Source organism: Podarcis bocagei (genome assembly GCF_964188305.1).
Source record: "Podarcis bocagei genome assembly, contig: HAP1_SCAFFOLD_73, whole genome shotgun sequence".
Classification (NCBI taxonomy): domain Eukaryota; kingdom Metazoa; phylum Chordata; class Lepidosauria; order Squamata; family Lacertidae; genus Podarcis; species Podarcis bocagei.
In genome coordinates, this window is record NW_027670327.1 from 210,968 (window position 1) to 353,474 (window position 142,507).

Below are 142,507 nucleotides of genomic sequence, written 5' to 3' on the forward strand. Positions count from 1 at the left end.
ACAACTGAACGCCGAGGTTCTCGCATCCAGGAAGAGAGAGGACGAGGCAGCTGCCGCCTGCAGGGATCTCCAGGTCAGGTTAGACGTACTGGCAAAGCAACCACCCCGGCAGGAGGGAATTGGGTTGGCGAGACGGACAGGCGGGCTGCTCTCTCACTTCGATGGGAACCTGCAACAGTATCCCAACTTTAGAGCCGACGTACTGTGCGCACTGCAACTGTTGCATAAAGACTTTAGAGATGAACAGGAGAGAGTGGGGTTCATCATGTCCCATCTGCATGGGGAGGCGAAAGCATGGTTGCGCAATTTATGGAGAGATAACGATCCGGCGCTCCAGAATGCGGATGCCTTTATTAAAGCGATGGATGGGTGTTTCTTATCAAGTATTGACATTGATCTTGCACGGAAGGAGGTGCATGGGCTGAGACAAGGGAGGGCCAGCGTCAGACAGTATCATGCACGCTTTTTCGCCTTGGTCAGCGCCCTGGAATGGGACAGAGATTCGGCTCCTGTAAGAGACCTCTTTTGGGAGGGACTGCACAACTCGATTAAAGATGAGATAGCGAGGGGGGAGAGACCCCGAACCACCCAGGAGGTCGTTCAGAGGGCACTGGCCGTGGGGGTGAGGCTGGAAGGACGTCCGTGGAGCAAGGACGAAGGACGTGGAGGGCGCGAACCAGCCGGGGGCCCCTCCTTCTTTCCCAGAGAAGCAGCGCGAACGCAATCCACGCCTCCGCCAGGAGGAGGAGCCGAACCTATGGAGGTTGGAGGTGCAAGGGCTCAGTCAGCAACCAGAGCCCTAGCACCGGCAGCAGTGAAGGCGAAGCCTCCTAGAGGGACCAGGAAGTGTTACGTCTGTGAGCAGCCAGGGCATATGGCGAAAGAGTGTCCCCAGAGGCCCCACAAGCTTACTGCAGCCTCAGCAATGGTGACTGCAGCAACGCAGCAGAGAGGAGTCACAGCTGCTGCTAGGCACGCTGCAAGCGATTCCCCACAAGTACGCAGAATTTCTGGAAGTTTTCTGCGAGAAGGAGGCGGACAGGCTACCCCCTCACAGACCATATGACTGCAAAATTGACCTGCTGCCGGGGGCGGCGCTGCCTAAAGGGAAGCTGTATTCCATGTCTGAGGACGAACTGCAGGAACTCAAAGACTTCATCGATCATAATTTGGAGCGCGGTTTCATCCGGGAGTCTAAGGCAGTGGGGGGCAGTCCTGTATTCTTTGTTAAGAAGCGAGACACGCCCCAAAAAAGACTCGTAGTGGATTACAGGATTTTGAACAGTGTGACCAAGCCGTCGGACTTCCCCATGCCCCGCATCGACGACCTCCTGGCGAAGGTACGGAAAGGAAAGGTGTTCACCAAGTTGGACCTGCGGGGGGCGTACAACCTCATTCGCATGCGGGAAGGTGATGAGTGGAAGACAGCCATGTTCACGCCACTGGGTACCTACGAATACAGAGTTATGCCTTTTGGACTACAAAATGGCGCTCACGTTTTTCAAGCATTTATGCATCACGTGTTGGCGGGACTTCTCTACAAGACGTGCGTCTGTTTCTTGGATGACATCCTGATCTTTTCGGAGTCGCAGCAAGAACATGACAAGCACGTCAAGGAAGTGCTGGGCAGGCTAAAGCAACACAGGCTCTACGCCAAGCTGGAGAAGTGCCAATTTGACGTGCCGGAGGTGGATTTTCTGGGCTACAAGCTGTCTGCCAAGGGGCTCGCCATGGACAGCGCCAAGGTTCGAGCGGTGTTGGATTGGAAGAGCCCACGCAACCGGAAGGAGGTCCAACGGTTTGTCGGCTTTGCGAACTTCTATCGCAAGTTTATCAAGGGCTTCGCGATGCAGACGGCGGCCATCACTGACACCCTTAGCTCCAAGAAGAAGAAGTTCATCTGGACAGAGCAGGCGGAGCAGTCCTTTCAGGCCCTCAAGCGTCTCTTCGCGTCGGAAGAGCAGCTGCTTCATGTCAACCCCAGCATGCCGATGAGGGTGGAGACAGACGCTTCGGACAGAGCAGTGGGGGCGGTCCTGCTGCAGAAGGACCCGCAGGGCGTGTGGCGGCCGGGAGCGTTTTACTCCAGGAAGCTCAGCAAGTCCGAGCAGAACTACACCATATGGGACAGGGAGTTGCTGGCCATTCATGCAGCGTTCAAGGCGTGGAGGCACTTTCTGATCGGCGCCAAGCACACGGTGCAGGTTTGCACGGACCACAAGAATCTGGAACACTGGCGCACGGCACAGTTCCTGAACCAGAGGCAGATACGTTGGGCTGAGTTCTTTGCGGACTTCGACTTCCGAATAGAGTATGTCCCGGGGGACACCAACATCATGGCAGACGCTCTCTCCCGCAAGCCACAGTATCTGGAGGACGCAACACCAGCGGCCGCCATGCACATCTTTGCACCGACAGTGTGGGCGTGCGCCGCGGCGACCGTGGACCTAGAGGCGGTGCGGCGAGCGTTGCAGGGGGACTCCTTCGCACAAACGAAGATGGCAGAGGTGCGAGGGGGCAAGGCAGCGGCCGACGGTTTCCAGCTACGAGATGGCTTGCTCATCCGTAAAGGGGCCATCTACGTGCCGGGTGACGAACTTCGAGCCAAGGTGCTACAGCAGCTGCACGACGCACCCACGGCCGGGCACTTTGGCAAGGAGAAGACGGTGGAATTAGTAGCCAGGGATTTCTGGTGGCCTGGAATGAGAGGGGAGGTCGCAGACTACGTAGCGAGGTGTGACACCTGCCAGAGGGCAAAGCCGGTGCACAAACCGCCGGCTGGACTGTTGGAGCCGCTGCAAACTCCGGTCGAACCTTGGGAAAGGGTGGCTCTGGACTTTGTCACGGATCTGCCCAGCTCAAGGGGCAAGACGGCAGTGTTGGTGGTGGTGGACCTGTTCTCCAAGATGGCGCATTTCATTCCGTGTGCTAAGGTGGCCACGGCGGAGCAAACCGCCAAACTGTTCATAGACCACGTGTTCAAGGTTCACGGTCTGCCACGGTCTATTCTGTCCGACCGCGGGCGGCAGTTCATCTCGAACTTCTGGCAGAAACTGATGGGCTTCCTAAACGTCAAGATCAATCTGGCGTCGGCGAGACACCCGCAGACCAACGGGCAAGCGGAGCGAGCCAATGCCATCATGCAGCAGTACCTGAGATGTTATGCAAACCAACAGCCTGCGACGTGGGTGGATTACCTGCCGCTTGCAGAGTTTGCCTACAACAACACGAAGCACGTATCCACGGGCGTCACGCCGTTCTTCGCCAACAACGGGCGGCACCCTAGAACCTTTCCGGGACTGGAATGCAGGGGAGAAGGGGAGCCGCAGTCAGCAGATGCGTTCGCGTCGGAGCTGCAGGAAGTCCACGATCAGCTGCGGCGCCACCTGGAGCTGGCTAAACACGCATACAAGGTACAAGCGGACAAACACAGAAGGGTTGGCGAAGAGCTCCACGTGGGAGACTGGGTCTGGTTAGCAGCCCACGCAGTGCCGGCCAGGTCGTTGGCCAAGAAGAAACTAGGGCATAAACAACTGGGGCCCTACCAAGTCGAAGAGCAGGTCAACCCGGTGGCTTTCAGGCTGGCGCTTCCGGAGGGTTCCAGAATGCATCCGGTGTTCCACAGATCGGTGCTCACTCCCTACAAGGCACCGCACAGGTTCCAGGAACCCGGAACGGCGCCGAGTCCGCTCAGAGAAGGAACGGGGCACGCGGGAGTGGCACAGGAGGAGCGCATCAACGAAGTCACGGAGATTTTGGACTCCAGATGGGGGGAAGAGGGAGTAGAATACTTTCTCGCCAGGGAGGGCACCCCGGCCAGTGCGAACAGCTGGGTGCCGGGCTACGCTTTAGACGAACCTCTGCTCAAAGACGAGTTTCATGCCCTCTTCCCACATAGACCTATGCCAGCAGACTTTTTCGACGACTGGCTTTTCACGCCCACGCTTTCGGACAGCACGTTCAGGGGGTTCGACTCGGACGAGGAACCAACACGAGACGTCCGTTCCCCGGAGGGGTCACCCTCGGGATCTGTCTCAGAACCCTCGTATTGGTGGGACGATAGGCCGGAGGAGCAGTTCCGCAGGAAGTGGCTGGACTGTTCCGGCCGAGCAACGCCGCCTGGAGGAAGTGCGGGAGAGACGGACATGGACATTTTCGGGGACGACCCTGGTTTCGAGCACGGCGGCACAGAGATGGAAGAGGAGGTGACTGTCGTCAACGAGAGCAGAGAGGAAGACCTGGAAGAGTTCCGCTGGAGGCCTGCCACGGGAAGCGACCGATATCCGACGTTCGTCCCTTTGCAACAGCAGCCCCCAGCTCCAGCACCGGAAGGAGGGGAGGGGGGACTGGGGGGCTTCGAGGGGGGGATGGATGTCAGGGGTTTAGGTGCAGAGGCACGGGCAAGGGAGGAAACAGAGAGCGAAGGGGAGGAGACAGAGGAAAGGATGAGTGATGACGACGACCCGAGATCTCCCAGTCTTTCCAGTGAATCAGAGGATTCACAGAAAGGAGCACCAGTGGCCAGGGCAAGGGGGGCGTCTAGGGAGGCACCCCAGGAAGATAGAGCCAGAGGAGACTCAGGGGGGAGCAGCTGGAAATCGGGACCAGCGTCACCGCCAGGAAGCAGGGAAGAGGAAAGGAGCCAGGAGGGAAGCGCTGGCAGCTCACCACAGGAGGGAGGGCAGGAGTCAGGAGTGGCCACACCTCCATCGGGGAGCGAAGAAACGGTTAAGAGGAAAGTGGAAGGTTGGGCGCGCGCGCCAAGTTCAAATGCAGAGGAAGGCGGCGCAGTGAGCAGCCCCGAAAGGGAACCGGGTCCTAAAGCCCGGCGCAAGGAGGCAGAAGGGTCTGGGTCAGCGTCAGAAGAATCCAGGAAGGAAGAAGCCCCGGGGGGTAGAGGGACCCAGAGGAGGACAGTCAGGAGGAAAAGGTGGAGCAAGGCTAGGATATTAAGTTGGTGCGCACGGGGCGGAGACTCAGACGGAGCCTCGCCGATCTAGCTAGTAGACGTAGAGTTGCAGACAGCAGCGTGAGAATGGAAACTGTAATTCAATAAAGACTTTTACTTAATGACCGCTGGCTAGCGTGATCCTCTGTGAGCTAGGATCTTGAAGCAGCTCTGACACAAAGTAAAACAGGTTGTTTTGGATACCATCTACATAGAAAGAAGAATCTTGGATTGCGCTTATTTCAAAGTCGTGTTCTTTGGTTCTAATGTACATTGACCCACAAATCGCCAAGTGAGTGTAATGAGCCTAAAATGACAAAACACCATATTTCCGCTTCTTTCTCCGCATATGGAAGACGCATAAGCTTCGACGCATAAGCTTCGAGGCTTATTTCAATTCACAGGGTGTTTTTTGGGTTTGCACTAGAATCACACAACCAAAGCAAAAAGAATACACATTCAACCAAAAATCGCAGAGTGAAATGTTTCTTATCAACCAAAATCAACCATAGGTGTTTAAGTTCATCTCAATAGAAAGAACGAATAAGCTTGGATTGCTCTTTCGGTGTTCATTTACCCACAAATAACAAAGCAAAGTGTAATAAGCCTAAAGAAAGCAAAACAGGTATTCGGTTCCATCTACATAGAAATAAGAATCTTGGATTTCGCTTATTTCAAAGTCGTGTTCTTTGGTATTGTCAGGGCTGCCACTCAGTCCCAGCTCACATAGGACCACGTTAGCCAGCGTTCAGGTTAAAAGAGTCTTTATTGGGTTACAGCTTCCATTTCCAAACTGCAATATGCAGCCCTACTTCTTCTAGGTCAGACCGGCGAAGACCCGTCTGAGTCTCCGCCTCTAGCACACCAGCTTAATACCCTAGCCTTGCTCCACCTCCTGCGCCTTTCCCTCCGTCTCTGGGTCCTTCTGCCCCCCGGGGTCTCCTTTTTCCTACTCTCTTCTGACGCGGACCCCCCTGACCCTTCCGCCTCCTTGCAGCGGGCTTTGGGACCTGGTTCACTCTCTGGGCTGCTTACTGCGCCAGCTTCCGCTACATTTGAACTTGGCGCGCGCGCCCAACTCTCAACCTTCCTCTTGATCGTTTCGTCGCTCCCCGAGGTGGGCGTGACTACTCCTGACTCATGCCCTCCCTCCTTCTGAAAGCCTCCGGAACCCGATATCTGGTCCCCTTTCTCCCCGCTGTTCCCGTCTGGGTACGTGGGTCCCGATCTCCAACTGCTGCTCTCTGATTCCTCTCTGGACCCTTCTTCCTGGGGTGTTCCCCTGCTTTCCCCCCTTGCTCTGACTGCTGGCGCTCCCTTCTGGGAATCCTCGGACTCACTGGATAAGCTCGGCGATCTCGGTTCGTCATCCCCACTCATCTTTCCTTCGTATTCCTCCCCCTCGCTCTCTGTCTCCTCCCTTCTCTGCGTCTCTGCTTCTGAACCCCTGACATCCATCCCCCCCTCGAAGCCCCCCCTTCCCCCCTCCCCACTTTCAAGGGTGGTTGCAGGGTGCTCCATCATCACAGGAGTGAATGCCGGATACAGTTCGCTCCTCGTTGCTGGCCGCCAACTGAAGACCTCCGAGTCTTCCTCCTCGCGTTCGTCAACGGTGAGCTGCTCCGCCTCCATTTCAGTGCCGCCGTGCTCGAAACCGAGATCCTCCCCGCACACGTCCATGTCAGTCTCTGCGTCGGTCGCTTGACCTGGCATCTCCAGCCACCTCCGGCGCCACTGCTCCTCTGGCCGATCGTCCCACCAATACGAGGTGTCAGACGCCGAACCCTCCGGTGACCCCTCTGGGGAATGTGTGCGCTGTGCGGGCTCCCCGTCCGAGTCGAAGCCATGGAACGTGCTGGAGGAAAGTGTGGGCGTGAACAACCAGTCGTCGAAGAAGCCTGCTGGCATGGGTCTGTGTGGGAAAAGGGCATGAAACTCGTCCTTGAGCAGGGGTTCCTCCAAAGCGTAGTCTGGCACCCAGCTATTAGCACTAGCCCGGGTGCCCTCCCTGGCTAGGAGGTATTCCACTCCGTCCTCCCCCCATCTGGAGTCCAAAATCTCCGTGACTTCGTTGATGGGGTCCTGCTGTGGCAATCTTCCCGCCTCCGACCGCTCCTGAGACGGACTCGGTGCTGTTCCTGGTTCCTGGAACCTGTGAGGTGTCCTGTAGGGAGTGAGCACCGACCTGTGGAACACCGGATGCATCCTGGAACCCTCCGGGAGCACCAGCCTGAAAGCTACTGGGTTGATCTGCGCTTCGACTTGGTATGGACCGAGTTGCTTGTGCCCCAACTTCTTTTTGGCTAACGATCTGGCCGGCACTGCCTGGGCTGCCAACCAGACCCAGTCTCCCACTCGGATCTCTTCGCCAACCCGCCTGTGCTTGTCCGCTTGCACCTTGTATGCGTGCTTCGCTAGCTCCAGCTGCCGTCGGAGTTGATAGTGGACCTCCTGCAACTCAGACGCGAAAGCGTCCGCCGTCTGCGGTTCCCCTTCCCCCACTCTGTCCAGTCCCGGGAAGGTTCTGGGATTCCTCCCATTGTTGGCGAAGAACGGTGTCACCCCTGTGGACACGTGCTTCGTGTTGTTGTAGGCGAACTCGGCGAGCGGCAGGTAATCCACCCACGTCGCAGGCTGTTGATTGGCATAGCATCTCAGGTACTGCTGCATGATGGCATTGACCCTCTCCGCTTGCCCGTTGGTCTGCGGGTGTCTCGCTGATGTCAGGTTGATTTTGAAGTTCAGGAAGCCCATCAGCTTCTGCCAGAAATTCGAGATGAACTGGCGACCGCGGTCGGACAGTATAGACCGCGGCAGCCCGTGCACTTTGAACACGTGATCTATGAACAGTTTGGCTGTTTGTTCTGCCGTGGCCACCTTCGCACACGGTATGAAGTGTGCCATCTTGGTGAACAAGTCCACCACCACTAGTACAGCCGTCTTGCCTCTCGAGCTGGGTAGATCCGTGACAAAGTCCAGGGCCACCCTCTCCCACGGTTCAAACGGCGTTTGCAGCGGTTCGAGCAGTCCCGCCGGTGGTTTGTGCACCGGCTTGGCCCTCTGGCAGGTGTCGCACCTCGCGACGTAGTCCGCGACTTCCCCTCTCAGTCTGGGCCACCAAAAGTCCCTTGCGACTAATTCCACCGTTTTTTCCGTGCCAAAGTGCCCGGCCGTGGGTGCGTCGTGCAACTGCTGCAGTACCTTGGCGCGAAGTTCATCTCCAGGCACGTAGATGGCCCCTTTACGTAAGAGCAAGCCGTCCCGTATCTGGAACTCGTCGCTCTTCGCCGTGCCCTTGTGCACCTCGGCCATCTTCGCCTGCGCGAATGAGTCGTCCTGCAGCGCCCGCCGCACCGCCTCCAGGTCTACTGTGGCTGAAGCGCACGCCCACGCTGTTGGCGCGAAGATGTGCATGGCTGCCGCTGGCGTCGCCTCTTCGAGGTATTGCGGTTTTCGGGACAGTGCATCCGCCATGATGTTGGTGTCGCCTGGGACGTACTCTATTCGGAAATCGAAGTCAGCAAAGAACTCCGCCCAACGTATCTGCCTCTGGTTCAGGAACTTCGCCGTGCGCCAGTGCTCCAGATTCTTGTGGTCCGTGCAGACCTGCACCGTGTGCTTGGCGCCGATCAGGAAGTGCCTCCATGCTTTGAATGCTGCATGAATGGCAAGCAACTCCCTGTCCCAGATGGTGTAGTTCTGCTCCGACTTGCTGAGCTTTCTGGAGTAGAACGCTCCCGGTCTCCAGACCCCCTGTGGGTCCCTCTGCAGCAGGACAGCTCCCACTGCTCTATCGGACGCGTCTGTCTCTACCCGCATCGGATATGCAGCAGTTGCTCTTCCGACGCGAAGAGACGCTTGAGTGCCTGAAAGGACTGCTCTGCCTGCTCCGTCCAGATGAATTTCTTTTTCTTGGAGCTTAGCGTGTCCGTAATAGCCGCCGTCTGCATCGCGAACCCTTTGATAAACTTGCGATAGAAGTTGGCGAAGCCGACAAACCGCTGGACCTCCTTCCGGTTGCGCGGGCTCTTCCAATCCAACACCGCTCGCACCTTGGCGCTGTCCATGGCTAGCCCCTTGTCCGACAACTTGTAACCCAAGAAATCCACCTCCGTCGTGTCGAACTGGCACTTCTCCAGTTTGGCGTACAGTCTATGCTGCTGCAACCTCTCCAGCACCTCCCGAACGTCTTGGTCATGCGCTTGCTGCGACTCGGAGAATATCAGGATGTCATCCAGAAAGCAGACGCACTTCTTGTAGAGGAGTCCCGCCAACACATGATGCATGAAAGCTTGAAAACAGTGAGAACCGTTTTGCAATCCAAACGGCATCACTCTGTACTCGTAGGTGCCCAGAGGCGTGAACATGGCTGTCGTCCACTCATCGCCCTCCCTCATGCGGATGAGATTGTACGCCCCTCGCAGGTCCAACTTGGTAAACACGCGTCCCTTGCGCACCGTCGCCAGTAGGTCATCAATCCTGGGCATGGGGAAATCAGAGGGCTTGGTCATCTTGTTCAAGAGGCGAAAATCCACCACCAGCCTCTTTTGGGGCGTGTCCTTCTTCTTCACAAAGAAAACAGGACTGCCCCCTACTGCCCTGGACTCCCGGATGAAACCGCGCTCCAAATTGTGATCTATGAACTGTTTGAGTTCCTGTAGTTCATCCTCAGACATGGAATACAGCCTCCCCTTCGGTAGCGTCGCCCCTGGTAGGAGGTCAATCTTGCAGTCATATTGCCTGTGCGGTGGTAACTTGTCTGCCTCCTTCTCGCAGAAGACCTCCAGAAAGTCTGCGTATTTGTGGGGGACTGCTTGCAACGTTCCCAACTGCAGTTGTGATTCCTCCTCCTCTCCCTCCTGTCCGGGCAGGATGCAGTGTTCTGCGCAGTAAGAGGAGCCGAAGATCAGCTGTCGCTGGTACCAAGCCAGTGTCGGACTGTGCCTGTCCAGCCAACTCATGCCCAACACAATGGGTGTGTCCGACAGTCGTGTGACGTTAAAACTGATGACTTCCCTGTGGTTGCCAAGGCGCATCACCATTGGCGGCGTCTGCTTCACCACCTGCCCCCCCAGCAACTCTCTGCCATCCACTGTGACGACTTGCAGGGGCAGAGTGGCCGGCAATAGCTGTATAGCGTGCTGCTCCACAAAATCCTGTGCTATAAAGTCTGCGTTGCTTCCAGAATCCACAGAAAGCGGGACTTCGATAGTGACGCCATCGGGCAGCTGGAGAGATGCTGTGAGTTGCACTACTGGTTTGGGTGGGAGGGGGTCTGTGGGTTGCAAGATCGCTGGGGACTGCTTCAGTGATGCGTCTGGCTGGGCCCCAGTGCCTCTGTCTCCAGCCAGACATCGTCGTTTCCCTGCTGGTGTTCGCTGTGTTGCGTGGCCGCTTTCACCGTTGCGGAGGCTGCAGTGTGCTTGGAGCTCCTCTGGGGACACTCTTTCGCCAAGTGTTGAGAGCTGTCGCATATATAACACTTCCTGGTCCCTCTAGGAGGTTTAGTCTTGACTGCCGCCGGTGCAGGGGCTCTGGTAGCTGACTGAGCCCTGGCTCCTCCCACCTCCATAGGTTCCACTCCCCCTCCTGGCGGAGGTGTAGATTGCGCACGCGTAGCGTCCCTGGGAACGAAAGAGAAACTTCTCGCTGCTTCGCGCCCTCCACGTCCTTCGTCTCTGCACCACGGACGTTCTTCCAGCCTCACCCCCACAGTCAGCGCCCTTTGGACCACCTCCTGCGTGCTCCGGGGCCTCTCCCCCCTCGCAATTTCGTCTTTAACAGCACTGCTTAATCCCTCCCAGAAGAGGTCTCTGACTGGAGGCGAATCCCGGTCCCATTCCAAGGCACTGACCAGCGCAAAAAAGCGGGCGTGATACTGGCGTACGCTCGCCCTCCCTTGTTTCAGTCCATGAATCTCCCGTCGGGCAAGATCCACGTCAATGGTAGATAAAAAGCACGCATCCATCGCTCTGATAAAGGCATCTGCATTCTGAAGCGCCGGATCTTTATCCCTCCACAAATTGCGTAGCCACGCTTTCGCATCCCCATGCAAATGGGATAGTATAAACCCCACTTTCTCTTCCTCATCCCTAAAGTCTTTCGCCAGCAGTTGCAGTGCGCACATTACGTCTGCTTGAAAATTGGGGTACTGTTGTAAATTCCCATCGAAGTGAGCCACAAGCCCTCCTGCTCTCCGTGCCAACCCAACCCCCTCCGGTCTGGGTCCTGGCTGCCCATGCTTAACCAATGCTTCAAACCTGGCGTGGAGATCTCTGTAGGCGGCTGCCGCATCCTCCTCCCTTTTCTTGGATGCCTGTACCTCCGCGTTCAATTGGGTCACTGCCTGTTGCAGCGCTGAAATTTTCTCTGCTTCCGTCATCTCTGCCAACCGTTGTGAGCTCGCTCCCAAACACCAATTTCCTCCTCTCGCTGCTTCTGCCTCCGCTGCGAGGTATCAGGTGTCCGAAGCTTAAAAGAGACGGGTCTTACTGTCAGGGCTGCCACTCAGTCCCAGCTCACATAGGACCACGTTAGCCAGCGTTCAGGTTAAAAGAGTCTTTATTGGGTTACAGCTTCCATTTCCAAACTGCAATATGCAGCCCTACTTCTTCTAGGTCAGACCGGCGAAGACCCGTCTGAGTCTCCGCCTCTAGCACACCAGCTTAATACCCTAGCCTTGCTCCACCTCCTGCGCCTTTCCCTCCGTCTCTGGGTCCTTCTGCCCCCCGGGTCTCCTTTTTCCTACTCTCTTCTGACGCGGACCCCCCTGACCCTTCCGCCTCCTTGCGGCGGGCTTTGGGACCTGGTTCACTCTCTGGGCTGCTTACTGCGCCAGCTTCCGCTACATTTGAACTTGGCGCGCGCGCCCAACTCTCAACCTTCCTCTTGATCGTTTCGTCGCTCCCCGAGGTGGGCGTGACTACTCCTGACTCATGCCCTCCCTCCTTCTGAAAGCCTCCGGAACCCGATATCTGGTCCCCTTTCTCCCCGCTGTTCCCGTCTGGGTACGTGGGTCCCGATCTCCAACTGCTGCTCTCTGATTCCTCTCTGGACCCTTCTTCCTGGGGTGGTCCCCTGCTTTCCCCCCTTGCTCTGACTGCTGGCGCTCCCTTCTGGGAATCCTCGGACTCACTGGATAAGCTCGGCGATCTCGGTTCGTCATCCCCACTCATCTTTCCTTCGTATTCCTCCCCCTCGCTCTCTGTCTCCTCCCTTCTCTGCGTCTCTGCTTCTGAACCCCTGACAGGTATTAATGCACTTTTACCCAGAAATCGCAAAGTGTATGTAATGAGACCAAAATAACAAAACGCCATATTTCCGCATCCATATGTGTAGAAAGAAAAGGAATAAGTTTCGATTGGGCTTATTTCAATTCATAGAATCATAGTTGGAATTTACATGGTGTTTTTTGGGTGAGCACCAGAATCACCCCCAAACAAAGCAATAAGGTGTTTTGCGTTCCATCTACGTAGAAAGAAGATGAAAACGCTCTGATTGGGTTTATTTCAAATAGCTGTTTTTGGGGTTAGAATGCACATTCAACCAAAAATCACAGAGCGAAATGTTATCAGCCCAAATCAAGCACAGGTGTTTTAGTTAATAGAAAGAGGACAAATAAGCTTGGATTGCTCTTTCGGTGTTCATTCTCCCACCAACGGGCAGCTCCGCAATCCAGACCCGGTCCTACAAATGCAAAGTGACGGCACCCCGCAAGGCAGGGTGGGGGCTCTGCTCCCTGGGGGCAGAAAGAATCCATTAGTATGTCCTGTGTGTGCATTGCAGGGGATTGGACTGGATGACCACCAGGGTCCCTTCTAGCTCCACCATTCTGGGCTTCTACCTGTGTCTGTGTGTTTAGAAAGAAAAATTGCTATCGTGATTATAATTATAATAATGATTGCAATTTTTCTTATTGTAATTTTGATTACTTTTCTTATTGTAATTGTAATTATTAAAATTAGAATATATAATTGTCAGGGGTTTAGGAGCAGAGGCAAGGGCAAGGGAGGAAACAGAGAGCGAAGGGGAGGAGGCAGAAGAAAAGATGAGTGATGACGACGACCCGAGATCTCCGAGTCTTTCCAGTGAATCAGAGGATTCACAGAAAGGAGCACCAGTGGCCAGGGCAAGGGGGGAGTTTAGGGGGGCACCCCAGGAAGATAGAGCCAGAGGGGACTCAGAGGAGAGCAGTTGGAAATCGGGACCAGCGTCACCGCCAGGGAGCAGGGAGGAGGAAGGGAGCCAGGGGGCAAGCGCTGGCAGCTCACCACAGGAGGGAGGGCATGAGTCAGGAGTGGCCACACCTCCATCGGGGAGCGAAGAAACGGTTAAGCGGAAAGTGGAAGGTTGGGCGCGCGCGCCAAGTTCAAATGCAGAGGAAGGCGGCGCAGTAAGCAGCCCGGAAAGGGAGCCAGGTCCTAAAGCCCGGCGCAAGGAGGCAGAAGGGTCCGGGTCAGCGTCAGAAGAATCCCGGAAGGAAGAAACCCCGGGGGGCAGAGGGACCCAGAGGAGAACAGTCAGGCGGAAAAGGTGGAGCAGGGCTAGGATATTAAGTTGGTGCACAAGGGGCGGAGAATCAGACGGAGCTTCGCCGATCTAGCTACTAGACGTAGAGTTGCACGCAGCAGCTTGAAAATGGAAACTGTAACTCAATAAAGACTTTTACTTAATGATCGCTGGCTAGCGTGATCCTCTGTGAGCTAGGATCTTCGAGCAGCTCTGACAATAATTGTCAGAGCCGCTTCCAGGTCCCAGCTCACAGAGGACCACGCTAGCCGGCAGTACTGTACAAAAGTCTTTATTAAGTTACAGTTTCAATTTCCAAGCCGCAGCGCGCAGCTCTACGTCTTAGAAGCTAGACCGGCGAAGCTCCGTCTGAGTCTCCGCCTCCTGTACACCAACTTAATACTCTAGCCTTGCTCCACCTCTTCCGTCTTTCCTTCCTCCTCTGGGTCCCTCTACCCCCCGTGGCCTCTTCCTTCCTGGACTATTCTGACGCTGACCCCCCGGACTCTTCTCCCTCCTTGCAGCGGGCTTTAGGACCTGGCTCCCTATCCGGGCTGCTTACTGTGCCGCCTTCCTGTGTATTTGAACTTGGCGCGCACGCCCAGCCTTCAACCTTCCTCTTGACCGTTTCCTCGCTCCCCGATGGAGGTGTGGCCAATCCTGACTCATGCCCTCCCGCTTGCGGCGAGCCGCCAGATCCCGATACCTGGGACCCCTCCCCCCTACTGCGCTCTGGTGGGGAAGCTGGTCCCGATTTCCAACTGCTGCTCTCTGAGTCCCCTCTGGTCCCTTCTTCCTGGGGTGTCCCCCTAGGCGCCCCCCTTGCTCTGACCACTGGCGCCCCTTTCTGTGAATCTTCCGATTCACTGGAAAGACTCAGAGATCTGGGGCCGCTGTCATCGCTCATATTTCCTTCGGATTCCTCCCCCTCGCTCTCTGTTTCCTCCCTTTCCTGTGCCTCTGCTCCTGAACCCCTGACATCCATCCCCCCTCGAAGCCCCCCTTTCCCCCTCCCCTCCTTCAGGTGTGGGTGCTGGGTGCTTCGTTGTTATGGGGGTGAGTGCCGGATACAGTTCGTTTCCCGTGGCGTACATCCAACTGGATAAGTCCTGCTCTTCCTCCTTGCCCTCGCCGACGTCGATCTCCTCTGCTTCCATCTCTGTGCCGCCGTGCTCGAACCCAAGGTCCTCCCTGAACACGTCCATGTCCGTCTCTCCCTCGGTCTCTTCTGGGTACGTTGCTCGCCCGGGACCCTCCAGCCATTTCCTGCGCCACTGCTCCTCTGGTCGATCATCCCACCAATACGAGGGTTCTGAGGCAGATCCCGAGGGTGACCCCTCCGGGGAACGTGTGTCCAGTGCCGGTTCCTCGTCCGAGTCGAACCCCTGGAACGTGCTGGCTGAAAGCATGGGTGTGAAAAGCCAGTCGTCGAAAAACTCGGCTGGCATGGGCCTGTGTGGGAAGAGGGCATGAAACTCGTCTTTGAGCAGAGGTTCCTCCAAAGCGTAGCCCGGCACCCAGCTGTTGGCACTGGCTGAGGTGCCCTCTCTGGCGAGAAGGTATTCTACTCCCTCTTCCCCCCATCTTGAGTCTAAAATCTCTGTGACCTCGTTGATGGGCTCCCCCTCTGGCGACCCCCCCTGCGTGGTCCTTTCCCTGAGCGGACTCGGTGCCGTCCCTGGCTCCTGAAATCTGTGAGGTGCCTTGTAGGGAGTGAGTACTGACCTATGGAAAACCGGATGCATCCTGGATCCCTCCGGAAGCGTCAGCCGGAAAGCCACCGGATTGATCTGTGCCTCGACTTGGTAGGGCCCTAGCTGCTTATGTCCGAGCTTCTTTTTCGCTAACGATCTGGCCGGCACTGCCTGGGCTGCCAACCAAACCCAGTCTCCCACCTGTATTTCTTCCCCAACCCTCCTGTGTCTGTCAGCCTGCAGTTTGTATGCGTGCTTAGCTAGCTCTAACTGCCTTCGAAGCTGTTCGTGGACCTCCTGCAACTCTGACGCGAAGACGTCCACTGCCTGTGGCTCCCCCTCCCCCACTCTCTGTAGTCCCGGGAAGGTTCTGGAATGCCTCCCATTGTTGGCGAAGAACGGCGTCACCCCCGTGGACACGTGCTTCGTGTTGTTGTAGGCGAACTCGGCGAGTGGCAGGTAGTCCACCCACGTTGCAGGCTGCTGATTTGCGTAACATCTCAGGTACTGCTGCATGATGGCATTGACCCGCTCCGCTTGTCCGTTGGTCTGCGGGTGTCTCGCCGACGCTAGGTTGATGTCAGGGCTGCCACTCAGTCCCAGCTCACATAGGACCACGCTAGCCAGCGTTCAGGTTAAAAGAGTCTTTATTGGATTACAGGTTCCATTTCCAAACTGCAATGTGCAGCCCTACTTCTTCTAGGTCAGACCGGCGAAGACCCGTCTGAGTCTCCGCCTCTAGCACACCAGCTTAATACCCTAGCCTTGCTCCACCTCCTGCGCCTTTCCCTCCGTCTCTGGGTCCTTCTGCCCCCCGGGGTCTCTTCTTTCCTACTCTCTTCTGACGCGGACCCCCCTGACCCTTCCGCCTCCTTGCGGCGGGCTTTGGGACCTGGCTCACTCTCTGGGCTGCTTACTGCGCCAGCTTCCGCTACATTTGAACTTGGCGCGCGCGCCCAACTCTCCACCTTCCTCTTGATCGTTTCGTCGCTCCCCGAGGTGGGCGTGACTACTCCTGACTCATGCCCTCCCTCCTTCTGAAAGCCTCCGGAACCCGATATCTGGTCCCCTTCCTCCCCGCTGCTCCCGGCTGGGTACGTGGGTCCCGATCTCCAACTGCTGCTCTCTGATCCCTCTCTGGACCCTTCTTCCTGGGGTGTCCCCCTGTTTTCCCCCCTTGCTCTGACCGCTGGCGCTCCCTTCTGGGAATCCTCGGACTCACTGGATAAGCTCGGCGATCTCGGTTCGTCATCCCCACTCATCTTTCCTTCGTATTCCTCCCCCTCGCTCTCTGTCTCCTCCCTTCTCTGCGTCTCTGCTCCTGAACCCCTGACATCCATCCCCCCCTCGAAGCCCCGCCTTCCCCCCTCCCCGCTTTCAAGGGTGGTTGCTGGGTGCTCCATCATCACAGGAGTGAATGCCGGATACAGTTCGCTCCTCGTCGCTGGCCGCCAACTGAAGATCTCCGAGTCTTCCTCCTCGCGTTCGTCAACGTTGAGCTGCTCCGCCTCCATTTCAGTGCCGCCGTGCTCGAAACCGAGATCCTCCCCGCACACGTCCATGTCAGTCTCTGCGTCGGTCGCTTGACCTGGCATCTCCAGCCACCTCCGGCGCCACTGCTCCTCTGGCCGATCGTCCCACCAATACGAGGTGTCGGACGCCGAACCCTCCGGTGACCCCTCTGGGGAACGTGTGCGCTGTGCGGGCTCCCCGTCCGAGTCGAAGCCATGGAACGTGCTGGAGGAAAGTGTGGGTGTGAACAGCCAGTCGTCGAAGAAGCCTGCTGGCATGGGTCTGTGTGGGAAAAGGGCATGAAACTCGTCCTTGAGCAGGGGTTCCTCCAAAGCGTAGTCTGGCACCCAGCTATTAGCACTGGCCCGGGTGCCCTCTCTGGCTAGGAGGTATTCCACTCCGTCTTCCCCCCATCTGGAGTCCAAAATCTCCGTGACTTCGTTGATGGGGTCCTGCTGTGGCAATCTCCCCGCCTCCGTCCGCTCCTGAGACGGACTCGGTGCTGTTCCTGGTTCCTGGAACCTGTGAGGTGTCCTGTAGGGAGTGAGCACCGACCTGTGGAACACCGGATGCATCCTGGAACCCTCCGGTAGCACCAGCCTGAAAGCTACTGGGTTCATCTGCGCTTCGACTTGGTATGGACCGAGTTGCTTGTGCCCCAACTTCTTTTTGGCTAACGATCTGGTCGGCACTGCGTGGGCTGCCAACCAGACCCAGTCTCCCACTCGGATCTCTTCGCCAACCCGCCTGTGCTTGTCCGCTTGCACCTTGTAAGCGTGCTTCGCTAGCTCCAGCTGCCGTCGGAGTTGATCGTGGACCTCCTGCAACTCAGACGTGAAAGCGTCCGCCGTCTGCGGTTCCCCTTCCCCCACTCTGTCCAGTCCCGGGAAGGTTCTGGGATTCCTCCCATTGTTGGCGAAGAACGGCGTCACCCCTGTGGACACGTGCTTCGTGTTGTTGTAGGCGAACTCGGCGAGCGGCAGGTAATCCACCCACGTCGCAGGCTGTTGATTGGCATAACATCTCAGGTACTGCTGCATGATGGCATTGACCCTCTCCGCTTGCCCGTTGGTCTGCGGGTGTCTCGCTGATGTCAGGTTGATCTTGACGTTCAGGAAGCCCATCAGCTTCTGCCAGAAATTCGAGATGAACTGGCGACCGCGGTCGGACAGTATAGACCGCGGCAGCCCGTGCACTTTGAACACGTGATCTATGAACAGTTTGGCTGTTTGTTCTGCCGTGGCCACCTTCGCACACGGTATGAAGTGTGCCATCTTGGTGAACAAGTCCACCACCACTAGTACAGCTGTCTTGCCTCTCGAGCTGGGGAGATCCGTGACAAAGTCCAGGGCCACCCTCTCCCACGGTTCAAACGGCGTTTGCAGCGGTTCCAGCAGTCCCGCCGGTGGCTTGTGCACCGGTTTGGCCCTCTGGCAGGTGTCGCACCTCGCGACGTAGTCCGCGACTTCCCCTCTCAGTCTGGGCCACCAAAAGTCCCTTGCGACTAATTCCACCGTTTTTTCCATGCCAAAGTGCCCGGCCGTGGGTGCGTCGTGCAACTGCTGCAGTACCTTGGCGCGAAGTTCATCTCCCGGCACGTAGATGGCCCCTTTACGTAAGAGCAAGCCGTCCCGTATCTGGAACTCGTCGCTCTTCGCTGTGCCCTTGTGCACCTCGGCCATCTTCGCCTGCGCGAATGAGTCGTCCTGCAACGCCCGCCGCACCGCATCCAGGTCTACTGTGGCTGAAGCGCACGCCCACGCTGTTGGCGCAAAGATGTGCATGGCTGCCGCTGGCGTCGCCTCTTCGAGGTATTGCGGTTTTCGGGACAGTGCATCCGCCATGATGTTGGTGTCGCCTGGGACGTACTCTATTCGGAAATCGAAGTCAGCAAAGAACTCCGCCCAACGTATCTGCCTCTGGTTCAGGAACTTCGCCGTGCGCCAGTGTTCCAGATTCTTGTGGTCCGTGCAGACCTGCACCGTGTGCTTGGCGCCGATCAGGAAGTGTCTCCACGCCTTGAAGGCTGCATGAATGGCAAGCAACTCCCTGTCCCAGATGGTGTAGTTCTGCTCCGACTTGGTGAGCTTTCTGGAGTAGAACGCTCCCGGCCTCCAGACCCCCTGTGGGTCCCTCTGCAGCAGGACAGCTCCCACTGCTCTATCGGACGCGTCTGTCTCTACCCGCATCGGTCTGCTGGGGTCGATATGCAGCAGTTGCTCTTCCGACGCGAAGAGACGCTTGAGTGACTGAAAGGACTGCTCCGCCTGCTCCGTCCAGATGAATTTCTTTTTCTTGGAGCTTAGCGTGTCCGTAATAGCCGCCGTCTGCATCGCGAACCCTTTGATAAACTTGCGATAGAAGTTGGCGAAGCCGACAAACCGCTGGACCTCCTTCCGGTTGCGCGGGCTCTTCCAATCCAACACCGCTCGAACCTTGGCGCTGTCCATGGCTAGCCCCTTGTCCGACAACTTGTAACCCAAGAAATCCACCTCCGTCGTGTCGAACTGGCACTTCTCCAGTTTGGCGTACAGTCTATGCTGCTGCAACCTCTCCAGCACCTCCCGAACATCCTGGTCATGCGCTTGCTGCGACTCGGAGAATATCAGGATGTCATCCAGAAAGCAGACGCACTTCTTGTAGAGGAGTCCCGCCAACACATGATGCATGAAAGCTTGAAAACAGTGAGAACCGTTTTGCAATCCAAACGGCATCACTCTGTACTCGTAGGTTCCCAGAGGCGTGAACATGGCTGTCTTCCACTCATCGCCCTCCCTCATGCGGATGAGATTGTACGCCCCTCGCAGGTCCAACTTGGTAAACACGCGTCCCTTGCGCACCGTCGCCAGTAGGTCGTCAATCCTGGGCATGGGGAAATCAGAGGGCTTGGTCATCTTGTTCAAGAGGCGAAAATCCACCACCAGCCTTTTTTGGGGCGTGTCCTTCTTCTTCACAAAGAAAACAGGACTGCCCCCTACTGCCCTGGACTCCCGGATGAAACCGCGCTCCAAATTGTGATCTATGAACTGTTTGAGTTCCTGTAGTTCATCCTCCGACATGGAATACAGCTTCCCCTTCGGTAGCGTCGCCCCTGGTAGGAGGTCAATCTTGCAGTCATATTGCCTGTGCGGTGGTAACTTGTCTGCCTCCTTCTCGCAGAAGACCTCCAGAAAGTCTGCGTATTTGTGGGGGACTGCTTGCAACGTTCCCAACTGCAGTTGTGATTCCTCCTCCTCTCCCTCCTGTTCGGGCAGGATGCAGTGTTCTGCGCAGTAAGAGGAGCCGAAGATCAGCTGTCGCTGGTACCAAGCCAGTGTCGGACTGTGCCTGTCCAGCCAACTCATGCCCAACACAATGGGTGTGTCCGACAGGCGGGTGACGTTAAAACTGATGACTTCCCTGTGGTTGCCAAGGCGCATCACCATTGGCGGCGTTTGCTTCACCACCTGCCCCCCCAGCAACTCTCTACCATCCACTGTGACGACTTGCAGGGGCAGAGTGGCCGGTAATAGCTGTATAGCGTGCTGCTCCACAAAATCCTGTGCTATAAAGTCTGCGTTGCTTCCAGAATCCACAGAAAGCGGCACTTCGATAGTGACGCCATCGGGCAGCTGGAGAGATGCTGTGAGTTGCACTACTGGTTTGGGTGGGAGGGGGTCCGTGGGTTGCAAGATTGCTGGGGACTGCTTCAGTGATGCGTCTGGCTGGGCCCCAGTGCCTCTGTCTCCAGCCAGACATCGTCGTTTCCCTGCTGTTGTTCGCTGTGTTGCGTGGCCGCTTTCACCATTGCGGAGGCTGCAGTGTGCTTGGAGCTCCTCTGGGGACACTCTTTCGCCAAGTGTTGAGAGCTGTCGCATATATAACACTTCCTGGTCCCTCTAGGAGGTTTAGTCTTGACTGCCGCCGGTGCAGGGGCTCTGGTAGCTGACTGAGCCCTGGCGCCTCCCACCTCCATAGGTTCCACTCCCCCTCCTGGCGGAGGTGTGGATTGCGCACGCGCAGCTTCCCTGGGAACGAAAGAGAAACTTCTCGCTGCTTCGCGCCCTCCACGTCCTTCGTCTCTGCACCATGGACGTTCTTCCAGCCTCACCCCCACAGTCAGCGCCCTTTGGACCACCTCCTGCGTGCTCCGGGGCCTCTCCCCCCTCGCAATTTCGTCTTTAACAGCACTGCTCAAACCTTCCCAGAAGAGGTCTCTGACTGGGGGCGAATCCCGGTCCCATTCTAAGGCACTGACCAGCGCAAAAAAGCGGGCGTGATACTGGCGTACGCTCGCCCTCCCTTGTTTCAGTCCATGAATCTCCCGTCGGGCAAGATCCACGTCAATGGTAGATAAAAGGCACGCATCCATCGCTTTGATAAAGGCATCTGCATTCTGAAGCGCCGGATCTTTATCCCTCCACAAATTGCGTAGCCACGCTTTCGCATCCCCCTGCAAATGGGATAGTATAAACCCCACTTTCTCTTCCTCATCCCTAAAGTCTTTCGCCAGCAGTTGCAGTGCGCACATTACGTCTGCTTGAAAATTGGGGTACTGTTGTAAATTCCCATCGAAGTGAGCCACAAGCCCTCCTGCTCTCCGTGCCAACCCAACCCCCTCCGGTCTGGGTCCTGGCTGCCCATGCTTAACCAATGCTTCAAACCTGGCGTGGAGATCTCTGTAGGCGGCTGCCGCATCCTCCTCCCTTTTCTTGGATGCCTGTACCTCCGCGTTCAATTGGGTCACTGCCTGTTGCAGCGCTGAAATTTTCTCTGCTTCCGTCATCTCTGCCAACCGTTGTGAGCTCGCTCCCAAACACCAATTTCCTCCTCTCGCTGCTTCTGCCTCCGCTGCGAGGTATCAGGTGTCCGAAGCTTTAAAGAGACGGGTCTTACTGTCAGGGCTGCCACTCAGTCCCAGCTCACATAGGACCACGCTAGCCAGCGTTCAGGTTAAAAGAGTCTTTATTGGATTACAGGTTCCATTTCCAAACTGCAGTGTGCAGCCCTACTTCTTCTAGGTCAGACCGGCGAAGACCCGTCTGAGTCTCCGCCTCTAGCACACCAGCTTAATACCCTAGCCTTGCTCCACCTCCTGCGCCTTTCCCTCCGTCTCTGGGTCCTTCTGCCCCCCGGGGTCTCTTCTTTCCTACTCTCTTCTGACGCGGACCCCCCTGACCCTTCCGCCTCCTTGCGGCGGGCTTTGGGACCTGGCTCACTCTCTGGGCTGCTTACTGCGCCAGCTTCCGCTACATTTGAACTTGGCGCGCGCGCCCAACTCTCCACCTTCCTCTTGATCGTTTCGTCGCTCCCCGAGGTGGGCGTGACTACTCCTGACTCATGCCCTCCCTCCTTCTGAAAGCCTCCGGAACCCGATATCTGGTCCCCTTCCTCCCCGCTGCTCCCGGCTGGGTACGTGGGTCCCGATCTCCAACTGCTGCTCTCTGATCCCTCTCTGGACCCTTCTTCCTGGGGTGTCCCCCTGTTTTCCCCCCTTGCTCTGACCGCTGGCGCTCCCTTCTGGGAATCCTCGGACTCACTGGATAAGCTCGGCGATCTCGGTTCGTCATCCCCACTCATCTTTCCTTCGTATTCCTCCCCCTCGCTCTCTGTCTCCTCCCTTCTCTGCGTCTCTGCTCCTGAACCCCTGACAGTTGATCTTGACATTCAGGATGCCCATCAGCTTCTGCCAGAAGTTCGAGATGAACTGTCGCCCCCGGTCGGACAGTATAGACCGTGGCAGACCGTGAACCTTGAACACGTGATCTATGAACAGTTTGGCGGTCTGTTCCGCCGTGGCCACTTTCGCACACGGAATGAAATGTGCCATTTTGGTGAACATGTCCACCACCACTAGCACTGCTGTCTTGCCCCTCGAGCTGGGCAGATCCGTGACAAAGTCCAGGGCCACCCTCTCCCACGGTTCGAGCGGAGTTTGCAGCGGTTCCAGCAGTCCCGCCGGCGGTTTATGCACTGCCTTAGCCCTCTGGCAGGTGTCGCACCTCGCGACGTAATCTGCGACTTCTCCCCGCATCTTGGGCCACCAGAAGTCTCTGGCGACTAATTCTGTCGTCTTCTCAGTGCCAAAGTGCCCGGCGGTGGGTGCGTCGTGCAACTGCTGCAGTACCTTAGCGCGGAGTTCGTCTCCCGGCACGTAGAGGGCCCCTTTGCGGATGAGCAACCCTTCGTGTATCTGGAACTCGTCGCCCTTCGCCGTGCCCCTGTTCACCTCCTCCATCTTCGCTCGTGCGAAGGAGTCTTCCTGCAGCGCGCGACGTACAGCATCCAGGTCTACGGTTGTCGAAGCGCACACCCATGCTTCTGGTGCGAAAATGTGCTTGGCCGCCGCTGGCGTCGCCTCCTCGAGGTATTGCGGCTTCCTGGACAGTGCATCCGCCATGACGTTGTTGTCACCTGGGACGTACTCTATCCTGAAGTCGAAGTTCCTCAAAGAACTCCGCCCAACGTATGTGTCTCTGGTTCAGGAACCTCGCCGTGCGCCAGTACTCCAGATTCTTATGGTCCGTGCGGACCTGCACTGTGTGTTTGGCTCTGATCAGGAAGTGCCTCCACGCCTTGAATGCTGCATGAATGGCAAGCAACTCCCTGTCCCAGATGGTGTAGTTCTGCTCCGACTTGCTGAGCTTCCTGGAGTAGAAGGCGCACGGCCTCCAATCCCCATGCGGGTCTTGCTGCAACAGGACTGCTCCCACGGCCCTGTCTGAGGCGTCTGTTTCAACCCTCATCGGTTTGCCGGGATTTACATGCAGTAGCTGCTCTTCGGACGAGAAGAGGCGCTTGAGTTTCCGAAAGGACTGCTCCGCCTGCTCCGTCCAGATGAACTTCTTCTTCTTGGAGCTGAGCGTGTCGGTAATGGCCGCTGTCTGCATCGCGAACCCCTTGATGAACTTGCGATAGAAGTTAGCAAAGCCGACAAACCGCTGGACCTCCTTCCGGCTGCGCGGGCTCTTCCAGTCCAACACTGCACGAACCTTGGCGCTGTCCATGGCTAGCCCCTTGTCCGACAACTTGTAGCCCAGGAAATCCACCTCCGTCATGTCGAACTGGCACTTCTCCAGCTTGGCGTACAGTCTATGCTCATGTAGCCTTTGCAGAACTTCCTTGACGTCTCTGTCGTGAACCTCCTGTGATTCTGAAAATATCAGGATGTCGTCCAGGAAGCAGACACACTTCTTGTAGAGGAGCCCCGCTAACACGTGATGCATGAAAGCTTGAAAACAGTGGGAGCCATTTTGTAATCCAAGCGGCATAACTCTGTATTCGTAGGTGCCCAGGGGCGTGAACATGGCCGTCTTCCACTTGTCGCCCTCCCGTATGCGAATAAGGTTGTACGCCCCTCGCAGATCCAACTTGGTGAACACGCGTCCTTTGCGCACCGTCGCGAGGAGGTCGTCGATCTTGGGCATGGGGAAAGCCGTGGGCTTGGTTTTCGAGTTCAAAATCCTATAGTCCACCACAAGTCTTTTTTGGGGCGTGTCCTTCTTCCTCACAAAGAATACAGGACTGCCCCCCACTGCCTTGGACTCCCGGATGAACCCGCGCTCCAAATTATGATCTATGAACTCCCTGAGTTCCTGCAGCTCATCTTCAGACATGGAATACAGTTTCCCTGTCGGCAGCGTCGCCCCTGGCAGGAGGTCAATCTTGCAGTCATAGGGCCTGTGGGGAGGCAGCTTGTCCGCCTCCTTCTCGCAGAAAACCTCCAAAAATTCTGCGTACTTGTGGGGCACTGCTTGCAGCGTGCCTAATTGCAGCTGTGTGTCCTCTTCTTCCCCCTCCGGTCTGGGCAGGATGCAGTGTTCTGCACAGTAAGAGGAGCCGAAAGTTAGTTGCCGCTGGTACCAAGCCAACGTTGGACTGTGCCTGTCCAGCCAACTCATGCCCAATACTACAGGCGTGTCCGACAGTTGGGTGACATTAAAGCTGATGACTTCCCTGTGATTTCCAATTTGCATCACCATCGGTGGCGTTTGCTTCACCACCTGCCCCCCTAGCAATTCCCTGCCATCCACCGTGACAACCTTCAGGGGCAGCGTGGCTGGCAGTAGCGTTATATTGTGCTGCTCGATGAAATCCTGTCCTATAAAGTCCGCGTTGCTACCAGAGTCAATGGTAATTGGCACTTCCATTGTAAGTCCATTGGGTAGCTGGAGCGATGCGGTGAGCTGCACTACTGGTTTGGGCGGGAGGGGGTCTGTGGGCTGCAAAATCTCTGGGGACTGCTTCACTGACTCGTCTGGCTGGGCCCCAGTGCCTCTGTTTCCAGCCAGACTCCGTCGTTTCCCTGCTGTGGTTCTCTCTGCTGAGTTGCTTCTGTTACCGTCGCGGAGGCTGCAGTGTGCTTGTGGAGCCTCTGGGGACACTCTTTCGCCATGTGCTGAGGACTGTCACAGAGGTAGCACTTCCTGTTCCCTCTAGGAGGCTTCGCTTTGACTGCTCCCGGTGCTAGGGCTCTGGTTGCTGACTGAGCCCTGGCGCCTCCAACCTCCATAGGTTCCCCTCCTCCTCCTGGCGGAGGCGTGGAGTGCGCACGCGCTGCATCCCTGGGAAAGAAGGAAGGCGCTCTTGCCGACTCGCGTCCTCCACGCCCTTCGTCTCTGCTCCATGGACGTTCTTCTAGACGCACCCCAATCGTCAGCGCCCTCTGAACGATCTCCTGAGTGCTCCGGGGTCTCTCCCCCCGCGCAATTTCGTCTTTTACCGCACTGTTCAACCCTTCCCAGAAAAGGTCTCTGACTGGAGCTGAATCTTTGTCCCATTCCAGGGCACTGACCAGTGCAAAAAAGTGGGAATGATACTGCCTCACACTGGCCCTCCCTTGTTTCAGCCCATGTATCTCTTTTCTGGCGATATCAATGTCTATATTTGATAAAAAACACGAATCCATCGCTTTAATGAAGGCATCCGCACTTCGGAGCGCCGGATCCTGATCTCTCCACGCTTTAGCGTCTCCATGCAAATGGGATAAAATAAACCCCACCTTCTCTTGCTCATCTCTAAAGTCTTTGTCCAGCAGTTGCAGCGCAAACTGCACATCTGCTCGGAAGTTGGGGTACTGCTGTAAATTCCCATCGAAATGAGATACAAGGCTGCCTCCTCTTCTCTCCAGCCCAATTCCCTCCGATTTGGGTCCCGGTTGCCCCTGCTTTGTAAGCACTTCCAACCTGACCTGGAGATCCTTGTAGGCGGCAGCCGCTTCCTCCTCCCTCTTCCTGGATGCGAGTATCTCGGCGTTTAGTTGTGTCACTGCGTTTTGCAGGGCTGCTATCTGCTGTTCACTATTCATCTCGTCCGACTTTCGTGAGCTCGCGAAGCACCAATCTTCACCCCTCGCTGCGCCCACTCACGCTGCGAGGCTTTTGGTACAAAAGGGAGACAGAGCTTACTGTCAGAGCCGCTTCCAGGTCCCAGCTCACAGAGGACCAAGCTAGCCGGCAGTACTGTACAAAAGTCTTTATTGAGTTACAGTTTCAATTTCCAAGCCGCAGCGCGCAGCTCTACGTCTTAGAAGCTAGACCGGCGAAGCTCCGTCTGAGTCTCCGCCTCCTGTACACCAACTTAATACTCTAGCCTTGCTCCACCTCTTCCGTCTTTCCTTCCTCCTCTGGGTCCCTCTACCCCCCGTGGCCTCTTCCTTCCTGGACTCTTCTGATGCTGACCCCCCCGGACTCTTCTCCCTCCTTGCGGCGGTCTTTAGGACCTGGCTCCCTATCCGGGCTGCTTACTGTGCTGCTTTCCTGTGTATTTGAACTTGGCGCGCACGCCCAGCCTTCAACCTTCCTCTTGACCGTTTCCTCGCTCCCCGATGGAGGTGTGGCCAATCCTGACTCATGCCCTCCCGCTTGCGGCGAGCCGCCAGATCCCGATACCTGGGACCCCTCCCCCCTACTGCGCTCTGGTGGGGAAGCTGGTCCCAATTTCCTAATGCTGCTCTCTGAGTCCCCTCTGGTCCCTTATTCCTGGGGTGTCCCCCTAGGCGCCCCCCTTGCTCTGACCACTGGCGCCCCTTTCTGTGAATCTTCCGATTCACTGGAAAGACTCAGAGATCTGAGGCCGCTGTCATCGCTCATATTTCCTTCGGATTCCTCCCCCTCGCTCTCTGCTTCCTCCCTTTCCTGTGCCTCTGCTCCTGAACCCCTGACAATAATTAAATAATAATTATAATTATTATAATTATTGAACCAGATAAAGCAGATAAATTTAATAAATTATCTCTACTCTCATGGTCACTTTTCTTTGCTCTGGCCGGAAAGAAGCCGTGCTGTCAGAGCTGCTTGAAGATCCTAGCTCACAGAGGATCACGCTAGCCAGCGATCATTAAGTAAAAGTCTTTATTGAATTACAGTTTCCATTCTCACGCTGCTGCGCGCAAACTCTACGTCTAGTAGCTAGATCGGCGAAGCTCCGTCTGAGTCTCCGCCCCGTGAGCACCAACTTAATATCCTAGCCTTGCTCCACCTTTTCCGCCTGACTGTCCTCCTCTGGGTCCCTCTACCCCCCGGGGCCTCCTCCTTCCGGGATTCTTCTGACGCTGACCCGGACCCTCCTGCCTCCTTGCGCCGGGCTTTAGGACCTGGTTCCCTTTCGGGGCTGCTTACTGCGCCGCCTTCCTCTGCATTTGAACTTGGCGCGCGCGCCCAACCTTCCACCTTCCTCTTAACCGTTTCTTCGCTCCCCGATGGAGGTGTGGCCACTCCTGACTCATGCCCTCCCTCCTGTGGTGAGCTGCCAGCGCTTCCCCCCTGGCTCCCTTCCTCTTCCCTGCTTCCTGGCGGTGACGCTGGTCCCGATTTCCAGCTGCTCCCCCCTGAGTCCCTTCTGGCTCTATCTTCCTGGGGTGCCCCCCTTGCCCTGGCCACTGGTGCTCCTTTCTGTGAATCCTCTGATTCACTGGAAAGACTAGGAGATCTCGGGTCGTCGTCATCACTCATCTTTTCTTCTGCCTCCTCCCCTTCGCTCTCTGTTTCCTCCCTTGCCCGTGCCTCTGCTCCTAAACCCCTGACATCCATCCCCCCCTCGAAGCCCCCCATTCCCCCCTCCCCTCCTTCCGGTGCTGGAGCTGGGGGCTGCTGTTGCAAAGGGACGAACGTCGGATATCGGTCGCTTCCCGTGGCGGGCCTCCATCTGAAGTCTTCCGGTTCTTCCTCCCTGCTCTCGTCGACGACGGTCACCTCCGCTTCCATCTCTGTGCCGCCGTGCTCGAAACCAGGGTCGTCCCCGAAAATGTCCATGTCCGTCTCTCCCTCACTTCCTCCTGGCGGCGTTGCTCGTCCTGAGCATTCCAGCCACTTTCTGCGGAACTGCTCCTCTGGCCTATCGTCCCACCAATACGAGGGTTCTGAGGCGGATCCCGAGGGTGACCCCTCCGGGGAACGGACGTCTCGTGTCGGTTCCTCGTCCGAGTCGAACCCCCGGAACGTGCTGGCCGAAAGCGTGGGCGTGAAAAGCCAGTCGTCGAAAAAGTCTGCTGGCATAGGTCTATGTGGGAAGAGGGCATGAAACTCGTCTTTGAGCAGAGGTTCGTCTAAGGCGTAGCCCGGCACCCAGCTGTTCGCACTGGCCGGGGTGCCCTCCTTGGCGAGAAAGTATTCTACCCCCTCTTCCCCCCATCTGGAGTCCAAAATCTCCGTGACTTCGTTGATGCGCTCCTTCTGTGCCACTCCCGCGTGCCCTGTTCTGTCTCTGGCCGGACTCGGCGCCGTTCCGGGTTCCTGGAACCTGTGCGGTGCCTTGTAGGGAGTGAGCACCGATCTGTGGAATACCGGATGCATCCTGGAACCCTCCGGAAGTGCCAGTCTGAAAGCTACCGGGTTGACCTGCTCTTCGACTTGGTAGGGCCCCAGTTGCTTATGCCCTAGTTTCTTCTTGGCCAACGACCTGGCCGGCACTGCGTGGGCTGCTAACCAAACCCAGTCTCCCACGTGGAGCTCTTCTCCAACCCTTCTGTGCTTGTCTGCTTGTACCTTGTATGCGTGCTTGGCCAGCTCCAGGTGGCGCCTCAGCTGATCGTGGACTTCCTGCAGCTCCGACGCGAACGCATCTGCTGTCTGCGGCTCCCCCTCCCCCATTCTTTCCAGTCCCGGGAAGGTTCTGGGGTGCCTCCCGTTGTTGGCGAAGAACGGCGTGACCCCCGTGGACACGTGCTTCGTGTTGTTGTAGGCGAACTCGGCAAGCGGCAGGTAATCCACCCACGTCGCAGGCTGTTGATTTGCATAACATCTCAGGTACTGCTGCATGATGGCATTGACCCGCTCCGCTTGCCCGTTGGTCTGCGGGTGTCTCGCCGACGCCAGGTTGATCTTGACGTTCAGGAAGCCCATCAGCTTCTGCCAGAAATTCGAGATGAACTGCCGCCCCCGGTCGGACAGAATAGACCGTGGCAGACCGTGAACCTTGAACACGTGGTCTATGAACAGTTTGGCGGTTTGCTCCGCCGTGGCCACCTTAGCACACGGAATGAAATGGGCCATCTTGGAAAACAGGTCCACCACCACCAGCACTGCCGTCTTGCCCCTTGAGCTGGGCAGATCCGTGACAAAGTCCAGGGCCACCCTTTCCCAAGGTTCGACCGGAGTTTGCAGCGGTTCCAACAGTCCGGCCGGCGGTTTGTGCACTGGTTTGGCCCTCTGGCAGGTGTCACACCTCGCCACGTAGTCTGCGACCTCCCCTCTCATTCCAGGCCACCAGAAATCCCTGGCTACTAATTCCACCGTCTTCTCCTTGCCAAAGTGCCCGGCCGTGGGCGCGTCGTGCAGCTGCTGCAGCACCTTGGCTCGAAGTTCGTCTCCCGGCACGTAGATGGCCCCTTTACGGATGAGCAATCCATCTCTTAGGTGGAAACCGTCGGCCGCTGCCTTGCCCCTTTGCACCTCTGCCACCTTTGCTCGTGCGAAGGAGTCCCCCTGCAACGCTCGTCGCACCGCCTCTAGGTCCACGGTCGCCGCGGCGCACGCCCACACCGTCGGTGCGAAGATGTGCATGGCGGCCGCTGGTGTTGCGTCCTCCAGATACTGTGGCTTACGGGAGAGAGCGTCTGCCATGATGTTGGTGTCCCCCGGGACATACTCTATTCGGAAGTCGAAGTTCGCAAAGAACTCAGCCCAACGTATCTGCCTCTGATTCAGGAACTGTGCCGTGCGCCAGTGCTCTAGATTCTTGTGGTCCGTGCAAACCTGCACCGTGTGCTTGGCGCCGATCAGAAAGTGCCTCCACGCCTTGAACGCTGCGTGAATGGCCAGCAACTCCCTGTCCCATATGGTGTAGTTCTGCTCGGACTTGCTGAGCTTCCTGGAGTAAAACGCTCCCGGTCGCCACACCCCCTGCGGGTCTTTCTGCAGCAGGACCGCCCCCACGGCTCTGTCCGAAGCGTCTGTCTCCACCCTCATCGGCTTGCTGGGGTTGACATGAAGCAGCTGCTCTTCCGACGCGAAGAGACGCTTGAGTGCCTGAAAGGACTGCTCCGCCTGCTCTGTCCAAATGAACTTCTTTTTCTTGGAGCTAAGCGTGTCAGTGATGGCCGCCGTCTGCATCGCGAAGCCCTTGATAAACTTGCGATAGAAGTTCGCAAAGCCGACAAACCGTTGGACCTCCTTCCGGTTGCGCGGGCTCTTCCAATCCAGCACCGCTCGAACCTTGGCGCTGTCCATGGCGAGCCCCTTGTCAGACAGCTTGTAGCCCAGAAAATCCACCTCCGTCACGTCAAATTGGCACTTCTCCAGCTTGGCGTAGAGCCTATGTTGCTTTAGCCTGCTCAGCACTTCCTTGACGTGCTTGTCATGCTCCTGCTGCGACTCCGAAAAGATCAGGATGTCATCTAAGAAACAGACGCACGTCTTGTAGAGAAGTCCCGCCAACACGTGATGCATAAATGCTTGAAAAACGTGGGAGCCATTTTGCAATCCAAAAGGCATAACTCTATATTCATAGGTCCCCAGTGGCGTGAACATGGCTGTCTTCCACTCATCACCCTCCCGCATGCGAATGAGGTTGTACGCCCCCCGCAGGTCCAACTTGGTGAACACTCTGCCCTTCCGTACCTTCGCGAGGAGGTCGTCAATTCGGGGCATGGGGAAGTCCGATGGCCTAGTCACACTGTTCAAAATCCTGTAATCCACTACGAGTCTCTTTTGGGGCGTGTCCCGCTTCTTAACAAAGAATACGGGACTGCCCCCCACTGCCTTGGACTCCCGGATGAAGCCGCGCTGCAAATTATGATCAATGAACTCCTTGAGTTCTTGCAGTTCGTCCTCTGACATGGAATACAGTTTCCCTTTAGGCAGCGCCGCCCCCGGCAGCAGGTCAATTTTGCAGTCATATGGTCTGTGAGGGGGTAGCCTGTCTGCCTCCTTCTCGCAGAAAACTTCCAAAAATTCAGCGTACTTGTGGGGAATCGCTTGCAGCGTGCCTAGCAGCAGCTGTGACTCCTCTTCCTCTCCTTCCTGCCTGGGCACGATGCAGTGTTCAGCACAAAAGGAAGAGCCGAAGGTCAGCTGCCTCTGGTACCAAGCCATCGTTGGGCTGTGCTTGTCCAGCCAACTCATGCCCAATACAACGGGCGTGTCAGATAGTTGAGTGACGTTGAAGCTGATGATTTCTCTGTGATTCCCAAGTCGCATCACCATTGGTGGCGTCTGCTTCACCACTTGCCCCCCGAGCAGCTCCCTGCCATCCACCGTGACAACCTGCAGGGGCAGTGTGGCTGGCAGCAACTGCACAGCGTGCCTGTCGACAAAGTCCTGCCCTATAAAGTCCGCATTGCTGCCTGAGTCGATGGTGATTGGCACGTCTATGGTGATTCCATTGGGCAGCTGGAGAGATGCTGTGAGCCGCACTACTGGTTTGGGCGGGAGGGGGTTCACGGGCTGCAAAATTTCTGGGGACTGCGTCACTAACACGTCTGGCTGGGCCCCAGTGCCTCTTCCTCCAGCCAGACTGCGTCGTTTCCCTGCTGTGGTCCTCCTTGCTGCGTTGCTGCAGTCACCATTGCTGAGGCTGCAGTGAGCTTGTGGGGCCTCTGGGGACACTCTTTTGCCATATGCCCTGGTTCCTCACAGACGTAACACTTCCTGTTCCCTCTAGGAGGCTTCGCTTTCACTGCTGCCGGTGCTAGGGCTCTGGTTGCTGACTGAGCCCTTGCACCTCCAACCTCCATAGGTTCGGCTCCTCCTCCTGGCGGAGGCGTGGATTGCGCCCGCGCTGCTTCTCTGGGAAGGAAGGAGGGGCCCCCGGCTGGTTCGCGCCCTCCACGCCCTTCGTCCCTGCTCCACGGACGTCCTTCCAGCCTCACCCCCACTGCCAGTGCCCTCTGAACGACCTCCTGGGTGGTTCGGGGTCTCTCCCCCCTCGCGATCTCATCTTTAATCGAGTTGTGCAGCCCCTCCCAAAAGAGGTCTCTTACAGGAGCCGAATCTCTGTCCCATTCCAGGGCACTGACCAAGGCGAAAAAGCGGGCATGATACTGCCTGACGCTGGCCCTCCCTTGTCTCAGCCCATGCACCTCCTTCCGTGCAAGATCCACGTCAATACTTGATAAAAAGCACCCATCCATCGCTTTAATAAAGGCATCCGCATTCTGGAGCGCCGGATCCTTATCTCTCCATAAATTGCGTAGCCATGCTTTCGCATCCCCATGCAGATGGGACATGATGAACCCCACTCTCTCTTGTTCATCTCTAAAGTCTTTATGCAGCAGTTGCAGTGCGCACAGTACGTCGGCTCTAAAGTTGGGATACTGTTGCAGGTTCCCATCGAAGTGAGAGACTAGCCCGCCTGCCCGTCTCGCCAACCCAATTCCCTCCTGCCGGGGTGTCTGCTTTGTCAGCACGTCTAACCTGACCTGGAGATCCCTGCAGGCGGCAGCTGCCTCCTCCTCTCTCTTCCTGGATGCGAGAACCTCGGCGTTCAGTTGTGCCACTGCTTTTCTGAGGTCCTCTATCTGCTGCTCAGCCGTCATGTCGTCTGCCGTTCGTGAGCTCGCTAGTAGGCACCTGTTTCTCTCCCCTCCTCGAGGCTGTAGATGCCCACAATGAGGAGACGGAGCTTACTGTCAGAGCTGCTTGAAGATCCTAGCTCACAGAGGATCACGCTAGCCAGCGATCATTAAGTAAAAGTCTTTATTGAATTACAGTTTCCATTCTCACGCTGCTGCGCGCAAACTCTACGTCTAGTAGCTAGATCGGCGAAGCTCCGTCTGAGTCTCCGCCCCGTGAGCACCAACTTAATATCCTAGCCTTGCTCCACCTTTTCCGCCTGACTGTCCTCCTCTGGGTCCCTCTACCCCCCGGGGCCTCCTCCTTCCGGGATTCTTCTGACGCTGACCCGGACCCTCCTGCCTCCTTGCGCCGGGCTTTAGGACCTGGTTCCCTTTCGGGGCTGCTTACTGCGCCGCCTTCCTCTGCATTTGAACTTGGCGCGCGCGCCCAACCTTCCACCTTCCTCTTAACCGTTTCTTCGCTCCCCGATGGAGGTGTGGCCACTCCTGACTCATGCCCTCCCTCCTGTGGTGAGCTGCCAGCGCTTCCCCCCTGGCTCCCTTCCTCTTCCCTGCTTCCTGGCGGTGACGCTGGTCCCGATTTCCAGCTGCTCCCCCCTGAGTCCCTTCTGGCTCTATCTTCCTGGGGTGCCCCCCTTGCCCTGGCCACTGGTGCTCCTTTCTGTGAATCCTCTGATTCACTGGAAAGACTAGGAGATCTCGGGTCGTCGTCATCACTCATCTTTTCTTCTGCCTCCTCCCCTTCGCTCTCTGTTTCCTCCCTTGCCCGTGCCTCTGCTCCTAAACCCCTGACACGTGCAAAAATACTGTCTCTCAAAACCTGGATCCACCAATTGCTGGGCTTCTTCACCTTCCTTGCTGCTCCCCTGGCACTGCTCCTCGCACCCACCTCCGGCTGCGTACGCTATGTTGTCCACCGCAAGACACGGGTTCAGACTAGCAGCTTTAAGTCTGCATTCCTGCCAGGGAGGAATTCGAACCCACCACCTGCTGAACGCCTCGCCCAGAGAGGCATTTCAAAGTGGCAGGGAGTTCCAAAGCCCCCCCGGCACTGTAGCAGTGAGTCCCAAAGGGGTCATTGGGATTTCTTTTTCATGCTGAAAAGCCCCATATCTTTATAGGGCATCCAGTGGCAGGCAGTCCCAAAAGTGGACAAACACTGTCACCTTTAAAAGAGACTGCCCACAGAAAGCAAGAGCAGCTGGGCAGGAAGCCTTCAAGGACACCTACCATGGAAATCAGCAGGGTTTCCATGGGAACCAGCCTGGGAGACAAGGCCAGCCTGGGAACGCAAGAGGAGGACGTGGAAAACAACGTGAGGAGACGTATCAGATAGCAGCGAGCATGGCTTTGTTCGAAGACGGCTGTGTGGAAAATTCCCAGTTTCGCTTTGTAATAGACTCTGCTGCTAACCGCAATTTGATTCCAGAGACACCTGCTGTTGAGAGGTGGAAGTGCACGGCAATACCTGCCGGGAAATCTGTACTGTTTGCAAATGGACAGAAAGGAAATCTGACTAACGTTGTAAATCTGCATTTTCGTGTTTTGCAGGAAACGCTGGAGTGTTGTACCGTTCCTGTGATGCACCACTGTCTGTTATCTGTGCCTTATTTACTGAAAAAGGGATTTACGTTTTCTTTTCAGGATGATGTGTGCACAATCTCCAAAGGAGGGAGGATGCTTGCCAAGGTTAAAAAGGGGCAGAATGATCTTTTCATTCTTAAAACGTCTCTGGAGGGTGAGGGGAAGGTTGAGAAAACACAAGCCCTGTGTACTGAGATTCCCGCTCATGTGCAATGTGCACATATTTGGCATGCTAGGACGGCTCATAGTTCAGTAGAAGAACTACAGGTGCTGCCGGAAGTTTCTAAAGGGTGTAAGATTTCAGAATGTGGACATGATGTAAGTTGTGAAACTTGCAAGCTGGCAAAGATAAAAGGATGCAGTTATCCAAAGATTGAGAGGATAACCACTAGGCCTTTTGAACAAATTCATGTAGATTTGTGGGGTCCTGTGAAGGAACCAAGTCTGGGAGGGTCAAGATATCTGCTCTCAATGCAGGATAATTTTACCCAGAATTCCTGGACACATGGTCTCAAATCCAAGGATGATGCAGCACAGCTGATCAAACGTTGGATTGAGGAGGTGGAACAAAAGTTTTCCACCAAAGTGCAAGCTGTCACAAGTGACAGGGGAGCTGAGTTTACAGGTTCTGCTTTGCAGAAGTACTTTCGCAAGAAAGGAATACGTCACACAGTGACTGCACCCAATCAGGGGGGGAAGGCAGAGCAGATGAGTCAGGCTCTGGTTAAAACTGCTCAGGTGTTGCTGAAAGATTCTGGGTCACCTCCAAGGTTTTGGTTGGAGGCAATCAAGTATGTGAGCTTCACCTGGAACCGCACCTACAATTCCATGGTAGGGGACACACCGTTTGGGCTGTTGCATGGCAGGAAACCCCAGATTCATTTTTTGCGCAGGTTTGGATCGCTTGCTTCTGTGTCAGTACCTGCAGCGTTGCAGGGGCCAGATGGATCCAAGTTCCGGAAAATGATCTTCTGTGGGTATGAGCCAACAGCAAATGCGTGGAGATTTGCATTTCCATCAGGTGATCAGAGTAAGTTACTGATCAGCAAACACGCTGAGTTCTATGAGCAGGATGAAAAGTCAAAACCTGCTACCAAGCGTGATGTTCTTTCAGAATGTCTCTCTGATTCAGAACAGGAAGATTCTGAGGGGGAGGAAGAAGAAACTGAGTCTGATGATGACGATCAGGTAACTGACCAAAGTCAGGAACAGGAGGAGGTATCTGTAGTTTCTCCACAGGTTAAGAGAACACCCAAAAGCGAGCCCAGTTCTCCGGTAAGTGTAATGGAGAAGGTCCGAAAACGTTTTAAGTCAGAGGGGGAATCCCGTGAGGATGAGGACACAGGTCCTGGTGGCAGTGAGTCAGAGGTAACATCTGAGTTTGTGCCCAGAAGGTCCAGTCGCTCAACGAAGGGAATTCCGCCGGACAGGTACCAGGCGACAAGCGCATGGGCCTGGTTCACACAGTGTGATTCTGGGAGTGTTGAAGGGGTTCAACGGGTGCCTGGGAAAGATGCTGGAAAAGAGCACAAGGCAAAGGGGAAGGTGTTGAACTCAAAAGGGTCTTGTCAGAAGGTGCAGCAAGGGGGGGTGTGGAAGCTGGAACCTAACGAGTTAAGCTTTTCCCATGATGCTACACCATTCTGACGTCATTTTTAGAAGCTTGGGAGGAGCTTCTGGGCAAAGTTTGTTCAGTCCCACTTTGAACTTTGTGGGGAAAAGACGTGGTCTTGGTATGGCTGCTAATAGCCCTGGAAAATCCTGAGAAATGTTGGAATAAATGCTGTATATAGACAAACCTGGACTCAGTGTAAGTTTGTCTGAATTCAAGCAACGTGACAGTTTTCACCGCTGTGCAAAACTCTGCTTGGCCGTGACGGAGAGCTCGGAGCAGAGCATGCGGCAGAAGAAGCGTGCCGGGCAAGGAAGAGCTAATTGAGGGCCATAAATCAATTAGCGGGGGTCACGGCTGGTAAATACGTCACAGGTTATGGACCCATAAATTACCGCTTGTAAAACTGTCGCGGGAGCTGTAAAAACTCTGCGGTGTCGAGCAGAGGCTTTGATCTGCTGTGTCGGCAAACAAGCAAGCGGCAGCTGCAAGACGCAGAGAAGTGCCTGCGTTGCTGTGGAGCCAGGTTGCAGAGAACAGCTGAGGTATCGTTTCTCCACGGAGCTGAGGAGCCGGAGGAGCTGGTGCGTTTGTAAGTACAGCTTGGGGCCCCTTTGGGAGAACGGAAAGAGATGGCGGACGGCCATGAATCATTCTCCGTACCCTTCGAAAAATTAAACGGCCAAAATTGGGGAGAATGGAGCAGAAAGCTGAAGGCCTGGCTGGTAGCCAAGGGTCTGTGGGACGCGGTCCTAGGGCCTCCACTGCCTCAGCCAGCCGCCGGAGCTGCAGCAGCAGCAATTGCAGATGCGCATGCTTCGCGGAGAAAAAATCAGAAAGCCCTGGGAGCTATAGTGCTCAGTTTGGAGGGTTCACAGTTGCCCCATGTGGAGGGTTTGGAAACTGCGCATGAAGCTTATGCTGCTCTTGAAAGAGTGCACCACAGGACCACGGCTGGTGCTAAAATCCATACCACCAGGCGGTTGTTTGAAATGAAGCTACGTCCAGGTGGGGACATAAGACAACATGTTACAGAGATGCTCTCTGTGTTTAATGAACTGCGGCTGTTGCAGGTGAACTTTACTGATGAATTGAAGGTTTATATTTTGCTAAGCTCTCTGGACAAAAGTTATGACAATTTATGTCTAACTTTGGAATCTATGAATCCGCAAGATCTGACTTTGGCCTACGTCACAGGACGCTTGGCTGACGAACAGGAGAGACGGCTCAGGGAGAGCAAGTCTGGCGCAGCAAGCTCCACCGGGAGAAAGGGGGGGGCGAAGCTTTGTTCAGGCTTTTGCAGCTCGTCGGTGTTACGTGTGTGGTTCTCACGGGCATTTGAAAAGAGACTGCCCACAGAAAGCAAGAGCAGCTGGGCAGGAAGCCTTCAAGGACACCTACCATGGAAATCAGCAGGGTTTCCATGGGAACCAGCCTGGGAGACAAGGCCAGCCTGGGAACGCAAGAGGAGGACGTGGAAAACAACGTGAGGAGACGTATCAGATAGCAGCGAGCATGGCTTTGTTCGAAGACGGCTGTGTGGAAAATTCCCAGTTTCGCTTTGTAATAGACTCTGCTGCTAACCGCAATTTGATTCCAGAGACACCTGCTGTTGAGAGGTGGAAGTGCACGGCAATACCTGCCGGGAAATCTGTACTGTTTGCAAATGGACAGAAAGGAAATCTGACTAACGTTGTAAATCTGCATTTTCGTGTTTTGCAGGAAACGCTGGAGTGTTGTACCGTTCCTGGGATGCACCACTGTCTGTTATCTGTGCCTTATTTACTGAAAAAGGGATTTACGTTTTCTTTTCAGGATGATGTGTGCACAATCTCCAAAGGAGGGAGGATGCTTGCCAAGGTTAAAAAGGGGCAGAATGATCTTTTCATTCTTAAAACGTCTCTGGAGGGTGAGGGGAAGGTTGAGAAAACACAAGCCCTGTGTACTGAGATTCCCGCTCATGTGCAATGTGCACATATTTGGCATGCTAGGACGGCTCATAGTTCAGTAGAAGAACTACAGGTGCTGCCGGAAGTTTCTAAAGGGTGTAAGATTTCAGAATGTGGACATGATGTAAGTTGTGAAACTTGCAAGCTGGCAAAGATAAAAGGATGCAGTTATCCAAAGATTGAGAGGATAACCACTAGGCCTTTTGAACAAATTCATGTAGATTTGTGGGGTCCTGTGAAGGAACCAAGTCTGGGAGGGTCAAGATATCTGCTCTCAATGCAGGATAATTTTACCCAGAATTCCTGGACACATGGTCTCAAATCCAAGGATGATGCAGCACAGCTGATCAAACGTTGGATTGAGGAGGTGGAACAAAAGTTTTCCACCAAAGTGCAAGCTGTCACAAGTGACAGGGGAGCTGAGTTTACAGGTTCTGCTTTGCAGAAGTACTTTCGCAAGAAAGGAATACGTCACACAGTGACTGCACCCAATCAGGGGGGGAAGGCAGAGCAGATGAGTCAGGCTCTGGTTAAAACTGCTCAGGTGTTGCTGAAAGATTCTGGGTCACCTCCAAGGTTTTGGTTGGAGGCAATCAAGTATGTGAGCTTCACCTGGAACCGCACCTACAATTCCATGGTAGGGGACACACCGTTTGGGCTGTTGCATGGCAGGAAACCCCAGATTCATTTTTTGCGCAGGTTTGGATCGCTTGCTTCTGTGTCAGTACCTGCAGCGTTGCAGGGGCCAGATGGATCCAAGTTCCGGAAAATGATCTTCTGTGGGTATGAGCCAACAGCAAATGCGTGGAGATTTGCATTTCCATCAGGTGATCAGAGTAAGTTACTGATCAGCAAACACGCTGAGTTCTATGAGCAGGATGAAAAGTCAAAACCTGCTACCAAGCGTGATGTTCTTTCAGAATGTCTCTCTGATTCAGAACAGGAAGATTCTGAGGGGGAGGAAGAAGAAACTGAGTCTGATGATGACGATCAGGTAACTGACCAAAGTCAGGAACAGGAGGAGGTATCTGTAGTTTCTCCACAGGTTAAGAGAACACCCAAAAGCGAGCCCAGTTCTCCGGTAAGTGTAATGGAGAAGGTCCGAAAACGTTTTAAGTCAGAGGGGGAATCCCGTGAGGATGAGGACACAGGTCCTGGTGGCAGTGAGTCAGAGGTAACATCTGAGTTTGTGCCCAGAAGGTCCAGTCGCTCAACGAAGGGAATTCCGCCGGACAGGTACCAGGCGACAAGCGCATGGGCCTGGTTCACACAGTGTGATTCTGGGAGTGTTGAAGGGGTTCAACGGGTGCCTGGGAAAGATGCTGGAAAAGAGCACAAGGCAAAGGGGAAGGTGTTGAACTCAAAAGGGTCTTGTCAGAAGGTGCAGCAAGGGGGGGTGTGGAAGCTGGAACCTAACGAGTTAAGCTTTTCCCATGATGCTACACCATTCTGACGTCATTTTTAGAAGCTTGGGAGGAGCTTCTGGGCAAAGTTTGTTCAGTCCCACTTTGAACTTTGTGGGGAAAAGACGTGGTCTTGGTATGGCTGCTAATAGCCCTGGAAAATCCTGAGAAATGTTGGAATAAATGCTGTATATAGACAAACCTGGACTCAGTGTAAGTTTGTCTGAATTCAAGCAACGTGACAGTTTTCACCGCTGTGCAAAACTCTGCTTGGCCGTGACGGAGAGCTCGGAGCAGAGCATGCGGCAGAAGAAGCGTGCCGGGCAAGGAAGAGCTAATTGAGGGCCATAAATCAATTAGCGGGGGTCACGGCTGGTAAAACAGAACAGTTTAACAGGAATAACATAAGGAAAATTCATTATTATAGCAACTCCAGTGGCAGGCAGTCCCACAGCCCCCAAACTTTCTGAGAAGGCTTGCCTGAAACTTGCCACCGCTGTCGACCAGAAGCTTCTCCTCTTGCCAGGCCCAACCAGAACTCGGTGCCAGCTGAGAGATGAAAAGAAGAGTCAGGTGGGCAGTGGATTCAAGTGCCGGAGGCTCTTCCTTTGGCAGGGAGTTCCATTGGCCCAAGCAAACCCTGACTTGCCACTTTCTCCCTGGAAAGCTGGTAGTGGTAGCGGAAGAGTCTCGCTTGCGAGGCGGGTGGCACGGCGCCCACCTGGACGGAGACTAGCACCCTAGAAAATAGAAAATACTTATCGGGAGAGAAAGAGAGGGCTGAATCAGCTCCGTTCACACCCAGCCGGGTTTAAATTGTTATTGGGATGATTCATTCCCATCCCCTCAGCCCACCACACAGGGTTGTGAGCTGGAGGCACTCAATGGTCATCCCTCCTGACCCGGACACTTAGGGGTGCCTTGTGTGAGCCCCACCTTCATCACCCACCTCAGCCCAATCCCAGCTCCACCAATCGCCGTGGGGCATCCTCCAGCTTCAGGTGTCATATTCAAAATCGCACAAGCCTGAGCGGGAAACCACATTTTCAGGAGTTCTTTAATAGAAGTATGGGATGGATACAAAAATATATTGGAGCCAAAAGTCCCTTATTGGCTATCTCCGCTGGAGGTAATGAGTGTTAAGAAAATTAATATGAGAGGTAATTGGAGTACATATGGTGAATTGGTAATTAAAGAAGGAGGAAAATGGAAATTGAAACCATTTGAACAAGTTAAAGATTATGTATATGATTGGTTGCATTACTTTCAAGTAAATGAAATGTTTAAAAAAGACTTAAAAGAAAGGGGTTATGTAGAAAAAGAATCTAAATTTCAAATAGACATAATAAACAATTAATATAAAATTCGGTCAAAAATGTATAAGATATTGTTGGAATGGCATACGAAAGATGAAGAGGTTAAATCGGTAATGATACAGTGGGCCAAAGATTTTGGGTATAATATTCAATTTGATGAATGGGGAAAATTGTGGAAAGAGAATATAAAATTTACTGCATGCACGGCTGTCAGAGCTGCTTCCAGATCCTATCTCACAGAGGATCACGCTAGCCAGCGATCATTAAGTAAAAGTCTTTATTGAATTACAGTTTGCATTTTCAAGCTGCTGCGTGCAACTCTACGTCTAGTGGCTAGATCGGCGAAGCTCCGTCTGAGTCTCCACCCCTTGTGCACCAACTTAATATCCTAGCCCTGCTCCACCTTTTCCGCCTGACTGTTCTCCTCTGGGTCCCTCTGCCCCCCGGGGTCTCTTCCTTCCTGGATTCTTCTGACGCCGACCCCCCGGACCCTCCTGTCTCCTTGCGCCGGGCTTTAGGACCTGGCTCTCTTTCAGCGTCACTACTGCGTCACTTTCCTGTGCATTTGAACTTGGCGCGCGCGCCCAACCTTCCACTTTCCGTCTGACCGTTTCTTCGCTCCCCGATGGAGGTGTGGCCACTCCTGACTCATGCCCTCCCTCCTGTTGTGAGCTGCCAGCGCTTGCTCCCTGGCTCCCTTCCTCTTCCCTGCTCTCTGGCGGTGACGCTGGTCCCGATTTCCAACTGCTCTCCTCTGAGTCCCCTCTGGCTCTATCTTCCTGGGGTGCCCCCCTAGACTCCCCCCTTGCCCTGGCCACTGGTGCTCCTTTCTGTGAATCTTCTGATTCACTGGAAAGGCTCGGAGATCTCGGGTCGTCGTCATCACTCATCTTTTCTTCTGCCTCCTCCCCTTCGCTCTCTGTTTCCTCCCTTGCTCTTGCCTCTGCTCCTGAACCCCTGACAACGGCACTGAAAGAAAATGTTATGAAAATGTTTTACAGATGGTACATCACACCTGTAAAGTTAGCAAAGATGTATAAGACGTGTAACAAATGTTGGAAATGTAAAGAAAAAGAAGGGACGTTCTTTCATGTGTTGTCAGGGGTTTAGGAGCAGAGGCACGGGCAAGGGAGGAGACAGAGAGCGAAGGGGAGGAGGCAGAAGAAAAGATGAGTGATGACGACGACCCGAGATCTCCCAGTCTTTCCAGTGAATCAGAGGATTCACAGAAAGGAGCACCAGTGGCCAGGGCAAGGGGGGAGTCTAGGGGAGCACCCCAGGAAGATAGAGCCAGAGGGGACTCAGGGGGGAGCAGCTGGAAATCGGGACCAGCGTCACCGCCAGGAAGCAGGGAAGAGAAAGGGAGCCAGGGGGGAAGCGCTGGCAGCTCACCACAGGAGGGAGGGCATGAGTCAGGAGTGGCCACGCCTCCATCGGGGAGCGAAGAAACGGTTAAGAGGAAAGTGGAAGGTTGGGCGCGCGCGCCAAGTTCAAATGCAGAGGAAAGCGGCGCAGTAAGCAGCCCCGAAAGGGAACCAGGTCCTAAAGCCCGGCGCAAGGAGGCAGGAGGGTCCGGGTCAGCGTCAGAAGAATCCCGGAAGGAAGAAGCCCCGGGGGGTAGAGGGACCCAGAGGAGGACAGTCAGGTGGAAAAGGTGGAGCAAGGCTAGGATATTAAGTTGGTGCACACGGGGCGGAGACTCAGACGGAGCTTCGCCGATCTAGCTACTAGACGTAGAGTTTGCGCGCAGCAGCGTGAGAATGGAAACTGTAATTCAATAAAGACTTTTACTTAATGATCGCTGGCTAGCGTGATCCTCTGTGAGCTAGGATCTTCAAGCAGCTCTGACAGTAAGCTCCGTCACACCATTGTGGGCATCTACAGCCTCAAGGAGGGGAGAGAAACAGGTGCCTACTAGCGAGCTCACGAACGGCAGACGACATGACGGCTGAGCAGCAGATAGAGGAACTCAGAAAAGCAGTGGCACAACTGAACGCCGAGGTTCTCGCATCCAGGAAGAGAGAGGAGGAGGCAGCTGCCGCCTGCAGGGATCTCCAGGTCAGGTTAGACGTGCTGACAAAGCAGACACCCCGGCAGGAGGGAATTGGGTTGGCGAGACGGACAGGCGGGCTAGTCTCTCACTTCGATGGGAACCTGCAACAGTATCCCAACTTTAGAGCCGACGTACTGTGCGCACTGCAACTGCTGCATAAAGACTTTAGAGATGAACAAGAGAGAGTGGGGTTCATCATGTCCCATCTGCATGGGGATGCGAAAGCATGGCTACGCAATTTATGGAGAGATAAGGATCCGGCGCTCCAGAATGCGGATGCCTTTATTAAAGCGATGGATGGGTGCTTTTTATCAAGTATTGACGTGGATCTTGCACGGAAGGAGGTGCATGGGCTGAGACAAGGGAGGGCCAGCGTCAGGCAGTATCATGCCCGCTTTTTCGCCTTGGTCAGTGCCCTGGAATGGGACAGAGATTCGGCTCCGGTAAGAGACCTCTTTTGGGAGGGGCTGCACAACTCGATTAAAGATGAGATCGCGAGGGGGGAGAGACCCCGAACCACCCAGGAGGTCGTTCAGAGGGCACTGGCAGTGGGGGTGAGGCTGGAAGGACGTCCGTGGAGCAGGGAAGAAGGGTGTGGAGGGCGCGAACCAGCCGGGGGCCCCTCCTCCCTTCCCAGAGAAGCAGCGCGGGCGCAATCCACGCCTCCGCCAGGAGGAGGAGCCGAACCTATGGAGGTTGGAGGTGCAAGGGCTCAGTCAGCAACCAGAGCCCTAGCACCGGCAGCAGTGAAAGCGAAGCCTCCTAGAGGGAACAGGAAGTGTTACGTCTGTGAGGAACCAGGGCATATGGCAAAAGAGTGTCCCCAGAGGCCCCACAAGCTCACTGCAGCCTCAGCAATGGTGACTGCAGCAACGCAGCAAGGAGGACCACAGCAGGGAAACGACGCAGTGGCTGGAGGAAGAGGCACTGGGGCCCAGCCAGACGTGTTAGTGACGCAGTCCCCAGAGATTTTACAGCCCGTGAACCCCCTCCCGCCCAAACCAGTAGTGAGGCTCACAGCATCTCTCCAGCTGCCCAATGGAATCACCATAGACGTGCCAATCACCATCGACTCAGGCAGCAATGCGGACTTTATAGGACAGGACTTTGTCGACAGGCACGCTGTGCAGTTGCTGCCGGCCACACTGCCCCTGCAGGTTGTCACGGTGGATGGCAGGGAGCTGCTCGGGGGGCAAGTGGTGAAGCAGACGCCACCAATGGTGATGCGCCTTGGGAATCACAGAGAAATCATCAGCTTCAACGTCACTCAACTATCTGACACGCCCGTTGTATTGGGCATGAGTTGGCTGGACAAGCACAGCCCAACGATGGCTTGGTACCAGAGGCAGCTGACCTTCGGCTCTTCCTTTTGTGCTGAACACTGCATCGTGCCCAGGCAGGAAGGAGAGGAAGAGGAGTCACAGCTGCTGCTAGGCACGCTGCAAGCGATTCCTCACAAGTACGCTGAATTTTTGGAAGTTTTCTGCGAGAAGGAGGCAGACAGGCTACCCCCTCACAGACCATATGACTGCAAAATTGACCTGCTGCCGGGGGCGGCGCTGCCTAAAGGGAAGCTGTATTCCATGTCAGAGGACGAACTGCAAGAACTCAAGGAGTTCATTGATCATAATTTGCAGCGCGGCTTCATCCGGGAGTCCAAGGCAGTGGGGGGCAGTCCCGTATTCTTTGTTAAGAAGCGGGACACGCCCCAGAAGAGACTCGTAGTGGATTACAGGATTTTGAACAGTGTGACTAGGCCATCGGACTTCCCCATGCCCCGAATTGACGACCTCCTCGCGAAGGTACGGAAGGGCAGAGTGTTCACCAAGTTGGACCTGCGGGGGGCGTACAACCTCATTCGCATGCGGGAGGGTGATGAGTGGAAGACAGCCATGTTCACGCCCCTGGGGACCTACGAATATAGAGTTATGCCTTTTGGATTGCAAAATGGCTCCCACGTTTTTCAAGCATTTATGCATCACGTGTTGGCGGGACTTCTCTACAAGACGTGCGTCTGTTTCTTAGATGACATCCTGATCTTTTCGGAGTCGCAGCAGGAGCATGACAAGCACGTCAAGGAAGTGCTGAGCAGGCTAAAGCAACATAGGCTCTACGCCAAGCTGGAGAAGTGCCAATTTGACGTGACGGAGGTGGATTTTCTGGGCTACAAGCTGTCTGACAAGGGGCTCGCCATGGACAGCGCCAAGGTTCGAGCGGTGTTGGATTGGAAGAGCCCGCGCAACCGGAAGGAGGTCCAACGGTTTGTCGGCTTTGCGAACTTCTATCGCAAGTTTATCAAGGGCTTCGCGATGCAGACGGCGGCCATCACTGACACGCTTAGCTCCAAGAAAAAGAAGTTCCTTTGGACAGAGCAGGCGGAGCAGTCCTTTCAGGCACTCAAGCGTCTCTTCGCGTCGGAAGAGCAGCTGCTTCATGTCAACCCCAGCAAGCCGATGAGGGTGGAGACAGACGCTTCGGACAGAGCCGTGGGGGCGGTCCTGCTGCAGAAAGACCCGCAGGGGGTGTGGCGACCGGGAGCGTTTTACTCCAGGAAGCTCAGCAAGTCCGAGCAGAACTACACCATATGGGACAGGGAGTTGCTGGCAATTCATGCAGCGTTCAAGGCGTGGAGGCACTTTCTGATCGGCGCCAAGCACACGGTGCAGGTTTGCACGGACCACAAGAATCTAGAGCACTGGCGCACGGCACAGTTCCTGAACCAGAGGCAGATACGTTGGGCTGAGTTCTTTGCGAACTTCGACTTCCGAATAGAGTATGTCCCGGGGGACACCAACATCATGGCAGACGCTCTCTCCCGTAAGCCACAGTATCTGGAGGACGCAACACCAGCGGCCGCCATGCACATCTTCGCACCGACAGTGTGGGCGTGCGCCGCGGCGACCGTGGACCTAGAGGCGGTACGGCGAGCGTTGCAGGGGGACTCCTTCGCACAAGCAAAGATGGCAGAGGTGCAAAGGGGCAAGGCAGCGGCCGACGGTTTCCAGCTAAGAGATGGATTGCTCATCCGTAAAGGGACCATCTACGTGCCGGGAGACGAACTTCGAGCCAAGGTGCTGCAGCAGCTGCACGACGCGCCCACGGCCGGGCACTTTGGCAAGGAGAAGACGGTGGAATTAGTAGCCAGGGATTTCTGGTGGCCTGGAATGAGAGGGGAGGTCGCAGACTACGTGGCGAGGTGTGACACCTGCCAGAGGGCCAAACCAGTGCACAAACCGCCGGCCGGACTGTTGGAGCCGCTGCAAACTCCGGTAGAACCTTGGGAAAGGGTGGCCCTGGACTTTGTCACGGATCTGCCCAGCTCAAGGGGCAAGACGGCAGTGCTGGTGGTGGTGGACCTGTTTTCCAAGATGGCGCATTTCATTCCGTGTGCTAAGGTGGCCACGGCGGAGCAAACCGCCAAACTGTTCATAGACCACGTGTTCAAGGTTCACGGTCTGCCACGGTCTATTCTGTCCGACCGCGGGCGGCAGTTCATCTCGAACTTCTGGCAGAAGCTGATGGGCTTCCTGAACGTCAAGATCAACCTGGCGTCGGCGAGACACCCGCAGACCAACGGGCAAGCGGAGCGGGTCAATGCCATCATGCAGCAGTACCTGAGATGTTATGCAAATCAACAGCCTGCGACGTGGGTGGATTACCTGCCGCTTGCAGAGTTCGCCTACAACAACACGAAGCACGTATCCACGGGGGTCACGCCGTTCTTCGCCAACAACGGGAGGCACCCCAGAACCTTCCCGGGACTGGAAAGAATGGGGGAGGGGGAGCCGCAGACAGCAGATGCGTTCGCGTCGGAGCTGCAGGAAGTCCACGATCAGCTGAGGCGCCACCTGGAGCTGGCCAAGCACGCATACAAGGTACAAGCAGACAAGCACAGAAGGGTTGGAGAAGAGCTCCACGTGGGAGACTGGGTTTGGTTAGCGGCCCACGCAGTGCCGGCCAGGTCGTTGGCCAAGAAGAAACTAGGGCATAAACAACTGGGGCCCTACCAAGTCGAAGAGCAGGTCAACCCGGTAGCTTTCAGACTGGCACTTCCGGAGGGTTCCAGAATGCATCCGGTATTCCACAGATCGGTGCTCACTCCCTACAAGGCACCGCACAGGTTCCAGGAACCCGGAACGGCGCCGAGTCCGGCCAGAGACAGAACAGGACACGCGGGAGCGGCACAGAAGGAACGCATCAACGAAGTCACGGAGATTTTGGACTCCAGATGGGGGGAAGAGGGGGTAGAATACTTTCTCGCCAAGGAGGGCACCCCGGCCAGTGCGAACAGCTGGGTGCCGGGATACGCCTTAGACGAACCTCTGCTCAAAGACGAGTTTCATGCCCTCTTCCCACATAGACCTATGCCAGCAGACTTTTTCGACGACTGGCTTTTCACACCCACGCTTTCGGCCAGCACGTTCCGGGGGTTCGACTCGGACGAGGAACCAACGCGAGACGTCCGTTCCCCGGAGGGGTCACCCTCGGGATCTGTCTCAGTACCCTCGTATTGGTGGGACGATAGGCCAGAGGAGCAGTTCCGCAGAAAGTGGCTGGACTGCTCAGGACGAGCAACGCCGCCAGGAGGAAGTGAGGGAGAGACGAACATGGACATTTTCGGGGACGACCCTGGTTTCGAGCACGGCGGCACAGAGATGGAAGCGGAGGTGACCGTCGTCGACGAGAGCAGGGAGGAAGTCCCGGAAGAGTTCAGATGGAGGCCCGCCACGGGAAGCGACCGATATCCGACGTTCGTCCCTTTGCAACAGCAGCCCCCAGCTCCAGCACCGGAAGGAGGGGAGGGGGGACTGGGGGGCTTCGAGGGGGGGATGGATGTCAGGGGTTTAGGAGCAGAGGCACGGGCAAGGGAGGAGACAGAGAGCGAAGGGGAGGAGGCAGAAGAAAAGATGAGTGATGACGACGACCCGAGATCTCCCAGTCTTTCCAGTGAATCAGAGGATTCACAGAAAGGAGCACCAGTGGCCAGGGCAAGGGGGGAGTCTAGGGGAGCACCCCAGGAAGATAGAGCCAGAGGGGACTCAGGGGGGAGCAGCTGGAAATCGGGACCAGCGTCACCGCCAGGAAGCAGGGAAGAGAAAGGGAGCCATGGGGGAAGCGCTGGCAGCTCACCACAGGAGGGAGGGCATGAGTCAGGAGTGGCCACGCCTCCATCGGGGAGCGAAGAAACGGTTAAGAGGAAAGTGGAAGGTTGGGCGCGCGCGCCAAGTTCAAATGCAGAGGAAAGCGGCGCAGTAAGCAGCCCCGAAAGGGAACCAGGTCCTAAAGCCCGGCGCAAGGAGGCAGGAGGGTCCGGGTCAGCGTCAGAAGAATCCCGGAAGGAAGAAGCCCCGGGGGGTAGAGGGACCCAGAGGAGGACAGTCAGGCGGAAAAGGTGGAGCAAGGCTAGGATATTAAGTTGGTGCACACGGGGCGGAGACTCAGACGGAGCTTCGCCGATCTAGCTACTAGACGTAGAGTTTGCGCGCAGCAGCGTGAGAATGGAAACTGTAATTCAATAAAGACTTTTACTTAATGATCGCTGGCTAGCGTGATCCTCTGTGAGCTAGGATCTTCAAGCAGCTCTGACATGTGTGGTGGGAATAAGAAAGTGAAAAGCTTTTGGGAAATGATATACAATAAAATGAAAAAACTGTTAAGATATACTTTTGCCAGTGGCGTAGCGTGGGGGGTGCAGGGGGGGCCGGCCGCACCGGGCGCAACATCTGGGGGTTAGGGTTAGGGGGCGCAAATCCACGGGTTAGGGGGCGCAAATTACTTGCCTTGCCCCGGGTGCTGACGCTACGCCACTGACTTTTGCAAAAAAACCGGAGGCTTTTCTTTTCTTTTAGAGATCTTAGGAAAGGACATAAGAAGAAAAGACTGTAAACTCTTTCAATATGCAGCAACGGCAGCCAGAATCTTGTTGGCCCAGAAATGGAAGCAAGAGGAAATACCGACGATAAAAGAATGGAGACTGAAATTGACAGATTATGCGGAATTGGACAAATTAACTGGGAAAATCAGATACACCAAAGACCAAAAGTTCATCGAAGACTGGGGAAAGTTCCTACTGAAAGTTCCTATCTGAAAAACGTATGCGGCGTGAACACAACTCTAGTGGGATTTCAAGAGGCACTGTAAAAATAGAGAAATATTGTTAATATGAAATAGTGGGGGAAGGGAGGTATAATGGCAATACGAAAGAAGGGAATGTGTAATTAAAGTTATAAATATGGATGATTATCAGAGACGCTGAAGGAAGTTCAAAAAAGGAGATAATTTGTTGTATTTTGGATAAAAATGTATAATTGCATGGAAAATCAATAAAATTTATTATTAAAAAAAACAAAAAAAACCTTATGCAAATAAAGCATTGCTTATTCTTTATCCACTGGTGTGCTTATTGGCTCCAGATCCAGAAATAACCCTGCCCTTGGCAGAACATATACAGTGCTTTTTTCTGGAGGGGGGGGCACAGAGGAATGCATAAAACATTTTGTGAATGTACTTTTGTCCATTTACTGTATTTATTTTTCCCGGTTTGAACTAAAAAATGGCGATTTTCTTGAGTCAAAATGAGAGTACCCCCAATCATTTTTTTTTAGAAAAGAAGCACTGCATATATACACACACATATACATATATCCGTTTTATTTTTATTTATTTACAAACGGACACCTATATCTAGGTATGTATATTCTTGTATATAAACTTCCGCGGCCCACCCGCCCCATCCCTCCGCCAAGGGGAACGAGAGGAAGGCCACTGGGGGAGAAAGGCAGGTGAGGGCGGGGCGGGGGGCAGGGCTGCCCCCTGGGGAGAGCGGGGTCGAGAGGGAGTGGGCGGGAGAAAGAGAGAGGGCCAGCCTGGCTCGGCACGTCTCTGCTGGCCCAACGTCGCAGCGCCTCTTCCGCCCGTTTCCCTCCCTTTCCTGTCCGCTTGCCTCTCCTCCGGTGGCACCTCCTTCCGGGTACCACTGCCCTCGCCCAAGATGGCGGCAGCACAGGCTCTTCCGCCCGTTTCCCTCCCCTTCTGTTTGCCCCAGAATCACACTACCAAAGCAGAAAGGTCTTCTGGATTCCATCTACATAGGAAGAAGATGAAAACGCTCTGATTGGGCTTATTTCAAATAAGTGTTTTTGGGGTTACAATGCACATTCAACCAAAAATCGCAGAGCGAAATGTATGTTATCAGCCCAAATCAAGCATGGGTGTTTTGGTTCATCTCAATTGAAAGAGGGAGAAGAAGCTTGGATTGCACTCGGTTTTCATTCACCCACAAATAGAAAATCGAAGTATCATAAGCATAATCAACGCAAAACAGGTTGTTTTGGGTTCCGTCTACATAGAAAGAAGAATCTTGGATTTCGCTTAATAAAAAGTATTGTTCTTTGGTGTTAATGCACATTTACCCCAAAATGGCAAAGTGAATGTAATGCGACCAAAATAAAGAAACACCATTCCTCTTCCATATACTTCTTCCAGAAGACGAATAAGCTTCGAGAGGGCTTATTTGAATTTGCATGTTGTTTTTTGGGTTTGCACTAGAATCACACAACCAAAGCAAAAAGAATGCACATTCAACCAAAAATCGCAGAGTGAAATGTTTTTTATCAGCCCAAATCAACCATAAGTGTTTATGTTTATCTCAATAGAAAGAGAACGAATAAGCTTGGATTGCTCTTTCGGTGTTCATTCACCCACAAGCTGCAAAGCAAAGTGTCATAAGCATAAACAACGCAAAACAGGTTGTTTTGGTTTCCATCTACATAGAAATAAGAATCTTGGATTTCGCTTATTTCAAAATCGTGTTCTTTGGAGTTAATGCATATTTACCCAGAAATCGCAGTGTATGTAATGAAACCAAAATAACAAAACGACATATTTCAGCTTCCATATGAGTAGAAAGAAGACGAATAAGCTTCGATTGGGCTTATTTCAATTCATAGAATCATAGAATCATAGTTGTAATTAACGTGGTGTTTTTTGGGTGTGCACCAGAATCACCTAACCAAAGCAAAAAGGTGTTCTGGGTTCAATCTACATAAAAAGATGATAACGCTCTCATTGGGCTTATTTCAAATTGGTGTTTTTTGAGTTAGAATGCACATTCAACCAAAAATCGCAAATGTTTGTTATCAGCCCAAATCAAGCATAGGTGTTTTAGTTAATCTCAATGCTTGGATTGCTTTTTCGCTGTTCATTCACCCACAAATAAAAAAGCAAAGTGTAATAAGCCTAAAGAAAGCAAAACAGGTTGTATTCGGTTCCATCTACATAGAAATAAGAATCTTGGATTTCGCTTATTTCAAAGTCGTGTTCTTTGGTGTTAATGCACATTTACCCTGAAATCGCAAAGTGTATGTAATGAGACCAAAACAACAAAACGCCATATTTCCGCTTCCATTTGCGTAGAAAGAAGACGAATAAGCTTCGAGAGGGCTTATTTGAATTTGCATGGTCTTTTTTGGGTGTATACCAGAATCACCCCCAAAGAAAGCAATAAAGTATTTTGCGTCCTATCTACGTAGGAAGAAGATAAAAACGCTCTGATTTAGATTATTTCAAATAGCTGTTTTTGGGGTTAGAATGCACATTCAACAAAAAAATCACTGAGCGAAATGTTTGTTATCAGCCCAAATCAACCATAGATGTTTATGTTCATCTCAATAGAAAGAGAACGAATAAGCTTGGATTGCTCTTTCGTTGTTCATTCACCCACAAGCTGCAAAGCAAAGAGTCATAAGCATAAACAACGCAAAACAGGTTGTTTTGGTTTCCATCTACATAGAAAGAAGAATCTTGGATTTCGCTTATTTCAAAATCGTGTTCTTTGGAGTTAATGCACATTTACCCAGAAATCGCAGTGTATGTAATGAGACCAAATTAACAAAACGACATATTTCCGCTTCTATATGAGTAGAAAGAAGACGAATAAGCTTCGATTGGGCTTATTTCAATTCATAGAATCATAGAATCATAGAGTTGAAATTAGCGTGGTGTTTTTTGGGTGTGCACCAGAATTACCTAACCAAAGCAAAAAGGTGTTCTGGGTTTGAAATAGGCGAAATCCAAGATTCCTCTTTCTATGTAGATGGAAACCAAAACAAAATGTTTTGCTTTCTTTCGGCTTTGGAATTTGTGGGTGAATGAACACCTAAGGAGCAATCCAAGCTTATTCGTCCTCTTTCTATTGAGATTAACTAAAACGTCTATGCTTGATTTGGGCTGATAACAAACATTTCGCTCTGCGATTTTTGGTTGAATGTGCATTCTAACCCCAAAAACACCTATTTGAAATAATCCCAATCAGAGCGTTTTTATCTTCCTCCTACGTAGATAGAACGCAAAATATTGCTTTCTTTGGGGTTGATTCTGGTATACACCCAAAAAACACCATGCAAATTCAAATAAGCCCCCTCGAAGCTTATTCGTCTTCTTTCTACCCATGTGGAAGCGGAAATATGGTGTTTCTTTAGTTTGGTCGCATTACATTCACTTTGTGATTTTGGGGTAAATGTGCATTAACACCAAAGAACACTACATTTTAATAAGCGAAATCCAATATGCAGATGTTAGCCAAAAGACCTTTCTGCTTTGATTGTGTGATTCTGGTGCACACCCTAAAAAACACCACGCTAATTTCAACTCTATGATTCTGTGATTCTATGAATTGAAATAAGCCCAATCGAAGCTTATTTTAACCAAAAGACCTTTTTGCTTTGGTTTTGTGATTCTGGTGCACACCCAAAAAACACCACGCTAATTTCAACTCTCTTATTCTATGATTCTATGAATTGAAATAAGCCCAATCGAAGCTTATTCGTCTTCTTTCTACTCATATGGAAGCGGAAATATGTCGTTTTGTTATTTTGGTCTCATTACATACACTGCGATTTCTGGGTAAATATGCATTAACACCACGATTTTGAAATAAGCGAAATCCAAGATTCTTCTTTCTATGTAGATGGAAACCAAAACAACCTGTTTTGCGTTGTTTATGCTTATGACACTTTGCTTTGCAGCTTGTGGGTGAATGAACACCGAAAGAGCAATCCAAGCTTATTCGTTCTCTTTTTATTGAGATAAACATAAACACTTATGGTTGATTTGGGCTGATAACAAACATTTGGCTCTGTGATTTTTTTGTTGAATGTTCATTCTAACCCCAAAAACAGCTATTTGAAATAAGCCCAATCAGAGCGTGTTCATCTTCTTTCTACGTAGATGGAACGCAAAACACCTTATTGCTTTGTTTGGGGTGATTCTGGTGCTCACCCAAAAAACACCATATCAATTCCAACTATGATTCTATGATTCTATGAATTGAAATAAGCCCAATCGAAGCTTATTCGTCTTCTATCTACGCATATGGTTGCGGAAATATGGCGTTTTGTTATTTTGGTCTCATTACATACACTTTGCGATTTCTGGGTAAAAGTGCATTAATACCAAAGAACACGACTTTGAAATAAGCGAAATCCAAGATTCTTATTTCTATGTAGATGTAACCGAATACAACCTGTTTTGCTTTCTTTAGGCTTATTACACTTTGCTTTGTTATTTGTGGGTGAATGAACACCGAAAGAGCAATCCAAGCTTATTCGTTCTCTTTCTATTGAGATGAACTTAAACACCTATATGGTTGATTTTGGCTGATAAAAAACATTTCACTCTGCGATTTTTGGTTGAATGTGCATTCTTTTTGCTTTGGTTGTGTGATTCTAGTGCAAACCCAAAAAACACCCTGTGAATTGAAATAAGCCTCGAAGCTTATGCGTCTTCTTTCTCCGCATATGGAAGCGGAAATATGGTGTTTTGTCATTTTAGGCTCATTACACTCACTTGGCGATTTGTGGGTCAATGTACATTAGAACCAAAGAACACGACTTTGAAATAAGCGCAATCCAAGATTCTTCTTTCTATGTAGATGGTATCCAAAACAACCTGTTTTGCTTTGTTTATGCTTATGACACTTCGATTTGCAGTTTGTGGGTAAATAAATACCGAAATGCAATCCAAGCTTATTTGTCCTCTTTCGATTGAGATTAACTTAAACACCTATGGTTGATTTTGGCTGATAACAAACATTTCACTGCGATTTTTGGTTGAATGTGCATTCTTTTTTCTTTGGTTGTGTGATTCTAGTGCAAACCCAAAAAACACCATGCAAATTCAAATAAGCCCTCTCGAAGCTTATTCGTCGTCTGGAAGAAGTATATGGAAGAGGAATGGTGTTTCTTTATTTTGGTCGCATAACTTTCACTTTGCCATTTTGGGGTAAATTAACACCAAAGAACAATACTTTTTATTAAGCGAAATCCAAGATTCTTCTTTCTATGTAGACGGAACCCAAAACAACCTGTTTTGCGTTGATTATGCTTATGATACTTCGATTTTCTATTTGTGGGTGAATGAAAACCGAGTGCAATCCAAGCTTCTTCTCCCTCTTTCAATTGAGATGAACCAAAACACCCATGCTTGATTTGGGCTGATAACATACATTTCGCTCAGCGATTTTTGGTTGAATGTGCATTGTAACCCCAAAAACACTTATTTGAAATAAGCCCAATCAGAGCGTTTCATCTTCTTCCTATGTAGATGGAATCCAGAAAACCTTTCTGCTTAGGTAGTGTGATTCTGGTGCAAACAGAAGGGGAGGGAAACGGGCGGAAGAGCCTGTGCTGCCGCCATCTTGGGCGAGGGCAGGGGGTACCCGGAAGGAGGTGCCACCGGAGGAGAGGCAAGAGGACAGGAAGGGGAGGGAAACGGGCGGAAGAGCCTGTGCTGCCGCCATCTTGGGCGAGGGCAGTGGTACCCGGAAGGAGGTGCCACCGGAGGAGAGGCAAGAGGACAGGAAGGGGAGGGAAACGGGCGGAAGAGCCTGTGCTGCCGCCATCTTGGGCGAGGGCAGGGGTACCGGAAGGAGGTGCCACCGGAGGAGAGGCAAGAGGACAGGAAGGGGAGGGAAACGGGCGGAAGAGGCGCTGCGACGTTGGGCCAGCAGAGACGTGCCGAGCCAGGCTGGCCCTCTCTCTTTCTCCCGCCCACTCTCTCTCGACCCCGCTCTCCCCAGGGGGCAGCCCTGCCCCCCGCCCCGCCCTCACCTGCCTTTCTCCCCCAGTGGCCTTCCTCTCGTTCCCCTTGGCGGAGGGATGGGGCGGGTGGGCCGCGGAAGTTTATATACAAGAATATACATACCTAGATATAGGTGTCCGTTTGTAAATAAATAAAAATAAAACGGATATATGTATATGTGTGTGTGTATATATGCAGTGCTTCTTTTCTAAAAAAAATGATTGGGGGTACTCTCATTTTGACTCAAGAAAATCGCCATTTTTTAGTTCAAACCGGGAAAAATAAATACAGTAAATGGACAAAAGTACATTCACAAAATGTTTTATGCATTCCTCTGTGCCCCCCCCTCCAGAAAAAAAGCACTGTATATGTTCTGCCAAGGGCAGGGTTATTTCTGGATCTGGAGCCAATAAGCACACCAGTGGATGAAGAATAAGCAATGCTTTATTTGCATAAGGTTTTTTTTATATATATATATAATAAATTTTATTGATTTTCCATGCAATTATACATTTTTATCCAAAATACAACAAATTATCTCCTTTTTTGAACTTCCTTCAGCGTCTCTGATAATCATCCATATTTATAACTTTAATTACACATTCCCTTCTTTCGTATTGCCATTATACCTCCCTTCCCCCACTATTTCATATTAACAATATTTCCCTATTTTTACAGTGCCTCTTGAAATCCCACTAGAGCTGTGTTCACGCCTGTCAGAGCTGCTTCCAGATCCTAGCTCACAGAGGATCACGCTAGCCAGCGGTCACTTTATAAAAGTCTTTATTGAGTTACAGTTTCCATTCTCAAGCTGCTGCGCGCAACTCTACGTCTTAAGGGTTAGACCGGCGAAGCTCCTTCTGAGTCTCCGCCCCCTGTGCACCAGCTTACTAACCTAGCCTTACTCCACCTCTTCCGTCTGACCGTTCTTCTCTGGGTCCCTCTGCCCCCCGTGGTCTCTTCCTTCCGGGACTCTTCTGACGCTGACCCCCCGGACCCTCCTGTCTCCTTGCGCCGGGCTTTAGGACCTGGCTCCCTTTCCGGGCTGCTTACTGCGCCACCTTCCTGTGCATTTGAACTTGGCGCGAGCGCCCAACCTTCCACTTTCCTCCTGACCGTTTCTTCACTCTCCGATGGAGGTGTGGCCACTCCTGACTCGTGCCCTCCCTCCTGTTGCGAGCTGCCAGCGCTCGATACCTGGCGCCCTTCTTCTCCCCTGCTCTCTGTTGGTGACGCTGGTCCCGATTTCCAACTGCTCCCCTCTGAGCCCCCTCTGGACCCTTCTTCCTGGGGTGTCCCCCTAGGCTCCCCCCTTGCTCTGGCCACTGGTGCTCCTTTCTGTGAATCTTCTGATTCACTGGAAAGACTCGGAGATCTCGGGTCGTCGTCATCACTCATCTTTTCTTCTGCCTCCTCCCCCTCGCTCTCTGTTTCCTCCCTTGCCCTCGCCTCTGCTCCTGAACCCCTGACATCCATCCCCCCTCGAAGCCCCCCCTTCCCCCTCCCCTCCTTCCGGTGCGGGAGCTGGGTGCTGCCGTGTCATGGGGACGAATGTCGGATACAGTTCGCTTCCCGTGGCAGGCCTCCAACCGAAGGCTTCCGGTTCTTCCTCCCTGCTCTCGTCGACAACGGTCACCTCCGCTTCCATCTCTGTGCCGCCGTGCTCGAAACCCGGGTCGTCCCCGAACACGTCCATGTCCGTCTCTTCATCGGTCCCTTCTGGAGGCGTTGCTCGCCCGGGACCCTCCAGCCACTTCCTGCGCCACTGCTCCTCTGGTCTATCGTCCCACCAATACGAGGGTTCTGAGGCAGATCCCGAGGGTGACCCCCCCCGGGGAACGGGCGTCTCGTGTCGGTTCCTCGTCCGAGTCGAACCCCTGGAACGTGCTGGCTGAAAGCGTGGGTGTGAAAAGCCAGTCGTCGAAAAAGTCTGCTGGCATGGGTCTATGTGGGAAAAGGGCATGAAACTCGTCTTTGAGCAGAGGTTCCTCCAAAGCGTAACCCGGCACCCAGCAGTTGGCACTGGCTGGGGTGCCCTCCTTGGCGAGAAGGTATTCAACCCCCTCTTCCCCCCATCTGGAGTCCAAAATCTCTGTGACTTCGTTGATGGGCTCCTCCTGTGCCACTCCACCTTGCTCGGTTCCCTCTCGGAGCGGAGTGGGTGCCGTTCCTGGTTCCTGAAATCTGTGAGGTGCCTTGTAGGGAGTGAGCACCGATCTGTGGAACACCGGATGCATCCTGGAGCCCTCCGGAAGCGCCAGCCTGAAAGCCACCGGGTTGACCTGCTCTTCGACTTGGTAGGGCCCCAGCTGTTTATGTCCCAGTTTCTTCTTCGCTAACGACCTGGCCGGCACTGCGTGGGCCGCTAACCAGACCCAGTCTCCCACATGGATCTCTTCGCCAACCCTCCTGTGTTTGTCCGCTTGTACCTTGTATGCGTGTTTAGCCAGCTCCAGGTGCCGCCGAAGCTGATCATGGACCTCCTGCAACTCCGACGCGAACGCATCCGCTGTTTGCGGCTCCCCCTCCCCCATTCTTTCCAGTCCCGGGAAAGTTCTGGGGTGCCTTCCGTTGTTGGCGAAGAACGGCGTTACCCCCGTGGACACGTGCTTCGTGTTGTTGTAGGCGAACTCAGCGAGAGGCAGGTAATCCACCCACGTCGCAGGCTGTTGATTCGCATAACATCTCAGGTACTGCTGCATGATGGCATTGACCCGCTCCGCTTGCCCGTTGGTCTGCGGGTGTCTAGCCGAAGCCAGGTTGATCTTGACGTTCAGGAAGCCCATCAGCTTCTGCCAGAAGTTCGAGATGAACTGCCGCCCCCGGTCGGACACTATAGACCGCGGCAGACCGTGAACCTTGAACACGTGATCTATGAACAGTTTGGCGGTCTGTTCCGCCGTGGCCACCTTCGCACACGGGATGAAATGTGCCATCTTGGAGAACAAGTCCACCACCACCAGCACTGCCGTCTTGCCCCTCGAGCTGGGCAGATCCGTGACAAAGTCCAGGGCCACTCTCTCCCACGGTTCGAATGGGGTTTGCAGCGGTTCCAGCAGTCCCGCCGGCGGTCTGTGTACTGGTTTGGCCCTCTGGCAGGTGTCGCACCTCGCCACATAGTCCGCGACCTCCCCTCTCATTCTGGGCCACCAGAAATCCCTGGCGACTAATTCCATCGTCTTCTCCATGCCAAAGTGCCCAGCCGTGGGTGCGTCGTGCAACTGCTGCAGTACCTTGGCGCGAAGATCGTCCCCCGGCACGTAGATGGCCCCTTTACGGAGGAGTAATCCATCGCGAACCTGGAACTCGCCGGTCGCCGCCGTACCCCTTTGCGCCTCTGCCATCTTGGCTCGCGCGAAGGAGTCGTCCTGCAACGCTCTCCTCACCGCATCCAGGTCAACTGTAGCCGAAGCGCACGCCCACACCGTCGGTGCGAAGATGTGCATGGCAGCGGCTGGCGTCGCCTCCTCCAGATACTGTGGTTTACGGGATAGGGCATCCGCCATGACGTTGGTGTCCCCCGGGACATACTCTATTCGGAAGTCGAAGTTTGCAAAGAATTCGGCCCAAGGTATCTGCCTCTGGTTCAGGAACTGCGCCGTGCGCCAGTTTTCCAGATTCTTGTGGTCCGTGCAGACCTGCACCGTGTGCTTGGCGCCGATCAGGAAGTGCCTCCACGCCTTGAATGCTGCATGAATGGCAAGCAACTCCCTGTCCCAGATGGTGTAGTTCTGTTCAGACTTGCTGAGCTTCCTGGAGTAAAACGCTCCCGGCCTCCAAGCCCCCTGCGGGTCTTGCTGCAACAGTACTGCTCCCACGGCTCTGTCTGATGCGTCCGTCTCCACCCTCATTGGCCTGCTGGGGTTGACATGCAACAGCTGCTCTTCCGACGCGAAGAGACGCTTGAGTGCCTGAAAGGACTGCTCCGCCTGTTCCGTCCAGATGAACTTCTTCTTCTTGGAACTGAGCGTGTCCGTGATGGCCGCTGTTTGCATAGCGAACCCCTTGATAAACTTGCGATAGAAGTTCGCAAATCCAACAAACCGCTGGACCTCCTTCCGGTTGCGCGGGCTCTTCCAGTCCAACACTGCACGAACCTTGGCGCTGTCCATGGCGAGCCCCTTGTCTGACAACCTGTAGCTGAGGAAATCCACCTCCGTCACGTCGAACTGGCATTTTTCCAGCTTGGCGTAAAGCCTATGCTGCTGCAGTCTGCTCAGCACTTCCTTGACGTGTCTGTCGTGATCCTGCTGCGATTCAGAAAATATCAGGATATCATCCAAGAAGCAGACACACGTCTTGTAGAGGAGCCCCGCCAGCACGTGATGCATGAAAGCTTGAAAGCAGTGGGAACCATTTTGCAATCCAAAAGGCATAACTCTGTATTCGTAGGTGCCCAGGGGCGTGAACATGGCTGTCTTCCACTCATCACCCTCCCGCATGCGAATGAGGTTGTACGCCCCACGCAGGTCCAACTTGGTGAACACGCGGCCCTTGCGTACCGTCGCGAGGAGGTCGTCGATCCTGGGCATGGGGAAGTCCGATGGCTTGGTCACACTGTTCAAAATGCGATAGTCCACTACAAGTCTTTTTTGGGGCGTGTCCTTCTTCTTAACAAAGAATACAGGACTGCCCCCCGCTGCCTTGGACTCTCGGATGAAACCACGCTCCAAATTATGATCTATGAACTCTTTGAGTTCCTGTAGTTCGTCCTCAGACATGGAATACAGCTTCCCTTTGGGCAGCACCGCCCCTGGCAGTAGGTCAATCTTGCAGTCATATGATCTGTGGGGGGGCAGCTTGTCCGCCTCCTTCTCGCAGAAGACCTCTAAAAATCCCACGTATTTGTGGGGGATTGCTTGCAGCGTCCCCAGCTGCAGTTGCGCTTCCTCCTCCTCTCCCTCCTGCCGGGGCAGAATGCAGTGCTCAGCGCAGTATGAGGAGCCAAAGACTAGCTGCCGCTGGTACCAAGCCAACGTCGGACTGTGTCTGTCCAGCCAACTCATGCCCAAGACAATAGGCGTGTCCGACAGTCTGGTGACATTAAAACTGATGATTTCCCTGTGATTTCCAAGTCGCATCACCATTGGTGGCATTTGCTTCACCACCTGCCCCCCTAGCAGCTCCCTGCCATCCACCGTGATGGCCTGCAGGGGCAGCGTGGCAGGCAACAGCTGTATAGCGTGTTTATCGACAAAGTCCTGCCCTATAAAGTCCGCATTGCTTCCTGAGTCAACGGTGATTGGCACGTCTAGAGTGAGGCCATTGGGTAGCTGAAGCGATGCAGTGAGCTGCACTACTGGTTTGGGCGGGAGGGGGTCTGTGGGCTGCAAAATCTCTGGGGACTGCTTTACTGACTCGTCTGGCTGGGCCCCAGTGCCTCTGTCTCCAGCCAGACTGCGTCGTTTCCCTGCTGTGTGTCTCTGTGCTGAGTAGCTGCAGTCACCGTCGCAGAGGCTGCAGTGTGTTTGTGGATCCTCTGGGGACACTCTTTCGCCATGTGCTGCGGATTTTCGCAGATGTAACACTTCCTGTTCCCTCTAGGAGGCTTCGCTTTGACTGCTTCCGGTGCTGTGGCTCTGGTTGCTGACTGAGCCCTGGCACCTCCAACCTCCATCGGTTCCGCTCCCCCTCCTGGCGGAGGCGTGGATTGCGCACGCGCAGCTTCCCTGGGAACGAAGGAGAACCCTCTCGCTGGTTCGCGCCCTCCACGCCCTTCGTCCCTGCTCCATGGACGTTCCTCCAGCCTCACTCCCACTGCCAGCGCCCTCTGAACGACCTCCTGCGTGGTCCTGGGTCTCTCCCCCCTTGCAATTTCGTCTTTAACCGCACTGTTCAATCCTTCCCAAAATAGATCTCTGACTGGAGCTGAATCTCTGTCCCATTCCAGGGCACTGGCCAGTGCAAAAAAGCGGGCATGGTACTGTCTTACGCTGGCCCTCCCTTGCTTCAGCCCATGTACCTCCTTCCTGGCAAGATCCACGTCTATGCTGGACAAAAAGCAGCCATCCATCGCTTTAATAAAGGCATCCGCGGTTTGGAGCGCCGGATCCTTATCTCTCCACAAATTGCGCAGCCATGCTTTAGCATCTCCATGCAAATGGGACATGATAAATCCCACCTTTTCTTGCTCATCTCTAAAGTCTTTGTCCAGCAGTTGCAGTGCACACTGTACATCTGCTCTAAAGTTGGGGTACTGTTGTAAATTCCCATCGAAGTGAGAGACTAGACCGCCTGTTCTTCTCCCCAACCCAATCCCCTCCGGTTTGGGTGTCAGTTGCCCTTGCTTCGTAAGCACTTCCAACCTGACCTGGAGATCCCTGTAGGCGGCAGCTGCGTCCTCCTCTCTCTTCCTGGATGCAAGTATCTCGGCATTCAGTCGTGTCACTGCTTCTCTGAGTTCTCCTATCTGCTGTTCGGCCGTCATATTGTCTCCCGTTCGTGAGCTGAGTCGTAGGCACCCTCCTTCTCCTCTGTCCGCGAGGCTGTAGATGCCCACAACGTGTGACGGAGCTTACTGTCAGAGCTGCTTCCAGATCCTAGCTCACAGAGGATCACACTAGCCAGCGGTCACTTTATAAAAGTCTTTATTGAGTTACAGTTTCCATTCTCAAGCTGCTGCGCGCAACTCTATGTCTTAAGGGTTAGACCGGCGAAGCTCCGTCTGAGTCTCCGCCCCCTGTGCACCAGCTTACTAACCTAGCCTTACTCCACCTCTTCCGTCTGACCGTTCTTCTCTGGGTCCCTCTGCCCCCCGTGGTCTCTTCCTTCCGGGACTCTTCTGACGCTGACCCCCCGGACCCTCCTGTCTCCTTGCGCTGGGCTTTAGGACCTGGCTCCCTTTCCGGGCTGCTTACTGCGCCACCTTCCTGTGCATTTGAACTTGGCACGCGCGCCCAACCTTCCACTTTCCTCCTGACCGTTTCTTCACTCTCCGATGGAGGTGTGGCCACTCCTGACTCGTGCCCTCCCTCCTGTTGCGAGCTGCCAGAGCTCGATACCTGGCGCCCTTCTTCTCCCGTGCTCTCTGTTGGTGACGCTGGTCCCGATTTCCAACTGCTCCCCTCTGAGCCCCCTCTGGACCCTTCTTCCTGGGGTGTCCCCCTAGGCTCCCCCCTTGCTCTGGCCACTGGTGTTCCTTTCTGTGAATCTTCTGATTCACTGGAAAGACTCGGAGATCTCGGGTCGTCGTCATCACTCATCTTTTCTTCTGCCTCCTCCCCCTCGCTCTCTGTTTCCTCCCTTGCCCTCGCCTCTGCTTCTGAACCCCTGACAGCGCCGCATACGTTTTTCAGATAATCTACGAACTTTCCCCAGTCTTCGATGAACTTTTGGTCTTTGGTGTATCTGATTTTCCCAGTTAATTTGTCCAATTCCGCATAATCTGTCAATTTCAGTCTCCATTCTTTTATCGTCGGTATTTCCTCTTGCTTCCATTTCTGGGCCAACAAGATTCTGGCTGCCGTTGCTGCATATTGAAAGAGTTTACAGTCTTTTCTTCTTATGTCCATTCCTAAGATCTCTAAAAGAAAAGCCTCCGTTTTTTTTGCAAAAGTCAGTGGCGTAGCGTGGGTTGTCAGCACCCGGGGCAAGGCAAGTAATTTGCGCCCCCTAACCCGTGGATTTGCGCCCCCTAACCCGTGGATTTGCGCCCCCTGTACCATCTGTAAAACATTTTCATAACATTTTCTTTCAGTGCCGTGCATGCAGTAAATTTTATATTCTCTTTCCACAATTTTTCCCATTCATCAAATTGAATATTATACCCAAAATCTTTGGCCCACTGTATCATTACCGATTTAACCTCTTCATCTTTCGTATGCCATTCCAACAATATCTTATACATTTTTGACCGAGTTTTATATTAATTGTTTATTATGTCTATTTGAAATTTAGATTCTTTTTCTACATAACCCCTTTCTTTTAAGTCTTTTTTAAACATTTCATTTACTTGAAAGTAATGCAACCAATCATATACATAATCTTTAACTTGTTCAAATGGTTTCAATTTCCATTTTCCTCCTTCTTTAATTACCAATTCACCATATGTACTCCAATTACCTCTCATATTAATTTTCTTAACACTCATTACCTCCAGGACAGATAGACAATAAGGGACTTTTGGCTCCAATATATTTTTGTATCTATCCCATACTTCTATTAAAGAACTCCTGAAAATGTGGTTTCCCGCTCAGGCTTGTGCGATTTTGAATATGACACCTGAAGCTGGAGGATGCCCCACGGCGATTGGTGGAGCTGGGATTGAGCTGAGGTGGGTGATGAAGGTGGGGCTCACACAAGGCACCCCTAAGTGTCCGGGTCAGGAGGGATGACCATTGAGTGCCTCCAGCTCACAACCCTGTGTGGTGGGCTGAGGGGATGGGAATGAATCATCCCAATAACAATTTACACCCGGCTGGGTGTGAACGGAGCTGATTCAGCCCTCTCTTTCTCTCCCGATAAGTATTTTCTATTTTCTAGGGTGCTAGTCTCCGTCCAGGTGGGCGCCGTGCCACCCGCCTCGCAAGCGAGACTCTTCCGCTACCACTACCAGCTTTCCAGGGAGAAAGTGGCAAGTCAGGGTTTGCTTGGGCCAATGGAACTCCCTGCCAAAGGAAGAGACTCCGGCACTTGAATCCACTGCCCACCTGACTCTTCTTTTCATCTCTCAGCTGGCACCGAGTTCTGGTTGGGCCTGGCAAGAGGAGAAGCTTCTGGTCGACAGCGGTGGCAAGTTTCAGGCAAGCCTTCTCAGAAAGTTTGGGGGCTGTGGGACTGCCTGCCACTGGAGTTGCTATAATAATGAATTTTCCTTATGTTATTCCTGTTAAACTCCTTTTAAAGGTGACAGTGTTTGTCCACTTTTGGGACTGCCTGCCACTGGATGCCCTATAAAGATATGGGGCTTTTCAGCATGAAAAAGAAATCCCAATGACCCCTTTGGGACTCACTGCTACAGTGCCGGGGGGGGCTTTGGAACTCCCTGCCACTTTGAAATGCCTCTCTGGGCGAGGCGTTCAGCAGGTGGTGGGTTCGAATTCCTCCCTGGCAGGAATGCAGACTTAAAGCTGCTAGTCTGAACCCGTGTCTTGCGGTGGACAACATAGCGTACGCAGCCGGAGGTGGGTGCGAGGAGCAGTGCCAGGGGAGCAGCAAGGAAGGTGAAGAAGCCCAGCAATTGGTGGATCCAGGGTTTGAGAGACAGTATTTTTGCACGGCTTCTTTCCGGCCAGAGCAAAGAAAAGTGACCATGAGAGTAGAGATAATTTATTAAATTTATCTGCTTTATCTGGTTCAATAATTATAATAATTATAATTATTATTTAATTATATATTCTAATTTTAATAATTACAATTACAATAAGAAAAGTAATCAAAATTACAATAAGAAAAATTGCAATCATTATTATAATTATAATCACGATAGCAATTTTTCTTTCTAAACACAGAGACACAGGTAGAAGCCCAGAATGGTTGAGCTAGAAGGGACCCTGGTGGTCATCCAGTCCAATCCCCTGCAATGCATAGACACACAGGCACATACTTTCTGCCCCCAGGGAGCAGAGGCCCTACCCTGCCTTGGGGGGTGCCGTCACTTTGCATTTGTAGGACCGGGTCTGAATTGCGGAGCTGCCCGTTGGTGGACTAACAGGCTCGCCCCCTTCTCCCAAGAAGCCTGCCCAGAAAAGAGAAGTCTGCCTCAGAGATAGTAGTCTGCCCAGAGACAGCCTGTTGGTTGGTTAACAGTAAAGGTAAGGTAAAGTATAATAAGCCTAAAGAAAGCAAAACCGGTTGTTTTGGGTTCCGTCTACATAGAAAGAAGAATCTTGGATTTTGCTTATTAAAAAGTCGTGTTCTTTGGTGTTAATGCACATTTACCCAAAAATCGCAAAGTGAATGTAATGCGACCAAAATAAAGAAACACCATATTTCCTCTTCCATATGCTTCTTCCAGAAGACGAATAAGCTTCGAGAGGGCTTATTTGAATTTGCATGGTGTTTTTTGGGTTTGCACTAGAATCACACAACCAAAGCAAAAAGAATGCACATTCAACCCAAAATCGCAGTGAAATGTTTGTTATCAGCCAAAATCAAACATAGGTTGTTTAACTTAATCTCAATCATAAGAGGACGAATAAGCTTGGATTGCATTTCGGTATTCATTTACCCACAAACTGCAAATCGAAGTGTCATAAGCATAAACAAAGCAAAACAGGTTGTTTTGGATACCATCTACATAGAAAGAAGAATCTTGGATTGCGCTTATTTCAAAGTCGTGTTCTTTGGTTCTAATGTACATTGACCCACAAATCGCCAAGTGAGTGTAATGAGCCTAAAATGACAAAACACCATATTTCCGCTTCTTTCTCCGCATATGGAAGACGCATAAGCTTCGACGCATAAGCTTCGAGGCTTATTTCAATTCACAGGGTGTTTTTTGGGTTTGCACTAGAATCACACAACCAAAGCAAAAAGAATACACATGCAACAAAAATCGCAGAGTGAAATGTTTTTTATCAGCCAAAATCAACCATCTCTAGAAAGAACGAATAAGCTTGGATTGCTCTTTCGGTGTTCATTTACCCACAAATAACAAAGCAAAGTGTAATAAGCCTAAAGAAAGCAAAACAGGTATTCGGTTCCATCTACATAGAAATAAGAATCTTGGATTTCGCTTATTTCAAAGTCGTGTTCTTTGGTATTAATGCACTTTTACCCAGAAATCGCAAAGTGTATGTAATGAGACCAAAATAACAAAACGCCATATTTCCACATCCATATGCGTAGAAAGAAGAGGAATAAGTTTCGATTGGGCTTATTTCAATTCATAGAATCATAGTTGGAATTTACATGGTGTTTTTTGGGTGAGCACCAGAATCACCCCCAAACAAAGCAATAAGGTGTTTTGCGTTCCATCTACGTAGAAAGAAGATGAAAACGCTCTGATTGGGTTTATTTCAAATAGCTGTTTTGGGGGTTAGAATGCACATTCAACCAAAAATCACAGAGCGAAATGTTATCAGCCCAAATCAAGCATAGGTGTTTTAGTTAATAGAAAGAGGACAAATAAGCTTGGATTGCTCTTTCGGTGTTCATTCTCCCACCAACGGGCAGCTCCGCAATCCAGACCCGGTCCTACAAATGCAAAGTGACGGCACCCCGCAAGGCAGGGTGGGGGCTCTGCTCCCTGGGGGCAGAAAGAATCCATTAGTATGTCCTGTGTGTGCATTGCAGGGGATTGGACTGGATGACCACCAGGGTCCCTTCTAGCTCTACCATTGCTATCGTGATTATAATTATAATAATGATTGCAATTTTTCTTATTGTAATTTTGATTACTTTTCTTATTGTAATTGTAATTATTAAAATTAGAATATATAATTGTCAGAACCGCTTCCAGGTCCCAGCTCACAGAGGACCACGCTAGCCGGCAGTACTAGCGTGATCTTTTATATCTTAAACAGATCTTAAACAGATCTTTATATCTTATCCAAACATTGAACAATGCTTTTCTAACAATGTGATTTTTAAAGGCGCTATGCAGCTTGATTTTATCATACCATAGATATGCATGCCAACCGAAAGCATTGTTGAAACCTTCCAGATCCAAAATGTCTGTGTTCTCGAGGAGCATCCATTCTTTCAGCCAGCAAAAAGCTGCTGCCTCATAGTACAATTTTAAGTCCGGCAGGGCAAAACCCCCTCTTTCTTTAGCGTCTGTCAATATTTTAAATTTGATTCTGGGCTTTTTGCCCTGCCAGACAAATTTCGAAATATCTTTCTGCCACCTCTTGAAACATTCCATCTTGTCAAGAATCTGCAAGGTCTGAAACAAAAATAACATTCTAGGCAATACATTCATTTTAATCACTGCGATTCGGCCTAACATTGACAATTTCAAATTTGACCATATTTCTAGATCTTTTTTGATCTCTGACCAACATTTTTCATAATTATCCTTATACAAATTCACATTTTTAGATGTCAAATAAACCCCTAGGTATTTCACCTTCTTGACCACCGTCAACCCTGTCTCCTCTTGGAATTTCTCCTTTTCCGTATCTGTTAAGTTTTTTCCTAAAACTTTGGTTTTTTGTTTATTCAACTTAAATCCAGCTACCTGGCCAAACTGTTGGATTATTTCCAGGACCTTTTTCGTACTAGTGTTTGGCTCTTGCAAAGTCAATACTAGGTCATCTGCAAATGCTCTTAACTTATAATGTTTAGCTCCGATACTGTCAGGGGTTCAGGAGCAGAGGCAAGGGCAAGGGAGGAAACAGAGAGCGAGGGGGAGGAGGCAGAAGAAAAGATGAGTGATGACGACCCGAGATCTCCGAGTCTTTCCAGTGAATCAGAAGATTCACAGAAAGGAGCACCAGTGGTCAGGGCAAGGGGGGAGCCTAGGGGGACACCCCAGGAAGATAGGGCCAGAGGGGACTCCGAGGAGAGCAGTTGGAAATCGGGACCAGCGTCACAGCCAGAGAGCAGGGAAGAGGAAGAGCGCCAGAGATCAAGCGCTGGCAGCTCGCAACAGGGGGAAGGGCACGAGTCAGGAGTGGCCACACCTCCATCGGGGAGCGAAGAAACGGTCAGACGGAAAGTGGAAGGTTGGGCGCGCGCGCCAAGTTCAAATGCACAGGAAAGTGACGCAGTAGGCAGCCAGGAAAGGGAGCCAGGTCCTAAAGCCCGGCGCAAGGAGGCAGGAGGGTCCGGGTCAGCGTCAGAAGAATCCCGGAAGGAAGAAACCCCGGGGGGCAGAGGGACCCAGAGGAGAACAGTCAGGCGGAAAAGGTGGAGCAGGGCTAGGATATTAAGTTGGTGCACAAGGGGCGGAGAATCAGACGGAGCTTCGCCGATCTAGCTACTAGACGTAGAGTTGCACGCAGCAGCTTGAAAATGGAAACTGTAACTCAATAAAGACTTTTACTTAATGATCGCTGGCTAGCGTGATCCTCTGTGAGCTAGGATCCTCGAGCAGCTCTGACAGTAAGCTCCGTCTCCCAAGTGTGGGCATCTACAGCCTCGAGGAGGGGAGAGAAGCAGGTGCCTATCAGCGAGCTCACGAACGGCAGCCGACATGACGGCTGAGCAGCAGATAGAGGAACTCAGAAAAGCAGTGTCACAACTGAATGCAGAGGCTCTCGCATCCCGGAAGAGAGAGGAGGAGGCAGCTGCCGCCTGCAGGGATCTCCAAGTCAGGTTAGACGTGCTTACAAAGCAGACACCCAGACAGGAGGGAATTGGGTTGGCGAGACGTACAGGCGGTCTGGTCTCTCACTTCGATGGGAACCTGCAACAGTATCCCAACTTTAGAGCAGATGTACTGTGCGCACTGCAACTGCTGAATAAAGACTTTAGAGATGAGCAAGAGAAGGTGGGATTCATCATGTCCCATTTGCATGGGGATGCTAAAGCATGGCTGCGCAATCTATGGAGGGATAAGGATCCGGCGCTCCAAAATGCGGATGCCTTTATTAAAGCGATGGATGGGTGTTTTTTATCAAGCATTGACGTGGATCTTGCCCGGAAGGAGGTGCATGGACTAAGGCAAGGGAGGGCCAGCGTAAGGCAATATCATGCCCGCTTTTTCGCTTTGGTCAGTGCCCTGGAATGGGACAGAGATTCGGCCACTGTGAGAGACCTCTTTTGGGAGGGGCTGCACAGCTCGATTAAAGATGAAATCGCGAGGGGGGTGAGACCCCGGACCACCCAGGAGGTCGTTCAGAGGGCACTGGCAGTGGGGGTGCGGCTGGAAGAACGTCCGTGGAGCAGGGACAAAGGGCGTGGAGGGCGCGAACCAGCCAGGGGCCCCTCCTTCCTTCCCAGAGACGCAGCGCGGGCGCAATCCACGCCTCCACCAGGAGGAGGAGCGGAACCTATGGAGGTTGGAGGTGCAAGGGCTCAGTCAGCAACCAGAGCCCTAGCACCGGCAGCAGTGAAAGCGAAGCCTCCTAGAGGGAACAGGAAGTGTTACGTCTGTGAGGAGCCAGGGCACATGGCGAAAGAGTGTCCCCAGAGGCCCCACAAGCTCACTGCAGCCTCAGCAATGGTGACTGCAGCGACGCAGCAAGGTGGACCACAGCAGGGAAACGACGCAGTCTGGCTGGAGGAAGAGGCACTGGGGCCCAGCCAGACGTGTTAGTGCCGCAGTCCCCAGAGATTTTACAGCCCGTGAACCCCCTCCCGCCCAAACCAGTAGTGAGGCTCACCGCATCTCTCCAGCTGCCCAATGGCATCACCATGGACGTGCCAATCACCGTGGACTCGGGCAGCAATGCGGACTTTATAGGGCAGGAATTTGTCGACAAACACGCTATACAGTTGCTGCCGGCCACACTGCCCCTGCAGGTTGTCACGGTGGATGGCAGGGAGCTGCTAGGGGGGCAAGTGGTGAAGCAGACGCCACCGATGGTGATGCGACTTGGGAATCACAAGGAAGTCATCAGCTTCAATGTCACTCAACTATCGGATACGCCCATTGTATTGGGAATGAGTTGGCTGGACAAGCACAGCCCAACGCTGGCTTGGTACCAGAGGCAGCTGATCTTCGGCTCTTCCTTTTGTGCTGAACACTGCATCGTGCCCCGGCAGGAAGGAGAGGAAGAGGAGTCACAGCTGCTGCTAGGAACGCTGCAAGCGATTCCCCACAAGTACGCAGAATTTTTGGAAGTTTTCTGCGAAAAGGAGGCGGACAGACTACCCCCTCACAGACCATATGACTGCAAAATTGACCTGCTGCCGGGGGCGGCGCTGCCTAAAGGGAAACTGTATTCCATGTCAGAGGACGAACTGCAAGAACTCAAGGAGTTCATAGATCATAATTTGGAGCGCGGTTTCATCCGAGAGTCCAAGGCAGCGGGGGGCAGTCCTGTATTCTTTGTTAAAAAGCGAGACACGCCCCAAAAAAGACTGGTCGTGGACTATCGCATTTTAAACAGTGGGACCAAGCCATCGGACTTCCCCATGCCCCGAATCGACGACCTCCTAGCGAAGGTGCGGAAGGGGAAAGTGTTCACCAAGTTGGACCTGCGAGGGGCGTACAACCTCATTCGCATGCGGGAAGGAGATGAGTGGAAGACGGCCATGTTCACGCCACTGGGGACCTACGAATATAGAGTTATGCCTTTTGGATTGCAAAATGGCTCCCACGTTTTTCAAGCTTTCATGCATCACGTGTTGGCGGGACTTCTCTACAAGACGTGCGTCTGTTTCTTAGATGACATCCTGATCTTTTCGGAATCGCAGCGGGAGCATGACGGGCACGTCAAGGAAGTGCTGAGCAGGCTAAAGCAACATAGGCTCTACGCCAAGCTGGAGAAGTGCCAATTTGACGTGACGGAGGTGGACTTTCTGGGCTACAAGCTGTCTGACAAGGGGCTCGCCATGGACAGCGCCAAGGTTCGAGCGGTGTTGGATTGGAAGAGTCCACGCAACCGGAAGGAGGTCCAACGGTTTGTCGGCTTCGCGAACTTCTATCGCAAGTTTATCAAAGGCTTCGCTATGCAGACAGCGGCCATCACAGACACGCTTAGCTCCAAGAAAAAGAAGTTCGTTTGGACAGAGCAGGCGGAGCAGTCCTTTCAGGCGCTCAAGCGTCTCTTCGCGTCGGAAGAGCAGCTGCTTCATGTCAACCCCAGCAGGCCGATGAGGGTGGAGACAGACGCCTCGGACAGAGCCGTGGGGGCGGTCCTGCTGCAGAAGGACCAGCAGGGGGTCTGGCGACCGGGAGCGTTTTACTCCAGGAAGCTCAGCAAGTCCGAGCAGAACTACACCATCTGGGACAGGGAGTTGCTGGCCATTCATGCAGCGTTCAAAGCGTGGAGGCACTTCCTGATCGGCGCCAAGCACACGGTGCAGGTTTGCACGGACCACAAGAATCTGGAGCACTGGCGCACGGCACAGTTCCTAAACCAGAGGCAGATACGTTGGGCTGAGTTCTTTGCGAACTTCGACTTCCGCATAGAGTATGTCCCGGGGGACACTAACATCATGGCGGACGCCCTCTCCCGTAAGCCACAGTATCTGGAGGACGCAACGCCAGCGGCCGCCATGCACATCTTCGCACCAACAGTGTGGGCGTGCGCCGCGGCCACCGTGGACCTGGAGGCGGTGCGACGAGCGTTGCAGGATGACTCCTTCGCGCAAGCAAAGATGGCAGAGGTGCAAAGGGGCAAGGCTGCGGCCGACGGTTTCCAGCTACGAGATGGATTGCTCATCCATAAAGGGGCCATCTACGTGCCGGGAGACGAACTTCGCGCCAAGGTGCTGCAGCAGCTGCACGACGCGCCCACGGCCGGGCACTTTGGCAAGGAGAAGACCGTGGAATTGGTAGCCAGGGATTTCTGGTGGCCTGGAATGAGAGGGGAGGTCGCAGACTACGTGGCGAGGTGTGACACCTGCCAGAGGGCCAAGCCAGTGCACAGACCGCCGGCCGGACTGTTGGAACCGCTGCAAACTCCGGTCGAACCTTGGGAAAGGGTGGCTCTGGACTTTGTCACAGATCTGTCCAGCTCGAGAGGCAAGACGGCAGTGCTGGTGGTGGTGGACCTGTTTTCCAAGATGGCGCATTTCATTCCGTGTGCGAAGGTGGCCACGGCGGAGCAAACCGCCAAACTGTTCATAGACCACGTGTTCAAGGTTCACGGTCTGCCACGGTCTATTCTGTCCGACCGGGGGCGACAGTTTATCTCGAATTTCTGGCAGAAGCTGATGGGCTTCCTGAACGTCAAGATCAACCTGGCGTCGGCGAGACACCCGCAGACCAACGGGCAGGCGGAGCGGGTCAATGCCATCATGCAGCAGTACCTGAGATGTTATGCGAATCAACAGCCTGCGACGTGGGTGGATTACCTGCCGCTCGCCGAGTTTGCCTACAACAACACGAAGCACGTGTCCACGGGGGTCACGCCGTTCTTCGCTAACAACGGGAGGCACCCCAGAACCTTCCCGGGACTGGAAAGGAGGGGGGAGGGGGAGCCGCAGACAGCAGATGCGTTCGCGTCGGAGTTGCAGGAGGTCCACGATCAGCTGCGGCGACACCTGGAGCTGGCCAAACATGCATACAAGGTGCAAGCGGACAAACACAGAAGGGTTGGCGAAGAGATCCATGTGGGAGACTGGGTCTGGTTAGCAGCCCACGCAGTGCCGGCCAGGTCGTTGGCCAAGAAGAAGCTGGGGCATAAGCAACTGGGGCCCTACCAAGTCGAAGAGCAGGTCAACCCGGTGGCTTTCAGGCTGGCGCTTCCGGAGGGTTCCAGAATGCATCCGGTGTTCCACAGATCGGTGCTCACTCCCTACAAGGCACCGCACAGGTTTCAGGAACCCGGAACGGCACCGAGTCCGCTCAGAGAAGGAACCGGGCACGCGGGAGTGGCACAGAAGGAACGCATCAACGAAGTCACGGAGATTTTGGACTCCAGATGGGGGGAAGAAGGGGTAGAATACCTTCTCGCCAAGGAGGGCACCCCGGCCAGTGCGAACAGCTGGGTGCCGGGCTACGCCTTGGATGAACCTCTGCTCAAAGACGAGTTTCATGCCCTCTTCCCACATAGACCAATGCCAGCAGACTTTTTCGACGACTGGCTTTTCACGCCAACGCTTTCTGCCAGCACGTTCCGGGGGTTCGACTCGGACGAGGACCCGATACGAGACGCCCGTTCCCCGGAGGGGTCACCCTCGGGATCTGCCTCAGAACCCTCGTATTGGTGGGACGATAGACCAGAGGAGCAGTGGCGCAAGAAGTGGCTGGAAGGTCCAGGACGAGCAACGCCGCCAGGAGGAAGTGAGGGAGAGACGGACATGGACGTTTTCGGGGACGACCCTGGTTTCGAGCACGGCGGCACAGAGATGGAAGCGGAGGTGACCGTCGTCGACGAGAGCAGGGAGGCAGAACCGGGAGACTTCAGATGGAGGCCCGCCACGGGAAGCGAACTGTATCCGACGTTCGTCCCTCTGACACAGCAGCACCCAGTTCCCGCACCGGAAGGAGGGGAGGGGGGAACGGGGGGCTTCGAGGGGGGATGGATGTCAGGGGTTCAGGAGCAGAGGCAAGGGCAAGGGAGGAAACAGAGAGCGAGGGGGAGGAGGCAGAAGAAAAGATGAGTGATGACGACGACCCGAGATCTCCGAGTCTTTCCAGTGAATCAGAAGATTCACAGAAAGGAGCACCAGTGGTCAGGGCAAGGGGGGAGCCTAGGGGGACACCCCAGGAAGATAGGGCCAGAGGGGACTCCGAGGAGAGCAGTTGGAAATCGGGACCAGCGTCACAGCCAGAGAGCAGGGAAGAGGAAGAGCGCCAGAGATCAAGCGCTGGCAGCTCGCAACAGGGGGGAGGGCACGAGTCAGGAGTGGCCACACCTCCATCAGGGAGCGAAGAAACGGTCAGACGGAAAGTGGAAGGTTGGGCGCGCGCGCCAAGTTCAAATGCACAGGAAAGTGACGCAGTAGGCAGCCAGAAAAGGGAGCCAGGTCCTAAAGCCCGGCGCAAGGAGGCAGGAGGGTCCGGGTCAGCGTCAGAAGAATCCCGGAAGGAAGAAACCCCGGGGGGCAGAGGGACCCAGAGGAGAACAGTCAGGCGGAAAAGGTGGAGCAGGGCTAGGATATTAAGTTGGTGCACAAGGGGCGGAGAATCAGACGGAGCTTCGCCGATCTAGCTACTAGACGTAGAGTTGCACGCAGCAGCTTGAAAATGGAAACTGTAACTCAATAAAGACTTTTACTTAATGATCGCTGGCTAGCGTGATCCTCTGTGAGCTAGGATCCTCGAGCAGCTCTGACAGATACTGTCAGAGCCGCTTCCAGGTCCCAGCTCACAGAGGACCACGCTAGCCGGCAGTACTGTACAAAAGTCTTTATTGAGTTACAGTTTCAATTTCCAAGCCGCAGCGCGCAGCTCTACGTCTTAGAAGCTAGACCGGCGAAGCTCCGTCTGAGTCTCCGCCTCCTGTACACCAACTTAATACTCTAGCCTTGCTCCACCTCTTCCGTCTTTCCTTCCTCCTCTGGGTCCCTCTACCCCCCGTGGCCTCTTCCTTCCTGGACTCTTCTGATGCTGACCCCCCCGGACTCTTCTCCCTCCTTGCGGCGGTCTTTAGGACCTGGCTCCCTATCCGGGCTGCTTACTGTGCTGCCTTCCTGTGTATTTGAACTTGGCGCGCACGCCCAGCCTTCAACCTTCCTCTTGACCGTTTCCTCGCTCCCCGATGGAGGTGTGGCCAATCCTGACTCATGCCCTCCCGCTTGCGGCGAGCCGCCAGATCCCGATACCTGGGACCCCTCCCCCCTACTGCGCTCTGGTGGGGAAGCTGGTCCCGATTTCCAACTGCTGCTCTCTGAGTCCCCTCTGGTCCCTTCTTCCTGGGGTGTCCCCCTAGGCGCCCCCCTTGCTCTGACCACTGGCGCCCCTTTCTGTGAATCTTCCGATTCACTGGAAAGACTCAGAGATCTGGGGCCGCTGTCATCGCTCATATTTCCTTCGGATTCCTCCCCCTCGCTCTCTGTTTCCTCCCTTTCCTGTGCCTCTGCTCCTGAACCCCTGACAATAATTAAATAATAATTATAATTATTATAATTATTGAACCAGATAAAGCAGATAAATTTAATAAATTATCTCTACTCTCATGGTCACTTTTCTTTGCTCTGGCCGGAAAGAAGCCGTGCAAAAATACTGTCTCTCAAACCCTGGATCCACCAATTGCTGGGCTTCTTCACCTTCCTTGCTGCTCCCCTGGCACTGCTCCTCGCACCCACCTCCGGCTGCGTACGCTATGTTGTCCACCGCAAGACACGGGTTCAGACTAGCAGCTTTAAGTCTGCATTCCTGCCAGGGAGGAATTCGAACCCACCACCTGCTGAACGCCTCGCCCAGAGAGGCATTTCAAAGTGGCAGGGAATTCCAAAGCCCCCCCGGCACTGTAGCAGTGAGTCCCAAAGGGGTCATTGGGATTTCTTTTTCATGCTGAAAAGCCCCATATCTTTATAGGGCATCCAGTGGCAGGCAGTCCCAAAAGTGGACAAACACTGTCACCTTTAAAAGGAGTTTAACAGGAATAACATAAGGAAAATTCATTATTATAGCAACTCCAGTGGCAGGCAGTCCCACAGCCCCCAAACTTTCTGAGAAGGCTTGCCTGAAACTTGCCACCGCTGTCGACCAGAAGCTTCTCCTCTTGCCAGGCCCAACCAGAACTCGGTGCCAGCTGAGAGATGAAAAGAAGAGTCAGGTGGGCAGTGGATTCAAGTGCCGGAGGCTCTTCCTTTGGCAGGGAGTTCCATTGGCCCAAGCAAACCCTGACTTGCCACTTTCTCCCTGGAAAGCTGGTAGTGGTAGCGGAAGAGTCTCGCTTGCGAGGCGGGTGGCACGGCGCCCACCTGGACGGAGACTAGCACCCTAGAAAATAGAAAATACTTATCGGGAGAGAAAGAGAGGGCTGAATCAGCTCCGTTCACACCCAGCCGGGTGTAAATTGTTATTGGGATGATTCATTCCCATCCCCTCAGCCCACCACACAGGGTTGTGAGCTGGAGGCACTCAATGGTCATCCCTCCTGACCCGGACACTTAGGGGTGCCTTGTGTGAGCCCCACCTTCATCACCCACCTCAGCCCAATCCCAGCTCCACCAATCGCCGTGGGGCATCCTCCAGCTTCAGGTGTCATATTCAAAATCGCACAAGCCTGAGCGGGAAACCACATTTTCAGGAGTTCTTTAATAGAAGTATGGGATAGATACAAAAATATATTGGAGCCAAAAGTCCCTTATTGGCTATCTCCGCTGGAGGTAATGAGTGTTAAGAAAATTAATATGAGAGGTAATTGGAGTACATATGGTGAATTGGTAATTAAAGAAGGAGGAAAATGGAAATTGAAACCATTTGAACAAGTTAAAGATTATGTATATGATTGGTTGCATTACTTTCAAGTAAATGAAATGTTTAAAAAAGACTTAAAAGAAAGGGGTTATGTAGAAAAAGAATCTAAATTTCAAATAGACATAATAAACAATTAATATAAAACTCGGTCAAAAATGTATAAGATATTGTTGGAATGGCATACGAAAGATGAAGAGGTTAAATCGGTAATGATACAGTGGGCCAAAGATTTTGGGTATAATATTCAATTTGATGAATGGGAAAAATTGTGGAAAGAGAATATAAAATTTACTGCATGCACGGCACTGAAAGAAAATGTTATGAAAATGTTTTACAGATGGTACATCACACCTGTAAAGTTAGCAAAGATGTATAAGACGTGTAACAAATGTTGGAAATGTAAAGAAAAAGAAGGGACGTTCTTTCATGTGTGGTGGGAATAAGAAAGTGAAAAGCTTTTGGGAAATGATATACAATAAAATGAAAAAACTGTTAAGATATACTTTTGCCAGTGGCGTAGTGTGGGGGGTGCAGGGGGGGCCGGCCGCACCGGGCGCAACATCTGGGGGTTAGGGTTAGGGGGCGCAAATCCACGGGTTAGGGGGCGCAAATCCACGGGTTACGGGGCGCAAATTACTTGCCTTGCCCCGGGTGCTGACGCTACGCCACTGACTTTTGCAAAAAAACCGGAGGCTTTTCTTTTCTTTTAGAGATCTTAGGAAAGGACATAAGAAGAAAAGACTGTAAACTCTTTCAATATGCAGCAACGGCAGCCAGAATCTTGTTGGCCCAGAAATGGAAGCAAGAGGAAATACCGACGATAAAAGAATGGAGACTGAAATTGACAGATTATGCGGAATTGGACAAATTAACTGGGAAAATCAGATACACCAAAGACCAAAAGTTCATCGAAGACTGGGGAAAGTTCCTACTGAAAGTTCCTATCTGAAAAACGTATGCGGCGTGAACACAACTCTAGTGGGATTTCAAGAGGCATTGTAAAAATAGAGAAATATTGTTAATATGAAATAGTGGGGGAAGGGAGGTATAATGGCAATACGAAAGAAGGGAATGTGTAATTAAAGTTATAAATATGGATGATTATCAGAGACGCTGAAGGAAGTTCAAAAAAGGAGATAATTTGTTGTATTTTGGATAAAAATGTATAATTGCATGGAAAATCAATAAAATTTATTATTAAAAAAAACAAAAAAAACCTTATGCAAATAAAGCATTGCTTATTCTTCATCCACTGGTGTGCTTATTGGCTCCAGATCCAGAAATAACCCTGCCCTTGGCAGAACATATACAGTGCTTTTTTTCTGGAGGGGGGGGGCACAGAGGAATGCATAAAACATTTTGTGAATAAACTTTTGTCCATTTACTGTATTTATTTTTCCCGGTTTGAACTAAAAAATGGCGATTTTCTTGAGTCAAAATGAGAGTACCCCCAATCATTTTTTTTAGAAAAGAAGCACTGCATATATACACACACACATATACATATATCCGTTTTATTTTTATTTATTTACAAACGGACACCTATATCTAGGTATGTATATTCTTGTATATAAACTTCCGCGGCCCACCCGCCCCATCCCTCCGCCAAGGGGAACGAGAGGAAGGCCACTGGGGGAGAAAGGCAGGTGAGGGAGGGGCGGGGGGCAGGGCTGCCCCCTGGGGAGAGCGGGGTCGAGAGAGAGTGGGCGGGAGAAAGAGAGAGGGCCAACCTGGCTCGGCACGTCTCTGCTGGCCCAACGTCGCAGCGCCTCTTCCGCCCGTTTCCCTCCCCTTCCTGTCCTCTTGCCTCTCCTCCGGTGGCACCTCCTTCCGGTACGCCTGCCCTCGCCCAAGATGGCGGCAGCACAGGCTCTTCCGCCCGTTTCCCTCCCCTTCCTGTCCTCTTGCCTCTCCTCCGGTGGCACCTCCTTCTGGGTACCACTGCCCTCGCCCAAGATGGCGGCAGCACAGGCTCTTCCGCCCGTTTCCCTCCCCTTCCTGTCGGCTTGCCTCTCCTCCGGTGGCACCTCCTTCCGGGTACCCCCTGCCCTCGCCCAAGATGGCGGCAGCACAGGCTCTTCCGCCCGTTTCCCTCCCCTTCTGTTTGCCCCAGAATCACACTACCAAAGCAGAAAGGTCTTCTGGGTTCCATCTACATAGGAAGAAGATGAAAACGCTCTGATTGGGCTTATTTCAAAGAAGTGTTTTTGGGGTTACAATGCACATTCAACCAAAAATCGCAGAGCGAAATGTATGTTATCAGCCCAAATCAAGCATGGGTGTTTTGGTTCATCTCAATTGAAAGAGGGAGAAGAAGCTTGGATTGCACTCGGTTTTCATTCACCCACAAATAGAAAATCGAAGTATCATAAGCATAATCAACGCAAAACAGGTTGTTTTGGGTTCCGTCTACATAGAAAGAAGAATCTTGGATTTCGCTTAATAAAAAGTATTGTTCTTTGGTGTTAATGCACATTTACCCCAAAATGGCAAAGTGAATGTAATGCGACCAAAATAAAGAAACACCATTGCTCTTCCATATACTTCTTCCAGAAGACGAATAAGCTTCGATAGGGCTTATTTGAATTTGCATGGTGTTTTTTGGGTTTGCACTAGAATCACACAACCAAAGCAAAAAGAATGCACATTCAACCAAAAATCGCAGTGAAATGTTTGTTATCAGCCAAAATCAACCATAGGTGTTTAAGTTAATCTCAATCGAAAGAGGACAAATAAGCTTGGATTGCATTTCGGTATTCATTGACCCACAAACTGCAAATCGAAGTGTCATAAGCATAAACAAAGTAAAACAGGTTGTTTTGGATACCATCTACATAGAAAGAAGAATCTTGGATTGCGCTTATTTCAAAGTCGTGTTCTTTGGTTCTAATGTACATTGACCCACAAATCGCCAAGGGAGTGTAATGAGCCTAAAATGACAAAACACCATATTTCCGCTTCCATATGCGGAGAAAGAAGACGCATAAGCTTCGAGGCTTATTTCAATTCACAGGGTGTTTTTTGGGTTTGCACTAGAATCACACAACCAAAGCAAAAAGAATGCACATTCAACCAAAAATCGCAGAGTGAAATGTTTTTTATCAGCCAAAATGAACCATATAGGTGTTTAAGTTCATCTCAATAGAAAGAGAACGAATAAGCTTGGATTGCTCTTTCGGTGTTCATTCACCCACAAATAACAAAGCAAAGTGTAATGCCTAAAGAAAGCAAAACAGGTTGTATTCGGTTCCATCTACATAGAAATAAGAATCTTGGATTTCGCTTATTTCAAAGTCGTGTTCTTTGGTATTAATGCACTTTTACCCAGAAATCGCAAAGTGTATGTAATGAGACCAAAATAACAAAACGCCATATTTCCGCAACCATATGCGTAGAAAGAAGACGAATAAGCTTCGATTGGGCTTATTTCAATTCATAGAATCATAGAATCATAGTTGGAATTTATATGGTGTTTTTTGGGTTTGCACCAGAATCACCCCCAAACAAAGCAATAAGGTGTTTTGCGTTCCATCTACGTAGAAAGAAGATGAACACGCTCTGATTGGGCTTATTTCAAATAGCTGTTTTTGGGGTTAGAATGAACATTCAACAAAAAATCACAGAGCCAAATGTTTGTTATCAGCCCAAATCAACCATAAGTGTTTATGTTTATCTCAATAGAAAGAGAACGAATAAGCTTGGATTGCTCTTTCGGTGTTCATTCACCCACAAGCTGCAAAGCAAAGTGTCATAAGCATAAACAACGCAAAACAGGTTGTTTTGGTTTCCATCTACAGAGAAAGAAGAATCTTGGATTTCGCTTATTTCAAAATCGTGTTCTTTGGAGTTAATGCATATTTACCCAGAAATCGCAGTGTATGTAATGAGACCAAAATAACAAAACGACATATTTCCGCTTCCATATGAGTAGAAAGAAGACGAATAAGCTTCGATTGGGCTTATTTCAATTCATAGAATCATAGAATCATAGTTGAAATTAGCGTGGTGTTTTTTGGGTGTGCACCAGAATCACCTAACCAAAGCAAAAAGGTGTTCTGGGTTCAATCTACATAAAAAGAAGATGATATCGCTCTCATTGGGCTTATTTCAAATTGTTTTTTGGGTTAGAATGCACATTCAACCAAAAATCGCAAATGTTTGTTATCAGCCCAAATCAAGCATAGGTGTTTTAGTTAATCTCAATAGAAAGAGGACGAATAAGCTTGGATTGCTTTTTCGCTGTTCATTCACCCACAAATAAAAAAGCAAAGTGTAATAAGCCTAAAGAAAGCAAAACAGGTTGTATTCGGTTCCATCTACATAGAAAGAAGAATCTTGGATTTCGCTTATTTATTTCGCTATTTGAAATAATCTAAATCAGAGCGTTTTTATCTTCTTCCTACGTAGATAGGACGCAAAATACTTTATTGCTTTCTTAGGGGGTGATTCTGGTATACACCCAAAAAAGACCATGCAAATTCAAATAAGCCCTCTCGAAGCTTATTCGTCTTCTTTCTACGCAAATGGAAGCGGAAATATGGCGTTTTGTTATTTTGATCTCATTACATACACTTTGCGATTTCAGGGTAAAAGTGCATTAACACCAAAGAACACGACTTTGAAATAAGCGAAATCCAAGATTCTTCTTTCTATGTAGATGGAACCGAATACAACCTGTTTTGCTTTCTTTAGGCTTATTACACTTTGCTTTTTTATTTGTGGGTGAATGAACAGCGAAAAAGCAATCCAAGCTTATTGAGATTAACTAAAACACCTATGCTTGATTTGGGCTGATAACAAACATTTGCGATTTTTGGTTGAATGTGCATTCTAACCCAAAAAATACCAATTTGAAATAAGCCCAATGAGAGCGATATCATCTTCTTTTTATGTAGATTGAACCCAGAACACCTTTTTGCTTTGGTTAGGTGATTCTGGTGCACACCCAAAAAACACCACGCTAATTTCAACTATGATTCTATGATTCTATGAATTGAAATAAGCCCAATCGAAGCTTATTCGTCTTCTTTCTACGCATATGGTTGCGGAAATATGGCGTTTTGTTATTTTGGTCTCATTACATACACTTTGCGATTTCTGGGTAAAAGTGCATTAATACCAAAGAACACGACTTTGAAATAAGCGAAATCCAAGATTCTTATTTCTATGTAGATGGAACCGAATACAACCTGTTTTGCTTTCTTTAGGCTTATTACACTTTGCTTTGTTATTTGTGGGTGAATGAACACCGAAAGAGCAATCCAAGCTTATTCGTTCTCTTTCTATTGAGATGAACTTAAACACCTATATGGTTCATTTTGGCTGATAAAAAACATTTCACTCTGCGATTTTTGGTTGAATGTCCATTCTTTTTGCTTTGGTTGTGTGATTCTAGTGAAAACCCCAAAAACACCCTGTGAATTGAAATAAGCCTCGAAGCTTATGCGTCTTCTTTCTCCGCAGATGGAAGCGGAAATATGGTGTTTTGTCATTTTAGGCTCATTTCACTCACTTGGCGATTTGTGGGTCAATGTACATTAGAACCAAAGAACACGACTTTGAAATAAGCGCAATCCAAGATTCTTCTTTCTATGTAGATGGTATCCAAAACAACCTGTTTTGCTTTGTTTATGCTTATGACACTTCGATTTGCAGTTTGTGGGTCAATGAATACCGAAATGCAATCCAAGCTTATTTGTCCTCTTTCGATTGAGATTAACTTAAACACCTATGGTTGATTTTGGCTGATAACAAACATTTCACTGCGATTTTTGGTTGAATGTGCATTCTTTTTGCTTTGGTTGTGTGATTCTAGTGCAAACCCAAAAAACACCATGCAAATTCAAATAAGCCCTCTCGAAGCTTATTCGTCTTCTGGAAGAAGTATATGGAAGAGGAATGGTGTTTCTTTATTTTGGTCGCATAACATTCACTTTGCCATTTTGGGGTAAATGTGCATTAACACCAAAGAACAATACTTGGGTTTAGACGGAACCCACAACAACCTGTTTTGCGTTGATTATGCTTATGATACTTCGATTTTCTATTTGTGGGTGAATGAAAACCGAGTGCAAGCCAAGCTTCTTCTCCCTCTTTCAATTGAGATGAACCAAAACACCCATGCTTGATTTGGGCTGATAACATACATTTCGCTCTGCGATTTTTTGTTGAATGTGCATTGTAACCCCAAAAACACTTATTTGAAATAAGCCCAATGTCAGGGGTTTAGGAGCAGAGGCAAGAGCAAGGGAGGAAACAGAGAGCGAAGGGGAGGAGGCAGAAGAAAAGATGAGTGATGACGACGACCCGAGATCTCCGAGTCTTTCCAGTGAATCAGAGGATTCACAGAAAGGAGCACCAGTGGCCAGGGCAAGGGGGGAGTTTAGGGGGGCACCCCAGGAAGATAGAGCCAGAGGGGACTCAGAGGAGAGCAGTTGGAAATCGGGACCAGCGTCACCGCCAGGGAGCAGGGAGGAGGAAGGGAGCCAGGGGGCAAGCGCTGGCAGCTCACCACAGGAGGGAGGGCATGAGTCAGGAGTGGCCACACCTCCATCGGGGAGCGAAGAAACGGTTAAGCGGAAAGTGGAAGGTTGGGCGCGCGCGCCAAGTTCAAATGCAGAGGAAGGCGGCGCAGTAAGCAGCCCGGAAAGGGAGCCAGGTCCTAAAGCCCGGCGCAAGGAGGCAGAAGGGTCCGGGTCAGCGTCAGAAGAATCCCGGAAGGAAGAAACCCCGGGGGGCAGAGGGACCCAGAGGAGAACAGTCAGGCGGAAAAGGTGGAGCAGGGCTAGGATATTAAGTTGGTGCACAAGGGGCGGAGAATCAGACGGAGCTTCGCCAATCTAGCTACTAGACGTAGAGTTGCACGCAGCAGCTTGAAAATGGAAACTGTAACTCAATAAAGACTTTTACTTAATGATCGCTGGCTAGCGTGATCCTCTGTGAGCTAGGATCTTCGAGCAGCTCTGACACCCAATCAGAGCGTTTTCATCTTCTTCCTATGTAGATGGAATCCAGAAGACCTTTCTGCTTTGGTAGTGTGATTCTGGTGCAAACAGAAGGGGAGGGAAGCGGGCGGAAGAGCCTGTGCTGCCGCCATCTTGGGCGAGGGCAGGGGGTACCCGGAAGGAGGTGCCACCGGAGGAGAGGCAAGCCGACAGGAAGGGGAGGGAAACGGGCGGAAGAGCCTGTGCTGCCGCCATCTTGGGCGAGGGCAGTGGTACCCGGAAGGAGGTGCCACCGGAGGAGAGGCAAGAGGACAGGAAGGGGAGGGAAACGGGCGGAAGAGCCTGTGCTGCCGCCATCTTGGGCGAGGGCAGGCGTACCGGAAGGAGGTGCCACCGGAGGAGAGGCAAGCCGACAGGAAGGGGAGGGAAACGGGCGGAAGAGCCTGTGCTGCCGCCATCTTGGGCGAGGGCAGGGGTACCGGAAGGAGGTGCCACCGGAGGAGAGGCAAGCTGACAGGAAGGGGAGGGAAACGGGCGGAAGAGGCGCTGCGACGTTGGGCCAGCAGAGACGTGCCGAGCCAGGCTGGCCCTCTCTCTTTCTCCCGCCCACTCTCTCTCGACCCCGCTCTCCCCAGGGGGCAGCCCTGCCCCCCGCCCCGCCCTCACCTGCCTTTCTCCCCCTGTGGCCTTCCTCTCGTGCCCCTTGGCGGAGGGATGGGGCGGGTGGGCCGCGGAAGTTTATATACAAGAATATACATACCTAGATATAGGTGTCCGTTTGTAAATAAATAAAAATAAAACGGATATATGTATATGTGTGTGTATATATGCAGTGCTTCTTTTCTAAAAAAAATGATTGGGGGTACTCTCATTTTGACTCAAGAAAATCGCCATTTTTTAGTTCAAACCGGGAAAAATAAATACAGTAAATGGACAAAAGTACATTCACAAAATGTTTTATGCATTCCTCTGTGCCCCCCCCCCAGAAAAAAGCACTGTATATGTTCTGCCAAGGGCAGGGTTATTTCTGGATCTGGAGCCAATAAGCACACCAGTGGATGAAGAATAAGCAATGCTTTATTTGCATAAGGTTTTTTTTGTTTTTTTTTATAATAAATTTTATTGATTTTCCATGCAATTATACATTTTTATCCAAAATACAACAAATTATCTCCTTTTTTGAACTTCAGCGTCTCTGATACTCATCCATATTTATCTTTAATTACACATTCCCTTCTTTCGTATTGCCATTATACCTCCCTTCCCCCACTATTTCATATTAACAATATTTCTCTATTTTTACAGTGCCTCTTGAAATCCCACTAGAGTTGTGTTCACGCCGCATACGTTTTTCAGATAATCTATGAACTTTCCCCAGATTTACGCCCCCTAACCCTAACCCCCAGATGTTGCGCCCGGTGCGGCCGGCCCCCCCTGCACCCCCCACGCTACGCCACTGGCAAAAGTATATCTTAACAGTTTTTTCATTTTATTGTATATCATTTCCCAAAAGCTTTTCACTTTCTTATTCCCACCACACATGAAAGAACGTCCCTTCTTTTTCTTTACATTTCCAACATTTGTTACACGTCTTATACATCTTTGCTAACTTTACAGGTGTGATGTACCATCTGTAAAACATTTTCATAACATTTTCTTTCAGTGCCGTGCATGCAGTAAATTTTATATTCTCTTTCCACAATTTTTCCCATTCATCAAATTGAATATTATACCCAAAATCTTTGGCCCACTGTATCATTACCGATTTAACCTCTTCATCTTTCGTATGCCATTCCAACAATATCTTATACATTTTTGACCGAGTTTTATATTAATTGTTTATTATGTCTATTTGAAATTTAGATTCTTTTTCTACATAACCCCTTTCTTTTAAGTCTTTTTTAAACATTTCATTTACTTGAAAGTAATGCAACCAATCATATACATAATCTTTAACTTGTTCAAATGGTTTCAATTTCCATTTTCCTCCTTCTTTAATTACCAATTCACCATATGTACTCCAATTACCTCTCATATTAATTTTCTTAACACTCATTACCTCCAGCGGAGATAGCCAATAAGGGACTTTTGGCTCCAATATATTTTTGTATCCATCCCATACTTCTATTAAAGAACTCCTGAAAATGTGGTTTCCCGCTCAGGCTTGTGCGATTTTGAATATGACACCTGAAGCTGGAGGATGCCCCACGGCGATTGGTGGAGCTGGGATTGGGCTGAGGTGGGTGATGAAGGTGGGGCTCACACAAGGCACCCCTAAGTGTCCGGGTCAGGAGGGATGACCATTGAGTGCCTCCAGCTCACAACCCTGTGTGGTGGGCTGAGGGGATGGGAATGAATCATCCCAATAACAATTTACACCCGGCTGGGTGTGAACGGAGCTGATTCAGCCCTCTCTTTCTCTCCCGATAAGTATTTTCTATTTTCTAGGGTGCTAGTCTCCGTCCAGGTGGGCGCCGTGCCACCCGCCTCGCAAGCGAGACTCTTCCGCTACCACTACCAGCTTTCCAGGGAGAAAGTGGCAAGTCAGGGTTTGCTTGGGCCAATGGAACTCCCTGCCAAAGGAAGAGCCTCCGGCACTTGAATCCACTGCCCACCTGACTCTTCTTTTCATCTCTCAGCTGGCACTGAATTCTGGTTGGGCCTGGCAAGAGGAGAAGCTTCTGGTCGACAGCGGTGGCAAGTTTCAGGCAAGCCTTCTCAGAAAGTTTGGGGGCTGTGGGACTGCCTGCCACTGGAGTTGCTATAATAATGAATTTTCCTTATGTTATTCCTGTTAAACTCCTTTTAAAGGTGACAGTGTTTGTCCACTTTTGGGACTGCCTGCCACTGGATGCCCTATAAAGATATGGGGCTTTTCAGCATGAAAAAGAAATCCCAATGACCCCTTTGGGACTCACTGCTACAGTGCCGGGGGGGCTTTGGAACTCCCTGCCACTTTGAAATGCCTCTCTGGGCGAGGCGTTCAGCAGGTGGTGGGTTCGAATTCCTCCCTGGCAGGAATGCAGACTTAAAGCTGCTAGTCTGAACCCGTGTCTTGCGGTGGACAACATAGCGTACGCAGCCGGAGGTGGGTGCGAGGAGCAGTGCCAGGGGAGCAGCAAGGAAGGTGAAGAAGCCCAGCAATTGGTGGATCCAGGGTTTGAGAGACAGTATTTTTGCACGGCTTCTTTCCGGCCAGAGCAAAGAAAAGTGACCATGAGAGTAGAGATAATTTATTAAATTTATCTGCTTTATCTGGTTCAATAATTATAATAAATATAATTATTATTTAATTATATTGTCAGGGGTTCAGGAGCAGAGGCAAGGGCAAGGGAGGAAACAGAGAGCGAGGGGGAGGAGGCAGAAGAAAAGATGAGTGATGACGACGACCCGAGATCTCCGAGTCTTTCCAGTGAATCAGAAGATTCACAGAAAGGAGCACCAGTGGCCAGGGCAAGGGGGGAGTTTAGGGGGGCACCCCAGGAAGATAGAGCCAGAGGGGACTCAGAGGAGAGCAGTTGGAAATCGGGACCAGCGTCACCGCCAGGGAGCAGGGAGGAGGAAGGGAGCCAGGGGGCAAGCGCTGGCAGCTCACCACAGGAGGGAGGGCATGAGTCAGGAGTGGCCACACCTCCATCGGGGAGCGAAGAAACGGTTAAGCGGAAAGTGGAAGGTTGGGCGCGCGCGCCAAGTTCAAATGCAGAGGAAGGCGGCGCAGTAAGCAGCCCGGAAAGGGAGCCAGGTCCTAAAGCCCGGCGCAAGGAGGCAGAAGGGTCCGGGTCAGCGTCAGAAGAATCCCGGAAGGAAGAAACCCCGGGGGGCAGAGGGACCCAGAGGAGAACAGTCAGGCGGAAAAGGTGGAGCAGGGCTAGGATATTAAGTTGGTGCACAAGGGGCGGAGAATCAGACGGAGCTTCGCCAATCTAGCTACTAGACGTAGAGTTGCACGCAGCAGCTTGAAAATGGAAACTGTAACTCAATAAAGACTTTTACTTAATGATCGCTGGCTAGCGTGATCCTCTGTGAGCTAGGATCTTCGAGCAGCTCTGACACCCAATCAGAGCGTTTTCATCTTCTTCCTATGTAGATGGAATCCAGAAGACCTTTCTGCTTTGGTAGTGTGATTCTGGTGCAAACAGAAGGGGAGGGAAGCGGGCGGAAGAGCCTGTGCTGCTGCCATCTTGGGCGAGGGCAGGGGGTACCCGGAAGGAGGTGCCACCGGAGGAGAGGCAAGCCGACAGGAAGGGGAGGGAAACGGGCGGAAGAGCCTGTGCTGCCGCCATCTTGGGCGAGGGCAGTGGTACCCGGAAGGAGGTGCCACCGGAGGAGAGGCAAGAGGACAGGAAGGGGAGGGAAACGGGCGGAAGAGCCTGTGCTGCCGCCATCTTGGGCGAGGGCAGGCGTACCGGAAGGAGGTGCCACCGGAGGAGAGGCAAGCCGACAGGAAGGGGAGGGAAACGGGCGGAAGAGCCTGTGCTGCCGCCATCTTGGGCGAGGGCAGGGGTACCGGAAGGAGGTGCCACCGGAGGAGAGGCAAGCTGACAGGAAGGGGAGGGAAACGGGCGGAAGAGGCGCTGCGACGTTGGGCCAGCAGAGACGTGCCGAGCCAGGCTGGCCCTCTCTCTTTCTCCCGCCCACTCTCTCTCGACCCCGCTCTCCCCAGGGGGCAGCCCTGCCCCCCGCCCCGCCCTCACCTGCCTTTCTCCCCCTGTGGCCTTCCTCTCGTGCCCCTTGGCGGAGGGATGGGGCGGGTGGGCCGCGGAAGTTTATATACAAGAATATACATACCTAGATATAGGTGTCCGTTTGTAAATAAATAAAAATAAAACGGATATATGTATATGTGTGTGTATATATGCAGTGCTTCTTTTCTAAAAAAAATGATTGGGGGTACTCTCATTTTGACTCAAGAAAATCGCCATTTTTTAGTTCAAACCGGGAAAAATAAATACAGTAAATGGACAAAAGTACATTCACAAAATGTTTTATGCATTCCTCTGTGCCCCCCCCCCCAGAAAAAAGCACTGTATATGTTCTGCCAAGGGCAGGGTTATTTCTGGATCTGGAGCCAATAAGCACACCAGTGGATGAAGAATAAGCAATGCTTTATTTGCATAAGGTTTTTTTTGTTTTTTTTTATAATAAATTTTATTGATTTTCCATGCAATTATACATTTTTATCCAAAATACAACAAATTATCTCCTTTTTTGAACTTCAGCGTCTCTGATACTCATCCATATTTATCTTTAATTACACATTCCCTTCTTTCGTATTGCCATTATACCTCCCTTCCCCCACTATTTCATATTAACAATATTTCTCTATTTTTACAGTGCCTCTTGAAATCCCACTAGAGTTGTGTTCACGCCGCATACGTTTTTCAGATAATCTATGAACTTTCCCCAGATTTGCGCCCCCTAACCCTAACCCTCAGATGTTGCGCCCGGTGCGGCCGGCCCCCCCTGCACCCCCCACGCTACGCCACTGGCAAAAGTATATCTTAACAGTTTTTTCATTTTATTGTATATCATTTCCCAAAAGCTTTTCACTTTCTTATTCCCACCACACATGAAAGAACGTCCCTTCTTTTTCTTTACATTTCCAACATTTGTTACACGTCTTATACATCTTTGCTAACTTTACAGGTGTGATGTACCATCTGTAAAACATTTTCATAACATTTTCTTTCAGTGCCGTGCATGCAGTAAATTTTATATTCTCTTTCCACAATTTTTCCCATTCATCAAATTGAATATTATACCCAAAATCTTTGGCCCACTGTATCATTACCGATTTAACCTCTTCATCTTTCGTATGCCATTCTGTCAGAGCTGCTTGAAGATCCTAGCTCACAGAGGATCACGCTAGCCAGCGATCATTAAGTAAAAGTCTTTATTGAATTACAGTTTCCATTCTCACGCTGCTGCGCGCAAACTCTACGTCTAGTAGCTAGATCGGCGAAGCTCCGTCTGAGTCTCCGCCCCGTGAGCACCAACTTAATATCCTAGCCTTGCTCCACCTTTTCCGCCTGACTGTCCTCCTCTGGGTCCCTCTACCCCCCGGGGCCTCCTCCTTCCGGGATTCTTCTGACGCTGACCCGGACCCTCCTGCCTCCTTGCGCCGGGCTTTAGGACCTGGTTCCCTTTCGGGGCTGCTTACTGCGCCGCCTTCCTCTGCATTTGAACTTGGCGCGCGCGCCCAACCTTCCACCTTCCTCTTAACCGTTTCTTCGCTCCCCGATGGAGGTGTGGCCACTCCTGACTCATGCCCTCCCTCCTGTGGTGAGCTGCCAGCGCTTCCCCCCTGGCTCCCTTCCTCTTCCCTGCTTCCTGGCGGTGACGCTGGTCCCGATTTCCAGCTGCTCCCCCCTGAGTCCCTTCTGGCTCTATCTTCCTGGGGTGCCCCCCTTGCCCTGGCCACTGGTGCTCCTTTCTGTGAATCCTCTGATTCACTGGAAAGACTAGGAGATCTCGGGTCGTCGTCATCACTCATCTTATCTTCTGCCTCCTCCCCTTCGCTCTCTGTTTCCTCCCTTGCCCGTGCCTCTGCTCCTAAACCCCTGACACATTCCAACAATATCTTATACATTTTTGACCGAGTTTTATATTAATTGTTTATTATGTCTGTCAGAGCTGCTTGAAGATCCTAGCTCACAGAGGATCACGCTAGCCAGCGATCATTAAGTAAAAGTCTTTATTGAATTACAGTTTCCATTCTCACGCTGCTGCGCGCAAACTCTACGTCTAGTAGCTAGATCGGCGAAGCTCCGTCTGAGTCTCCGCCCCGTGAGCACCAGCTTAATATCCTAGCCTTGCTCCACCTTTTCCGCCTGACTGTCCTCCTCTGGGTCCCTCTACCCCCCGGGGCCTCCTCCTTCCGGGATTCTTCTGACGCTGACCCGGACCCTCCTGCCTCCTTGCGCCGGGCTTTAGGACCTGGTTCCCTTTCGGGGCTGCTTACTGCGCCGCCTTCCTCTGCATTTGAACTTGGCGCGCGCGCCCAACCTTCCACCTTCCTCTTAACCGTTTCTTCGCTCCCCGATGGAGGTGTGGCCACTCCTGACTCATGCCCTCCCTCCTGTGGTGAGCTGCCAGCGCTTCCCCCCTGGCTCCCTTCCTCTTCCCTGCTTCCTGGCGGTGACGCTGGTCCCGATTTCCAGCTGCTCCCCCCTGAGTCCCTTCTGGCTCTATCTTCCTGGGGTGCCCCCCTTGCCCTGGCCACTGGTGCTCCTTTCTGTGAATCCTCTGATTCACTGGAAAGACTAGGAGATCTCGGGTCGTCGTCATCACTCATCTTTTCTTCTGCCTCCTCCCCTTCGCTCTCTGTTTCCTCCCTTGCCCGTGCCTCTGCTCCTAAACCCCTGACATCCATCCCCCCCTCGAAGCCCCCCATTCCCCCCTCCCCTCCTTCCGGTGCTGGAGCTGGGGGCTGCTGTTGCAAAGGGACGAACGTCGGATATCGGTCGCTTCCCGTGGCGGGCCTCCATCTGAAGTCTTCCGGTTCTTCCTCCCTGCTCTCGTCGACGACGGTCACCTCCGCTTCCATCTCTGTGCCGCCGTGCTCGAAACCAGGGTCGTCCCCGAAAATGTCCATGTCCGTCTCTCCCTCACTTCCTCCTGGCGGCGTTGCTCGTCCTGAGCATTCCAGCCACTTTCTGCGGAACTGCTCCTCTGGCCTATCGTCCCACCAATACGAGGGTTCCGAGGCGGATCCCGAGGGTGACCCCTCCGGGGAACGGACGTCTCGTGTCGGTTCCTCGTCCGAGTCGAACCCCCGGAACGTGCTGGCCGAAAGCGTGGGCGTGAAAAGCCAGTCGTCGAAAAAGTCTGCTGGCATAGGTCTATGTGGGAAGAGGGCATGAAACTCGTCTTTGAGCAGAGGTTCGTCTAAGGCGTATCCCGGCACCCAGCTGTTCGCACTGGCCGGGGTGCCCTCCTTGGCGAGAAAGTATTCTACCCCCTCTTCCCCCCATCTGGAGTCCAAAATCTCCGTGACTTCGTTGATGCGCTCCTTCTGTGCCACTGCCGCGTGCCCTGTTCTGTCTCTGGCCGGACTCGGCGCCGTTCCGGGTTCCTGGAACCTGTGCGGTGCCTTGTAGGGAGTGAGCACCGATCTGTGGAATACTGGATGCATCCTGGAACCCTCCGGAAGTGCCAGTCTGAAAGCTACCGGGTTGACCTGCTCTTCGACTTGGTAGGGCCCCAGTTGCTTATGCCCTAGTTTCTTCTTGGCCAACGACCTGGCCGGCACTGCATGGGCTGCTAACCAAACCCAGTCTCCCACGTGGAGCTCTTCTCCAACCCTTCTGTGCTTGTCTGCTTGTACCTTGTATGCGTGCTTGGCCAGCTCCAGGTGGCGCCTCAGCTGATCGTGGACTTCCTGCAGCTCCGACGCAAACGCATCTGCTGTCTGCGGCTCCCCCTCCCCCATTCTTTCCAGTCCCGGGAAGGTTCTGGGGTGTCTCCCGTTGTTGGCGAAGAACGGCGTGACCCCCGTGGACACGTGCTTCGTGTTGTTGTAGGCGAATTCGGCAAGCGGCAGGTAATCCACCCACGTCGCAGCCTGTTGATTTGCATAACATCTCAGGTACTGCTGCATGATGGCATTGACCCGCTCCGCTTGCCCGTTGGTCTGCGGGTGTCTCGCCGACGCCAGGTTGATCTTGACGTTCAGGAAGCCCATCAGCTTCTGCCAGAAATTCGAGATGAACTGCCGCCCCCGGTCGGACAGAATAGACCGTGGCAGACCGTGAACCTTGAACACGTGGTCTATGAACAGTTTGGCGGTGTGCTCCGCCGTGGCCACCTTAGCACACGGAATGAAATGGGCCATCTTGGAAAACAGGTCCACCACCACCAGCACTGCCGTCTTGCCCCTTGAGCTGGGCAGATCCGTGACAAAGTCCAGGGCCACCCTTTCCCAAGGTTCGACCGGAGTTTGCAGCGGTTCCAACAGTCCGGCCGGCGGTTTGTGCACCGGTTTGGCCCTCTGGCAGGTGTCACACCTCGCCACGTAGTCTGCGACCTCCCCTCTCATTCCAGGCCACCAGAAATCCCTGGCTACTAATTCCACCGTCTTCTCCTTGCCAAAGTGCCCGGCCGTGGGCGCGTCGTGCAGCTGCTGCAGCACCTTGGCTCGAAGTTCGTCTCCCGGCACGTAGATGGCCCCTTTACGGATGAGCAATCCATCTCTTAGCTGGAAACCGTCGGCCGCTGCCTTGCCCCTTTGCACCTCTGCCATCTTTGCTCGTGCGAAGGAGTCCCCCTGCAACGCTCGTCGCACCGCCTCTAGGTCCACGGTCGCCGCGGCGCACGCCCACACTGTCGGTGCGAAGATGTGCATGGCAGCCGCTGGTGTTGCGTCCTCCAGATACTGTGGCTTACGGGAGAGAGCGTCTGCCATGATGTTGGTGTCCCCCGGGACATACTCTATTCGGAAGTCGAAGTTCGCAAAGAACTCAGCCCAACGTATCTGCCTCTGATTCAGGAACTGTGCCGTGCGCCAGTGCTCTAGATTCTTGTGGTCCGTGCAAACCTGCACCGTGTGCTTGGCGCCGATCAGAAAGTGCCTCCACGCCTTGAACGCTGCCTGAATGGCCAGCAACTCCCTGTCCCATATGGTGTAGTTCTGCTCGGACTTGCTGAGCTTCCTGGAGTAAAACGCTCCCGGTCGCCACACCCCCTGCGGGTCTTTCTGCAGCAGGACCGCCCCCACGGCTCTGTCCGAAGCGTCTGTCTCCACCCTCATCGGCTTGCTGGGGTTGACATGAAGCAGCTGCTCTTCCGACGCGAAGAGACGCTTGAGTGCCTGAAAGGACTGCTCCGCCTGCTCTGTCCAAATGAACTTCTTTTTCTTGGAGCTAAGCGTGTCAGTGATGGCCGCCGTCTGCATCGCGAAGCCCTTGATAAACTTGCGATAGAAGTTCGCAAAGCCGACAAACCGTTGGACCTCCTTCCGGTTGCGCGGGCTCTTCCAATCCAACACCGCTCGAACCTTGGCGCTGTCCATGGCGAGCCCCTTGTCAGACAGCTTGTAGCCCAGAAAATCCACCTCCGTCACGTCGAATTGGCACTTCTCCAGCTTGGCGTAGAGCCTATGTTGCTTTAGCCTGCTCAGCACTTCCTTGACGTGTTTGTCATGCTCCTGCTGCGACTCCGAAAAGATCAGGATGTCATCTAAGAAACAGACGCACGTCTTGTAGAGAAGTCCCGCCAACACGTGATGCATAAAAGCTTGAAAAACGTGGGAGCCATTTTGCAATCCAAAAGGCATAACTCTATATTCGTAGGTCCCCAGTGGCGTGAACATGGCTGTCTTCCACTCATCACCCTCCCGCATGCGAATGAGGTTGTACGCCCCCCGCAGGTCCAACTTGGTGAACACTCTGCCCTTCCGTACCTTTGCGAGGAGGTCGTCAATTCGGGGCATGGGGAAGTCCGATGGCCTAGTCACACTGTTCAAAATCCTGTAATCCACTACGAGTCTCTTTTGGGGCGTGTCCCGCTTCTTAACAAAGAATACGGGACTGCCCCCCACTGCCTTGGACTCCCGGATGAAGCCGCGCTGCAAATTATGATCAATGAACTCCTTGAGTTCTTGCAGTTCGTCCTCTGACATGGAATACAGTCTCCCTTTAGGCAGCGCCGCCCCCGGCAGCAGGTCAATTTTGCAGTCATATGGTCTGTGAGGGGGTAGCCTGTCTGCCTCCTTCTCGCAGAAAACTTCCAAAAATTCAGCGTACTTGTGGGGAATCGCTTGCAGCGTGCCGAGCAGCAGCTGTGACTCCTCTTCCTCTCCTTCCTGCCTGGGCACGATGCAGTGTTCAGCACAAAAGGAAGAGCCGAAGATCAACTGCCTCTGGTACCAAGCCATCGTTGGGCTGTGCTTGTCCAGCCAACTCATGCCCAATACAACGGGCGTGTCAGATAGTTGAGTGACGTTGAAGCTGATGATTTCTTTGTGATTCCCAAGTCGCATCACCATTGGTGGCGTCTGCTTCACCACTTGCCCCCCGAGCAGCTCCCTGCCATCCACCGTGACAACCTGCAGGGGCAGTGTGGCCGGCAGCAACTGCACAGCGTGCCTGTCGACAAAGTCCTGCCCTATAAAGTCCGCATTGCTGCCTGAGTCAATGGTGATTGGCACGTCTATGGTGATTCCATTGGGCAGCTGGAGAGATGCTGTGAGCCTCACTACTGGTTTGGGCGGGAGGGGGTTCACGGGCTGTAAAATCTCTGGGGACTGCGTCACTAACACGTCTGGCTGGGCCCCAGTGCCTCTTCCTCCAGCCAGACCGCGTCGTTTCCCTGCTGTGGTCCTCCTTGCTGCGTTGCTGCAGTCACCATTGCTGAGGCTGCAGTGAGCTTGTGGGGCCTCTGGGGACACTCTTTTGCCATATGCCCTGGTTCCTCACAGACGTAACACTTCCTGTTCCCTCTAGGAGGCTTCGCTTTCACTGCTGCCGGTGCTAGGGCTCTGGTTGCTGACTGAGCCCTTGCACCTCCAACCTCCATAGGTTCGGCTCCTCCTCCTGGCGGAGGCGTGGATTGCGCCCGCGCTGCTTCTCTGGGAAGGAAGGAGGGGCCCCCGGCTGGTTCGCGCCCTCCACGCCCTTCGTCCTTGCTCCACGGACGTCCTTCCAGCCTCACCCCCACTGCCAGTGCCCTCTGAACGACCTCCTGGGTGGTTCGGGGTCTCTCCCCCCTGGCGATCTCATCTTTAATCGAGTTGTGCAGCCCCTCCCAAAAGAGGTCTCTTACAGGAGCTGAATCTCTGTCCCATTCCAGGGCACTGACCAAGGCGAAAAAGCGGGCATGATACTGCCTGACGCTGGCCCTCCCTTGTCTCAGCCCATGCACCTCCTTCCGTGCAAGATCCACGTCAATACTTGATAAAAAGCACCCATCCATCGCTTTAATAAAGGCATCCGCATTCTGGAGCGCCGGATCCTTATCTCTCCATAAATTGCGTAGCCATGCTTTCGCATCCCCATGCAGATGGGACATGATGAACCCCACTCTCTCTTGTTCATCTCTAAAGTCTTTATGCAGCAGTTGCAGTGCGCACAGTACGTCGGCTCTAAAGTTGGGATACTGTTGCAGGTTCCCATCGAAGTGAGAGACCAGCCCGCCTGTACGTCTCGCCAACCCAATTCCCTCCTGCCGGGGTGTCTGCTTTGTCAGCACGTCTAACCTGACCTGGAGATCCCTGCAGGCGGCAGCTGCCTCCTCCTCTCTCTTCCTGGATGCGAGAACCTCGGCGTTCAGTTGTGCCACTGCTTTTCTGAGGTCCTCTATCTGCTGCTCAGCCGTCATGTCGTCTGCCGTTCGTGAGCTCGCTAGTAGGCACCTGTTTCTCTCCCCTCCTCGAGGCTGTAGATGCCCACAATGGAGAGACGGAGCTTACTGTCAGAGCTGCTTGAAGATCCTAGCTCACAGAGGATCACGCTAGCCAGCGATCATTAAGTAAAAGTCTTTATTGAATTACAGTTTCCATTCTCACGCTGCTGCGCGCAAACTCTACGTCTAGTAGCTAGATCGGCGAAGCTCCGTCTGAGTCTCCGCCCCGTGAGCACCAGCTTAATATCCTAGCCTTGCTCCACCTTTTCCGCCTGACTGTCCTCCTCTGGGTCCCTCTACCCCCCGGGGCCTCCTCCTTCCGGGATTCTTCTGACGCTGACCCGGACCCTCCTGCCTCCTTGCGCCGGGCTTTAGGACCTGGTTCCCTTTCGGGGCTGCTTACTGCGCCGCCTTCCTCTGCATTTGAACTTGGCGCGCGCGCCCAACCTTCCACCTTCCTCTTAACCGTTTCTTCGCTCCCCGATGGAGGTGTGGCCACTCCTGACTCATGCCCTCCCTCCTGTGGTGAGCTGCCAGCGCTTCCCCCCTGGCTCCCTTCCTCTTCCCTGCTTCCTGGCGGTGACGCTGGTCCCGATTTCCAGCTGCTCCCCCCTGAGTCCCTTCTGGCTCTATCTTCCTGGGGTGCCCCCCTTGCCCTGGCCACTGGTGCTCCTTTCTGTGAATCCTCTGATCCACTGGAAAGACTAGGAGATCTCGGGTCGTCGTCATCACTCATCTTTTCTTCTGCCTCCTCCCCTTCGCTCTCTGTTTCCTCCCTTGCCCGTGCCTCTGCTCCTAAACCCCTGACAATGTCTATTTGAAATTTAGATTCTTTTTCTACATAACCCCTTTCTTTTAAGTCTTTTTTAAACATTTCATTTACTTGAAAGTAATGCAACCAATCATATACATAATCTTTAACTTGTTCAAATGGTTTCAATTTCCATTTTCCTCCTTCTTTAATTACCAATTCACCATATGTACTCCAATTACCTCTCATATTAATTTTCTTAACACTCATTACCTCCAGCGGAGATAGCCAATAAGGGACTTTTGGCTCCAATATATTTTTGTATCCATCCCATACTTCTATTAAAGAACTCCTGAAAATGTGGTTTCCCGCTCAGGCTTGTGCGATTTTGAATATGACACCTGAAGCTGGAGGATGCCCCACGGCGATTGGTGGAGCTGGGATTGGGCTGAGGTGGGTGATGAAGGTGGGGCTCACACAAGGCACCCCTAAGTGTCCGGGTCAGGAGGGATGACCATTGAGTGCCTCCAGCTCACAACCCTGTGTGGTGGGCTGAGGGGATGGGAATGAATCATCCCAATAACAATTTACACCCGGCTGGGTGTGAACGGAGCTGATTCAGCCCTCTCTTTCTCTCCCGATAAGTATTTTCTATTTTCTAGGGTGCTAGTCTCCGTCCAGGTGGGCGCCGTGCCACCCGCCTCGCAAGCGAGACTCTTCCGCTACCACTACCAGCTTTCCAGGGAGAAAGTGGCAAGTCAGGGTTTGCTTGGGCCAATGGAACTCCCTGCCAAAGGAAGAGCCTCCGGCACTTGAATCCACTGCCCACCTGACTCTTCTTTTCATCTCTCAGCTGGCACTGAATTCTGGTTGGGCCTGGCAAGAGGAGAAGCTTCTGGTCGACAGCGGTGGCAAGTTTCAGGCAAGCCTTCTCAGAAAGTTTGGGGGCTGTGGGACTGCCTGCCACTGGAGTTGCTATAATAATGAATTTTCCTTATGTTATTCCTGTTAAACTCCTTTTAAAGGTGACAGTGTTTGTCCACTTTTGGGACTGCCTGCCACTGGATGCCCTATAAAGATATGGGGCTTTTCAGCATGAAAAAGAAATCCCAATGACCCCTTTGGGACTCACTGCTACAGTGCTGGGGGGGCTTTGGAACTCCCTGCCACTTTGAAATGCCTCTCTGGGCGAGGCGTTCAGCAGGTGGTGGGTTCGAATTCCTCCCTGGCAGGAATGCAGACTTAAAGCTGCTAGTCTGAACCCGTGTCTTGCGGTGGACAACATAGCGTACGCAGCCGGAGGTGGGTGCGAGGAGCAGTGCCAGGGGAGCAGCAAGGAAGGTGAAGAAGCCCAGCAATTGGTGGATCCAGGGTTTGAGAGACAGTATTTTTGCACGGCTTCTTTCCGGCCAGAGCAAAGAAAAGTGACCATGAGAGTAGAGATAATTTATTAAATTTATCTGCTTTATCTGGTTCAATAATTATAATAAATATAATTATTATTTAATTATATTGTCAGGGGTTCAGGAGCAGAGGCAAGGGCAAGGGAGGAAACAGAGAGCGAGGGGGAGGAGGCAGAAGAAAAGATGAGTGATGACGACGACCCGAGATCTCCGAGTCTTTCCAGTGAATCAGAAGATTCACAGAAAGGAGCACCAGTGGCCAGGGCAAGGGGGGAGCCTAGGGGACACCCCAGGAAGATCGAGCCAGAGGGGACTCAGAGGGGAGCAGTTGGAAATCAGGACCAGCGTCACCGCCAGAGAGCAGGGAAGAGGAAGGGCGCCAGGGATCAAGCGCTGGCAGCTCACAACAGGAGGGAGGGCACGAGTCAGGAGTGGCCACACCTCCATCGGGGAGCGAAGAAACGGTCAGACGGAAAGTGGAAGGTTGGGCGCGCGCGCCAAGTTCAAATGCACAGGAAAGTGACGCAGTAGGCAGCCCGGAGAGGGAGACAGGTCCTAAAGCCCGGCGCAAGGAGACAGGAGGGTCCGGGGGGTCGGCGTCAGAGGAATCCCGGAGGGAAGAGACCCCGGGGGGCAGAGGGACCCAGAGGAGAACAGTCAGGCGGAAAAGGTGGAGCAGGGCTAGGATATTAAGTTGGTGCACAAGGGGCGGAGACTCAGACGGAGCTTCGCGGATCTAACCATGAGACGTAGAGTTGCACGCAGCAGCTTGAGAATGGAAACTGTAACTCAATAAAGACTTTTACTCAATGATCGCTGGCTAGCGTGATCCTCTGTGAGCTAGGATCGGGGAGCAGCTCTGACAGTAAGCTCCGTCTCTTGATTGTGGGCATCTACGGCCTCACGGAGAGGAGAGAAAGCGGGTGCCTACTAGCGAGCTCACGAACGGCAGACAACATGACGGCTGAACAGCAGATAGCGGAACTCAGAGAAGCAGTGTCACGACTGAATGCCGAGGCTCTTGCATCCAGGAAGAGAGAGGAGGACGCAGCTGCCGCCTACAGGGATCTCCAAGTCAGGTTGGAAGTGCTTACGAAGCAAGGGCAACTGACACCCAAACCGGAGGGAATTGGGTTGGGGAGACGAACAGGCGGTCTGGTCTCTCACTTCGATGGGAACCTGCAACAGTACCCCAACTTTAGAGCAGATGTAATGTGTGCACTGCAACTGCTGAACAAGGACTTTAGAGACGAGCAAGAGAAAGTGGGATTCATCATGTCCCATTTGCATGGAGATGCTAAAGCATGGCTGCGCAATTTGTGGAGGGATAAGGATCCGGCGCTCCAAAATGCGGATGCCTTTATTAAAGCGATGGATGGGTGCTTTTTATCAAGCATTGACGTGGATCTTGCTCGGCAGCAGATACATGGACTGAAGCAAGGGAGGGCCAGCGTAAGGCAGTAGCATGCCCGCTTTTTCGCTTTGGTCAGTGCCCTGGAATGGGACAGAGATTCGGCTCCTGTAAGAGACCTGTTTTGGGAGGGATTGCACGGCTCGGTTAAAGATGAAATTGCGAGGGGGGAGAGACCCCGGACCACGCAGGAGATCGTTCAGAGGGCGCTGGCGGTGGGGGTGCGGCTGGAAGAACGTCCGTGGAGCAGGGACGAAGGGCGTGGAGGGCGCGAACCAGCCAGAGGCTCCTCCTTCCTTCCCAGAGAAGCAGCGCGTGCGCAATCCACGCCTCCGCCAGGAGGAGGGGCGGAACCTATGGAGGTTGGAAGTGCAAGGGCTCAGTCAGCAGCCAGAGCCCTAGCACCGGCAACAGTGAAAGCGAAGCCTCCTAGAGGGAACAGGAAGTGTTACATCTGCGATGATCCACAGCATATGGCGAAAGAGTGTCCCCGGAGGCTCCACAAGCACACTGCAGCCTCAGCAATGGTAACTGCAGCAACGCAGCAAGGAGAAGACGGTGGAATTAGTCGCCAGAGACTTCTGGTGGCCCGGAATGAGAGGGGAAGTCGCGGACTACGTAGCGAGGTGTGACACCTGCCAGAGGGCCAAACCAGTGCACAGACCGCCGGCCGGACTGTTGGAACCGCTGCAAACTCCGGTCGAACCATGGGAGAGAGTGGCCCTGGACTTTGTCACGGATCTGCCCTGCTCGAGGGGCAAGACGGCCGTGCTGGTGGTGGTGGACTTGTTCTCCAAGATGGCTCATTTCATTCCGTGTGCTAAGGTGGCCACGGCGGAACAAACCGCCAAACTGTTCATAGACCACGTGTTCAAGGTTCACGGTCTGCCGCGGTCTATTCTGTCCGACCGAGGGCGACAGTTCATCTCGAATTTCTGGCAGAAGCTGATGGGCTTCCTGAACGTCAAGATCAACCTGGCGTCGGCTAGACACCCGCAGACCAACGGGCAAGCGGAGCGGGTCAATGCCATCATGCAGCAGTACCTGAGATGTTATGCGAATCAACAGCCTGCGACGTGGGTGGATTACCTGCCTCTCGCCGAGTTCGCCTACAACAACATGAAGCACGTGTCCACGGGGGTCACGCCGTTCTTCGCCAACAACGGGAGGCACCCCAGAACCTTCCCGGGACTGGAAAGAATGGGGGAGGGGGAGCCGCAGACAGCAGATGTGTTCGCGTCGGAGTTGCAGGAGGTCCACGATCAGCTGCGGCGGCACCTGGAGCTGGCCAAACACACATACAAGGTACAAGCGGACAAACACAGAAGGGTTGGCGAAGAGATCCATGTGGGAGACTGGGTCTGGTTAGCAGCCCACGCAGTGCCGGCCAGGTCGTTGGCGAAGAAGAAACTAGGGCATAAGCAACTGGCGCCCTACTAAGTCGAAGAGCAGGTCAACCCGGTGGCTTTCAGGCTGGCGCTTCCGGAGGGTTCCAGGATGCATCCGGTGTTCCACAGATCGGTGCTCACTCCCTACAAGGCACCTCACAGGTTTCAGGAACCAGGAACGACACCGAGTCCGCTCAGAGAGAGAACCGGGCAAGCGGGAGTGGCACAGGAGGAGCGCATCAACGAAGTCACGGAGATTTTGGACTCCAGATGGGGGGAAGAGGGGGTAGAATACCTTCTCGCCAAGGAGGGCACCCCGGCCAGTGCCAACAGCTGGGTGCCGGGCTACGCTTTAGACGAACCTCTGCTCAAAGAAGAGTTTCATGCCCTCTTCCCATGCCAGCAGACTTTTTCGACGACTGGCTTTTCACGCCCACGCTTTCAGCCAGCACGTTCCGGGGGTTCGACTCGGACGAGGAACCGATACGAGACGCCCGTTCCCCGGAGGGGTCACCCTCGGGATCTGCTTCAGAACCCTCGTATTGGTGGGATGATCGACCAGAGGAGCAGTTCCGCAGAAAGTGGCTGGAGGGTCCAGGACGAGCAACGTCTCCGGAAGGAAGCGAGGGAGAGACGGACATGGACGTTTTCGGGGACGACCCGGGTTTCGAGCACGGCGGCACAGAGATGGAAGCGGAGGTGACCGTCGTCGACGAGAGCAGGGAGGAAGAACCGGAAGACTTCAGATGGAGGCCCGCCACGGGAAGCGAACTGTATCCGACATTCGTCCCACAGCAGCACCCAGCTCCCGCACCGGAAGGAGGGGAGGGGGGAAGAGGGGGCTTCGAGGGGGGGATGGATGTCAGGGGTTCAGGAGCAGAGGCAAGGGCAAGGGAGGAAACAGAGAGCGAGGGGGAGGAGGCAGAAGAAAAGATGAGTGATGACGACGACCCAAGATCTCCGAGTCTTTCCAGTGAATCAGAAGATTCACAGAAAGGAGCACCAGTGGCCAGGGCAAGGGGGGAGCCTAGGGGGACACCCCAGGAAGATCGAGCCAGAGGGGACTCAGAGGGGAGCAGTTGGAAATCGGGACCAGCGTCACCGCCAGAGAGCAGGGAAGAGGAAGGGCGCCAGGGATCAAGCGCTGGCAGCTCACAACAGGAGGGAGGGCACGAGTCAGGAGTGGCCACACCTCCATCGGGGAGCGAAGAAACGGTCAGACGGAAAGTGGAAGGTTGGGCGCGCGCGCCAAGTTCAAATGCACAGGAAAGTGACGCAGTAGGCAGCCCGGAGAGGGAGCCAGGTCCTAAAGCCCGGCGCAAGGAGACAGGAGGGTCCGGGGGGTCGGCGTCAGAGGAATCCCGGAGGGAAGAGACCCCGGGGGGCAGAGGGACCCAGAGGAGAACAGTCAGGCGGAAAAGGTGGAGCAGGGCTAGGATATTAAGTTGGTGCACAAGGGGCGGAGACTCAGACAGAGCTTCGCCGATCTAACCATGAGACGTAGAGTTGCACGCAGCAGCTTGAGAATGGAAACTGTAACTCAATAAAGACTTTTACTCAATGATCGCTGGCTAGCGTGATCCTCTGTGAGCTAGGATCGGGGAGCAGCTCTGACATATATATTCTAATTTTAATAATTACAATTACAATAAGAAAAGTAATCAAAATTACAATAAGAAAAATTGCAATCATTATTATAATTATAATCACGATAGCAATTTTTCTTTTTAAACACAGACACAGGTAGAAGCCCAGAATGGTAGAGCTAGAAGGGACCCTGGTGGTCATCCAGTCCAATCCCCTGCAATGCATAGACACACAGGCACATACTTTCTGCCCCCAGGGAGCAGAGGCCCCACCCTGCCTTGGGGGGTGCCGTCACTTTGCATTTGTAGGACCGGGTCTGGATTGCGGAGCTGCCCGTTGGTGGACTAACAGGCTCGCCCCCTTCTCCCAAGAAGCCTGCCCAGAAAAGAGAAGTCTGCCTCAGAGATAGTAGTCTGCCCAGAGACAGCCTGTTGGTTGGTTAACAGTAAAGGTAAGGTAAAGTATAATAAGCCTAAAGAAAGCAAAACAGGTTGTTTTGGGTTCCGTCTACATAGAAAGAAGAATCTTGGATTTTGCTTATTAAAAAGTCGTGTTCTTTGGTGTTAATGCACATTTACCCAAAAATCGCAAAGTGAATGTAATGCGACCAAAATAAAGAAACACCATATTTCCTCTTCCATATGCTTCTTCCAGAAGACGAATAAGCTTCGAGAGGGCTTATTTGAATTTGCATGGTGTTTTTTGGGTTTGCACTAGAATCACACAACCAAAGCAAAAAGAATGCACATTCAACCCAAAATCGCAGTGAAATGTTTGTTATCAGCCAAAATCAAACATAGGTTGTTTAACTTAATCTCAATCGAAAGAGGACGAATAAGCTTGGATTGCATTTCGGTATTCATTTACCCACAAACTGCAAATCGAAGTGTCATAAGCATAAACAAAGCAAAACAGGTTGTTTTGGATACCATCTACATAGAAAGAAGAATCTTGGATTGCGCTTATTTCAAAGTCGTGTTCTTTGGTTCTAATGTACATTGACCCACAAATCGCCAAGTGAGTGTAATGAGCCTAAAATGACAAAACACCATATTTCCGCTTCTTTCTCCGCATATGGAAGACGCATAAGCTTCGACGCATAAGCTTCGAGGCTTATTTCAATTCACAGGGTGTTTTTTGGGTTTGCACTAGAATCACACAACCAAAGCAAAAAGAATACACATTCAACCAAAAATCGCAGAGTGAAATTGTCAGGGATTTAGGAGCAGAGGCAAGGCCAAGGGAGGAAACAGAGAGCGAAGGGGAGGAGGCAGAAGAAAAGATGAGTGATGACGACGACCCGAGATCTCCTAGTCTTTCCAGTGAATCAGAGGATTCACAGAAAGGAGCACCAGTGGCCAGGGCAAGGGGGGAGTCTAGGGGGGCACCCCAGGAAGATAGAGCCAGAGGGGACTCAGGGGAGAGCAGTTGGAAATCGGGACCAGCGTCACCGCCAGGGAGCAGGGAAGAAGAAGGGAGCCAGGGGGCAAGCGCTGGCAGCTCACCACAGGAGGGAGGGCATGAGTCAGGAGTGGCCACACCTCCATCGGGGAGCGAAGAAACGGTTAAGAGGAAAGTGGAAGGTTGGGCGCGCGCGCCAAGTTCAAATGCAGAGGAAGGCGGCGCAGTAAGCAGCCCGGAAAGGGAACCAGGTCCTAAAGCCCGGCGCAAGGAGGCAGGAGGGTCCGGGTCAGCGTCAGAAGAATCCCGGAAGGAAGAAACCCCGGGGGGTAGAGGGACCCAGAGGAGGACAGTCAGGCGGAAAAGGTGGAGCAGGGCTAGGATATTAAGTTGGTGCACAAGGGGCGGAGACTCAGACGGAGCTTCGCCGATCTAGCTACTAGACGTAGAGTTGCGCCCAGCAGCGTGAGAATGGAAACTGCAATTCAATAAAGACTTTTACTTAATGATCGCTGGCTAGCGTGATCCTCTGTGAGCTAGGATCTTCAAGCAGCTCTGACAGTAAGCTCCGTCTCACTCAATTGTGGGCATCTACAACCTCGAGGAGGGGAGAGAAGCAGGTGCCCACTAGCGAGCTCACGAACGGCAGACGACATGACGGCTGAGCAGCAGATAGAGGAACTCAGAAAAGCAGTGGCACAACTGAATGCCGAGGCTCTCGCATCCAGGAAGAGAGAAGAGGAGGCAGCTGCCGCCTGCAGGGATCTCCAGGTCAGGTTAGATGTGCTGACAAAGCAGACACCCCGGCAGGAGGGAATTGGGTTGGCGAGACGCACAGGCGGGCTGGTCTCTCACTTCGATGGGAACCTGCAACAGTATCCCAACTTTAGAGCAGACATACTGTGCGCACTGCAACTGCTGCATAAAGACTTTAGAGATGAGCAAGAGAGAGTGGGATTCATCATGTCTCATTTGCATGGGGATGCTAAAGCATGGCTACGCAATTTATGGAGAGATAAGGATCCGGCGCTCCAGAATGCAGATGCCTTTATTAAAGCGATGGATGGGTGTTTTTTATCAAGCATTGACGTGGATCTTGCCCGGAAGGAGGTGCATGGGCTAAGACAAGGGAGGGCCAGCGTCAGGCAGTACCATGCCCGCTTTTTCGCCTTGGTCAGTGCCCTGGAATGGGACAGAGATTCGGCCCCTGTAAGAGACCTCTTTTGGGAGGGGTTGCACAGCTCGATTAAAGATGAGATCGCGAGGGGGGAGAGACCCCGAACAACCCAGGAGGTCGTTCAGAGGGCACTGGCAGTGGGGGTGAGGCTGGAAGAACGCCCGTGGAGCAGGGACGAAGGGCGTGGAGGGCGCGAACCAGCCAGGGGCCCCTCCTTCCTTCCCAGAGAAGCAGCGCGGGCGCAAACCACGCCTCCGCCAGGAGGAGGAGCCGAACCTATGGAGGTTGGAGGTGCAAGGGCTCAGTCAGCAACCAGAGCCCTAGCACCGGCAGCAGTGAAAGCGAAGCCTCCTAGAGGGAACAGGAAGTGTTACGTCTGTGAGGAGCCAGGGCATATGGCGAAAGAGTGTCCCCAGAGGCTCCACAAGCTCACTGCAGCCTCGGCAATGGTGACTGCAGCAACGCAGCAAGGAGGAACACAGCAGGGAAACGAAGCAGTCTGGCTGGAGGAAGAGGCCCTGGGGCCCAGCCAGACGTGTTAGTGCCGCAGTCCCCAGAGATTTTACAGCCCGTGAACCCCCTCCCGCCCAAACTAGTGGTGAGGCTCACCGCATCTCTCCAGCTGCCCAATGGAATCACCATGGACGTGCCCATCACAGTGGACTCGGGCAGCAACGCGGACTTTATAGGGCAGGACTTTGTCGACAAGCACGCTATACAGTTGCTGCCGGCCACACTGCCCCTGCAGGTTGTCACGGTGGATGGCAGGGAGTTGCTAGGGGGGCAAGTGGTGAAGCAGACGCCGCCAATGGCGATGCGACTTGGGAATCACAAAGAAATCATCAGCTTCAATGTCACTCAACTATCGGATACGCCCATTGTATTGGGAATGAGTTGGCTGGACAAGCACAGCCCAACGCTGGCTTGGTACCAGAGGCAGCTGGTCTTCGGCTCTTCGTTTTGTGCTGAACACTGCATCATGCACCGGCAGGAAGGAGAGGAAGAGGAGCACAGCTGCTGCTAGGCACGCTGCAAGCGATTCCCCACAAGTACGCAGAATTTTTGGAAGTTTTCTGCGAGAAGGAGGCGGACAGGCTACCCCCTCACAGACCATATGACTGCAAAATTGACCTGCTGCCGGGGGCGGCGCTGCCTAAAGGGAAACTGTATTCCATGTCGGAGGACGAGCTGCAGGAACTCAAAGAGTTCATCGATCATAATTTGGAGCGCGGTTTCATCCGAGAGTCCAAGGCAGCGGGGGGCAGTCCTGTATTCTTTGTTAAAAAGCGAGACACGCCCCAAAAAAGACTGGTCGTGGACTATCGCATTTTAAACAGTGTGACCAAGCCGTCGGACTTCCCCATGCCCCGAATCGACGACCTCCTGGCGAAGGTGCGGAAGGGAAAAGTGTTCACCAAATTAGACCTGCGAGGGGCGTACAACCTCATTCGCATGCGGGAGGGGGATGAGTGGAAGACGGCCATGTTCACGCCACTGGGTACCTACGAATACAGAGTTATGCCTTTTGGACTGCAAAATGGCTCCCACGTTTTTCAAGCTTTCATGCATCACGTGTTGGCGGGACTTCTCTACAAGACGTGCGTCTGTTTCTTAGATGACATCCTGATCTTTTCGGAATCGCAGCAGGAGCATGACAGGCACGTCAAGGAAGTGCTGACCAGACTAAAGCAACATAGGCTCTACGCCAAGCTGGAGAAGTGCCAATTCGACGTGACGGAGGTGGATTTTCTGGGCTACAAGTTGTCTGACAAGGGGCTCGCCATGGACAGCGCCAAGGTTCGAGCGGTATTGGACTGGAAGAGCCCACGCAACCGGAAAGAGGTCCAAAGGTTTGTCGGCTTTGCGAACTTCTATCACAAGTTTATCAAGGGCTTCGCTATGCAGACAGCGGCCATCACAGACACGCTTAGCTCCACGAAAAAGAAGTTCGTTTGGACGGAGGAGGCGGAGCAGTCCTTTCAGGCACTCAAGCGTCTCTTCGCGTCGGAAGAGCAGCTGCTTCACGTCAACCCCAGCAGGCCGATGAGGGTGGAGACAGACGCCTCGGACAGAGCCGTGGGGGCGGTCCTGCTGCAAAAGGACCAGCAGGGGGTGTGGCGACCGGGAGCGTTTTACTCCAGGAAGCTCAGCAAGTCCGAGCAGAACTACACCATCTGGGACAGGGAGTTGCTGGCCATTCATGCAGCGTTCAAAGCGTGGCGGCACTTCCTGATCGGCGCCAAGCACACGGTGCAGGTTTGCACGGACCACAAGAATCTGGAGCACTGGCGCACGGCACAGTTCCTAAACCAGAGGCAGATACGCTGGGCTGAGTTTTTTGCGAACTTCGACTTCCGCATAGAGTATGTCCCGGGGGACACTAACATCATGGCGGACGCCCTCTCCCGTAAGCCACAGTATCTGGAGGACGCAACGCCAGCGGCAGCCATGCACATCTTCGCACCAACAGTATGGTCGTGCGCCGCGGCCACCGTGGACCTGGAGGCGGTGCGACGAGCGTTGCAGGATGACTCCTTCGCGCAAGCAAAGATGGCAGAGGTGCAAAGGGGCAAGGCTGTGGCCGACGGTTTCCAGCTACGAGATGGATTGCTCATCCGTAAAGGGGCCATCTACGTGCCGGGAGACGACCTTCGCGCCAAGGTGCTGCAGCAGCTGCACGACGCGCCCACGGCCGGGCACTTTGGCAAGGAGAAGACGGTGGAATTAGTAGCCAGGGATTTCTGGTGGCCTGGAATGAGAGGGGAGGTCGCAGACTACGTGGCAAGGTGTGACACCTGCCAGAGGGCCAAACCAGTGCACAGACCGCCGGCCGGACTGTTGGAACCGCTGCAAACTCCGGTCGAACCTTGGGAAAGGGTGGCTCTGGACTTTGTCACAGATCTGCCCAGCTCGAGGGGCAAGACGGCAGTGCTGGTGGTGGTGGACCTGTTTTCCAAGATGGCCCATTTCATTCCGTGTGCTAAGGTGGCCACGGCGGAGCAAACCGCCAAACTGTTCATAGACCACGTGTTCAAGGTTCACGGTCTGCCACGGTCTATTCTGTCCGACCGCGGGCGGCAGTTCATCTCGAATTTCTGGCAGAAGCTGATGGGCTTCCTGAACGTCAAGATCAACCTGGCGTCGGCGAGACACCCGCAGACCAACGGGCAAGCGGAGCGGGTCAATGCCATCATGCAGCAGTACCTGAGATGCTATGCGAATCAACAGCCTGCGACGTGGGTGGATTACCTGCCGCTTGCCGAGTTCGCCTACAACAACACGAAGCACGTTTCCACGGGGGTCACGCCGTTCTTCGCCAACAACGGGAGGCACCCCAGAACCTTCCCGGGACTGGAAAGAATGGGGGAGGGGGAGCCGCAGACGGCAGATGCGTTCGCGTCGGAGCTGCAGGAAGTCCACGATCAGCTGAGGCGCCACCTGGAGCTGGCCAAACACGCATACAAGGTACAAGCGGACAGACACAGAAGGGTTGGCGAAGAGCTCCACGTGGGAGACTGGGTCTGGTTAGCAGCCCACGCAGTGCCGGCCAGGTCGTTGGCCAAGAAGAAACTAGGGCATAAACAACTGGGGCCCTTCCAAGTCGAAGAGCAGGTCAACCCGGTAGCTTTCAGACTGGCACTTCCGGAGGGTTCCAGAATGCATCCGGTGTTCCACAGATCGGTGCTCACTCCCTACAAGGCACCGCACAGGTTCCAGGAACCCGGAACGGCGCCGAGTCCGGTCAGAGACAGAACAGGGCACGCGGGAGTGGCACAGAAGGAGCGCATCAACGAAGTCACGGAGATTTTGGACTCCAGATGGGGGGAAGAGGGGGTACAATACTTTCTCGCCAAGGAGGGCACCCCGGCCAGTGCGAACAGCTGGGTGCCGGGCTACGCCTTGGACGAACCTCTACTCAAAGACGAGTTTCATGCCCTCTTCCCACATAGACCTATGCCAGCAGACTTTTTCGACGACTGGCTTTTCACGCCCACGCTTTCGGCCAGCACTTTCCGGGGGTTCGACTCGGAAGAGGACCCGACACAAGACGTCCGTTCCCCGGAGGGGTCACCCTCGGGATCTGCATCAGAACCCTCGTATTGGTGGGACGATAGACCAGAGGAGCAGTTCCGCAGAAGGTGGCTGGAAGGCCCAGGACGAGCAACGCCGCCAGGAGGAAGTGAGGGAGAAACGGACATGGACGTTTTCGGGGACGACCCTGGTTTCGAGCACGGCGGCACAGAGATGGAAGCGGAGGTGACCGTCGTCGACGAGAGCAGGGAGGGAGACCCGCGAGACTTCAGATGGAGGCCCGCCACGGGAAGCGAACGATATCCGACGTTCGTCCCTTTGCAACAGCAGCACCCAGCTCCAGCACCGGAAGGAGGGGAGGGGGGAATGGGGGGCTTCGAGGGGGGGATGGATGTCAGGGATTTAGGAGCAGAGGCAAGGCCAAGGGAGGAAACAGAGAGCGAAGGGGAGGAGGCAGAAGAAAAGATGAGTGATGACGACGACCCGAGATCTCCTAGTCTTTCCAGTGAATCAGAGGATTCACAGAAAGGAGCACCAGTGGCCAGGGCAAGGGGGGAGTCTAGGGGGGCACCCCAGGAAGATAGAGCCAGAGGGGACTCAGGGGAGAGCAGTTGGAAATCGGGACCAGCGTCACCGCCAGGGAGCAGGGAAGAAGAAGGGAGCCAGGGGGCAAGCGCTGGCAGCTCACCACAGGAGGGAGGGCATGAGTCAGGAGTGGCCACACCTCCATCGGGGAGCGAAGAAACGGTTAAGAGGAAAGTGGAAGGTTGGGCGCGCGCGCCAAGTTCAAATGCAGAGGAAGGCGGCGCAGTAAGCAGCCCGGAAAGGGAACCAGGTCCTAAAGCCCGGCGCAAGGAGGCAGGAGGGTCCGGGTCAGCGTCAGAAGAATCCAGGAAGGAAGAAACCCCGGGGGGTAGAGGGACCCAGAGGAGGACAGTCAGGCGGAAAAGGTGGAGCAGGGCTAGGATATTAAGTTGGTGCACAAGGGGCGGAGACTCAGACGGAGCTTCGCCGATCTAGCTACTAGACGTAGAGTTGCGCGCAGCAGCGTGAGAATGGAAACTGCAATTCAATAAAGACTTTTACTTAATGATCGCTGGCTAGCGTGATCCTCTGTGAGCTAGGATCTTCAAGCAGCTCTGACAGAAATGTTTTTTATCAGCCAAAATCAACCATAGGTGTTTAAGTTCATCTCAATAGAAAGAACGAATAAGCGTGGATTGCTCTTTCGGTGTTCATTCACCCACAAGCTGCAAAGCAAAGTGTAATAAGCCTAAAGAAAGCAAAACAGGTATTCGGTTCCATCTACATAGAAATAAGAATCTTGGATTTCGCTTATTTCAAAGTCGTGTTCTTTGGTATTAATGCACTTTTACCCAGAAATCGCAAAGTGTATGTAATGAGACCAAAATAACAAAACGCCATATTTCCGCATCCATATGCGTAGAAAGAAGAGGAATAAGTTTCGATTGGGCTTATTTCAATTCATAGAATCATAGTTGGAATTTACATGGTGTTTTTTGGGTGAGCACCAGAATCACCACCAAACAAAGCAATAAGGTGTTTTGCGTTCCATCAACGTAGAAAGAAGATGAAAACGCTCTGATTGGGTTTATTTCAAATAGCTGTTTTTGGGGTTAGAATGCACATTCAACCAAAAATCACAGAGCGAAATGTTATCAGCCCAAATCAAGCATAGGTGTTTTAGTTAATAGAAAGAGGACAAATAAGCTTGGATTGCTCTTTCGGTGTTCATTCTCCCACCAACGGGCAGCTCAGCAATCCAGACCCGGTCCTACAAATGCAAAGTGACGGCACCCCGCAAGGCGGGGTGGGGGCTCTGCTCCCTGGGGGCAGAAAGAATCCATTAGTATGTGCCAGTGTGTGCATTGCAGGGGATTGGACTGGATGACCACCAGGGTCCCTTCTAGCTCTACCATTCTGGGCTTCTACCTGTGTCTGTGTGTTTAGAAAGAAAAATTGCTATCGTGATTGTCAGAGCTGCTTCCAGATCCTAGCTCACAGAGGATCACGCTAGCCAGCGATCATTAAGTAAAAGTCTTTATTGAGTTACAGTTTCCATTCTCAAGCTGCTGCGTGCAACTCCCCGATGGAGGTGTGGCCACTCCTGACTTGTGCCCTCCCCCCTGTTGTGAGCTGCCAGCGCTTGATCCCTGGCGCCCTTCCTCTTCCCTGCTCTCTGGCGGTGACGCTGGTCCCGATTTCCAACTGCTCTCCTCTGAGTCCCCTCTGGCTCTATCTTCCTGGGGTGTCCCCCTAGGCTCCCCCCTTGCCCTGACCACTGGTGCTCCTTTCTGTGAATCTTCTGATTCACTGGAAAGACTCGGAGATCTCGGGTCGTCGTCATCACTCATCTTTTCTTCTGCCTCCTCCCCCTCGCTCTCTGTTTCCTCCCTTGCCCTTGCCTCTGCTCCTGAACCCCTGACATCCATCCCCCCCTCGAAGCCCCCTCTTCCCCCCTCCCCTCCTTCCGGTGCGGGAGCTGGGTGCTGCTGAGTCAGGGGGACGAATGTCGGATACAGTTCGCTTCCCGTGGCGGGCCTCCATCCGAAGTCTTCCGGTTCTTCCTCCCTGCTCTCGTCGACGACGGTCACCTCCGCTTCCATCTCTGTGCCGCCGTGCTCGAAACCTGGGTCGTCCCCGAAAACGTCCATGTCCGTCTCTCCCTCGCTTCCTTATGGCGGCGTTGCTCGTCCTGGACCCTCCAGCCACTTTCTGCGCCACTGCTCCTCTGGTCTATCGTCCCACCAATACGAGGGTTCTGAGGCAGATCCCGAGGGTGACCCCTCCGGGGAACGGGCGTCTCGTATCGGTTCCTCCTCCGAGTCGAACCCCCGGAACGTGCTGGCCGAAAGCGTGGGCGTGAAAAGCCAGTCGTCGAAAAAGTCTGCTGGCATTGGCCTATGTGGGAAGAGGGCATGAAACTCGTCTTTGAGCAGAGGTTCGTCTAAAGCGTAGCCCGGCACCCAGCTGTTGGCACTGGCCGGGGTGCCCTCCTTGGCGAGAAGGTATTCTACCCCCTCTTCCCCCCATCTGGAGTCCAAAATCTCCGTGACTTCGTTGATGCGCTCCTCCTGTGCCACTCCCGCTTGCCCGGTTCTCTCTCTGAGCGGACTCGGAGCCGTTCCTGGCTCCTGAAACCTGTGAGGTGCCTTGTAGGGAGTGAGCACTGATCTGTGGAACACCGGATGCATCCTGGAACCCTCCGGAAGCGCCAGCCTGAAAGCCACCGGGTTGACCTGCTCTTCGACTTGGTAGGGCCCCAGTTGCTTATGCCCTAGTTTCTTCTTCGCCAATGACCTGGCCGGCACTGCGTGGGCTGCTAACCAGACCCAGTCTCCCACATGGATCTCTTCGCCAACCCTTCTGTGTTTGTCCGCTTGTACCTTGTATGCGTGTTTGGCCAGCTCCAGGTGCCGCCGCAGCTGATCGTGGACCTCCTGCAACTCCGACGCGAACGCATCTGCTGTCTGCGGCTCCCCCTCCCCCATTCTTTCCAGTCCCGGGAAGGTTCTGGGGTGCCTCCCGTTGTTGGCGAAGAACGGCGTGACCCCCGTGGACACGTGCTTCGTGTTGTTGTAGGCGAACTCGGCGAGAGGCAGGTAATCCACCCACGTCGCAGGCTGTTGATTCGCATAACATCTCAGGTACTGCTGCATGATGGCATTGACCCGCTCCGCTTGCCCGTTGGTCTGCGGGTGTCTAGCCGACGCCAGGTTGATCTTGACGTTCAGGAAGCCCATCAGCTTCTGCCAGAAGTTCGAGATGAACTGTCGCCCTCGGTCGGACAGAATAGACCGCGGCAGACCGTGAACCTTGAACACGTGGTCTATGAACAGTTTGGCGGTTTGTTCCGCCGTGGCCACCTTAGCACACGGAATGAAATGTGCCATCTTGGAGAACAAGTCCACCACCACCAGCACGGCCGTCTTGCCCCTCGAGCAGGGCAGATCCGTGACAAAGTCCAGGGCCACTCTCTCCCATGGTTCGACCGGAGTTTGCAGCGGTTCCAACAGTCCGGCCGGCGGTCTGTGCACTGGTTTGGCCCTCTGGCAGGTGTCACACCTCGCTACGTAGTCCGCGACTTCCCCTCTCATTCCGGGCCACCAGAAATCTCTGGCGACTAATTCCACCGTCTTCTCCTTGCCAAAGTGCCCGGCAGTGGGCGCATCGTGCAGCTGCTGCACCTTGGCGCGAAGATCGTCCCCGGGCACGTAGATGGCCCCTTTACGGAGGAGTAATCCATCGCTAACTTGGAACTCGCCGGTCGCCGCCTTGCCCCTTTGCGCCTCTGCCATCTTGGCTCGCGCGAAGGTGTCGTCCTGCAGCACTCTCCTCACCGCATCCAGGTCAACTGTCGCCGAAGCGCACGCCCACACCGTCGGTGCGAAGATGTGCATGGCAGCCGCTGGCGTCGCCTCCTCCAGGTACTGTGGTTTACGGGATAGGGCATCCGCCATGACGTTGGTGTCCCCCGGGACATACTCTATTCGGAAGTCGAAGTTCGCAAAGAATTCGGCCCAACATATCTGCCTCTGGTTCAGGAACTGCGCCGTGCGCCAGTGCTCCAGATTCTTGTGGTCCGTGCAGACCTGCACCGTGTGCTTGGCGCCGATCAGGAAGTGCCTCCACGCTTTGAACGCTGCATGAATGGCCAGCAACTCCCTGTCCCAGATGGTGTAGTTCTGTTCGGACTTGCTGAGCTTCCTGGAGTAAAACGCTCCCGGCCTCCAAACCCCCTGCGGGTCTTTCTGCAGCAGGACTGCTCCCACGGCTCTGTCCGAAGCGTCTGTCTCCACCCTCATCGGCCTGCTGGGGTTGACATGAAGCAGCTGCTCTTCCGACGCGAAGAGACGCTTGAGTGCCTGAAAGGACTGCTCCGCCTGCTCTGTCCAGATGAACTTCTTTTTCTTGGAGCTGAGCGTGTCCGTGATGGCCGCTGTCTGCATAGCAAAGCCTTTGATAAACTTGCGATAGAAGTTCGCGAAGCCGACAAACCGTTGGACCTCCTTCCGGTTGCGTGGGCTTTTCCAATCCAACACTGCTCGAACCTTGGCGCTGTCCATGGTGAGCCCCTTGTCAGACAACTTGTAGCCCAGGAAATCCACCTCTGTCACGTCGAATTGGCACTTCTCCAGCTTGGCGTAAAGCCTATGCTGCTGTAGTCTGCTCAGCACTTCCTTGACGTGTCTGTCATGCTCCTGCTGCGATTCCGAAAAGATCAGGATGTCATCCAAGAAACAGACGCACGTCTTGTAGAGGAGCCCCGCCAACACGTGATGCATGAACGCTTGAAAAACGTGGGAGCCATTTTGCAATCCAAAAGGCATAACTCTATATTCGTAGGTGCCCAGGGGCGTGAACATGGCTGTCTTCCACTCATCTCCTTCCCGCATGCGAATGAGGTTGTACGCTCCTCGCAGGTCCAACTTGGTGAACACGCTGCCCTTCCGTACCTTTGCGAGGAGGTCGTCGATTCGGGGCATGGGGAAGTCCGATGGCTTGGTCACACTGTTTAAGACGCGATAGTCCACTACAAGCCTCTTTTGGGGCATGTCCCGCTTCTTAACAAAGAATACAGGACTGCCCCCCGCTGCCTTGGACTCTCGGATGAAACCGCGCTCCAAATTGTGATCTACGAACTCTTTGAGTTCCTGCAGTTCGTCCTCAGACATGGAATACAGCTTCCCTTTGGGCAGCGCCGCCCCCGGCAGCAGGTCAATTTTGCAGTCATATGGTCTGTGGGGGGGGTAGCCTGTCTGCCTCCTTCTCGCAGAAAACCTCCAAAAATTCTGCGTACTTGTGGGGAACCGCTTGCAGCGTGCCTAGCTGCAGCTGTGACTCCTCTTCCTCTCCTTCCTGCCGTGGCACGTTGCAGTGTTCAGCACAAAAGGAAGAGCCGAAGGTCAGCTGTCTCTGGTACCAAGCCAGCGTTGGGCTGTGCTTGTCCAGCCAACTCATGCCCAATACAATGGGCGTGTCCGATAGTTGAGTGACGTTGAAGCTGATGATTTCCCTGTGATTCCCAAGTCGCATCACCATTGGTGGCGTCTGCTTCACCACCTGCCCCCCTAGCAGCTCCCTGCCATCCACCGTGACAACCTGCAGGGGCAGCGTGGCAGGCAGCAACTGTATAGCATGCCGGTCGACAAAGTCCTGCCCTATAAAGTCCGCATTGCTTCCTGAGTCAATGGTGATTGGCACGTCCATGGTGATTCCATTTGGCAGCTGGAGCGATGCGGTGAGCCTCACTACTGGTTTGGGCGGGAGGGGGTCCATGGGCTGTAGACGACTGCTGGTGCTGCTGCTTGCGTGAGTGTTGGGAGGACCGCTCCCTTTCTGCCAACTCCATCCGGCCTAGGGGGCGGGGCCTGCACTACCATCACAGTTTAGAGGACAGAGCAGCTACCGGCAGCAATGGACAAAATAGTTTTAAATGTTTTAATTGCTTTTAATTTGCAGCACCTTAAATGGGGGTTGTTGTTTTTTATAATATTATATTATTCCATTATCTGCTGCAAATGTTAAAGATGTTTTTATATATTTTAAGGTGTTTTAAAGGTGCTTTTATTGTTTACTTGTTGTACCACCGTGAATGGTGGTTTTTATTTATGTATTTTTGTTTGTTCCATTTTGCTTTGTTTTTGGGGTTGGACACTGAGTGGGGCGGGGATTGGTTTTGTTTGGGCATAATTGTTTTGGTTGTTTTGTTTTCTATTTGTAAATGGAGGTTAGTATGAGGCTTGGGATTGCGACCGTGGAGGGGCGAGGGAGGTATGGCGGTGGGGGCAGATGTTATAGGCGAAGGGGGTCGAGATATGGATACGCTCGTACCCCTTCCAATCTGCGCCCCATCCCGAGAGACGAGGGTAGGGTGAGCAAGGATTACTCACCTCCTTCACTGGTGTTGTGCAATGCCAGGTCTATAGGCAACAAAACCGCTACCCTGCGAGATTTCTTTATCTCGCAGGGAGTTGACCTGGCTTGTGTGACGGAGACCTGGGTGCGCGAAGGGGTAACTGTTACCTTACGAGAGATGGCGCCCCCGGGTTTCTCCGTCCTCCACCAGTCACGGACTGTGGGCCGGGGGGGAGGGGTGGCAGTATTAATCCGGGAAAATTGTTCTTTCAGGGCTCTACCATCGCCATCGATCCCCGGCATTGAATGTGTTGGCCTAGTGTGGGGCTCCGAGGAGAGCTTGGCTGTCTGGCTGGTGTACCGGCCACCTAGCGCACCAGCAGCCACCCTGTCAGGCCTGCTAGAGGCGGTGGCCGGCTGGGCCTTGGAGTTCCCTAACCTATTGGTATTGGGAGACTTCAACTTCCACGCTGATGCCACTCCCTCCTCACAGGCTCTGGACCTGGTGTCTTCCATGGCGACACTAGGGCTCTCCCAGTTTGTTTCGGGCCCCACACATCAAGCAGGCCACACGCTGGATTTGATCTTTGGCGCCGGTATAGATGTGATCATGTCTCCTTCGATGAAGGTGCCATGGTCTGATCACTACGCTCTGAAAGCCAGGATTGACTTTCCACCCCCACCCTGCTTAGGTGGCGAGCCGATTTGGGCTCGCCCGCGGAGGCTGATGGACCCGGATAGATTCCGTCAAGCCTTGCGGGACCTTGCTCCCCCTGGCGACTCATTGACTGAGCTTGTTGAGGGCTGGAATACCCAGCTCCTGGCAGCCATCGATGAGATCGCACCTAAGCGCCCTCTGCGACCCCGCAGAAACCGGGCTCCCTGGTTTACCGAGGAGCTTCGGAAAATGAAGCGGGACCTCAGACGGCTAGAGCGAGTATGGCGGGGTGCCCGTGACGGAGCCTCAAGAACATCTTATAGGGTTTTTATGAAAACCTATGAGATGGCAGTGAAGGCTGCTAAGAAGTCTTACTTCTCGGCCTCCATTGCATCCGCTAGCTCTCGCCCGGCGCAATTATTTAGTATAATTCGGTCTTTAACGTCCCTTGAAGGACAGCCAAATTTAAATAACAATCTGACACACAGCTGTGAGGCATTTGCGAGCTTTTTTGCGGAGAAGGTCCTGTTGCTCCGCCATGACCTCCCTGCCAATTTGGATACAATAAAGGAACTGGAGGCCCCTCGACTGTCCTCGGGTCCAGTATTGGACCACTTTGACCGGATATCTCCAGCCGATGTGGACAGATTCCTCCAAGCTGGAAAGCCCACCACCTGTCCTCTTGACCCGTGCCCGTCATGGCTGATTAGAGCGTGTCCAGACGAGGTGCGGGGCCCCCTGGGGGATATCATCAATTTGTCCCTTGGCACCGGGATATTCCCAGGGGAACTGAAGGAGGCGGTGGTGCGTCCGCTCTTAAAGAAAACATCATTAGATCCCTCAGATCTATCCAATTACCGCCCGGTCTCGAATCTTCCATTCCTGGGTAAGGTGATTGAGAGAGCGGTTGCTGAACAGCTTGGTAGGTTTCTGGATGAAACATCTGCTCTGGACCCATTCCAGTCCGGCTTCCGCGCTGGTCATGGGACCGAGACGGCTCTGGTCGCCCTAACAGATGATCTCCGCAGGCAGCTGGATCGAGGCGGGTCAGGGCTGCTGATTCTTCTAGATCTGTCAGCAGCCTTTGACATGGTCGATCACGAACTCCTGGACCACCGCCTTGCCGACGTGGGGATCCAGGGCACAGTCCTTCAATGGCTGCGCTCGTTTCTCTCTGGTCGGGGACAGAGGGTGGCGCTTGGGGGGGAATTGTCATCACGCCACTCCTTGGTGTGTGGAGTGCCTCAGGGTGCAATTCTCTCCCCGATGCTTTTTAACATCTTTATGCGCCCCCTCGCCCAGCTTGTCCGGAGTTTTGGGCTGGGTTGCCATCAGTATGCTGATGACACCCAACTCTATCTGTTGATGGATGGCCATCCTGACTCGGCCCCAGACACACTGACCAGATGTCTGGAAGCTGTGGCTGGATGGTTACGTGGGAGCCGGTTGAAGTTAAATCCTTCGAAGACAGAGGTCCTCTGGCTGGGGCGGGACGATATGGGATCGAGGGGGCAACTCCCATCTCTTGCGGGGGTGCAATTAGTGCCAGCACCAGCCGTTAAGAGTTTGGGTGTAATCTTCGATACCTCCCTTTCTATGGAGTCGCAGATTACAGCTATAACAAAGGCGGCATTTTTTCATCTCCGCCAAGCTAAGCAGTTGGCCCCTTATCTCTCTCGTCCTGACCTAGCCACGGTGATCCATGCGACGGTCACCTCCAGACTGGATTATTGTAACTCGCTCTACGTGGGGCTGCCCTTGAGACTGACCCAGAAACTCCAGCGGGTGCAGAATGCCGCGGCGAGACTCCTTATGGGGTCTTCGCTGCGAGACCACATTCATCCGGTATTATACCAGCTGCACTGGCTCCCGGTGGAGTACAGGATCAGGTTTAAGGTGCTGGTTTTAACCTTTAAAGCCCTATACGGCCTAGGACCCTCGTACCTACGGGACCGCCTCTCCTGGTATGCCCCACAGAGAAACCTACGGTCTGCAAATAATAACATCCTCAAGGTCCCAGGCCTCAGAGAGGTTAGGCTGGCCTCAACTAGAGCCAGGGCCTTCTCGGCTGCAGCTCCAACCTGGTGGAATGCTCTGTCAAAAGAGACTAGGGCCCTGCGGGACCTGACATCTTTCCACAGGGCCTGCAAGACAGAGTTGTTCCGCCAGGCCTTTGGTCAGGGCGCAGCCTGACTCCCTCCTCTGGCAACCTGCACATAATTCTGCTTAATTGGTTGCCATCAATTTGATTTAATTAATTTTTATAATGAAATATTTTTAGATTGTGTGATTATTATTTGATTGTTGTTAGCCGCCCTGAGCCCGGCTGTGGCTGGGGAGGGCGGGATATAAATAAAATTTATTATTATTATTATTATTATTAGAATCTCCGGGGACTTCTTCACTGACACGTCTGGCTGGGCCCCAGTGCCTCTTCCTCCAGCCAGACTCCGTCGTTTCCCTGCTGCGTTGCTGCAGTTACCATTGCTGAGGCTGCAGTGTGCTGGTGGAGCCTCCGGGGACACTCTTTCGCCATATGCTGCGGATCATCGCAGATGTAACACTTCCTGTTCCCTCTAGGAGGCTTCGCTTTCACTGCTGCCGGTGCTAGGGCTCTGGCTGCTGACTGAGCCCTTGCACTTCCAACCTCCATAGGTTCCGTCCCTCCTCCAGACGGAGGCGTGGATTGCGCACGCGCTGCTTCTCTGGGAAGGAAGGAGGAGCCCCTGGCCGGTTCGCGCCCTCCACGCCCTTTGTCCCTGCCCCACGGATGTTCTTCCCGCCGCACCCCCACCGCCAGCGCCCTCTGAACGATCTCCTGCGTGGTCCGGGGTCTCTCCCCCCTCGCAATTTCATCTTTAACCGAGCCGTGCAATCCCTCCCAAAACAGGTCTCTCACCGGAGGCGAATCTCTGTCCCATTCCAGGGCACTGACCAAAGCGAAAAAGCGGGCATGGTACTGCCTTACGCTGGCCCTCCCTTGCTTCAGTCCATGTATCTGCTGCCGAGCAAGATCCACGTCAATGCTTGATAAAAAGCACCCATCCATCGCTTTAATAAAGGCATCCGCATTTTGGAGCGCCGGATCCTTATCCCTCCACAAATTGCGCAGCCATGCTTTAGCATCTCCATGCAAATGAGACATGATGAATCCCACTTTCTCCTGTTCATCTCTAAAGTCTTTGTTCAGCAGTTGCAGTGCACACATTACATCTGCTCTAAAGTTGGGGTACTGTTGCAGGTTCCCATCGAAGTGAGAGACCAGACCGCCTGTTCGTCTCCCCAACCCAATTCCCTCCTGTTTGGGTGTCAGTTGCCCTTGCTTCGTAAGCATGTCCAACCTGAGCTGGAGATCCCTGTAGGCGGCAGCTGCCTCCTCCTCTCTCTTCCTGGATGCGAGAGCCTCGGCATTCAGTTGTGACACTGCTTCTCTGAGTTCCGCTATCTGCTGCTCAGCCGTCATGTTGTCTGCCGTTCGTGAGCTCGCTAGTAGGCACCCGCTTTCTCTCCTCTCCTTGAGGCCGTAGATGCCCACAATTTAGAGACGGAGCTTACTGTCAGAGCTGCTTCCAGATCCTAGCTCACAGAGGATCACGCTAGCCAGCGATCATTAAGTAAAAGTCTTTAATGAGTTACAGTTTCCATTCTCAAGCTGCTGCGTGCAACTCTACGTCTAGTGGTTAGATCGGCGAAGCTCCGTCTGAGTCTCCGCCCCTTGTGCACCAACTTAATATCCTAGCCCTGCTCCACCTTTTCCGCCTGACTGTTCTCCTCTGGGTCCCTCTGCCCCCCGGGGTCTCTTCCTTCCGGGATTCTTCTGACGCCGACCCCCCGGAACCTCCTGTCTCCTTGCGCCGGGCTTTAGGACCTGGCTCCCTTTCATGGCTGCCTACTGCGTCACTTTCCTGTGCATTTGAACTTGGCGCGCGCGCCCAACCTTCCACTTTCTGTCTGACCGTTTCTTCGCTCCCCGATGGAGGTGTGGCCACTCCTGACTCGTGCCCTCCCCCCTGTTGCGAGCTGCCAGCGCTTGATCCCTGGCGCCCTTCCTCTTCCCTGCTCTCTGGCGGTGACGCTGGTCCCGATTTCCAACTGCTCTCCTCTGAGTCCCCTCTGGCTCTATCTTCCTGGGGTGTCCCCCTAGGCTCCCCCCTTGCCCTGACCACTGGTGCTCCTTTCTGTGAATCTTCTGATTCACTGGAAAGACTCGGAGATCTCGGGTCGTCGTCATCACTCATCTTTTCTTCTGCCTCCTCCCCCTCGCTCTCTGTTTCCTCCCTTGCCCTTGCCTCTGCTCCTGAACCCCTGACAGTGATTATAATTATAATAATGATTGCAATTTTTCTTATTGTAATTTTGATTACTTTTCTTATTGTAATTGTAATTATTAAAATTAGAATATATAATTGTCAGAGCCGCTTCCAGGTCCCAGCTCACAGAGGACCACGCTAGCCGGCAGTACTGTACAAAAGTCTTTATTAAGTTACAGTTTCAATTTCCAAGCCGCAGCGCGCAGCTCTACGTCTTAGAAGCTAGACCGGCGAAGCTCCGTCTGAGTCTCCGCCTCCTGTACACCAACTTAATACTCTAGCCTTGCTCCACCTCTTCCGTCTTTCCTTCCTCCTCTGGGTCCCTCTACCCCCCGTGGCCTCTTCCTTCCTGGACTCTTCTGACGCTGACCCCCCGGACTCTTCTCCCTCCTTGCGGCGGGCTTTAGGACCTGGCTCCCTATCCGGGCTGCTTACTGTGCCGCCTTCCTGTGTATTTGAACTTGGCGCGCACGCCCAGCCTTCAACCTTCCTCTTGACCGTTTCCTCGCTCCCCGATGGAGGTGTGGCCAATCTTGACTCATGCCCTCCCGCTTGCGGCGAGCCGCCAGATCCCGATACCTGGGACCCCTCCCCCCTACTGCGCTCTGGTGGGGAAGCTGGTCCCGATTTCCAACTGCTGCTCTCTGAGTCCCCTCTGGTCCCTTCTTCCTGGGGTGTCCCCCTAGGCGCCCCCCTTGCTCTGACCACTGGCGCCCCTTTCTGTGAATCTTCCGATTCACTGGAAAGACTCAGAGATCTGGGGCCGCTGTCATCGCTCATATTTCCTTCGGATTCCTCCCCCTCGCTCTCTGTTTCCTCCCTTTCCTGTGCCTCTGCTCCTGAACCCCTGACATCCATCCCCCCTCGAAGCCCCCCTTTCCCCCCTCCCCTCCTTCAGGTGTGGGTGCTGGGTGCTCCGTTGTTATGGGGGTGAGTGCCGGATACAGTTCGTTTCCCGTGGCGTACATCCAACTGGATAAGTCCTGCTCTTCCTCCTTGCCCTCACCGACGTCGATCTCCTCTGCTTCCATCTCTGTGCCGCCGTGCTCGAACCCAAGGTCCTCCCTGAACACGTCCATGTCCGTCTCTCCCTCGGTCTCTTCTGGGTACGTTGCTCGCCCGGGACCCTCCAGCCATTTCCTGCGCCACTGCTCCTCTGGTCGATCATCCCACCAATACGAGGGTTCTGAGGCAGATCCCGAGGGTGACCCCTCCGGGGAACGTCTGTCCAGTGCCGGTTCCTCGTCCGAGTCGAACCCCTGGAACGTGCTGGCTGAAAGCGTGGGTGTGAAAAGCCAGTCGTCGAAAAACTCGGCTGGCATGGGCCTGTGTGGGAAGAGGGCATGAAACTCGTCTTTGAGCAGAGGTTCCTCCAAAGCGTAGCCCGGCACCCAGCTGTTGGCACTGGCTGAGGTGCCCTCTCTGGCGAGAAGGTATTCTACTCCCTCTTCCCCCCATCTTGAGTCTAAAATCTCTGTGACCTCGTTGATGGGCTCCCCCTCTGGCGACCCCCCCTGCGTGGTCCTTTCCCTGAGCGGGCTCGGTGCCATCCCTGGCTCCTGAAATCTGTGAGGTGCATTGTAGGGAGTGAGTACTGACCTATGGAAAACCGGATGCATCCTGGATCCCTCCGGAAGCGTCAGCCGGAAAGCCACCGGATTGATCTGTGCCTCGACTTGGTAGGGCCCTAGCTGCTTATGTCCGAGCTTCTTTTTCGCTAACGATCTGGCCGGCACTGCCTGGGCTGCCAACCAAACCCAGTCTCCCACCTGTATTTCTTCCCCAACCCTCCTGTGTCTGTCAGCCTGCAGTTTGTATGCGTGCTTAGCTAGCTCTAACTGCCTTCGAAGCTGTTCGTGGACCTCCTGCAACTCTGACGCAAAGACGTCCGCTGCCTGTGGCTCCCCCTCCCCCACTCTCTGTAGTCCCGGGAAGGTTCTGGGATGCCTCCCATTGTTGGCGAAGAACGGCGTCACCCCCGTGGACACGTGCTTCGTGTTGTTGTAGGCGAACTCGGCGAGTGGCAGGTAGTCCACCCACGTTGCAGGCTGCTGATTTGCGTAACATCTCAGGTACTGCTGCATGATGGCATTGACCCGCTCCGCTTGTCCGTTGGTCTGCGGGTGTCTCGCCGACGCTAGTACATTTCCGAGCACAATTCAAAGTGTTGGTGTTGACCTTTAAAGCCCTAAACGGCTTCGGCCCAGTATACCTGAAGGAGCGTCTCCACCCCCATCGTTCTGCCCGGACACTGAGGTCCAGCGCCGAGGGCCTTCTGGCGGTTCCCTCATTGCGAGAAGCGAAGCTACAGGGAACCAGGCAGAGGGCCTTTTCGGTGGTGGCGCCCGCCCTGTGGAATGCCCTCCCATCGGATGTCAAGGTGATGGACAACTACCTGACATTCAGAAAACATCTTAAGGCGGCCCTATTCAGGGAAGCTTTTAATGTATGATATTTTAGTGTTTTTTGGTTTCTGTGGAAGCCGCCCAGAGTGGCTGGGGAAACCCAGCCAGATGGGCGGGGTACAAATAATAAATTATTATTATTATTATTATTATCTTGACATTCAGGATGCCCATCAGCTTCTGCCAGAAGTTCGAGATGAACTGTCACCCCCGGTCGGACAGTATAGACCGTGGCAGACCGTGAACCTTGAACACGTGATCTATGAACAGTTTGGCGGTCTGTTCCGCCGTGGCCACTTTCGCACACGGAATGAAATGTGCCATTTTGGTGAACATGTCCACCACCACTAGCACTGCTGTCTTGCCCCTCGAGCTGGGCAGATCCGTGACAAAGTCCAGGGCCACCCTCTCCCACGGTTCGAGCGGAGTTTGCAGCGGTTCCAGCAGTCCCGCCGGCGGTTTATGCACTGTCTTAGCCCTCTGGCAGGTGTCGCACCTCGCGACGTAATCCGCGACTTCTCCCCGCATCTTGGGCCACCAGAAGTCTCTGGCGACTAATTCTGTCGTCTTCTCAGTGCCAAAGTGCCCAGCGGTGGGTGCGTCGTGCAACTGCTGCAGTACCTTAGCGCGGAGTTCGTCTCCCGGCACGTAGAGGGCCCCTTTGCGGATGAGCAACCCTTCGCGTATCTGGAACTCATCGCCCTTCGCCGTGCCCCTGTGCACCTCCTCCATCTTCGCTCGTGCGAAGGAGTCTTCCTGCAGCGCGCGACGTACAGCATCCAGGTCTACGGTTGCCGAAGCGCACGCCCATGCTTCTGGTGTGAAAATGTGCTTGGCCGCCGCTGGCGTCGCCTCCTCGAGGTATTGCGGCTTCCTGGACAGTGCATCCGCCATGACGTTGTTGTCACCTGGGACGTACTCTATCCTGAAGTCGAAGTTCCGCAAAGAACTCCACCCAACGTATGTGTCTCTGGTTCAGGAACCTCGCCGTGCGCCAGTACTCCAGATTCTTATGGTCCGTGCGGACCTGCACTGTGTGTTTGGCTCCGATCAGGAAGTGCCTCCACGCTTTGAACGCTGCATGAATGGCCAGCAACTCCCTGTCCCAGATGGTGTAGTTCTGCTCCGACTTGCTGAGCTTCCTGGAGTAGAAGGCGCACGGCCTCCAATCCCCATGCGGGTCTTGCTGCAACAGGACTGCTCCCACGGCCCTGTCTGAGGCGTCTGTTTCAACCCTCATCGGTTTGCCGGGATTTACATGCAGTAGCTGCTCTTCGGACGAGAAGAGGCGCTTGAGTTTCCGAAAGGACTGCTCCGCCTGCTCCGTCCAGATGAACTTCTTCTTCTTGGAGCTGAGCGTGTCGGTAATGGCCGCTGTCTGCATCGCGAACCCCTTGATGAACTTGCGATAGAAGTTAGCAAAGCCGACAAACCGCTGGACCTCCTTCCGGCTGCGCGGGCTCTTCCAGTCCAACACTGCACGAAACTTGGCGCTGTCCATGGCTAGCCCCTTGTCCGACAACTTGTAGCCCAGGAAATCCACCTCCGTCATGTCGAACTGGCACTTCTCCAGCTTGGCGTACAGTCTATGCTCCTGTACCCTTTGCAGAACTTCCTTGACGTCTCTGTCGTGAACCTCCTGTGATTCTGAAAATATCAGGATGTCGTCCAGGAAGCAGACACACTTCTTGTAGAGGAGCCCCGCTAACACGTGATGCATGAAAGCTTGAAAACAGTGGGAGCCATTTTGTAATCCAAACGGCATAACTCTGTATTCGTAGGTGCCCAGGGGCGTGAACATGGCCGTCTTCCACTTGTCGCCTTCCCGTATGCGAATAAGGTTGTACGCCCCTCGCAGATCCAACTTGGTGAACACGCGTCCTTTGCGCACCGTCGCGAGGAGGTCGTCGATCTTGGGCATGGGGAAAGCCGTGGGCTTGGTTTTCGAGTTCAAAATCCTATAGTCCACCACAAGTCTTTTTTGGGGCGTGTCCTTCTTCCTCACAAAGAATACAGGACTGCCCCCCACTGCCTTGGACTCCCGGATGAACCCGCGCTCCAAATTATGATCTATGAACTCCCTGAGTTCCTACAGCTCATCTTCAGACATGGAATACAGTTTCCCTGTCGGCAGCGTCGCCCCTGGCAACTCATGCCCAATACTACAGGCGTGTCCGACAGTTGGGTGACATTAAAGCTGATGACTTCCCTGTGATTTCCAATTTGCATCACCATCGGTGGCGTTTGCTTCACCACCTGCCCCCCTAGCAATTCCCTGCCATCCACTGTGACAACCTTCAGGGGCAGCGTGGCTGGCAGTAGCGTTATATTGTGCTGCTCGATGAAATCCTGTCCTATAAAGTCCGCGTTGCTACCAGAGTCAATGGTAATTGGCACTTCCATTGTAAGTCCATTGGGTAGCTGGAGCGATGCGGTGAGCTGCACTACTGGTTTGGGCGGGAGGGGGTCTGTGGGCTGCAAAATCTCTGGGGACTGCTTCACTGACTCGTCTGGCTGGGCCCCAGTGCCTCTGTTTCCAGCCAGACTCCGTCGTTTCCCTGCTGTGGTTCTCTCTGCTGAGTTGCTTCTGTTACCGTCGCGGAGGCTGCAGTGTGCTTGTGGAGCCTCTGGGGACACTCTTTCGCCATGTGCTGAGGACTGTCACAACTTCCTGTTCCCTCTAGGAGGCTTCGCTTTGACTGCTCCCGGTGCTAGGGCTCTGGTTGCTGACTGAGCCCTGGCGCCTCCAACCTCCATAGGTTCCCCTCCTCCTCCTGGCGGAGGCGTGGAGTGCGCACGCGCTGCATCCCTGGGAAAGAAGGAAGGCGCTCTTGCCGACTCGCGTCCTCCACGCCCTTCGTCTCTGCTCCATGGACGTTCTTCTAGACGCACCCCAATCGTCAGCGCCCTCTGAACAATCTCCTGAGTGCTCCGGGGTCTCTCCCCCCGCGCAATTTCGTCTTTTACCGCACTGTTCAACCCTTCCCAGAAAAGGTCTCTGACTGGAGCTGAATCTTTGTCCCATTCCAGGGCACTGACCAGTGCAAAAAAGTGGGAATGATACTGCCTCACACTGGCCCTCCCTTGTTTCAGCCCATGTATCTCTTTTCTGGCGATATCAACGTCTATATTTGATAAAAAACACGAATCCATCGCTTTAATGAAGGCATCCGCACTTCGGAGCGCCGGATCCTGATCTCTCCACAGATTGCGCAGCCACGCTTTAGCGTCTCCATGCAAATGGGATAAAATAAACCCCACCTTCTCTTGCTCATCTCTAAAGTCTTTGTCCAGCAGTTGCAGCGCAAACTGCACATCTGCTCGGAAGTTGGGGTACTGCTGTAAATTCCCATCGAAATGAGATACAAGGCTGCCTCCTCTTCTCTCCAGCCCAATTCCCTCCGATTTGGGTCCCGGTTGCCCCTGCTTTGTAAGCACTTCCAACCTGACGTGGAGATCCTTGTAGGCGGCAGCCGCTTCCTCCTCCCTCTTCCTGGATGCGAGTATCTCGGCGTTTAGTTGTGTCACTGCTTTTTGCAGGGCTGCTATCTGCTGTTCACTATTCATCTCGTCCGACTTTCGTGAGCTCGCGAAGCACCAATCTTCACCCCTCGCTGCGCCCACTCACGCTGTGAGGCTTTTGGTGCAAAAGGGAGACGGAGCTTACTGTCAGAGCCGCTTCCAGGTCCCAGCTCACAGAGGACCACGCTAGCCGGCAGTACTGTACAAAAGTCTTTATTGAGTTACAGTTTCAATTTCCAAGCCGCAGCGCGCAGCTCTACGTCTTAGAAGCTAGACCGGCGAAGCTCCGTCTGAGTCTCCGCCTCCTGTACACCAACTTAATACTCTAGCCTTGCTCCACCTCTTCCGTCTTTCCTTCCTCCTCTGGGTCCCTCTACCCCCCGTGGCCTCTTCCTTCCTGGACTCTTCTGACGCTGACCCCCCGGACTCTTCTCCCTCCTTACGGCGGGCTTTAGGACCTGGCTCCCTATCCGGGCTGCTTACTGTGCTGCCTTCCTGTGTATTTGAACTTGGCGCGCACGCCCAGCCTTCAACCTTCCTCTTGACCGTTTCCTCACTCCCCGATGGAGGTGTGGCCAATCCTGACTCATGCCCTCCCGCTTGCGGCGAGCCGCCAGATCCCGATACCTGGGACCCCTCCCCCCTACTGCGCTCTGGTGGGGAAGCTGGTCCCGATTTCCAACTGCTGCTCTCTGAGTCCCCTCTGGTCCCTTCTTCCTGGGGTGTCCCCCTAGGCGCCCCCTTGCTCTGACCACTGGCGCCCCTTTCTGTGAATCTTCCGATTCACTGGAAAGACTCAGAGATCTGGGGCCGCTGTCATCGCTCATATTTCCTTCGGATTCCTCCCCCTCGCTCTCTGTTTCCTCCCTTTCCTGTACCTCTGCTCCTGAACCCCTGACAATAATTAAATAATAATTATAATTATTATAATTATTGAACCAGATAAAGCAGATAAATTTAATTAATTATCTCTACTCTCATGGTCACTTTTCTTTGCTCTGGCCGGAAAGAAGCCGTGCAAAAATACTGTCTCTCAAAACCTGGATCCACCAATTGCTGGGCTTCTTCACCTTCCTTGCTGCTCCCCTGGCACTGCTCCTCGCACCCACCTCCGGCTGCGTACGCTATGTTGTCCACCGCAAGACACGGGTTCAGACTAGCAGCTTTAAGTCTGCATTCCTGCCAGGGAGGAATTCGAACCCACCACCTGCTGAACGCCTCGCCCAGAGAGGCATTTCAAAGTGGCAGGGAGTTCCAAAGCCCCCCCGGCACTGTAGCAGTGAGTCCCAAAGGGGTCATTGGGATTTCTTTTTCATGCTGAAAAGCCCCATATCTTTATAGGGCATCCAGTGGCAGGCAGTCCCAAAAGTGGACAAACACTGTCACCTTTAAAAGGAGTTTAACAGGAATAACATAAGGAAAATCCATTATTATAGCAACTCCAGTGGCAGGCAGTCCCACAGCCCCCAAACTTTCTGAGAAGGCTTGCCTGAAACTTGCCACCGCTGTCGACCAGAAGCTTCTCCTCTTGCCAGGCCCAACCAGAACTCGGTGCCAGCTGAGAGATGAAAAGAAGAGTCAGGTGGGCAGTGGATTCAAGTGCCGGAGGCTCTTCCTTTGGCAGGGAGTTCCATTGGCCCAAGCAAACCCTGACTTGCCACTTTCTCCCTGGTAGTGGTAGCGGAAGAGTCTCGCTTGTGAGGCGGGTGGCACGGCGCCCACCTGGACGGAGACTAGCACCCTAGAAAATAGAAAATACTTATCGGGAGAGAAAGAGAGGGCTGAATCAGCTCCGTTCACACCCAGCCGGGTGTAAATTGTTATTGGGATGATTCATTCCCATCCCCTCAGCCCACCACACAGGGTTGTGAGCTGGAGGCACTCAATGGTCATCCCTCCTGACCCGGACACTTAGGGGTGCCTTGTGTGAGCCCCACCTTCATCACCCACCTCAGCCCATTCCCAGCTCCACCAATCGCCGTGGGGCATCCTCCAGCTTCAGGTGTCATATTCAAAATCGCACAAGCCTGAGCGGGAAACCACATTTTCAGGAGTTCTTTAATAGAAGTATGGGATAGATACAAAAATATACAGTGGTACCCCGCAAGACGAACGCCTCGCAAGACGGAAAACCCGCTAGACGAAAGGGTTTTCCGTTTTGGAGGCGCTTCGCAAAACGAATTTCCCTATGGGCTTGCTTCGCAAGATGACAGCCCATAGGGAAATCTCCGGGACAGCGGGGAAGCGCAGCGCGTCTTCCCCACTGTCCTCGGACCTCCTCCCGCTGCCGGACATCGGAACGAAGCTCCGATGTCCGGCGGGGGGGGGAACGTCTCCTCCCTCCAACGGACATCGGAAAGAAGCTCCGATGTCCGGCGGGGGGGGGGAACGTCTCCTCCCTCCAACGGACATCGGAACGAAGCTCCGATGTCCGGCGGGGGGGGGGGGAACATCTCCTCCCGCCCCCGGACATCGGAACGAAGCTCCAATGCCGGGCGGGGGGGGAACGTCTCCTCCCTCCAACGGACATCGGAACGAAGCTCCGATGTCCGGCGGGGGGGGGGAACGTCTCCTCCCTCCAACGGACATCGGAACGAAGCTCCGATGTCCGGCGGGGGGGGAACGTCTCCTCCCTCCAACGGACATCGGAACGAAGCTCCGATGTCCGGCGGCGGGGGGAACGTCTCCTCCCTCCAACGGACATCGGAACGAAGCTCCGATGTCCGGCGGGGGGGGGGGAACGTCTCCTCCCGCCCCCGGACATCGGAACGAAGCTCCAATGCCGGGAGGGGGGGGAACGCCTCCTCCCGCAGCCCGGCATCGGATGGCTGTCCTGAAGACTTGGGGTGGGAGGAGGGTTTTCCTTCCCACCGCCAACATTCAGAATGCTGTTCTGAATGTTGGCGGTGGGGAGGAAAAACCCTCCTCCCACGCAAGCCCCGGGAACAGAGGAGAAGCGCTGCGCGCCTTCCCCTCTGTTCCCGTACCTGTCCTGAAGACTTGCGGTGCGGAGAAAAGCCCTTCTCCGCACCGCCAGCCTGGCAAGCGGTTTCCCTAGGAACGCATTAAATGATTTTCAATGCATTCCTATGGGAAACCGTGCTTGGCAAGACGAAAAACTCGCAAGAAGAAAGAACTTGCGGAACGAATTAATTTCGTCTTGCGAGGCACCACTGTATTGGAGCCAAAAGTCCCTTATTGGCTATCTCCGCTGGAGGTAATGAGTGTTAAGAAAATTAATATGAGAGGTAATTGGAGTACATATGGTGAATTGGTAATTAAAGGAGGAGGAAAATGGAAATTGAAACCATTTGAACAAGTTAAAGATTATGTATATGATTGGTTGCATTACTTTCAAGTAAATGAAATGTTTAAAAAAGACTTAAAAGAAAGGGGTTATGTAGAAAAAGAATCTAAATTTCAAATAGACATAATAAACAATTAATATAAAACTCGGTCAAAAATGTATAAGATATTGTTGGAATGGCATACGAAAGATGAAGAGGTTAAATCGGTAATGATACAGTGGGCCAAAGATTTTGGGTATAATATTCAATTTGATGAATGGGAAAAATTGTGGAAAGAGAATATAAAATTTACTGCATGCACGGCACTGAAAGAAAATGTTATGAAAATGTTTTACAGATGGTACAGGGGGCGCAAATCCACGGGTTAGGGGGCGCAAATTACTTGCCTTGCCCCGGGTGCTGACAACCTACGCTACGCCACTGACTTTTGCAAAAAAAACGGAGGCTTTTCTTTTAGAGATCTTAGGAAAGGACATAAGAAGAAAAGACTGTAAACTCTTTCAATATGCAGCAACGGCAGCCAGAATCTTGTTGGCCCAGAAATGGAAGCAAGAGGAAATACCGACGATAAAAGAATGGAGACTGAAATTGACAGATTATGCGGAATTGGACAAATTAACTGGGAAAATCAGATACACCAAAGACCAAAAGTTCATCGAAGACTGGGGAAAGTTCGTAGATTATCTGAAAAACGTATGCGGCGTGAACACAACTCTAGTGGGATTTCAAGAGGCACTGTAAAAATAGAGAAATATTGTTAATATGAAATAGTGGGGGAAGGGAGGTATAATGGCAATACGAAAGAAGGGAATGTGTAATTAAAGTTATAAATATGGATGATTATCAGAGACGCTGAAGGAAGTTCAAAAAAGGAGATAATTTGTTGTATTTTGGATAAAAATGTATAATTGCATGGAAAATCAATAAAATTTATTATAAAAAAAACAAAAAAAACCTTATGCAAATAAAGCATTGCTTATTCTTCATCCACTGGTGTGCTTATTGGCTCCAGATCCAGAAATAACCCTGCCCTTGGCAGAACATATACAGTGCTTTTTTCTGGGGGGGGGGGGCACAGAGGAATGCATAAAACATTTTGTGAATGTACTTTTGTCCATTTACTGTATTTATTTTTCCCGGTTTGAACTAAAAAATGGCGATTTTCTTGAGTCAAAATGAGAGTACCCCCAATCATTTTTTTTAGAAAAGAAGCACTGCATATATACACACACATATACATATATCCGTTTTATTTTTATTTATTTACAAACGGACACCTATATCTAGGTGTCAGAGCTGCTTCCCGATCCTAGCTCACAGAGGATCACGCTAGCCAGCTGTCAGGGGTTCAGAGACAGAGGCACAGGTGAGGGAGGAGACGGAGAGCGACGAGGAAGAATCCCAGGACAGTGAGGAAGAGGATGACAATGACTTGAGATCTTCCATGAGTCTCTCAAGTGAATCGGAGGATTCTCAGGAGGGGGCGCCCCTAGTCAGTACAAGGGGGGTCACAGGGGGGACCTGCCAGGAGCAGGGAAGCAGCAGGGAAACCCCGAGCGGGAGTGGGAGATCGGGGCCGGCTTCCCAGCAGGAACGAAGGGAAGAGAGGGGGGTTCCCAGTGTTACACACGGAGCGGAGCAGGAAAGAGACAGGGGAAGGAGATCTGGGGAGAACGTCCTGCCGGAAGAGGGGGAGAGTAGTACAGGGAGTAGTGTCAGTGTCAAAAGGAAGGTCAGGGGTAGCGAGCGCGCACCAAGTTCAAATGTGGAGGCGCGCGGAAATGGAGAAAGCCCGGAGGAGGAGCCCAGCCCCAAAGCACGAAGGAGGGGGGAACAGGCATCTCAGGAATCCGCTTCGGGAGAGAGCAGGAGGGAAGGAACCCAGGGGGGCAGAAAGACCCTGCGGAAAAGGAAAGACAGGAAGCGGTGGTCTAGCACAAGCCTCATAAGTTGGTGCAGGGGCGGGACCGAGTCAGAGGGGACTTCAAATGTCTGACGTTAGACACTCGGCGCTGCACGCCTCGGTTGTGGAACCAATAACGAACTGCAATAAACATCCTTGTATATAAGAAGAGCTTGGCATTGGTCTTTTGTGAGCTGAGACCAGAGGCAGCCCGTGACAGTAAGTCCCCTCTCTAACTACGCAAAAAAATTTTTTTGCAAAGCTCACGAAGTTTGGCAGCCATGAGTATGGACCAGCAGATAGCTGAGCTACGCGACGCAGTCTCCCAGCTTACCACTGCGGTAACGATCTCCCAGAAGAGGGGGGAAGAGGCGGAAAAGCGGTGCCAAGATCTGCAAGCCAGGTGGGATCATGCATGCCAAGTGGGGTTCCTGGGGACCAAAGCTGCTGGAGTAGCACTGGGCAGAAGAGGGGGCAACTTAGTAGCCCACTTCGATGGGAACCTGCAGCAATACCCCAGTTTTAAGGCAGACGTAGAATATGCGTTGCATTTGCTTCGCGACGACTTTAAAGATGAAGAGGAAAAAGTGGGTTTCATTGTGTCCCACTTGCATGGGGAAGCGAGGGCTTGGCTGCGCAATCTGTGGCGCGAGGATTGCCCTGCTCGAAGGGACTCTGATGAATTTATCAAATGCATGGACGCTTGTTTCCAGTCTAGTGTGGATGTGGATGTGGCACGCCAGCAGCTCCATGGTTTAAGGCAAGGCAAGGCTTCCGTGCGTCAGTACCATGCTCGCTTTTTCGCCTTGCTGAATGTGCTGCGATGGGAGAAAGATTCTCTGGCTGTCAGAGACTTATTTTGGGAGGGGCTCTCTGGCCCGGTGAAGGACGAATTGGCTAGGGGGGACAGACCTAAAACCCTGGCAGACGTGGTGCAGCGTGCGCTTGCCATTGGAGTGCGCCAGGAAGAACGCCCTTGGCGCAATGAGGGGGGTAGCCAGCTTCACGCACCGTCGAGAGTGCCTCCTTTGTTTCCCAGAGATCCAGGACGTCCGCGTCTCTCCCCTCAGCTGCAGCCAGGGGAGGAGCCTATGGAACTGGGGAGTGCAAAGGCTCAGTCAGTGGCCGGAGCCCCAGCGTCCGGAACAGTCAAGAAGAAGCCTCCTAGAGGGAACAGGAAGTGTTACGTCTGTGACAGTGCAACGCACATGGCCAAAGAGTGTCCCCAGAGGCTCCGGCAGCACACTGCAGCCTTGGCGACAGTAAATGCAGCAGCACAACATGAAGAGCTGTATCAGGGAAACGACAATGCCTGGCTGGAATCAGCAATGTTGGGGCACAGCCAGGCAAGTCCATAGAGCAGTCCCCAGCGCCTTTGCAGCCTACAGACCCCCTGCCACCCAAACCTGTAGTGCAGCTCACTGCAACACTCCAGCTACCTAATGGACGCACCCTGGAAGTCCCCATCACAATTGACAGTGGGAGCAACGCAGACTTCGTGGGGGTGCAGTTCGTCAAGCAGCATCGCATAGAGCTCCTACCAGCCACGCTGCCATTGAACGTCGTCACAGTGGATGGCAGGAAGCTGCTGGGGGGGCAAGTGGTACAACAGACGCCGCCCATGGTGATGCAGATTGGCAATCACCGAGAAGTCATCAGTTTCAACGTCACCCGCCTTTCAGACACGCCTATAGTGTTATGCATGAGTTGGCTGGATAGGCACAGGCCGACCATGGCGTGGTACCAGCGACAGCTCACCTTCGGCTCGTCCTATTGCGCGCAGCATTGCATCCAGACCGGTCAGGAGGAGGAGGGCCAAGAGGAGGGGCAGCAGCTACGTCTCAGCATGGCGCAAGCAGTACCCCTCAAGTACAAGGGGTTTTTGGAGGTTTTCTGCGAGAAGGAGGCTGACCAGTTGCCACCTCACCGGCCCTACGATTGCGCTATTGACCTCTTGCCAGGGACAACGCTGCCGCCTGTGAGGCTGTATTCCATGTCCGAGGAGGAGCTGCAGGAGCTCCGGGAATTCATAGATCACAATCTACAGCGGGGATTCATCCGAGAATCGAAGGCTGTAGGGGGCAGTCCTGTGTTTTTTGTGAAGAAGAAAAACACACCCCAAAAGAGACTGATCGTAGACTTCAGATTCATAAACTCAAAGACAAAGCCCGCGGCCTTTCCCATGCCCAAGATCGACGACCTGCTCGCGACGGTGCGGAAAGGGAAGATCTTCACCAAGTTGGATCTCCGCGGAGCTTACAATCTCATACGCGTGCGAGAGGGTGATGAGTGGAAGACGGCCATGTTCACGCCGTTGGGCACCTACGAATACAGAGTTATGCCGTTTGGTCTCCAAAATGGCTCCCACTTTTTCCAAGCTTTTATGCATCATGTGCTAGCGGGACTCCTCTACAAGAAGTGCGTATGTTTCCTCGACGACATTCTGATCTTCTCAGAATCGCCGGAGGCTCACGAGAGCGACGTGAAGGAGGTCCTGCAGAGGCTACGGGAGCACAGGCTCTACGCCAAGTTGGAGAAGTGCCAATTCGACGTGACGGAGGTGGATTTTCTGGGCTATAGGCTGTCCGACAGGGGACTAGCCATGGACAGTGCCAAGGTCCGCGCGGTGTTGGACTGGAAGAGCCCGCGAAATCGGAAAGAGGTCCAGAGGTTCATCGGCTTCGCCAACTTTTACCGCAAGTTCATCAGGGGTTTCGCCAAGGAGACGGCAGCTATCACGGACACTCTCAGCTCCAAGAAGAAGAAGTTCACCTGGACGGACCAAGCGGAGCAGTCCTTCAGGAGACTTAAGAGTCTCTTTGCGTCCGAAGAACAGCTGCTACACGTGAATCCTGGCAGGCCCATGAGGGTGGAGACTGACGCATCTGACAGAGCGGTGGGGGCCGTCCTCTTACAGGAAGACCCGCAGGGAAACTGGAGGCCCTGTGCTTTCTACTCCAGAAAGCTCAGCAAGTCGGAGCAGAACTACACCATTTGGGACAGGGAGTTGCTGGCCATACACGCAGCTTTCAAGGCGTGGAGGCACTTTCTCATCGGAGCCAAGCACACCGTGCAGGTCCGCACGGACCACAAGAACCTAGAGTACTGGCGCACGGCGAAGCTACAGAGCCAGAGGCACATACGCTGGGCGGAGTTCTTTGCGGATTTCGATTTCAGGATAGAGTACATCCCAGGCGACAACAATGTCATAGCAGATGCGCTCTCCAGGAAACCGCAGTATCTCGAGGCAGCGGCACCGGTGGCAGCCAAGCACATTTTTGCACCGCAGGCGTGGGCGTGCGCTTCAGCCGCCGTGGACCTGGAGGCGGTGCGTCACGCGTTGCAGGCGGATCCGTTCGCACAGTCCAAGATGGAAGAGGTGCGGAGGGGCACAGCGAAGGACGACGAGTTCCAGATACGTGACGGCCTGCTGACCCGTAAAGGTGCTCTCTACATTCCGGGAGACGATCTCCGCGCGAAAGTTCTGCAGCAGTTGCACGACGCACCCAGCGCTGGCCACTCCGGCAAGGAAAAGACGACAGAATTAGTGGCCAGAGACTTTTGGTGGCCCCAGATGCGAGGGGAGGTCGCGGAGTACGTCGCCAGGTGTGACACGTGCCAAAGGTCCAAGCCAGTGCACCAGAAGCCAGCGGGACTGCTGGAACCGCTGGAAACGCCACTGCAACCGTGGGAGAGGGTGGCGCTGGACTTTGTCACTGATCTGCCTAGTTCGCGAGGCAAGACGGCGGTGCTTGTGGTTGTAGACCTGTTCACCAAGATGGCGCATTTCATTCCTTGCGCGAAGGTGGCGACAGCGGAGCAGACAGCCAAACTGTTCATCGACCACGTGTTCAAGGTGCATGGGTTGCCACGGTCCATTCTGTCCGACAGGGGGCGCCAGTTTGTGTCCAGTTTCTGGCGGAAGCTCCTAGGGATCCTGCACGTCAAAATCAACCTGTCGTCGGCGAGACATCCGCAGACCAACGGCCAAGCAGAGAGGGTCAACGCGATCATGCAGCAGTACCTGAGATGTTACGCCAATCAGCGACCCGCGGCTTGGGTGGATTACCTACCGATGGCTGAGTTTGCCTACAACAACACGAAGCACGCGTCTACGGGGGTGACGCCGTTCTTTGCTAACAATGGAAGGCATCCCAGAACCTTCCCGGGGCTCGTAACGACGGGGGAGGGGGAGCCACAGGAAGCCGACCATTTCGCAGCAGAATTGCAAGAGGTGCACGACGAGCTACGGAGACATTTAGAGCTAGCTAAACAAGCCTATAAGGTGCAGGCGGACAAACACAGGAGGGAGGGGGAAGACATCCAGGTGGGAGACTGGGTATGGTTAGCGGCCCAAGCGGTGCCGGCCAAGTCGTTAGCTAAAAAGAAGCTAGGACACAGGCAACTAGGGCCGTACCAAGTTGAGGCCAGGATCAATCCCGTAGCGTTTCGATTGGCCCTCCCCGAGGGTTCCAGAATGCACCCGGTCTTTCATAGGTCGATGCTCACCCCCTACAAGGCCCCACACAGATTTCAGGAGTCAGGGACGGCACCAGAACCAAGCAGGGAGTCGCCCAAGAGGGGGGGGTCACCTAAGGACGAACCAGTCAACGAGGTCACAGAGATTCTGGACTCAAGATGGGGGGAAGAGGGAGTAGAATATTTTCTCGCCAGGGAGGGCGCCCCGGCCAGCACCAACAGTTGGGTGCCAGACTACGCTTTGGACGAACCCCTCCTCAAGGACGAGTTCCATGCCCTTTTCCCACACAGGCCCATGCCAGCACAGTTTTTCGACGATTGGCTTTTTACGCCCACACTTTCCGCCAGCACCTTCCGAGGGTTCTCCTCCGCAGAGGAGACGACGCCAGAGTCGAGCCCTCCAAGGGGATCGTGTTCGGGGGTGGACACCGACCCTTCTTACTGGTGGGACGACCAACCAGAAGAGGACTGGCGCATGAGGTGGCGGGTGGGTCCTTGGCAAGCAGACCCCACCCAGGCAACAGGGGGAGGGGAGGACGTGAACATGTTGGGAGAGGACAATGGGTTCGAGTACACAAACAATGAACTGGAAGCAGAGGAGATCGACGTCGACGACCTGTGTCCGGCAGCGACCTCCGCAACGACGGAGCCCCAGGAACCTGCGCCCGAGCAGCGGGAGGGGGGAAGGGGGGGCTTCGAGGGGGGGATGGATGTCAGGGGTTCAGAGACAGAGGCACAGGTGAGGGAGGAGACGGAGAGCGACGAGGAAGAATCTCAGGACAGTGAGGAAGAGGATGACAATGACTTGAGATCTTCCATGAGTCTCTCAAGTGAATCGGAGGATTCTCAGGAGGGGGCGCCCCTAGTCAGGACAAGGGGGGTCACAGGGGGGACCTGCCAGGAGCAGGGAAGCAGCAGGGAAACCCCGAGCGGGAGTGGGAGATCGGGGCCGGCTTCCCAGCAGGAACGAAGGGAAGAGAGGGGGGTTCCCAGTGTTACACACGGAGCGGAGCAGGAAAGAGACAGGGGAAGGAGATCTGGGGAGAACGTCCTGCCGGAAGAGGGGGAGAGTAGTACAGGGAGTAGTGTCAGTGTCAAAAGGAAGGTCAGGGGTAGCGAGCGCGCACCAAGTTCAAATGTGGAGGCGCGCGGAAATGGAGAAAGCCCGGAGGAGGAGCCCAGCCCCAAAGCACGAAGGAGGGGGGAACAGGCATCTCAGGAATCCGCTTCGGGAGAGAGCAGGAGGGAAGGAACCCAGGGGGGCAGAAAGACCCTGCGGAAAAGGAAAGACAGGAAGCGGTGGTCTAGCACAAGCCTCATAAGTTGGTGCAGGGGCGGGACCGAGTCAGAGGGGACTTCAAATGTCTGACGTTAGACACTCGGCGCTGCACGCCTCGGTTGTGGAACCAATAACGAACTGCAATAAACATCCTTGTATATAAGAAGAGCTTGGCATTGGTCTTTTGTGAGCTGAGACCAGAGGCAGCCCGTGACAGTAAGTCCCCTCTCTAACTACGCAAAAAAATTTTTTTGCAAAGCTCACGAAGTTTGGCAGCCATGAGTATGGACCAGCAGATAGCTGAGCTACGCGACGCAGTCTCCCAGCTTACCACTGCGGTAACGATCTCCCAGAAGAGGGGGGAAGAGGCGGAAAAGCGGTGCCAAGATCTGCAAGCCAGGTGGGATCATGCATGCCAAGTGGGGTTCCTGGGGACCAAAGCTGCTGGAGTAGCACTGGGCAGAAGAGGGGGCAACTTAGTAGCCCACTTCGATGGGAACCTGCAGCAATACCCCAGTTTTAAGGCAGACGTAGAATATGCGTTGCATTTGCTTCGCGACGACTTTAAAGATGAAGAGGAAAAAGTGGGTTTCATTGTGTCCCACTTGCATGGGGAAGCGAGGGCTTGGCTGCGCAATCTGTGGCGCGAGGATTGCCCTGCTCGAAGGGACTCTGATGAATTTATCAAATGCATGGACGCTTGTTTCCAGTCTAGTGTGGATGTGGATGTGGCACGCCAGCAGCTCCATGGTTTAAGGCAAGGCAAGGCTTCCGTGCGTCAGTACCATGCTCGCTTTTTCGCCTTGCTGAATGTGCTGCGATGGGAGAAAGATTCTCTGGCTGTCAGAGACTTATTTTGGGAGGGGCTCTCTGGCCCGGTGAAGGACGAATTGGCTAGGGGGGACAGACCTAAAACCCTGGCAGACGTGGTGCAGCGTGCGCTTGCCATTGGAGTGCGCCAGGAAGAACGCCCTTGGCGCAATGAGGGGGGTAGCCAGCTTCACGCACCGTCGAGAGTGCCTCCTTTGTTTCCCAGAGATCCAGGACGTCCGCGTCTCTCCCCTCAGCTGCAGCCAGGGGAGGAGCCTATGGAACTGGGGAGTGCAAAGGCTCAGTCAGTGGCCGGAGCCCCAGCGTCCGGAACAGTCAAGAAGAAGCCTCCTAGAGGGAACAGGAAGTGTTACGTCTGTGACAGTGCAACGCACATGGCCAAAGAGTGTCCCCAGAGGCTCCGGCAGCACACTGCAGCCTTGGCGACAGTAAATGCAGCAGCACAACATGAAGAGCTGTATCAGGGAAACGACAATGCCTGGCTGGAATCAGCAATGTTGGGGCACAGCCAGGCAAGTCCATAGAGCAGTCCCCAGCGCCTTTGCAGCCTACAGACCCCCTGCCACCCAAACCTGTAGTGCAGCTCACTGCAACACTCCAGCTACCTAATGGACGCACCCTGGAAGTCCCCATCACAATTGACAGTGGGAGCAACGCAGACTTCGTGGGGGTGCAGTTCGTCAAGCAGCATCGCATAGAGCTCCTACCAGCCACGCTGCCATTGAACGTCGTCACAGTGGATGGCAGGAAGCTGCTGGGGGGGCAAGTGGTACAACAGACGCCGCCCATGGTGATGCAGATTGGCAATCACCGAGAAGTCATCAGTTTCAACGTCACCCGCCTTTCAGACACGCCTATAGTGTTATGCATGAGTTGGCTGGATAGGCACAGCCCGACCATGGCGTGGTACCAGCGACAGCTCACCTTCGGCTCGTCCTATTGCGCGCAGCATTGCATCCAGACCGGTCAGGAGGAGGAGGGCCAAGAGGAGGGGCAGCAGCTACGTCTCAGCATGGCGCAAGCAGTACCCCTCAAGTACAAGGGGTTTTTGGAGGTTTTCTGCGAGAAGGAGGCTGACCAGTTGCCACCTCACCGGCCCTACGATTGCGCTATTGACCTCTTGCCAGGGACAACGCTGCCGCCTGTGAGGCTGTATTCCATGTCCGAGGAGGAGCTGCAGGAGCTCCGGGAATTCATAGATCACAATCTACAGCGGGGATTCATCCGAGAATCGAAGGCTGTAGGGGGCAGTCCTGTGTTTTTTGTGAAGAAGAAAAACACACCCCAAAAGAGACTGATCGTAGACTTCAGATTCATAAACTCAAAGACAAAGCCCGCGGCCTTTCCCATGCCCAAGATCGACGACCTGCTCGCGACGGTGCGGAAAGGGAAGATCTTCACCAAGTTGGATCTCCGCGGAGCTTACAATCTCATACGCGTGCGAGAGGGTGATGAGTGGAAGACGGCCATGTTCACGCCGTTGGGCACCTACGAATACAGAGTTATGCCGTTTGGTCTCCAAAATGGCTCCCACTTTTTCCAAGCTTTTATGCATCATGTGCTAGCGGGACTCCTCTACAAGAAGTGCGTATGTTTCCTCGACGACATTCTGATCTTCTCAGAATCGCCGGAGGCTCACGAGAGCGACGTGAAGGAGGTCCTGCAGAGGCTACGGGAGCACAGGCTCTACGCCAAGTTGGAGAAGTGCCAATTCGACGTGACGGAGGTGGATTTTCTGGGCTATAGGCTGTCCGACAGGGGACTAGCCATGGACAGTGCCAAGGTCCGCGCGGTGTTGGACTGGAAGAGCCCGCGAAATCGGAAAGAGGTCCAGAGGTTCATCGGCTTCGCCAACTTTTACCGCAAGTTCATCAGGGGTTTCGCCAAGGAGACGGCAGCTATCACGGACACTCTCAGCTCCAAGAAGAAGAAGTTCACCTGGACGGACCAAGCGGAGCAGTCCTTCAGGAGACTTAAGAGTCTCTTTGCGTCCGAAGAACAGCTGCTACACGTGAATCCTGGCAGGCCCATGAGGGTGGAGACTGACGCATCTGACAGAGCGGTGGGGGCCGTCCTCTTACAGGAAGACCCGCAGGGAAACTGGAGGCCCTGTGCTTTCTACTCCAGAAAGCTCAGCAAGTCGGAGCAGAACTACACCATTTGGGACAGGGAGTTGCTGGCCATACACGCAGCTTTCAAGGCGTGGAGGCACTTTCTCATCGGAGCCAAGCACACCGTGCAGGTCCGCACGGACCACAAGAACCTAGAGTACTGGCGCACGGCGAAGCTACAGAGCCAGAGGCACATACGCTGGGCGGAGTTCTTTGCGGATTTCGATTTCAGGATAGAGTACATCCCAGGCGACAACAATGTCATAGCAGATGCGCTCTCCAGGAAACCGCAGTATCTCGAGGCAGCGGCACCGGTGGCAGCCAAGCACATTTTTGCACCGCAGGCGTGGGCGTGCGCTTCAGCCGCCGTGGACCTGGAGGCGGTGCGTCACGCGTTGCAGGCGGATCCGTTCGCACAGTCCAAGATGGAAGAGGTGCGGAGGGGCACAGCGAAGGACGACGAGTTCCAGATACGCGACGGCCTGCTGACCCGTAAAGGTGCTCTCTACATTCCGGGAGACGATCTCCGCGCGAAAGTTCTGCAGCAGTTGCACGACGCACCCAGCGCTGGCCACTCCGGCAAGGAAAAGACGACAGAATTAGTGGCCAGAGACTTTTGGTGGCCCCAGATGCGAGGGGAGGTCGCGGAGTACGTCGCCAGGTGTGACACGTGCCAAAGGTCCAAGCCAGTGCACCAGAAGCCAGCGGGACTGCTGGAACCGCTGGAAACGCCACTGCAACCGTGGGAGAGGGTGGCGCTGGACTTTGTCACTGATCTGCCCAGTTCGCGAGGCAAGACGGCGGTGCTTGTGGTTGTAGACCTGTTCACCAAGATGGCGCATTTCATTCCTTGCGCGAAGGTGGCGACAGCGGAGCAGACAGCCAAACTGTTCATCGACCACGTGTTCAAGGTGCATGGGTTGCCACGGTCCATTCTGTCCGACAGGGGGCGCCAGTTTGTGTCCAGTTTCTGGCGGAAGCTCCTAGGGATCCTGCACGTCAAAATCAACCTGTCGTCGGCGAGACATCCGCAGACCAACGGCCAAGCAGAGAGGGTCAACGCGATCATGCAGCAGTACCTGAGATGTTACGCCAATCAGCGACCCGCGGCTTGGGTGGATTACCTACCGATGGCTGAGTTTGCCTACAACAACACGAAGCACGCGTCTACGGGGGTGACGCCGTTCTTTGCTAACAATGGAAGGCATCCCAGAACCTTCCCGGGGCTCGTAACGACGGGGGAGGGGGAGCCACAGGAAGCCGACCATTTCGCAGCAGAATTGCAAGAGGTGCACGACGAGCTACGGAGACATTTAGAGCTAGCTAAACAAGCCTATAAGGTGCAGGCGGACAAACACAGGAGGGAGGGGGAAGACATCCAGGTGGGAGACTGGGTATGGTTAGCGGCCCAAGCGGTGCCGGCCAAGTCGTTAGCTAAAAAGAAGCTAGGACACAGGCAACTAGGGCCGTACCAAGTTGAGGCCAGGATCAATCCCGTAGCGTTTCGATTGGCCCTCCCCGAGGGTTCCAGAATGCACCCGGTCTTTCATAGGTCGATGCTCACCCCCTACAAGGCCCCACACAGATTTCAGGAGTCAGGGACGGCACCAGAACCAAGCAGGGAGTCGCCCAAGAGGGGGGGGTCACCTAAGGACGAACCAGTCAACGAGGTCACAGAGATTCTGGACTCAAGATGGGGGGAAGAGGGAGTAGAATATTTTCTCGCCAGGGAGGGCGCCCCGGCCAGCACCAACAGTTGGGTGCCAGACTACGCTTTGGACGAACCCCTCCTCAAGGACGAGTTCCATGCCCTTTTCCCACACAGGCCCATGCCAGCACAGTTTTTCGACGATTGGCTTTTTACGCCCACACTTTCCGCCAGCACCTTCCGAGGGTTCTCCTCCGCAGAGGAGACGACGCCAGAGTCGAGCCCTCCAAGGGGATCGTGTTCGGGGGTGGACACCGACCCTTCTTACTGGTGGGACGACCAACCAGAAGAGGACTGGCGCATGAGGTGGCGGGTGGGTCCTTGGCAAGCAGACCCCACCCAGGCAACAGGGGGAGGGGAGGACGTGAACATGTTGGGAGAGGACAATGGGTTCGAGTACACAAACAATGAACTGGAAGCAGAGGAGATCGACGTCGACGACCTGTGTCCGGCAGCGACCTCCGCAACGACGGAGCCCCAGGAACCTGCGCCCGAGCAGCGGGAGGGGGGAAGGGGGGGCTTCGAGGGGGGGATGGATGTCAGGGGTTCAGAGACAGAGGCACAGGTGAGGGAGGAGACGGAGAGCGACGAGGAAGAATCTCAGGACAGTGAGGAAGAGGATGACAATGACTTGAGATCTTCCATGAGTCTCTCAAGTGAATCGGAGGATTCTCAGGAGGGGGCGCCCCTAGTCAGGACAAGGGGGGTCACAGGGGGGACCTGCCAGGAGCAGGGAAGCAGCAGGGAAACCCCGAGCGGGAGTGGGAGATCGGGGCCGGCTTCCCAGCAGGAACGAAGGGAAGAGAGGGGGGTTCCCAGTGTTACACACGGAGCGGAGCAGGAAAGAGACAGGGGAAGGAGATCTGGGGAGAACGTCCTGCCGGAAGAGGGGGAGAGTAGTACAGGGAGTAGTGTCAGTGTCAAAAGGAAGGTCAGGGGTAGCGAGCGCGCACCAAGTTCAAATGTGGAGGCGCGCGGAAATGGAGAAAGCCCGGAGGAGGAGCCCAGCCCCAAAGCACGAAGGAGGGGGGAACAGGCATCTCAGGAATCCGCTTCGGGAGAGAGCAGGAGGGAAGGAACCCAGGGGGGCAGAAAGACCCTGCGGAAAAGGAAAGACAGGAAGCGGTGGTCTAGCACAAGCCTCATAAGTTGGTGCAGGGGCGG

The 142,507-nt window shown here is 53.6% G+C and overlaps 1 long non-coding RNA gene across 1 annotated transcript; it reads right to left on the minus strand.

Moving 5' to 3' along the window:
• Nucleotides 1–25,872: 25,872 nt before the first annotated feature.
• Nucleotides 25,873–119,198, minus strand: LOC308579501. Its single transcript, XR_014004509.1, has 3 exons — nucleotides 119,154–119,198; nucleotides 73,472–73,542; nucleotides 25,873–26,089 (listed from the first exon to the last, which is right to left on the minus strand). It is a non-coding gene; the product is annotated as an uncharacterized lncRNA (long non-coding RNA).
• Between the last annotated feature and the right edge of the window lie 23,309 nt (nucleotides 119,199–142,507).